We start from the raw sequence: 138,611 nt of genomic DNA on the forward strand, positions 1-138,611 counted from the left end.
ATTCTAGTCCTGGTTTGGCCAGGAAACTCACCGGGTGACTTCGGAGCTCGCTGCCTGGTACTCCACCAAGCCTACCTTGCAGGGTTGTGGGGTGGATGCCTGGCAGTGCTGGGGGATGATCTGAACCTCCGTGTGTTCGTCCTTGCAAGAAAAGGACAGGGTGTGAAAGCTGAAATGAAATTAATATCTGTAGGAAGCCAAGACAGGTGATTTTGGTAATGAGCAGGAGATGCCTCCTGCTAGCACTCTGCTCTTAAAATGTGTAGGAATTACCCCGGCTCGTTGTGGGGGGTGGGGGGCGTCTTTTGGTGCCAGTCCGGGTCCTGGCCTCCATCCAGCCCTTGAGCTCCACTTGGCCCTGGCCTGGTCCCAGCAGGGCGGACCGTGTGCCCCACGAAGGCTTAGCCCAGGGAGGTCTCTTCCCAGCTGGGGACAGCTTTCTTCGAGCTGGCTGGGGGTTCCTGGGAGTTGTCGTCACATGCATCTGCAGGGCACCTGCTCTTGACCCGTTGGATCCCGACTCTCTGCCAGAACCCAACTTCTCAGCAGAGTTGCCCTTCGAAATCAGCCCCAGTGCTCGGGAAAGGACACCCCTTGCTTTCCGCTACCCTCCGTTTTTTTCTTCTCCGGTAGGAAGTCCAAGGGTGCGGACTTGGTCCATGCGTCCTGCGAGCTCTTGGGAATTGTCTGTGGGGAGCACCCAAAGGTGAAGTGATCGCTCTGCCCTGAAGACCCCTGGAGTGTTTGTTCGGGCCCGGAGAGAGACCCCCTCAGCAAAATGAGGCAGGACCACGATAGGCGCCAGCCACAGAAGGCCCACGGACCACGGCTTCAGTCTTTTCCCGGGAAGTAAGTGTCCCTCTCTCCGCTTCGATGTCAACTGGGTTTATTTCTGAGTTTTCTGGACAAAGGTCAGGGCGCATCCCACTGAAATCAACGGGCTTGCGTCGGGGTAGACAAGGGGAAACCAGGCTGCACGCCTCTGTCTGTTTCAGGGGAAGGAAGTCCCATTGGATTCAAGCGGATTTGCTTCTTTGTAAACAAGGGCATCGCTGCCCTGTTGGGGTGTCCAGAACACGCATTGGCAACGTGCCTTGGACAATTACGCTTTCTTCTTCTGTGAAGGGCGAACGGGAAACAGTTTAAAACCCGAGGGGAGGGGTGGAATTTGCCAGGGGGTGTTCCTTTCCTTGAGGGACCCCCCCAGGTTTTGGGGCGGGGGGGGGGGGGGGGAATTTTGCTCTTGGGAACGACTTTTGAACATATTTTGCTTATGAGATACGAGTTGCACGCCGAGGGAGGGAGGGAGGGATGGGAGGAGGCGTTAACTGGCCCCTCGCGTAGCTGATCTCAAGTGCCCCCCATCCGGGCAGAAAAGGGGAGAAGGACGGGCGGGCGATGCGTGGGTTTGAGGCTTTGTGAAGGAGGACCGCTGGCTCGTCCAGGCAAGGATGCGCGTGTGGAGAGGAGGCGGCGGAAAAGCCGCCCTCGAGAAATGGGCGCCCCCTCCCCGTGGGGGGGGAACCTACCTACACTTCTGTCCTCAGGCCTATTTCCCCTGCGTTTGGAAAGAGAAGCGAAGCGGTGGCGACGGCAAATCGCCCCTAGTTCGGACACTGGCCGGGGCTGGCCCCTTCGGGAGGGGCGTGGGAGGCTGCGCGACGCCCCCCCAGCTCCCGGTTCAGGTGCCCAGCTCGGCGCTGAAATCTCTCCGCCCCGAAGAGCAGTCAATGTGGCCCCGATCGCTGGGAAGGGAATTATCCCCCTGCCCGCAGCTCGAGTCGGGCTTGTCCCCCGGGCCACACCCGCGCTGGTCCCCCTTAGGATCGGGCTGCGCGGGGGCGCCTTGCGCGGGACCAAGAGGGGGCAGGGGGTCGCAGTCCCGCCCGCGTGAATGCACGGGTGAATCTTCGAGGTGGACCCGCGTGTTTCCGTCAGCCTCTCGAGAAACCGCGGCACCGTTGTCTCCCTCGTGGATGCTCTTGGATGAAGACTTTTCCAAGGAGCAGAAAAAGGTTACAAAAGGGGGTGGGCGAGGGGGGAGCTCAGAGAAAAAGTCGGCTTGCGGGGAGAGGTCTGAGCAGCCCTTCGCTCGCCCACACCCCGGTTTAAAAGCAACACTAAAAAGGCTGCATCTTGTGTTCTGCAGTATCCTGGGACGTTTCTGGGGGGACAAGTGTCCCCCCATATCCAGGGAAGCCTGCGTAGGGATGCCCCCTGCTGTCTTTGCACCTGCCGGCCAGGTCAAACCACCCACCTGTCCCAGGTGTGAGGATAAAGGAGGGAAACACTTGGCCAGGTCGGGGGGAGCCCATGGGCACAGGGAACTCCCAGGACTACCTGCAGAAGTGTTCGGGTGCGGGGAACATTCGGGCAGGAACCTGGGACGTGGGGAATCGCCCCTGGCAGGAATGTGGGCGCCGCAGGCCGGCCCGTGGCGGCTTCCCAGGCGGTCCCTTCCGAGCTATCCAGATCTTCTGCATTGATCCATGGGGGGTTCTTGTCCCCCCTTCCCCCTCTCCCTCCCGCACCCCGAAAGAGGTTGTTTCAGGGGTTGGACTTGGGGGTCCATTCGTGTCTTTCCCACCTCCTTTTGGGAGAAATACGGCTTTACTCGCGCGCGGACACAGCGGAAGCCTCCATCAGGAAACGGGCAGGGAAAAAGGAGGCGTGGGGGGCACTTGAAGAAGCCCCCCCACATCTCCTTGGGCGGATTCCGATTTGCAACCCCAGAGCTGCTTCGTCCTGGAAGTGGGAACCGAGTTGGGCTTTTTGTTTTTTCTTTGCCCGGTGGGGAGAGAAGACTTACGGGGTGTGTGTGTGTGTGGGGGGGGGGGACACAAGTCACACCACCTCCGTTCAACTTTGCAAAGTTTCTTTTTTTAAGGATCGACACTCTCTTAGGTGCATGATATATATAAGGCAAGAATCCGTTTCCTCCCCAAAATATGGTGCGATATTCTTTAAGCGACGAATTTCAGGGAAGGGGCCCCCCGCCCCTTCGCGATTGGCTCCCAAGCCGGAGTTAAATCTCCCTTCCTTTTGCTCATGAATAAAAAGGAGGTTTTTAAAAACCCCGTTGCGGCGCCCCGCCGAGAGATCCGCGCCCCTCCGCCGAGTCCCACATGCGCGAAAGTTTCACGTTTTGCCCCTCGCAACCTTCGCTGTCCTCGCCGCCATCCAGTAACCCCCCCATTCCCTCCCCCCTAAAAAAAGGAGCAACACACGCACACAAAATAAGAGGAGAAAAGAAAGGGGAGGGAAGGAGGGGGAAGAAACCCCTCCGCGATCGTGCTCCGAAGAAGCCCAACCTCTCGGCTGGCTTTCTTCATTGCGCATTCCTGAAGGACGCGCGCTCGGTTCCAGCTGGTCAATTTCACCCCCGCCTTTGAGGGGGAAAAATTGGTGGTTTTGGGGGAGAGGCTGGGAAGATCGCCTGCCTTTCCCCCTTCTTCTTTGCAGCGGGGGAGGGAGAGAGAGAAGGAGAGAGAGACTTAAGGCGAGGTCTCTCCCCCACCCCCTGCGTGCGCGCGTGTTTTCGCCCTTTTCTGCGAAGCGTCCGGACGTCTCCTTTTCTTTCCGCGTCTGCTCCTCGCAGGCCTCTGTCATCTCCACGCGGCCCTCCCCCGGTCCATCCCAGCAGCCTCGACTGGAGCATGGCTGCGCTCCCTGGGACCGTACCAAGAATGATGCGCCCAGGACCCGGACAGAATTATCCCCGTACCGGATTTCCCTTGGAAGGTAAGCGCTCGCTGCTTCGAGTTTGGAGATTTGTGAAATAAAGACCCCGCACTTTTAGGACTAGCTCCCCCCCCCGCCACCGGCAGTGGGGGCATCGCTTCCAACTTTCGCCTGACCCCCGCCCCTCGCCGGGGGCTTTGTAACGTTCTGTTCTTGGTTCGTTTTCTTTTTTAAAAAACTTTTCGGTCTAAGATGGATTGGGGAGCCCTTTTAACGCCCCCCCCCCCGCAAGAGTATACATCCAGAGCCTTTTGAAATTCCCTGACGGCTGAACGCTTGTCTCGGAGAACGTGCTCGTGAAACCAGACGGGCTTCCTTCTAAGCAAGGAAGCGCCAGCCTCGAAGGCGGGTTTCCTTCGCGCCGGTGGACTCGGTCGGCCGTCGCGCTCCGAGCCAACGCGGCGGGGTCGAGGCTTCCCCGCGCGGAGGACCGAGGCGGGCTGCCTCTCCCTCGGGCCGGGTTGGTCTGCCTTCGCTCCTTTCCTCCCGAGGGCGAAGGCTGCGTCGGGTCCTGCCGGGTTTTTTGTTTGCTTCTGTTGGATTCGGTGGCGGCTTTCACCCCCTTCCAAATGTCTTGTCGCCTCCCAGCCCAGCGGCTCTAACCCAGCCAGGCATTTATCCGTGCCCCTCTCTCCTTAAAAAATAAAATAAAATAAAATAAACAAATTAACTAACTTTAAAAAGAAAACGCAGAGAGAAACCAACCAGATGTGGCCAGGCTGGAAAACCGCCCTGGTCGCCGTTCCAAACTCGGGCCCTTCCCCGGATAATTCCTCCCTTGCACCTTCGCTTTTCTCACCTGCGCTCTTCCCCCCCCCCAGTCTTTTTTTCCTTTTCGAGGGGTAGCAGGTGAGCTCCCGACGCCCCCTCGCCTCCCTCCCCCTCCCCCAAGAAAGCCCGCACGACGCCTCGGACCCGCCGCCCCCTCCCTCGCCACGGAGGCCAAGCCAGAATTAACGCCGGCTCGAGGCCCACTCGGCTGCATTTATTAAAGCAAATCTTCCGCGCGCGAGGCGTGCTCAAGTGGACGGGCTGGGCAGCCGAGCCCGGGGGGGCGAGGGAAGGGACGGGCCCCGCGCAAGGTGGGAAAACACACAGGCACGCCGCGCGGAGGGCGGCCGAGCCCCGCTCCCTGCTGTAGCGAATGAACTTAACGGGGCTGGGAAGGGAGAAGGGATCAAAGGATTACCAAAATATTTGTACAACGTGATCGGGAATAATGACAAGGCAGCACCAGCGGCCGATTCCAGCGCCTCTCCAAGGCACCGTGTCCCACTTGAGCGCTCTCGGCGCCTAATGAGGTGTCTATCCGAGTGACTTCGAATTAGCGGCGCGTGATTCTTGATTAAACCGCGAGGCGAGCGCTGGAATCTACTTTTCTCCTCCGTTCAGCAGGGGAAAGAGAAGCAGGCGGGGAGGGCAGAGAGAAGGGCGCTCTTCCCTCCTCGCCTCCAGGCCCCCTCTTTCTTCTCCCTTCCCGCGGGTCCCCTCCGTGCCAGGAAGCGCCCTTCGCCAGGGCGAATGTGGCCCATCCGCAGCCCATGCGAGGCAGAAAACAGAAAACTCAGACCGCCCCCCCGGGGGAGGGGGGCTTCCTTCCGGATCGCCCGCTTTGCCTGGCAAGACAGGTATTGCTGTCGTTGCCCGCAAAGTCAAGAAATAGCACGCGAGAGTTTCTGTTCAAAAATGCCGCATTAAAACTGTTGCGCGCGCTCCGCCGCGGAGCTTTCAAAGACCATTTTGAAAAGGTCCCGGAGGCCTTGGAGACCCTTCCCGCGTCTGCCCGGGATTCTGCGAGTCTCTCTCTGCTCTGCCGACGCCCGCCCGCCCGGCGTTTCTCCCACCGCGCTTCGCCGGGGGCTCTCCCGCGAGCAAACTCTCCTTTTCCTCACGTGGGAAAGCGGTCGGGCTTGGCAGAGCGGGACCCGCCGAGGGCTGGCGGTTTCTTCGGAGCGGTTGCCGTGCGGAGAACATGTGGGCGCGGGAAGCGGGTGTTCGGTTTTTGTTTGAAGGCCAACAAACCCATCTGCGGACGGGTCGGGACAGCTGCGGAGAAAGCGCCAGCAGATGTAAGAGTCGTCGGCGCAGCTGGAAGGCGCCGAGGGAGAGATTTATAAAAATATATTGTGGGGTTAAAAGGAGGAGGTACCGGGGCGCTGCAGAGGTCGAGGATAAGAAAGCCAGCACGGATCGCTCGCCTTGTAAAACAGTAGATCTGTCCAAGCCGCTCCGGGATGTTCACGAATAACGGCAGAGGCCTCAAAGGGCGCGAGCCAAGCGCCGGACTGCTCGCTTCGTGTCCGAGTCCGCACCCCCGGAGGGCACCTGGCTGCGGAGGGCGCGCGGCTCTCGGCTCCCCTCGGCGGGGCTTGGCTTCCCGACGCGGGGAGCGCGTCCGCGGATCGGGGCGCCCGGCTTGGCGGACCTCCTTCCTCGGGAGGCAGCTCCGCCGAGTCGCGCGCAGCCGCCTCGCCGGCGCGTCCCTGGGACCGCGGAGGCCCTTTGTCCCGGGAGCGGGCAGCCCCGTCCCGCCCGCCGCGCCCAAAGTTTTCGAACTTCGCCGCTTTTCCAAAGAGGGGCGGCGGCGCGCACCCCCACCCCGCGCCGCTCCGCATCGGCTCAGCTCCTGCGCAGCCCGGAACCGACCCCCGAGCAGCCTCGGTGCGGGCCGCGGTCCGAAACCCCGCCAGGACGAGGAGAGCCCCGCTTCCCTCCCCGGCGCCACCCCCCCAAAATAGCCTCGGCTTCGAGGAGGGACCGCGCCGCTCGCGCTCGGGAGAGCGGGCGAGGAAGGCCCTTCCGGAGCTCCGCGGGCGCCGGGGACCTTCCGGGCAGCTCGGCGTTGAAGGCCGCGCCGCGCCTGGCGGCAGCGGCGCACCAGGCGCGGCCCAGCCGGGCCTCCTTTCCCGCTGATGCTGCGGCCAGAGGCAGCGCCCGCGGGGCGGGGGCTCTTTGCCCTCCCGGGGGGCGGATGAGGCCCTCCCGCCCGACAGCCCGGCGACCCCAGAAGGTGCCCCTGGCCTCGCCTCGCTTGCCCGCAGCTCCGTCCGGCGGGAGAGCTCTTGCAGTGCAATCCCGGCAGGTTTACGCGGAGGAAGCTCCGTTGCGAACGAGGCTTGCTCCCGCGTAAGCGGAAAGGGGATCGCAGCGCAAGGGCCAACGCGACGGGGAGCGGGACCCCCACCTTCTTTCGGAGTTCTTTGCCAGCCCTGGCCGGGCAGCCCCCTGGCCCGCAGCCTTTGTTCTCGCCGTGAGCCCCCGAACCGAGCCGAAAGGGGTTCATTCCGCGCCGTGGCACAGGGCTGGCCCAAGCCACGGCTCCTTGGGGCCCTTAGTCCCACGGGGCCGCGCGGAGATGAAGTAGAAGACGAGGCGGGACTGGGGGGGGGGGCATTTTAACACAGCTGCGACCCCCCTCTCCTTCTCCAGAAGGTGGGCCACACAATTCAGCCGATGCTGACGGCCCACGCACTGGGCCAGAGGCATCAGTCCGTACGAACAGAGCTGGTGCCCACGCCCCGTGGGGTGAATTCGCTAGGATGGGCCGCGTTCGCCCCACTCAGCACGCGAGAAGAAGGGCAAGAGCAGGCCCCGGGCCAGCCAAAACCTGCGAGGGATATTTGGGGGGGCGGGTGGGGGGAAAGTGGGGGACAGTGGATTCTGGTTTGCAGGTGAAGGGCTCGTAATAGGCATACCGGGGGCAGAGAAAATTCAGGGGCAACGTACCGTCCGCCGCACTGGGGGGGGGGCACCGTCCCCAGGAGCCCCCTGGCCGGCTCGTCGCGCGTCCGCGCCTCCCGAGGAAGCAGGTGTGGGAGCCGGGGCGCCGCCGGGGAGGACTTGGGGCGAGGGCGCAGCGCGCCCGGGCGGGTGGGTGAAGTTTGCTGCCCGGCGGCGTGGGGGGGGTGCTTCCCAAGAAAACCGCCTCTTCGGAGTTTCCAGCCGCATTTCGCGCTGTTAAACAGAATCATAGAAAAGCCGAGTTGCAGTGTTGTTCCTGCTTTTCAGGGCCCGGGCGGGGGCGGGGGGCGATCTCTGCCTCTCCCCTCAAAATTGCACGAGCGACTGGGAAATAGCAAACCTCCCGGCCTTGTCTTTCCGAGGCCGTCCCCTCCGTCGCCCTAAAACTACTCTTTATTCTCCGAGCCCGCGGGCGCTTTCTGCCCTTCTCCTCACAGCAGCCCCGCGAGGTGGGCTCGGCCAGGAGCGCGCGGCCGGCGCAAGCGGCCCCGTCCCCCTTCCGGGCGCCCCCCACCCCCGGCGGCTCCGGGCCTGGAGCGCCCCGAGGGCGGCCGGGCCGCGCCGCGCCGACTCGGGGCCCGCGCGCACTCGCCGCTCTGCTCTGCTCTGCTCTGCCCGCAGTCTCGACCCCGCTGGGCCAGGGCCGCGTCAACCAGCTCGGAGGCGTCTTCATCAACGGGCGACCCCTCCCCAACCACATCCGCCACAAGATCGTGGAGATGGCCCACCACGGCATCCGGCCCTGCGTCATCTCGCGGCAGCTGCGCGTGTCCCACGGCTGCGTCTCCAAGATCCTCTGCCGCTACCAGGAGACCGGCTCCATCCGCCCCGGAGCCATCGGGGGCAGCAAGCCCAGGGTGAGTGGAAATCCAGAGGCGGGGGCTCTTCTCCGGCCTCCCCCACGTGCCCCGGGAGCCCGCGCGGCCCGGAGCAGCACTGGGCCCGAGGGCGCTTCCCGCTCGTGGGGACGCGCGCTCGGGAACGTCCTGGGCTGGGCTGCTCGGACTGGGTCCGGGGGCGCGGCAGGTGTCTTGGGCCACAGTGTCTAGACGCTTTGACCCTTGGGCCTGCTGGCTGGGGCTGATGGGAGCTGCAGTCTAAGCTGTCCAGCGAGAAGCCGGGTTGGGGGGTCGCAGCCTTCAAGCCCCATGGATTTCAGTGGGTCTCCTCCGAGTCTGAGTTGCGCACTCAACCGCCAGTACAATCCAAGTGGTGTCTACTCTGAAGGCAATCTGGTTGTTGTCAGTGGCACCTACTCCCAGGTAAGTGTGCACAGCCAGTGCAGGGTGCGGTCCAGCACGGAGAACTGGGAGAAGTCAGCCCTGGGCATCAACGTGTGAACCGATCGGGTGCCTGTTACAGCCCCGGGTCGCTTTACTAGCAAGTAAGGGTGGAATCTTGCCGGAAGCTCTGCTCAGGCCCCGTTACTTCCGAGTAAAGGTGTAGGAGTGGCCGCGGCGCTCTCTCTGAATTAGGCTGGATTTTCTTTGCGAGTAAATGCGCACCAGACGGGGCTGGAAGGCTGTCTTTCTCTTCACGCTTTCTCAGAAGTAAGCCCCGTTGAAGCGTTACTTCTGAGTAGACCTGGCCATTTGGAAATGGGCCTTTGGGGGTCGGTTCAAAGGTGCTTCAAACACCTCCTAACTATCTGAATACTTGTCCTCTACAATAATCCCCCCTTTTTTTTAAGAAAGAAAGAAAGACTCGGGGGGGGGGGAGAGGGAGGAAGGAGCCGCTTCCTCGAAAGTAGGCCCCTTCCGAGTTGCTTCCGAGTAAGCAGCGAGGACAGGCGGGGGTCGGCGCTGCCCGGGACGAGCAGGCGCAGCCGCAGGGCCTGATCCTGGGCGCGTCTCCTCGGTCGCAACGCCCCGGGCTGCAGGAAACGGGAGAGGCGCTTGCACGGGATTGTGGCCTCGAGGGGCCACGTGAGCGCGCGGGGCATGCTGGGAGGGCAGGTGAGTCCATCTGGGCGTCTGTGCCCACCTGTTCGCGCTCGCGGGGAGGCGCGGCTTCGCGGGGCTCCTGCGGGCGCGCGCGGCCCGGGAAGGGCGCCCCGGGAAGGGCGACCTCGAATTTAACAGCGGGCTCCTCTGCCCCCCCCCCCCCCCCCCCGCCCCGCGTTGATCACAAAAGCAGGTCGCGACGCCCGACGTGGAGAAGAAGATCGAGGAGTACAAGCGCGAGAACCCGGGCATGTTCAGCTGGGAGATCCGCGACCGGCTGCTGAAAGACGGGCACTGCGACCGCAGCACGGTCCCCTCAGGTGAGAAGGCAGCCGGGCTGGCCGGGGGGGGGCGAGGGGGGGCGAGGGAGGGAGCGGCCGCGGGGGCCCCGGCCCCGGCCCCGCGGCTTCAGGCCGAAATAGGCGCGCCCCGGAATGCCGGGGTGGGGTCGCTGCGCAAGGGGCCTGCAGTCTGGCGGGGGGGGGCACTGTCTTCCCTCTCCCGTAACACGCGGACCGGGGGTCATCCCAGGAAGCGGCCTGGGGAAGAGTCAGGGCCGCCCCACGGAAGTCCCTCTCGGCGCGGCCTGTGGGGGAGCTGTGGAACTCCCTGCCGGGGGAAGGGGGGTGGCTTTCGAAGGGGGTGGGGCAGATTCACGAGGGAGAGTCCAGGGGGCTACCAGCCGTCCTGGCCACGGGCTACTTTCTCTGCCGGGGTGGCCTGCCTGCACACGCCGGCTGCTGAGGGGTTTGGGCAGGGGGAGGTCTTGCCCCCACCCCGCTTGAGGGATCAGGCGGGCAGCCGGTTCGCCACCGCATGGATGGCCCCTGAGCTGTTTTTAGGGTCTTAAAGCCATACCGAGATGCTTCATGCGAAGTGCAGAATCCCCATGAGAGCAGAAAGCTACCAAAAGAGCTCCGTGCGCCCCCCCCCCACGGCATGCCAAGCTCTTTTTTGAGGGGGGATTGAGGGGACATCCACCCAGTCCAGCTAGTCGGTAAGCTGCGTGTGGTGTAGCCCAGCGCCAAGAGAAGTCCTCCCCTGCCTTGTGTGAGACCCGGGCCTGAGGTTGCCGTGTGGCTCCTGGGCGCCGGGTAGTCCCTGGGCCAGGCAGGCAGTTTGGGGGGAACTTTTAACGAAGTTGTTGTTGTTGTTGTTTTGACATTTAGTTGGGATGATATGTGTGCTTTCTTTAAAGGCTGGGTAACCAAGCTGAGCCAGTTACTAGCTGTGCTGCAGAAACCTTTGCCTGCTAGATAGTGGTCTCTCCCTCCCTCCCCCTCTCTCTCTGGGGGGCACCCCCTCCACCTGCACACGCACACACGTCTGTCCTACAGCGTCCTTACTCCGTTGCACCAGGGAAGTCTGAGGCAAGAGTCGGGGTGTCATCCAAACTCCATGTGAGAAGGAAGCAGAGGTTATTAGGGGTTTCCCTTCATGATCTTGATTCGAGTAGACCCTTTGGAGGGATGGGGTGGTGGGATGAAGCCTGCGGGAGAAGCTTCAAAAGTTCCCTTCTTTTGAAAGAAAGACTACAAGTTTGGCCATCCACTTGACTTCAGTCACTTGGATGCAGTCTTGTGAGTTACACAGGGCTCTGCATGGAACTGGTGGGGAGCCCTGTGTAACCTGGAAGTCAGCATTCCTTTATTTGAAAGCACGAATGGGTCCTGAATAAATAAAGCAAGCTCTTTCCTCCTCTTTATTCCTGGTTTTGGGGATCCAGGTGTACACAAGTCTGCACATATGTACCCAGAAGCAAGCCTCATTGATTGCAGTGGGCTCATTCCTAGGGAAATAGGCAGGGGATCGCAGCTCGTCTTGTCTTGGAGAAAGCCGGGAAAGAGAAGCTAAATGGTGCACATTTCCCGTCATCCAGGAATCCATCTGTCTCCAGGGTTCCTTCATATGGCACGGCACACGTTGTGTTGTGTGGTTGTGTGCTTGATGGCCTGCTTTTTAAATGCCACCCGAAGCAGCTCCGATTTATTAAATGGAAAGAGAAGAGTACGACCCGCTTGCAAGCCTCTGGGTGCCTTGCTTCCACACATGCTTTATGGGGGGGGGACTTGGGGGGCCATTCCAATAAACACACCCCGATAAGATGGAGGGCAGGACCCGCAATCGGTTTCTGTGCCTTCAAGAAAGCTGCTTCAGTTGCAGCACGTGGCTGGTTTTGTGTGTCTACCCAGACGGGGGGGGTTGATCTTGCAGGGGGCTGCCCCGGTTTGTACCTGAGCCTCAGGTGCTCCCCAGAGCAGCAGGGATTCTGCCGGATGGCAAGAGATGCTTCCCAAGGAGTAGGAGGGGGCCGGGGGGGTGCCCACCGAGACTGCTAGCCGTGCAGGGTCCAGAAATGGGGAGGAGGGTGGTGGGCCTGGAGGGACCTCCCCCCACAATTATCTCTCCCCATATCCTTTTTCTTTCTTACGAATACAAACTTGCTGTTTTGCCTTGACACGACCACAGACCAGGTGAAATGCCTCCCCTATTTTATTGGCACCCCCCCCCCCAAAAAAAACCCCTTATGCTGCCTACAGGCCTTGTGAACTCCACGTTTCCTTGCAGCACTAACGGGCGTTGATCCTCGGCGTGATCGTGGGGTGGGGAGGGCCCGTCAAAGCGCAGGGGGTGTCCCGTGGGTCACCTCTGCCGCAGCTTAAAACAAAGCCGAGCACACCCCCCGCAGGTGGAAAGCTAGCTTCGCAAGGCCGCGAGGTTTCTTCCTTCTGTGCTGCTTGGCAGCCTGCAGGGAGGCCTCCCTGACGCGCAAGACCAAGGGCCTGCAACCCCCCCCCCGGCCACCCCCCGCCCCGCGCACGCATGCTTGCACCTCCGGGTCTTGACCCGCACGTCCTTTCGACCTGCCAGAACCCCCACGGATTTCTGGCCCGGTGGAATGGCATCAGCCACCTTGCCCGAGGAGGGGATGGCCAGTCTATAGAAAAGCTGTTTAAAAATTAAGCCAGCGTCTTAATACGGGAGCAGAATTCCATGGTTTTTGGATAGATACTGAAAACGTCTCTTTCCAGAAATAATGGCATTGCAGTGCAATGACTTGGCGTTTTCTGGTGGTTCTGAGCACCACAAAGAGACAGGCCTGTGTTTGTGTCCCTGCAAAGAGGCGGTCAGTTTTAGGGTGCGATTTTAGGGTAGTCGCGTTGGGGGGGGGGGCTGTCCATACGCTCAGTGAATCCGCACAAAGTATTTGGATATGTTTCTCAGCAACGTTGCCCAGCCTCGTAACTGATTCCAGATACTTTGGACTAGAACGCTTTGAATCCTCTGTCAGCTGGCCATCTGATCGGACTGATGGGAGTTGTAGTACAACCCATCTGGCAGGCAGGAGGTCGGAGAATGCGAAGGGAGTGTTTCACAGGGCGGTTTTGGAGACCTGTCGGCTCAGCCGTGAACAAACCCCGCTCTGCAATCTGGTGGTTATAATATTGGGCCTGCTCTGCAGGGTGGTTGTGATTTTTCCCATTTCAAGCGCTCCCCGAAACCATCGCTGTAAAAAGCAGGCCCTTCTGCCATGGCCGAGTTAGAGTAATGGGTTTAAATGCACCAGAAGGTCAGAGAGAGAGAGAGAGATTTAAATGCATGTCCTTCTAAAAAGCTACAGGTGGTGTTTTGTTTTGGAAAAGGCATTCCCACGGAGCTCTTTTATGGAAAACCCTTCCCCTTTTGGGGACACAAATCCGTGCCACCTAGACCCCAATGGGAGCTCTTTCTAGCACAGCTCATGCTGAGTTGCACGCGGGTGAAACTGACGGTCGCCTCCCAGGAGATCGAGCGGTGATGCCTTGGAAATATTTCCCGGCCATGCCAAGATGTCTCCCCCTCCCCATTTCTCTGCTCTTTGTCTGCTTGTGTTTGGTCCATTAACGTATTTTCTTCGCGGCGGTGAGCGGGCGCTGCCGGAACTGCAAAACTTTCCCTGGGAACTTTGGAAGGGCGCTGTTCCCCATGGGGCTCGGACCCCCTCCCCGCCTCGCCGTGCCTTGGGCCGGGGCTTGTCCTTTGCCAAGCCTGCCATGTGCTGGTGCCCGGGAGAGTCCCTCTAATTGCTGCGTCCTCCCAGGGGTCCCAAAGGACGCCTGACCCGGATCTAAGGGGAGAAACTGCAACCAAACTTCGGGAACGTTAGACTAATTCTTCTGGCCTAGCTATTTGCTCCCCCCCTCCCCAATTTGCCTGCAAACCAGCTTATATTTCCCTCTTCTGTCTTTAACTGTCCGAGGTTTAGTGAGTTCGATTAGCCGGGTGCTCCGAATCAAGTTCGGGAAGAGAGAGGAAGACGAGGATTGCGAGAAGAAAGAGGAGGACAGCGAGAAGAAAGCCAAGCACAGCATCGACGGCATCTTGGGCGACAAAGGTAGGGAAAAACGGGGGGGGGGCGCTTTTTCTCCGTGTCCTGTGGCTTGTTTGCCCCTGAGAAAATGTTGCTGTGCAGAGAGGCTCTGCCCAGGATGTCAGCCAAGACCTTTTCAGGACCCTCCATTCCTGCCACCCCACAACAGACTCCTGAAGCTGCTCTCACCGGCTTTTCCCCTTCAGGAACTCCCCAAGCTCTTCCTCTCCCTGGTGCCCATCTTTGGCTGAAAGGATTGTCACGCAGAGAAACCCTAGATGTGTCGGACCGCAGCTCCTATCAACTCCAGTGGGGGATGATGGCAGCTGTAGTCTTACCCATCAGAAGGGAGCCAGGCCCCCGGGAGGCTGCAGGTCTTTCGGTATCGTCCCCTGAGCGAGCGGCAACAAGAGTGTTTTGTCCTTTGCTCCTCACGTGGGATGGAGGGTCGTTCGCTCCATCACTTCGAGCCTCCGTGGTGGTGACATTTAGGATCGTGTTTTCAATATTTATGAGTCCTGTTTTCAATCTTATGGGAAGATCCTTCAGAGGCCAGATAGGAAGAAGAAAGGTGGGATACTTTATTTTTTCAAAATAATTTTTTCAAAATCAGACGCGGCCTGTTCCTCAGGGAATTTGGAGGCCCCAGTTCGACTCTGGGAAGGAAGAGGCAGGTGAAGCAAAACCGGAAGAAGATGTGTTTCCTTAGAGGAGGCAGGCTAAGGGGTGGATATGCCAAAAGGCTTCCACAAAGAGAGTTTTGTTTGGCATTCGCTTTCCTTTTTCTTTTAATCCACCAGGACCGTCTGAGATTGGATTTAAACTAGAATGGCTCTCTTTTTAAACTAACCGAAGCACAAACTTCGGCTTGGCCTGCCTTTCCTGGCTTTTAATATATTACAAAATGCATCTTGGATTGTGGTTATGAAATGTGTTTTCCTGCATCTGAAAGCATAAGGTGAGAATCTCAGAGAGAGAGAGAATCTGACCCGTTCTTCAAGAACAATTTTATTATTTTCTGCCACCATTTCTGATCTACTGCCAGGGTTTGCTTTTATTTTCAGCCTTTTAAAACCAAGAAAGGAAAAGCACACCCCTGTGCATAAATTAGCACATTTTCTCATTTTGCATAATTTATTCTAGATTTTGTAGTCATGGGAGGGGCAGGGCCCCTATATTGACTTACGCAACCGCTGCCACTTTCTGTCCCCCTAAGACTTTTGGATGCTAAGATATCCTCAGGCATCGCCTGTACGTGTCCAAGCCCATACAGCCTTAATATCCAGGTTGTCGTGTTTCGAGCAGAATTCATCCACTGGCATATTCTTTCCTGGTTTTGCATGTGTGCGGTGTCCGGTTGACACGTGTCATTTTGTGTGTGTCCCCCCCACCCCGTGTCTTCCCTTTAAAAGCAAGTTTACATAGAGAACACATTGGTCCTTTGTGGGGTTCTTTAGGGGGAGAGTCAGATGTAAAATGTTTGTAGCAAACTTTGGAGTTTTACAAAATTCTGCACTGATATTCCATGCTTCCCTCCTTTGTGTCCGTGCTCTTTTCCTTAATGTGGTCTATCACCTTGGTTTTTTCTTCCGGAAAAATAATCGCATGAATTAAAATAATCAAATGGAAGTTCCTTTTTTGCAAAGCTGGGAACCTTCTGTTAATGTTTCCAACTCTGAAACAAGGTGCTCCTTTTTAGTTTCATTGCAACAGGACAGCATGCTATGTATAATACTTTAAGAAAAGCGTGATGTGGAATATCTGTGCGTTGGAGTATCTGAAACAATAGCCTTGGCTATTTTTAATATCTTGAAAGAAATGTTATTTCAAATATTTTTGGTTTATTTATTTTTTTAAATGACATTCGTTAAGACGGTGGAGGAGAGAGAGATTTGTGAAGGGGCCCACAAATAAATAATAAAATTAGAGGATGTTGAGCCGGGATGCTGCTGGAGAAGGGATGCTTCTGTGGGGCAGAGGACGCAGGGGCTAATTTGCCAGCGCGGGCGCTTCATTTTGTGGGGACAGAATGGAAGCGTTGCCAGAAGGGCAAACCTGGACTGTCTTGGCATGAAAACCGGAGTGACTCCGGATCCCGCTTGAGCCAGGACTCGGGAAGAGGAGGGGGGGAGGAGAGGGGGAGCCGAAAGCTTCGCTCAATGAATTTGTTAAACAGATCAGTTTCTCTTTTCCTGCTGTTCCTTTCTAAACGGTCCCCAGGAACCTCGCTTGACAGTTGGACTGATGGGAGGCATCAAATTCAATTATTCTTTGGGCTTCTGTTTTTTGGGGGGGGGGGCGCGAGGGAGAGAAGAGAGAAACGGGGAAGAGATGCCTCCACTTTTAAAACTCCCTTGCTTTGGAAATAATTGCAAGCTGGGTTTCTCGCGATTGCTTGGCGTTTGGGGGCTGTGGAATGACACGCGCGCAGCGCTCTCGACTGTCTCTTTTCCCCCAGAAAGCGGGGCGGGAAGGGTCTCTCCGGGAGGAATTCGGCCCCCGTTTCTCTCCCGAACGGTCCAAACAAAGGTCATCGCGCGATGACGCTCATTTTCGTACCAGCAGCGCTGTCCGCCCTGCGCCCGGCGCAAGATTAAGAGGCGAGCGCGAGGGCGCGTCTCCTTGCGCGCGCGGCTCCAGGGAGCGAGGATATTTTAGGGGGGCTCAGCCCCGCGCACAAGCAAAGAGTGGGACCCCCAAAGCTGCCGCGGGGGGCTCGTTTTCTGGGTCGACGGTTGGCACCGTGTAGTTGCCGATTTCCACGGCTCGGGAAGAGCGGGGCGCTTTTGTGTGCGCCCGCACGCCGGCCGCCCTCGGTCTGCTCCGCCGGCCCGGGCGGTGGGGGGACCCATTTATTCGGGGGTGTAGAAGGGAGCGGTTGGGTGCCGAGAAGCGCCGAGCGATTCCCGGCAAGTCCCGCGGCTTAAACTTCGCTTCTTGCCCCCAGCAAAGCAAAAATCCCCGAAGTGGCTATCCAGACTGCGGCTGGGAAGCGCCGAGACCCCGCGCCAAGTCTTCTGCGTGTTTACTTGGGAGTAAGCCTCGCTTGCAGTGGGACTTACTCCCGAGGAAACACGGGGAAGCTTACATGGTGCGCGCGCTTGAAAACGGCGGCTTTTCCTTGCGAGTAAGTGGACAGGAAGCAGCCGGTTTGGTTTCGTTTGCTTTAATTTTTCTCGATGGGGATGCTAATTGAAACGGGCAGGCCTTACATGCGAGTAAATAGCCCAGAAGCTGATCCAATTTGGCTGGCTTTTATTTCGGGGGCGGGGGGAGGAGAGAACCGAAACGGGTGAGTTTTACTCGCGAGTAAGCAGACAAAAAAGATTTAATTGAATTGGCTTTGATTTTCGGGACCATGATTTTTCTTTAGGTTTTACTCCTAAGTAAACAAGCGTTTAGTTGGATCTCCTTTAATTGGCGGAGGGGCGGGTATTTGCTTTATTTCCAGGCGTCGTTGTAGCTTTCCTTGCAACATTCTCACCTTCCTAAAATCTCATCGAAATGAGTTTGCGATCAGAAGAGATTCCACACACGTGCGCGCGCACCCCGAAAGAAACCGCTTCTAAAAGAATCCTCCAGCCAGCTTTTTCTTTAAAGTCTTAAATATTTTTTCCTGAATTAATATATTTAAACTCTTTTTAAATGAGCATACCAGAATGGTTTGCTTATATCTGCGAACAATTTAAATATATGTGGGCTTCCAATGTTATCTTGAAAAGTTTGAATGGAGAATCAGCAGGACATGAATTTTCTGTTCTTTTCTTTTCTCTTCTGGCCCTGGGTTTGATCGCCTCCCTTTCGGGGGGGGGGTTGTTTTTTCCCCCTTGTCAACCTTGGCGATGAACTTCAGTTACAAAGACTCTCCAAGTCTATTGAAGCTAAAGAACTCTCTGACCACAAAGGCAAACAGGGAACGTCCCCCCCCCCGGGGTGGGGGTTGGAGACACGACGCTGTGTCCCTTCCCTCGAAACCTGCCCCCTCCTCCCCCAAAAAAAAAACTGCAGGGAAAGGGACTCCACTTATTCTCATTCAAAATTTTGCAAGGGGAACAGAAAAGTTCGAGAACAAAACAAGCGAAAACAAAAACTGGGAGAAGAATAGGAGATAAATTATTCAATACGCCCTGCTGGTAGATAGTTTTGTAACATTATTCACACCTTCTGTTGGCAGTGAAAAGCGGTTGGATGGAGCGACTGCCTCGTTTTGTGCTTTTTCGTATTTCAAATTGCTCTAGATCCATTTGGAAATTAGCCCTTTTGTGCCCAAGCGGCCATCCCGGCTGCCGTTATTAATATTATTAGTATCATTACGAGTTTGTGGTTTGTAGTCTAATATTTTTAAGGGAAGGGTTGATTTAGGGTTACAGACTTGGTCCTTAGGCGGCTAAAATCGCCCCCCCCCCCGCGCCGCCTTTCTCTCCGTCTTTCTCTCCCCGTCCGTCTTTTGTTTCATTTAAGTGTGATTCAGAAAATACTCCTGAGTGAAAGTTTGGTTGTGAAGCGAATTTATTTCTATATACTACTTTTGAATTCAGGTATTTCTCTCTGATCATTTTAAATGGTTGTTTTTTGGTCCTTGTTTTTTTTTTTTTTTTCATTCAAGGCTTGTGTGAAAGAAAGAAGTACCCACATTTACTCTAGAAGATTTGGCTCTTTTAATTTCAAAAATGGAATGCTTGTAGAGGGAAAAAGGAAAGGTGGCTTTATCCAGCTGAGATTATTGTGTCTTAAATTAGACATACCGAAAATGATTGTTTCCAGAAGGGAAGTGAAAGTGAGGGCCAGGAGATGAAAGATTTCTGCAATTTCTAAATTAAAAGGGCTCTCAGTTGAACTGTTGCAATCTTAGATTTGGCTTACCTGAAAGTAGCCACCATTGAACTCAATGGGTCTTACTTCTAGAAAGAGCACTGGAAGGTTGTGCGAACTCACACCCCCTGCTGCAGTTTAAGTGTGTCTTTCCAAGCCCGGGCCTCCTCGCGAGTAAACTCCTCCCTTGGACACTGCGGAAGAGCCTTTCTGCTCTCATGTGCTGGGTGTTTTGGGGGCCAAGAGTCTCTGTCTGTCTCTCTCTCTCTCTCTCTCTCTCTCTCTGATCCCACTTGGGTTTACTTGAGAGTCAGCCCCCTCGTTCCCCAAAACTGCACGCGGTGGGGGGGGGGGCACAGGCCAGGCAAACCCGCCCATTTCGTGGAATTGTGGCTCTAATGCAAGTTTCTCTTTTGGCCCCCCCTTTGGCCTGCCGGCCCTCCCCCCCCCCCCCCCCATGGACAAGTGTCCAGGATTTTCCCGGCTGGTGACAAGAAGGGGCTTCTGCCTCCTTTCGCTGGAGGCTTTTTGTTCAGGGGTTCCAATCCCTGCGGGGGCAGATGCAGCTTCCCCCCACCCGCACCTCGGTTTTTCTTTACACTATATTCTAGACTTTAGGGGGCGGGGGGGGGTAAAAATCCTTCCACTTTTTCCAAGGCTGCCACAGTTTAAATGCCCTAATTAAAGTTCATAATCACTGCGCTTCACTTGTAAAGCGACCTCCAGCCAGCGATCTGTCTCTCTCCAGGAACGCTGCCTTACTCCCGAGGAAGCCGCACTGGATTATGTGGCGCCGGCTTACTCCCGAGGAAGCACGCAAGGGCCAGGCCACCAAAGTCTCCACTTGGCTAGGCTGGCACCGCGTGTTTCCCCAGAAGGAAGCTCGCTGCGGTTTGGCGGCAGTCGCTCCCGGATAAAGATGGCCGGGATGGGCGCGTTCACACGTCCGGCTGCACGTGTCCCCGACGGGATCCGCCGCCCCCTGCAGGGCCGGTGTGGCGACCGTGCGGGAGGAGTGAGCTGCTTTAAGCCGTGCGTCTTATTTTCTGGATGCGGCGCGTATTGCGCCGTCTCGGGCCGGGGCTTCCGGGCCTCCGTGGGGGCGCGGGGCCAAGCAGAACCCGCGCGAAATATTGTCCGCGCGCCCCAGTGATCCGCCAGCAGCATCGTCCCACGCGGATCCCACGCGTGTCTACTCCAGAGCCGCGCCAAGCCCGCCGATGTCAGCGGGGCCACGCAAAGCGGTGCTTGAGTGGGGAGGGTGCAGTCCCTGGCCCCTTTAGCGGGGCGCAGGGTCCCCCGGAGAAGCGATTCTCTTCCGAACCCGGGGCCCGATCCTGCTCCAGGTGCGGTCGGAGGATGCCTGGCGGCCGCGGATCCCAAGCAGGGCCCAGGGCCTCGCCGGACCGGTCCAAGGACCGGTCCTGGCCCGCGCGCCGGCGGGGAGCCGGGCGGCCCAGCTGCGGGAGCGCGCCCGCCCGGGAGAAGCCGTCCGCCGCCCCCCCTCCCTCCGCCGGCTCATCCGCTTGGCACTTAATAACGTTAAGACTTATTAGCGCTGGTAATGGAAGCGGCGGCGCGGCGTAATAGCTCCGAGGCGCGCCGCGAGCGCGCTCATCCACGGTCGGGCCTCGGTCTCGGGGTGCGCGGCGCGGGCGCGGCGTCGGGGGCTTCAAGGCGGATTAAGCGGGGCCTTTCTTTCCCTCGCGCTTTCATCTTTAAACGCTCGCCCCGCTCGCCCCTCGGCGCGCCGGCGGGGGCTCCCGCCGCCCCCGCGCCCCTTCCTCCTGCTCCTCGCACCCCCCCACGCCAAACCTGCCCTGCGCGCGCCCTCAGCCGCCGGTTGAGCGACTCGGGGGGCGAGGCGCAGGGGCGGCGGCGCGGGGGGGGGGCGCGCCGGGCCGGGCCTCCGATCGCTCCGGGGTCGCCGGTGCATCCGCAGCTACGGTGCGGGCCGACGGGGGCCATCGCGCCCCCGGCAAGGATGGCGAGGAGGATGGCGAGGAGGAGGGCGCCCGCCCGCCGGTCCCGCCGCCGTGTGCTGGCCGTCAGACGCTCCGTTGCCCCGTAGTAACCGGGAGCCGCGGCGGCGGGGGGGGGAGGCCGAGAGCCACGCGAAGCGGGGCTAGCCGGGGACCAGCTGCCCCCCCCAGGTGCTCGCCGCCCCGCCTCCCTCACAGGTGGTGGTTGCGAGGGGCAGCTGGGGAGGGGAGCGAGGGGCAGGGCGGCGGGACGGGGCAGCAGGTCGTAACTCTGTGCGGCCCCCACGGGGCAGCAGTGCAGCCGCAACCCCTTGTCCCGCTCTGGCCACCCTAAAGAGATCCCCCCTCGCCTGGACAGTGATGTGGCCGCCGCTGGAGCTGCCCCCACGCGTGGGGATCCCGAAAACCCCGCTGCTGCTTGCTGCGCGGGCACCGGGGCGGGGGGGGAGTCCGGGGCGGCTGGGATGGGCCCACGGCGTGCCTGTGGCGGCGTGGGTCGCCGTGGGCCCCGCGAGGACGAAAGGGCTGCTGCGGACTCCCCGGCGGAGGGCTTCTGCGGGGTGGCTTTGGGTCACCGGCGCTCTTCCCAGCCCACCTTACAGGGGTGTTGCAAGCAGAAAATGGGGGAGGCGGTGTCGGCTTCCGTGCAGGAGAAACGGCGGGGTAGCCGCGGCAGGGCGAGGTAGGGAGGCTTCGCTTCTGGACACCACGCGGCTGGGGGTGTGGGGGGCCCAGGCTCGAGTGGCTCTGTGCTTTCTGTCCTCATGAGTTGTTCCCCTGGTGGCTTTACCCCGGGCTGAAATCCCGCAGAAGCCCTGGGTTGCAGGTCCCGAGGCAGGGGCTGCAGGGGGCACTCCAGATTTTCTGGGGGTTATTTGTGCAGGGGGTAAGTCAGGAGGGGTCCCCGTTTGGAAGCAAAAATGTCAGGGTTCTTTTCTTCTTAACTATATGCCCGTTGAAAGCAAGGGTGGGCGCAAACCCTCGCCCAGTCTTACTGGTTTCTGCATCTTGACCCACTGGCGTGGGGCGCCTGAATCAGGAAGCAAACGCCCCCTTGGCTTCTGCGTGGCGTTTGCTACGTCTTCCTAAGCCCGAAGTGCTTCGAAGCAGAATGAATGCAGCCCCCGACCTTCGATTAAGCACAGGAGCCAGGCCAGTTCAGTGCCTTGTGGCTGTGTAGCCCCCCCCCCCCGGAATTTCCGTGTGGAAATCCAACCACGGTCTGGATCCAACCTCGGACAGTGACAACGCACAGGAGCCGCAAAACTCCGAGGAATATAAATCTCTTATCTAGATTTTGACACTGGAAAATAATGCTGATCGTTCAGCTGGGAAAGGAGCGTTGCGTTGTGTTTAATGGGCAGCACTTCTGCGTTAGAATGACAGGTGAGGAGGAGGAAGGCTTGAAAGAGAGAGAGGGAGGGAGGGAGGGAGGGATGGAGGAGGGGAGATATATAAAGGGGGGCGAGAGGATGGAGCGGGGAGATATTTTGGGTCTCCTCCACAGAAGGATCTTTGCCTGGCCAAGCCATTGGGAGAAAGAGCGCTCCAGCGCTGAACCTGTGCCGCATTCTGTGTGGACATATCTTGTGCACGGACAAAAGTACATACCCATTTTTATTTTGTGTGTGTGTGTGTGTGAGAGAGAGAGAGAGAGAGCGAGCCTTGATCCACTCAGTTCACGAGCAGCAAAAGGTCCCTTTTCTTTCAGCATCTTGGACTCTCTCTGCACCAAGGCCTAGCTCGGTTATCGTTGCAAGACAGCGCGCGGGCGCTCCGTGCTCCCGCACCGCGTACCTCATGCGCAGGGGGCTTGCGTCGCCCCGGAGCCTGTATCCCGGGGCGTCCCTGTTCTGCGGACGATCCCAGATGCTGGCCAGGGCCAGAAAAGCAGCCTTCAAGGCCGCGGGTCGCGTCTCCCTGCCCCGGAGGAAGCCCCACTGCACCCCGAGGGCTTCCTTCCTTCCTTCCGAGCAGGCGTGTCTGGAAGGGCACCGTGGCTGCAGGGATGGTCTTGACCTGCCCGGGTCCAGTCCCGTGGGCGAACGCCCGCCTGGAGTCCCTCGTCCGCTCGGCCAGGGCTAAGCCTCCTTCCTTACTCCTGACACCCTTCCAGGGTGAGTTACCTGTGAGTCACCCGCCCAAGATCCGGGTGAGTGTCCAAAACACCTGCCTGCCTGTCCCATAATAACCCCCGCGCTGCGCCTGTTTTTGCTGCTGGTATCATTGCCGGTGAGTCATAAGCATTTTAACCCGCGGGTTTCGTGCCTGCTTCCCAGGGCTTTGTACGAAGCCACGGAAATCTCTACCCACTTGATCCCCCCCCCCCATAAGAAGGGGCTTTAATAAGTCGGAAGTTGTTTTGTTGCGGGGGGGGGGGACAGGAGCCCGCTCCGTCTCTCTGCCCAACCTGCTTTTCGGCGCACACCTGGGGAGCTTTGTCTTCACAATGCCCAGGTTGCACCTGGCTTCTTTCTTTCTCTCTTTTAATTTCCCTTCGGCCGTGAGGAATGCCACGCTGGAGCGGATTCTTCCAAGCGGGGCTCCGCGCTGTATCCCCCACCCCTTCCTCTCCCCCGTTCCAGCGAGCGAGCGAGCGCGCCCCTTCCTCTGCCACTCCGATGGGCGCTTTCCTTCTGTCAATGTATGTTTAAAAGGAAGGAGGAAGTGACAATACCTCAAATCAGGAGGGATTATCTAAGGGTTAGCAATCTAATCAAACGGCGAGCAGGCAGGGATTTGGCGTTGGTGGGGACGGGGACGGGGACGGGGACGGGGATGGAGAGGCGGCTGATGGGGCGCAGGAGGGTAGGTGGCGGAGGCGGCGCGGAAGCCGGAGCTGCAGGTCGGGCGGGCGCAGGGGGAGAGCCAAACCCGGGGGAGACGGGAAGGTGGGCAGCAGCTGCGGCGGGGCGGAGGCTGGGAAGGGAGAGGGGAAGGCCGTGGTGGGAAGGAGGGGGCGAAATGGGGAAAAGGAAGGCGAGAAGGAAACGAGCGAGAGAGAGAGAGAGAGAGAGAGAGAGAGAGAGAGAGAGAGAGAGAGAGAGAGAGAGGGCAAGTAGCCACCTGGGATGGAAGAGGTCCTGTCTGCGCACACTTGGGAGCTTACACGCCTCGCACACCCAGACACACACGCCCGGCTGAGACAAATGAGGTACAACAATACAGGCTGATAACGGCGACAAAGGCAAACACTGGCTTTTGGGGACGAAGGGAATCCGCACAACCCCGTGTACATAAACAAAGTCTGCGAATGTTTGCAAGATAAAACTCCTTCCCAAATCCACTGTGACGAGGCAAGGCGAGGCGAGCAAGAGGAGCGGGGAAGATAAGGGGCTGCAGGGGGAGAGGAGGGCTGCCGGCTTGCGCGCTCCCTCTCTCTCTCCCTCTCTCTCTTTCTCTCCCTCTCCCTCTTTCCCCTAGGAAAGAAATTAGCTAAGACAAGCAAGGAGGGGGCTTAAATTATGCAAGAAGAAGCTCAAGGGGAGGGAGGAAGGTCGAGCAGAGATGGGGAGGTGGCGGTTTCTTGGGACAGGTGGGGTGCGCAGCTCTGGCAGCAGAAGATGCTTGGCCTTCTTCATTCTCCTGCATCTTTCCAAAGCCTCCTCTGCCTCATTTCCGGGACTCGCTCGCAGCTGCAGCCTGAGGAGCATCCTCTGGCTATGTAGGCCTCTCGCCCTCTGCAGCAGGGCCTGCCTGCCTGCTCCTGGGCGTATTGCTTTCCCTGGTGAGTCCCCGAGGCATTTCCGACAGACGGGGGTCCAGGAAGCAGGAGCATCGGCTTTGCGCAGGGCTGTAACAGCGGGGGGGGGGGGAAGGATGCAGGAGGTCCCCTGAATTGGGCTTACATCCAGACATCTGTGGGCAGGTGTGCTTCCCTCTGTGGAGGCAAACGGGCCCATTTCTGTGACGTGTGGCAAAGAGCACAGAATGCAGGCCAATTTCCAGGCATGTGAGAGAAAGTCACGCTTGCCAGCACAGGCCTGCAAGGTGGGAGTCCCAGGACCTCGGGGAGCCAGGTCTTGCTGGGTCACACCTCCTGAAGTGCCGGAAGCTTCTCTTACTTCCCTGAATGCACGTTTGGCTTTTTGCAGAGAGTGCCAAGAGGAACGGGGTCTTTGCAGCCTATTCAAAGCAGTTCATTTGTTTATATCCGACCGTTTTCACCTTCTTGCAAGGGAATATTTTACGGGGTCCTATTTCTCTTCTCCAACATTATCCTCACCGCGACCCTGTGAAGTAGGCCAGGCAGAGTCGGTGGCTGGCCCAAAATCAGCAGGGCGGTTTGGGCCCCGGAGCCTGCCTCCCCAGAGATTCCCACTCTTGCTGCACCCTGGAATGCTGTCGGGGGGGGGGGAATCGTGGGTCACCTTCTCCCTCAAAGATGGGGGCTTGCTTGGCCTACCTGTAGCAAAATGAGTGGGGATCTTTAGGGTGTCTGTTTGCCTTCTGAAGGAGGAAGCAGCATCCCCAGGGAATGAGACCCTTGGATCCATGCTCAGGAGGGGACAGGCTGCACTTTCCTTGGAATTCTGTGCAAGAGGATGTTTCCTGTCTGGAAGGTCTTTGAGGAAATGTATCTGTTGGAAAGGCAAGGAAGAGATTCTGACAGTTGTTTGTCTAGGTAGTTTTCACAGCTCAGTGCTGGTTCCCCGGCGGTTTGTGTTCCAGGGAGAAGGGCAGGCAGTCCTGAAAGCTGCTTTATCCACAAGCAGCAAGAGGGAAATGCTGGGTTTCTAAAACCCATGGTTGGCCAGCTGCAAAAACTGTATCTATCTACCCACATAAAAATTCAGACCAGCTCTATGTGGACCAGAAGCACAAAACTCGGAGCATTTTTCCTTGGCACTGGGTGGATGTACAGTCCATTCCTCGCACAATTAGGAAATTCTGAGTTGGCTTTCTAGACTTAGAATTTTTCGGAAGTAGAACTGGATGTGGAGCCAAAAGGTCAAGCCAAAAGGGGCTTTTGTGGGGAAGCAAACAGGTTGTGTTAGCTCTGGATTTATGACTGGACCCTTGAGAACCTGCCCAAACTTCACGACTAGAGTTAAGGTCTGGAAGAAACGCTGGTGCGTCGCTAGAAAGCTGGTCTTGCAGAAGGACCAAAATTGCAAAATTTCTAGAAAGCCAAGGGTTCCGCTGCAAACCCCCAGTATTGTGACCTGGACACTTTGACTTTCTTCTCTGCCTCCCACAAAAACCAGCCCCTTGGAGTTTCTCAGAAATGGGAATCGCCCCTCGTGCTGGAGGAGGGGCTTCAGGGCCCAGTTGCAGCCAAACTGGGGGTCCATGCCTTTTTCAGCCTCCTGGGGGGAGGAATCCAGCCAGGCTGGCTTGCACTGGGGGAGCGGTCAATGGGGCGTAGGGAAGGGCTGGGGCACTCTTCCCCCACTTGGCGCTCTGGGGGCGTGCCTGCCACCGCCCGGGATGGTGGCGCTGTCCAGAGCTGCTGGAGCTGACCCCCGACTCTTCTGGAGGCCCCCACATTGGGGAAGGCTGGCCAAGAGTGCCCCAGAAATGATACTGAATAAGCCAGGTGCTGCGCTTTCCCAAACACTTGCGCTGCAAGGGCATTGCGGTTTTCTCCGGAAGCAGGTGCATTTCGTCTCGTGTAGGAGCAGGGGGGGCCTGTCCCTTGAGGTCCCCTTGCAAGAAATCATGAAGAAGAAAAGAGAGGCACGGGGGCTGCGTCTCTGTCCTCGTTCCCCCAGCAGTGCGGTTAAAAGAATTATATTTACCCACTTTTTTGTAATAAGCCTGGCTAAAAAAAGAGCGAGCGAGAGCGAGAGGGGTAGGGAAAGACGAGATGGACAACCACTTCAAACAAATCCATCATCTCTGGAGTTGGTGGAAGGGGGAGAGTTACAGACCGTGTTGCGGGGGGGGGGAGTTATTTAGATATTAAAAACCATATTTTCCTGAGGCGTCCATGAGTTTCCCCCATCCGCACTTTTTTCTCGCAGCTATTTGGCTGGGTGAAATCCTGAAGACCCAAATGTTGAGGAGAGATAACGCTGGAAGCCCTCGCCGTGGTCCTGTTAGCGGCATCACAGCTTTAAACCCGGATTAACCTCCCCTCTCTCTCCCCCCCCCCCATTCTCCTTCAACTATCTTCCCCCCCACCATGCTTTTCCAAAAAAGAAAAAAAAATCCAGCGGAATTTACATGGAAGGATTTTAAAGCATATACAATTCTTAGCCTTTAAGCTTAGAGATACTTAGGCGAGCATGAGGGTAAAGCCAGGCGAAGGGGGAGAGGCAAGAGAAATGCCTTTTGTTTCATAGGAAAACAAATCTTGGGAATGTTACAGCGCCCCTGCTATCCTTGAATATCCATAATCAATATCTCCCCGACTGCTGTCATATTTATAAGTTCCGTGAAGAAATGGCTACTTTTTCTGAGCTACGTTTCTCAGCGTACATCCGTCTTCCTCCTTGCATTGTCTTCTGATTTTTCAGTAAACCCTGCACTGTCCCTTTGAGGTAGGCTCGTATTTTTGTTCCCCTAATTCTGCATAGTTTTGTGGAATTTGTGAGCTTGGTGGTGCGTCCCACCTGTCAGAACAAAGGCGACACACTGCACCTGCTCCCGAAACCCTTCCAGGAAGCCCCTCAGCGGCACTTTATATCCGGTTATTGATGGACACAGTCATTTCTAACCTTAGCAGAGAGAAAGAGGGCTGCCTTGGGTTCCTTAGAAAGGAAAAACTGTGGAATATAAATGGAATGAAAATTAATCCACTTCCCTTTACAATCCACGGTGGACACAGCACTGTCTGAGCTATGCAGTAGGGGGGTATTTCATAAGTCTGATGCATGTGGTCTTGAAATTGTTTACCGCTCTGAGAGCTGCGGCTAATCAAATGGTTTATGAAAGCTTTAAATAAATAAATTTAATAAATTTAATTGGGCCCTGCCTGCAGAGTAGGAGCGTCAGAGAATTGCACCGTGGACTCCTCTGAGTTTGGGTCTCGGAGAATCTGGCCGGCCGATCCTGCAAACGCCGGCCACTTCTCAGCCCGCGAACTGATGCGTCTTGCTTGCTTGCTTGCTTGGACTTTGGGGCGGAGTTGTGCGTGAGGGCCAGTGCGCATTCACAAGCGGCGGCAAAATTCCCGGCCACCCTCGTGGGCCAGCCCGGGTCTTCGGCGCGGCGAGGCCTCTTCTGCCCGCTGCAGGAGCCTTGCTTTGGTGAGTGTTCCCGTGGGGCCGCTCTGAATCGGGGCCAGCAAGTGTGGCGCTTGGCCTGCTTCCGCCCCTTTGGCGGCTCCTGCTGAGTGGCCGAGCCAGTGCCAGGAGCTGTACAGACACATGTGCTGCCTGGTGGGCCATCCTTACTTGGCCAGCGGTTGAGGGACAGAGGGCCGCTGAGGGGGGGGGGGGGGCTGGCCCAGTGGCTACAGCGCATGTCTTGCGTGCAGAAAGTCCTCCGTCTGATTCCCGGCTTCTCTGCACGATGCTGGGAAACTCCTGCTGGAAGCTCCACAGACCGTCTTGACGTAGTGCCGATTCCGATTTCCTGTTTAAAGCCCTTTATGCAGGGCCATGAGGGCTAGAAACTCAAGGAAGGGCTGTTGCGCGGGGTGGTGCACCCGCTTTGCATGTGGAGGGCCACAGGGTAACAGATGGCCCCCTAAAACACTTGGGGAGCTCAGCCCGGCTTGCCCTGGGACCCTGCTTCTATCCAGCCATCCGCACGATTCCCGCCTTTAAATGATTAAGGCAAGGGTGGGCAACCCAGTGTCCTCCAGGTGGTCGGACTGCATCCCCCACCACTCCACTGCATGGGCTGTGGAAGATGGGCACTGTGGAAGATGGGCACAAGCCAATGGCCCATGACCTGAAGCTCCCCAGGTGTGCCAGAGGAGGATTCCCATCATCCCCAACAGGTGGCTGGAGACGCAGGGCACCTCCGGAAGGAGCACCAGGCTTGCAAATTTCGGAGGCATGTGGGAGAGCAGAGTCCACCCAGGGCCAAATGTTGGCCAGGCCACGAAACTTGGCTTTAGCAGGAACTGCCACGTTGACTGTTCAAGCTGCAGGCCCAACATCAAGGGTGGCATGTCTGGGCCCAGGACCGGGCCCCCCGCCCATCAGGGGCCACGGGCAAGAGTCCCCAGCAGCCGCTCCTCTCCCCCCACAACCTGCTCTTTCCCTGCCCCCCCCCCCCGGACCAGCCTGCGGTGGCGGAGAGGAAGAGGAGGAGGGAGAGCAAGTCTGGGGGGCACACGCAGCCGTCGCGAGAAGCGGGGGGGGCCCTGGGGGAGGTTGGCCCGCAGACCCTCCAAACTCTCGCAGTGGCACCGGGGGCAGCCGCTGAGAGCGGCCCTTCCGGCTGGACACGCGGAGCACCCGGGTCGGGGCCCAGCGCCCTGCTCAGCAGAGGGGCCCCCGCTGCGGTCCCCCCTCCAAGAAACCAGCCAGATCACAGCCACTCCGTTGAAGGGGGGACACACACACAGGGCTGTTTCGCAGGGGTGGCGGGGGGAGAGGCCGAGTGGGAGCACGACGGGGAAACCGAGCCGTTCGCAGCACTTTGATCTGTGCTTGCTCTGCCTTATCGGAAACATTTCTGGTGACACTGCAACAAAGGACACTCTGTACGTGACCCGCGGCCTGGCACAGCTTTGCAGGGAGCGGCATCTATTAATTAGCCGGGCTCCGTGTCTCATGGGGCTTCTGGGCGGATTTGCGATGATTTTCTGGGCTGCTGCTTTCGGAGAGCTGCTCCGAGCAAGTGAGCGTCTGTCTGTCTGTCTGTCTGGCTGGCTGGCTGGCTCGGCTCGGCTCGGCTCGGCTCCCTTGCAGAGGAGAAAAGCCACTGCTCGGGGGGCCGGGGGGCCGGGGGGCGGAAGCACTGTCTTCGTCGGAAGGGCAGGAGCCTCTCCAAGCTCCCCATAAATCCCGTTCTGGTTTAGGGGAAGTGCTTTTCAACATTTGATGTCTTTGTTCGCTGCTTGTCCGGCGTGAGCTCCGTTTCCGTATGCCTTTCCAGCGGCGGGACCGTTTTCCTGGCAAAAAGCGCAGGTCGCACCCACAGCAATCGGCAACGCCGCAGAGGGCGGCCGGGCACCTTTCAGAGATGATGGTTGGACTGCACTTCCCATCCTCCCCGGCCGTTTGCCCTGCCGGCTGGGGCTGTCGGCAGCCACAGTCCCAAGCAGGGAGGGGGTGTCCTCCACTCGGGGGCAGTGTGTGCTTCCCTGCGGCTGCGGGGCACCCGGTCCCCTGGCCCCAGAGGCCAGGCAGATGGGAGTGGTAGTCTGGCAACCCCTGGAAGGTCACACCCCTCCACCCAGGTCAAAGCACTGGTTCTGCATGGCTGTATCATTGCCGAGGGGCCCCATCAGCCACGCTTAAACTATCGGGGAGGAAGGAGATGGGGGAAACTCAAGCCCGGTCCCCCCTTTTGTGGCATCCACCCGCTGACAGCGTTCTTCAGAAGCTAGCTGTGGTTGTGATTTGGTTAACACCCATTCCTGCATCCCCCACCCACCATGATCCCTGCTTTGAATTCGTGTTTATTATTAGTTTGGGGTATTTTATCCTTTGAAGGTTCCTGGAGGAGTGGGTTCCATATAAGCCATAAAGATGGCTCCTGCCCTGTAGGCTTGTGATTTAGCAAGACACGACACACAAGGAAAAGGGATGGGGAGGGCAGAGGAAAAATGAAGACAGCTTTCAGCAGGGCGGGCAAAATAGCCCTGCTTAGCACTCTCAGCCCCCTCTCATCTGCTGGAATTGCTTATAGGGCTTATGGGGTGGTCTTCAGCAGGACTCCCAAACTCCAGCAATGCTCTGGGTTGGTTCTGCAAGATCATGTGGAGTTCCTCCGGTACCATGACATAGAAAAGGGCTGGGCTCGAGTTTGGACTGCACCCTGGAAGAATGGAGTACGTCCTAGGCCTTCCCACTGTTACATCGCAGGCTCTGGGAAGCCCCCAGAGAGCGTGTGCTCCTGCACATGTTCAGAAGGCCCTCTCCTCCCCCAGGAGTGGCCTTGGGCAACGGGGGCAGGTGAGCAGAGTGCAGATGGATCCAGGGCCTGCTCCACTGGTCCAGGACTGGTTCTCCAGACATGTGAGGCAGCTGTGCGGGGCACCGAGACGGGTGGGGGTTCTGGGGCACCCCACCAATGCCTGGCCTTCCGCCTCTGCCGGTGTGGAGGACCGGCTGGACCCCCGGACCACCCCTCTAAACCAGCCACTGGGGGGTGCGCAGCAGGCCGTGGGGCCCAGCCGGTCTGTGAGGAAGGCTACCCCACGGCTGCTGTGGGCGTGGAGTCCTCCTGCTCTGCTTTGGTATGTGCCGTGGGGAGAGGCCCAGCCTCGTCGTCCAGCTGAGATGGCAAATTGTCCTGGGCAGGCCTGGATGTTCCCGGGGGCAGCGGGAAGTCGAAGGGGCCGTTCCTCTGATTCTCAGTCCAAATGGCCACCGCTTCATTAGCTTGGGAAAACCTGGGGGGGGGGGAGCCCGTCCCCAGCTCTGCGGAGGAGGCGAATGTGACACGACCCGTTTCCAAAGCAGACTGTGACGAGCTGCAAAACGAATCTCGCTTGGCTTCGGAGCTGCGATGTCACTCAAGGCAGCCGCCCGCCCGCCCCAAGCCCTTCTGCACCGGGGTGACTGGGAGGTTAGGAAACGCACTTTGCACGTGACGTCTTGGCCCCCAAAAGTTCCCATTCGAATTCAGGTTACCAGACCCCCCCCCCCCACCACCACCATCAGCCCTGGCTGGATCCCATGCATCACCAAAGCACTGCAGCCAAAACAAACTTTTGCCAAGTTGCAAACATGGGCCCCAACCACTGGCAGTGCCGGTTAACCATGCCCAGTGCGAAGGGAGCGAAGTGGGGCGAGAGGAGATATTTGGACGTGGGAGTCAAATCTGAAGCTGCATCTTCAGTTTTGCGCTCATCGGCGTCCCCTGATTCATTGTCCTTTGAATTTCAACCTCTTACAAACAGCAGCATCAAATTCTCCAGAATACAATACTAAAATTAAAGATTTTGGAGGGGGGGGGGTCACTCAAAGATTTGCCGAGCATTTGCCGAAATCCTCAAAGATTTGCCGAGCATTAGAATATTCAATGATTGTGTCTGAACATTTTACTCAGCTTCTGGTGGCTTTTTCTAACACGCGCTCTCCTTTTTTTGGAGGGAAGAGCAAAATTCCGGCCAACCAAAATTCCAGCCCTGTAGCTGCAGTCCTCTGGCATCCTTTACTCATGAGTAAAACTCACTCACATTTATTTTAGTTAGGATATTTATTTGCAAAAGCCTCAGGACGGCTTGCGAAGATAAGGGGTGGGGTAGGCCATTGCTGAGACCAACTGCAGTGTTGGGTACTGCGAAGAGGAAGGGGCGAGCAGAAAATTGGAAAGATATCCGAGCAGGGTGGCAGAATGCAGAATACTGCCAGTTTCTCAGCATCTTGTTCCAGAAGGTCGAGGAATGAACAGGGGAGATAAATTTACTGAATACCCAGACTCGATTTGCCATGTTCTGGAGTGGCAGACCACACCTCCCAAGCGAAAACGCTGACATATTTTCGCCAACTTAATTGCAACATGTTCCTTGTGCTTGTGAGAAAGTCATGATGTTAAGTGCGATATATTTGTGAGGAGATCGGTGGAAAGAAGGGAGGCAGGTGAGGAAGAGGAGGCCAAGCCTTGCCCTTGCCTGGCTCGCAAGGGAGGAGGGGGAGGAGGAAGGGGAGGCGAGCCTGGAAAGCGCTTGGCCAAATCTTTCCTAACCTCTCCCAATTAGGTGTCCGGGGAAGGTTAGGGGAGACACAGGTTACCCAGAGGAGAGCGCAAACTCTTTTCAGATGTAGCGCCTTCTTCCTGCTCCTGCTCCTGCCCCAGGCCAGGCAGTCTTCGGCAGAGAGAGCAACGCTTGCTAAAATTGGAAAGCGGCACTCCGCTTGACCCTTCAAATAGGGGACGGGGGACAGGGCTTTTTTCCTGGGCTCTCTTTCTAGGTTTGTCAAGCTTTTTAAGTCCTGACTGCTTCCTTTGTCTGCAGTCCCTAAAGTTCGCAGATCAAAGTGACCTTCTTAGGAGGGGGAAAAAGGGGAGGGGTGGAGGAGGAGACCCCTTCTCCAAGCACAAGTCTTTGATTCTCTTCGGTGTTGTCTTTGAAAGGCATTCCAACCAAGGCTTTTTTTGGGGGGGGGGGGGCAGGGGAAGATTTTATTTTATAGGTTTGATTTTATTTTCTCCAGGTTGGTGTTGGGGAATTTGGGAGAAATAGGAAAAGGTTGCAAATAGGCAGAAATCAGTTTTTTGGCAGGAGGGTGTCTTGGCTAGAGCAGGCTCCGAGGGTTTGCTTCTCAAACTTTTAAGGAAGTTTTGGCTCCCTGGCTTAAGTCTTTCCTGCTGGCAGACTGGTGTCATTGGGTCTCCCGCTCTCCTTTCTGGACATATTTGCGAAGAGGAGAATTTGAGGGTTTTGCCGTGTGTGTGTGTGCGTTAGCATTGGCATGAAAAATGGCTATTTTAAACAAAAATTGTGCGTCCCATTCCATACTGGGTTTTCTATATGTGGAGGAAACGAATCAAAATCCGTTTTAGAGCTCCTGTTCTCGGTTCCTCCAGCCCTTGAAGTAAGGTGGGCTGCAACCCAGGACGGGGACTTTTCGGAGTGGCCCCACGGTTGAAGAGTTCCCTCCCAGAGGAAGAGGGCTGCTGGGCACCCTCAGTGCTGTTTGGTTGAGCTAAAAGTTGCCATGGGGCGGGGGTCTGATCTGGACCCGGCTGAGGGGGCCGGGGTTGCTGAACCCTTCCCGCGCTCGATCCTGAATGGCCCCGTTTTGGAGCCGCCCCTTCAGGGAAATCCCGTCCTTTCCAGGTTGTGTTTGGGGCCTCGGCTTTCTCAGGTGTTCCTTGACTGGGCAGGCCTTGCTCACCTGCTCACCTGATCCCGATGCTTTTCGCTCCATTCCTACAGCTCTGTTTGCTTTATTCCTTGCAGGCCCTTGAGCAGCCAAGAGAGAGACCCTGATCAAAACCCCTTTAAGTCTCACCTCTGCGGCAGAGCTGGGGCGAGGTAGTTGGTGGGACGGGGCAGGGGGGTGTTGAACCTCAGCCCCATCGCCTCCGGACGGCCACGCACCTTTCCCCTTGGCCCAGCCCTTTCCCACCACCACCAATATTTAGCGGGGCTTCCATCCTTTCTGGCCTTTTGCTCCACTCCAAGAGGCCGAAATGCAGCTTAATTCCTGGCAAGGGAGCGTCGCGCTGGAAGAGGCGGGCGTCTGGGGTGCCTGGCCCAGCCGTTCGGCCCTTGGCCTCTCCCCCACCGGAAGGCAGCCGTTCCCCAGGAATGCAGCGCAGCCCTGGCTGGAAAGGGGTGAAGCCCCTCCAGCAGCTGATGCTGGGCCTGGGGAGCCCCTTGCTGGATCGCTGCCCTTTCCCAACCTTCCCCTCCGCTTGGGCCTATCCCTTTTTGCCGTCTCCGGGGCACCCTAGAGGTGATACAGCCTGTTCAGCTTCGTAGCTGTTGAGGTGCAAGGGCTCAAAGGGGGACAAACAAGGTGAAAGCCCAGTGCACACCCACCTGTTCACACCTGAAGGACTGCCCGATCCGACGCCCGTGGAAAGGGGAAGACCCGTGAGGGCACGGCCGTCTGGGGGCCCATAGGGCTGAGGGTCAACCCCCTTCCTCCCCGCCCTGCCAGCTACCTCTTGCCCCTCCCCAGGTAACGTGGCAGGTGCACAGGTCACCTGCTTGCCGTCTTCCACCCACGACGAGGCACCGCATTTCTATTGAAAGAGCAGCAGTTACCCCAAAGGCTGCCTCTCCCAGGATAATCAGCACATGCAACGTTTGCCGAATCGTGCCCGCTTGCATGATTTCATGTTCATTGTGCATTTCCTCCTTGTTGGCAATTGATGCCCGGTCTCTCCGTGAGACGTGGCTTGGCTCCCACCCCGCTAGCAAGCGGTGCATCCCAGGTTCTGCCCCAGAAGGGGGCTTCCTCCTCGCCCAGGGGCCTCTGTGTTTGCCCTCTGGGGTTCTCCGCCTTCCTCCCTTTTCCCCCCTCAGTGACATCTTTAAAACAGCTGTTGAAAACACCCCCTTGGCTTCCCAAAGCCATTTCTCAAGCAAAGCGCAGTTCTGGGCAGGACGAAATGAGCCGCTCGCTCCTTTGGGTCTCCGCCTTCGAGGGCCGGCTCTTGAAGCAAGGTCCAGAAATAGAGGGAGAAACCCTACAGGCAATTATTCCTATCAATTTTGCAGCTCCCTGTGAAACCACGAGGACTCCCTGTAGAAATCTCTCTTGTCCTTGCCGAAATTCATCCAGTCTTTCGACCTCTGTTGGCTGCCAAGCTCCGACATCGGATGTCCTCATTTGTCTGTTGTTGTTGTTTTTTTTTAAGTTGTGGATGTTCGGCACGCTACCTCTCTGCTCTCAGTTTTATTCCCATTTTCCCCCTCTCCCCGAAGGACCCCCGCCCCGTTTAATCTCGTTCCAAGCACCAGCCCCCTCTTTCGCATCCTTTGAATAAAAGCACCACAGGGATACTTCCATTTCTATCTTTCAAACTCTCATCATAGACAGCCAGGAAAAAAAAATTAAAGGAAAGTGCTCCTGTTATTTTGGGGTGCTTGCAAACACTCTCAGCAAAATCTATTTCCGAAGAGAGAATGATGGAAGTATTTGAACGTAATCTTTTCTCTTAAAGAAAAAAAAGCTAGATGAAAGTTCCCCTGCTCAATCAAGGTTTAAGATTCCTCTGGAAATAACCCCTAAATCATGGGCTTTGGAACAAAATAGATTCGTGGTCAAATACTTTAAGAGTCTGTCCTAAACAGAATGCACTTTTCTTAGTAAAACACATGTGGGTTTTTAGAGAGGCACCAAATCTTACACCCTTAAGTTCCTTTGCCTGCATGTCTACTCAGAAGTCAAATCCGTCAAATTCAGTGGGGCATCCCTCCAGGTTAGCTGAGATGAAATTTCACCCGACTGCCAAAGTTTTTACTCCTGGGTAAACAAGTGCCACCCTTGCCAAAAGCCAGCCTAGTCTTGGGAAAGTCAGCTCAACTGGGAGACTGTACATGTGCCCTGGATGGCACCAGAACCACAAAGGAGGGAGGTTAAAATACGAAGAATCGTTTTTTAAGAAATTCAAGATCAGTAGGATAATTTGGACTCCTGTCCCATCGCTCAGACAAAAAAGTCAGGGTGGACTTGCTTGATCCCGAAACACAAAACACTCGCCACTGTTCTCAGACTCGGTGCGTGTGAAGAAAAGACGGCTTGGGCCGGGTTTGGCCTCAAAACCTCCTGCACACACGTTTGCCAAATCTTAGGCTATGTAAGGCAGGGTGGGAAAAACACACGCTCCAGCACAGCTTCCCCCGTGGACGGGGCACTGCTTTCCGTCGCGTCTTCATTTCTGTCCCCCCCCCCCCAAAATTTTTCCCCCCCCCCCCCCCGCCCTCGCCTTCTCGCTGGCTCGCCCTGCGATCATTCTGAACCTTCCCTCCACGCCGCCGCCACATTCTCCGGGCGGCCACAACGGCTCCCCACTTTAGAAATACAAACAACTTTTAAAACTAAAGTAACCACCCCAGGCTGGGACTTTCCATGGTGGAATAGTTTGTCGAACTTTGCCATGGTGTGTTCAGCCGCCGTTGTTTAATCCCCCTTTCATTTTCACCGACAAACGTCCAAACCCTCGGGAGCCCTGATTAACCAACAAAAGGGCGCCATTATCCGCAGAAGCGAGCAGAGGGGGGGTGTCCCTGGGAGGCTCCACTCTCGCGGGCCGAGGGCATCTTTAAACTATTGACTTAGTGGATGAAGTCAAAAGCAAACACGCTGGGATCTGAAGGAGGGGGAGGGGAGGGGAGGGACCGAAGGGGGCCGGGGGGTGACACCCAGCGCAGGAGCCGTGAATCGGAGGGCCGGGCTGCCTCGCATGCGGGCCGCGCGCTCTCCCGCCCTGCCTCCCTCCTGCCTCTCCTCCGAAGGGCTGGAAGGCGGCTGGGTCGGCATTCCTTCGGGGGCCACGCGGCAGAGGGCGCGTCGAAGGGACCGTCCTGCGGCCCCGGGCCCAGCTCCCCAGGCGGCCGGGCGGGTTCTCTTGGCTGGTCCTCTGCTTCTGCAAAGAGCCTCTGCCGCACCGCAGGGCAGAAGCGCCGTCCCGAAATTTGGCTACCGGCAGTGAGAGCTTTCGCTCCCAGAGGCAGAGCTCCTGGGGTTTTTGGCCCTGCCCACCCTGCCGTGTGGCCCCCGGCGGTTCTGCAAAATGAAGTCCAGCCCTCAGGTGGGAAAAGCTGTGGGGCTTCGCCAGACGGCACCCCATCCATCCCTCAGGGCTTCTGTGGCTTTTCTCTCATCCTTCTCGGAACGCGTTTCTGTGCTGCCCCACAGGGGAGGGTCTTTGGGCTGCGGGCAAGGCTTAAACACTTAAGAAAGACATCCTAAATCGTGTGCGTGCGCCCAGGCGATGTTGTGGACCCAGCGTGACCCACACAAAGCTTGAAGGACGGCGGGGATTCCTCCGTGGGGCTGGGCCCGGATGCGGCAGAGGGCCCACGGAGCTCCTGCTGCCCGGACTAAGACCTCCTTGGACCAGGCTGGCCCTGCCGGCTTGTCCCGGCAGGAGAGAAGGCCGTTTGATTTGTGGGAGGGGTCCGGCAAGACCCTCGGCCCGTTTGTTCCACAAACTGCCTGGAAAGGACCTGAATTTCAGCTCTGGCAGCTGGCAGCTTAGGGTGCCCTAAACCAGGGGCACAAATTCCCCAGCTCCCGATTAGAGTCAGCAAGTGCCCCCGGGGTTCCTAGAGGAAGGCTCCCCGCTTCCCAGGTCCCCCCTCCCCAGCCGGTGCCTTCCAGACTCCCGTTCCCACCATCCTTCGCCACGTGTGCTGCGCTTCCGAGGGCGACGGGGTGTGTAGCCAGGCGCATCTGGAAAGGCAGGCGGTGCCCAATCAGGGCTGCGTTTCTCGTCCTTCCTGCTTGTTTTTCTGATCCGTTTGTGACTTTCCTCTTCTGGGTTTAAGGGCCGGGAATTCTTCCCACTTCTCTGCCTTTTACTGATCGCTGTCGAGCCAAAGCTGGCACATGCCTTCTAGCCCTCTGTGCCAGTGCCTTCATTCAAGCCCAATTCGGCGCCCGCACCCCCGAGCCCCTCAAAGCGCTGGGGGGTCACGGCCGGGGGGGCAAGCACAGCGGTGCCCGGGGCTCCCATTAGCACTAGTTAACCCCTGAGAGCCCGGCGCCCCCGCCGAAGAGGTTGGCCAGAGGGGAGCCAGCTCACACGGTTGCAGACCCTGCGCCTTAGCTCCTTTCCCCCCAAAACAAGTGCCCCATTGTTAAACACGCCCGGCCCGGCTGCTAATTTGATCCGGGATTCCTTTCCCGGAGCGAACGAGGCTAAATTGAATTAAGGGATGCTTGGAGAAGGCATGGCGGAGGCGAGGCTTTCTGTCGCCGATCAAAAGGGTCTTTGGGGTGTTTCCACAGAGAAGGTCTCCGAAACCCTCTCGTGCCAGGGCTCTTGCCCCTCTACGTGGGGAGCAGAGGTGTCTGCAGGTACCTGTGCATCCCCAAACATGTTTTCTGGGGACTTGCCAAGGTGACCCGTCTCCCCTGCGTGCACCAGAAGTCCATCTGTTCTTCCTCGCACGTTCCAAGGCGCTGATTCCTGCAGAGAGGGGTGAAGCCCACCTCTGCTCGCCCTCCGTCTGTGGGGCAGCCGACTCGTGCCTCGCCCCAGCTCCCGCCAGCCACTGTGGGGCACAGGAAAGGTTCTCGGAGTGCCAGATATGCACCCGAAAGGTGGGCCTCTTCCTGCTCTAACGAGAAAAACAGCAACCGAACATCAGGGGCGTTAAAGTAAAACGAATCCCAGAAGACAAAAGGGCTTGACAGTTCCCTCCTGGCTTGGGCTTAGGGCCCAGCCACCTGTCTCCGTCGCTGGGCAGCCAAGTGGCTCTGAGGAGGCGTCTAGGCCAGTCATAACTTAGATGAGAATGGCTGAGCCCCAGTCCATTGCACTGGAAGCAGCATGGGGACTCGGCCTCGGTTCAGAATTGCGGGTTTCCATAGCGAATCTCCACCTAATGGGGTGCCGTTAAAATAACAGGATACCTGTTTGATATGTTGGGTGTGTGTGTGTGTGTGTGTGGGTAGGTAGGTGGGTAGGTGGGGGGGGAGACTGGGGAAAGTTAAGAGCAAAGTAGCCATTCTGCAGTTTCCAATTTTTAAAACTGAAATTTGTAAAATTTTGCCAAGACAAAATAAAGCGAGGCAAAGCAAAGCAGGAAAAGGAGGCCTGCATCTCCAGAAACTAGCAAGGACTGAGATCCAAGGAGAAACCTCAGTCGCAATGAATCGGTTACAATGAAAGGCAGCCATTTTGCATAAAACAGAAATGCCCGTCCAGCTTGTTTATTTGTTAAGCTCGCAACCCTGCGCAACTCTGCCTCCGTCCCACCGAATGCCGTAGGATTTACTTCTGAGCAGGGGGTCGCGGTTTGCCCGAAAATGGCTCGCCGGCACACGCTAATTTAGCGTTTTGCATCCCTGCCCCCCCCCCTTTCCTGCCACCATCAATCAGTTTGAAGGTGTGCATTGGGGAGCATTGCTTGATTTCCTCTTGAACAGTGTCTGGAAGGGATCTCTCTCTCCCCCCTTCCTCTCCGAGTTTGTTCCTTCCCTCCACGTCCATTTTCTGGTCCAGCCACCTGGATCGGGCCGCCGCAGCCCCTCCCACCAGTTGCTTTTGGAGCCGCCCCGTCGCTCCGACTCTTCTTCCTGGTTCCCCTGGAAAGCGCTTGGCCAAGGAAGCGGAGCAGGGCGGAAGCGGCGGCTGCAGAGCCACGGTCCCCTGTCCGCTGGGAGCTGGGGAGGGGAGGCCGTTGCGGGAGGCAGCCTTTTCCGGGGCCATAATTAGAAGTAAACAAGAGGCGATGTGGGGACCGCGCGGCCCCAGCACTCGATTGTGCAGGGATTAACTCTTAAATAAACTAATAAAGGGCCCCAGGGTTGCGGGCCAGATACAAAGCCGGCAAGAATATCAAAGGCCGCGGAGGCCCAACCTCGCCTCGCCTCGCCCTGTTCCAAGCCGGGCAGGAGAACGGTGGCGAGGAATTTCTCGCGGGCACGCCGGGCTCTGCTGGAAGCGATTGGACCCGCGGCTGCGGAGGCTTGGCCGGCTTGGGATGCCCAGCCGGGAGGGCGACCGGGCTGAATATGGGCTTTGCGGGTGCTGACATGGGGGTGTTCCTGGCTGGATGAGGTACCCTCCGGGGGCCCCAACCCCTGGCTGGTGGGCCCTCGCCGGGGCCTCACTTTGCCGTCGCTCGATGCTGGCGCTGGGCCTCCAGCAATCCTCAGGCCTCTTCTATGGGGAGCGGTCCTCTCCGGGAAGGGCTCCCAGAGGACTGGCCTCCCCCATCTGAGGCCCAGGTGGAGCTGAAAAGCCACCTGCAGGGCTCTTGGCCCTGACGTCGCCCGCGAACCGGGAGCACGTGGGTAGGAGCTCAAGGAAGGCGCGGGGCCACCTGCTTGCCGTCTTCCTCCAGTGGATTGTGGGGTCCCAGGGGGGACTTTGAGCACCCCCTCCCACCGGCTCAGTGCTAGATGGCATCTCTCCGGGTTTCGGGCAGGAGGGTTTCCGTGCCTGACCCAGAGGGGCTGTGGGTGGAACCTGGAGCCAGCCCAGGGGAGGAAGCTGACCGGGCGAGCCACCTCCCCAGAGAGGCCACTGCGGGCCCCTCCGTGCCCCCTCCTGAGGGGCCCACCCCCTCCTGGGGCCCACCCCCCAGCAGAGGGCTGCCTATGCTCTGCCAGCCTTCCAGGTTGTGGTGCCGGCGGGACCCTCCGTGGTGCCCACGCCAGCTGTCTGTGGAAAGACTCTCTGGCACCTTCCAGGAGCCACTCCCAACCTCGGACTCGATTCGGGGAGCCACGTGCTCCTGCCAGCCTGAGGCCCATTAATCTCTCGAATAACCTCCAAACTTTCCCCTCCAAAAATCCCGGAAGGCACAGAACCATCCAAGACGGCAGCCCCAGAGCCGGAGCGTCGACTGCTTTGTTTTGAAGCCTCTTCCCCTCTTCCCACTCCCCACCCTTTCTAAATTTGTTCTCATTTTCTGCTCAGGTATTGAATTCCACCCCATTCCACATTTCTGTACATTTCCGAATCTCTCCTCCGTTGCCCTCCTCCCTTTTGGCCTCAATCCCAAAAGATCAGAGGGTTTAACCTTTCCGAAAAGAGAGTACCTGTGGACTGGATTTCTGGAAGGTGTCCCCCTCCCACTCAAAAACTGGGGCTGAGCGGGACGTGGCAGCCCGTGGCACGACTGGAATTCACCTGGGGGGCTGCCCTCCATTCCCGCCATGCATGCCCCCGCTGTCGGGTCTTTTTAGGGTGCACCTAGGGTACCGTATATTTCTCTCTCCCCCTTCCGGATTGCAAGAAGCCCGAAGATTACCCCCGCTAAGCCGCTGTTTTGTAGTGGGAACAATGAGGAGACCTCAGGAAGTGAAGCAAGATTGGAAAAGGAGAAATTGCTCGCGCGCCGTCCCGGCCTCCTTCTAATCAACCCAGCTAAAGTTCATAAAGTCAGCCTGCGGGACTTAAAGCGGCCTTGATGTCGCCCCACCAGCTTGCCGGGAGGGGAGCGCTGGGCTTGGGGGGCGCAAAATCCCCCCGCCTCGAGCTCCCTAATGAAATTCTTGTGCACAGGAGGGCAGGTGGGCGTGCTGTGCCGTGCCGTGCCGTGCCGCTCGGCTTGGCCGGCCCTTCCGGAGCCAGGACAGAACCACGGGGCTCGCGGGCGGGTGGGTTGCCACGGGGCAGGCATGGGATCTCTTCGCAGGAGGCAAGCTTGGCAAGGGAGAAGGCTCTCCGGGTTTCTAGACCTCATGGAGGAAGGCAGCCTCCAGGGACAGAAGCACTGTGCCTGAGTGCCCCAGTTGCTGAGGAACATGGGCGGCGGGGCAATCCCACGGGCAGCTGCTTGGCCACGGAGTGACCAGTGGGCTGGGCTGGGTGGAGCTGGGCCCCGGCTGGCGGCCCCCTCCCGGTGTCCTTAGCCCAGCCCGAAGGTCGGCCAAGCGCCTCTCCCGAGTTTTTGGCGCTGCCCTCCAAGGGAGCGCAAGTCGTGCTCACGCCTGGACCGCAGGCCGACTGGGGGTGCTGGCACGGCCTCCTCCTCCGTGGAGAGACGGCGTACGGTTCCGCTGCAATGAGGAAAGCTGGCTCTGTGTTTGCACCTGCCTGTGTGAATGTGTCGATGCAACGGCCGTGCGCTTTTGCGTCCTCTTTGTCCTCTTTGCCGGTGCGCCATCTCCCCTCGTCGGCGCCTTCCGAGCGGCCACACGAGCGGAGGTCAAGCACAATGCATCTTGTCCCAGCAGGGCCTCAGCCGGAGCACTTAGGTCCTGGTCTTGAGCCCTTCTCTCAAGGTTCACAGCTGCACCCGGATGATGCAGTTGGGCCCGGTCTTTGAGCGAGGAGCTGACCCAGGTGGAGACGCACCAAGCTCTCAGGGCCAATTCAGCTGGGCATGCAAGGGCGGGGCTCTGCCGCTGAGCCTACGGCCCTTCCCTAAGCTTCTAGTCCTCAAGATCCAAAGAAAGGGCAGGCTCAGGAAGGCCACTGGATGCTGCCTCCTCTTCAGGCAGGCCTTCAGTCCATCTAGCTCAGCACTGACTGGCTGCAGCGACTCTCCAGGGCTGTGGGGAGATGCTTTCCCAGACCCGCCTGGAGATGAGGCTGAGGTTGCCCAGCGCTGAACCCCGCGGGGCCTTGGTGGTCTCTTGCCCAGCACTAAACAGGGCCTTGTTCGAGGTGGCCCAGGTTAGATCTTTGATTGGACTCCAGAGTCCATCGCTCCAATTTGCTCTAGAAGTCATCGCCACAACGAGGACAAATCAAGTTTAGCCCAAGGACGCAGCACCGCAGGGCTCGTCCGTGGGGTTTCACTAATCTACCATAGGTGTGTCCTCTCCCTTAATCCGATTTTCCCCAATAATTCAAAGCCCAGAATTTTATTTTTATGTAGCTTTTGTGTAGTTAAACAAATGCTTTCATCGTGTTGAGGTTATTTATGTGTCCAGTGCATCAGATGTGGGGTTCATTTAAACCCCAGTGTTTTGAATATGTATCTTTCCTCTCTGTTTATTTTAAGTGGGGCACAACGGACGCCAAATTTAACATATGGTGTACCAGTTAGATCAACGCACTGGGGAGATCTGACCTCTGGTCTCCAGGTGGCTTCATTGGGTCACCCTGGGCACGCTCTCTCCTAAAATGAGAATTTTATTAATTCATTAGTGCTTTTAAAATGCAACAAACTGGGGGAAGCAACTTTTTCTGTATTTCAGAGTAAAACGTGGGCAATGGGAGAGGAAAACCGGAGAAGGAAGTCCAATCTAAAATCCCACGTTTTAGAAAAGAATATTTTCTTTGGGTCTGTTATCACTAAGATAACAGCGTAGGGTTTGCGGGTGGGGAGCTGACTGGGGCAAAATAGGGTTTCGAAGAACTAGTCCCAGTTCGGTTTTGCTCTTCCTCCGGCTCGTTGTGCGTTGTGTAGGTGTAGCCCGAAACTGAGCCGCCGAAACGGAGCAGCGTCTGAGCCACGAGCACCCAATTAAGTCTGTGCTCAGCAAAGCTGTCAGTATATTTTGGATGAGATTGCCCTAATGGATTTGACTCGGAAATCTTGACTGGCTCAGTTTTTTCCTCTTTTAAAACAAACTCATTAAACTTGTCAACACTCATTAGGGCCTGTAGACGCTGAACCAGAGTCGCCAGGGAAATGGCTTGCTCTGGTTTGGGGAGGGGAAAATGCAGCGAAAGGAGGACGGCCGAGCGTTGAAAAAGGATGAGCCAAAATTGAAAGACGTGTGTGGGTCTGGTTGGGCAGCGATTGAAGGGGGACTGTTCTTGGGTTCCCGACTAGCTGGCGGTCCGCAGATTGGGGTGGAAAGGTGGGAAAAGAGGCATCCAGTTGGCCGGGCTCAGTGTGGGTCTCCCCAAAATTTTCTGGCAAAGGGGTGTACCCCCTCCTGCGGCTTCCTGCCCCCCAGTATTAAGCACCAGGGAGAGCCATTTGCAGTGCTGGGTCCCAAAATTGTTTTCAGGTGCCGCCCCAACTTCTGACAATTTGCGGTATTCTGCTGTTTTGTGCGTGGGGGGGGGGGCGTTCAGGCCAAGTGGGGCGGGAATGAAACCGCCGACGTGACCCGCTTGGCTTTTGTCAAGTGATGCCTGGAAATCAGCAGGTGGCACTTGCTAAGGTGGGGAGGGAGGGAAAGGCAGCGCTCACCGGTGTCTGAGCTGGCGTGAAAAGCACGGGAGTTGCGGGCTGCCCTGATGTCTTTTGTGAATACCATCGCCCACCCCCAGAGACAGACTGACTGACTGCCTGACTTGGGAAGCTGCCTTACGCCAAATCAAACCATGTTCCTTTCTTCAGAATCATGAGGACTGGAATCTTACTTTAAATTTAGGGGAAGGAATGTAGCTCAGGGCTAGAGCCCCTGCTTTGCATACAGAAAGCCCTTGGTTCATCCCCTTCAGATGGGGCTAGGAAGGGCCCCTTTCTGCCAGAAGCTGCTGAAGAGTTTGTGTTGACTAGTTTGTGGGAGGGTAGCGGCTGGCTCTTGCCGAATACGGATAATTTATGTTCTGGAAGCAGCATTGAAAGGGTTCTCCACACTGGGCGGTAGTTAGCTTGTAAATGGGGCTGAAAGTCCAGGAACGAAGGTGAGGTTTTGGACTTAAGTGCAGTTAAATCTGTAATTTTGGCTATAAGCCGCTGAAAAGACACTTTGCAATGCTGTTGGAATCAAACAGGTGTTTTCCCCGTCTGCTGTAAGGAGTGGAGCATCTTTTTCCTCCCTGGCCTTCCCCATCACGGCACTCATCCAGCCAGGCGCTGCTGGTGGTGTGCTTGGAGTCCCCTCGGGGCAGAGCCTTCGATGTGTTGGCTCCCACACCACGAAACTCCCCACCAGGGAGACTCTGCCTTTGTTTCGTTTCCGGTGTCAGTGGAAGGGCTTCCTCGATGAAGCAGCCGTGGTTTTATGAGCATGATGTGACACTGAAATTTATTTGCCTGCCTTTATTCAGTGCGTCTTATTGGATGTGCCGGAGCATCCAAACATTGCAAGCACAAACCCTCTTTCTCCTACGCTTTTAAGCGCAACAACACCAAAACGAGCAGGTTGTTTGAAAACAACACGAATTGCGGAGCGCTGAGGCGAGTATTTCTCTGGGCAGGGCTGGTTCCAAAAGTTGGCAGGAATTGTGTCGGAAGAGCGAGCAAAACTTTAAAAACAAAATCCTTTCCCAGCCGCGCCGGGAGCGGATGATCTTGGGCTCTGCTTTGCACAGCAAAATGTTCGTGGCAAGCTAGGAATGGCTTGATGAGCCTTCCTTCCCCCCTTTGTGCGAGGGATCCGCTTTGGGGAGGGCACGGAGGGGTCAGGATTCCACCAAAGAAGTCAACGGCTGGGTTATTTTTAAATGCTTGAATGGATGCGAGGCGTTCGGCTCGTGCAGCTTATGTCGTCGGCTCATGTGGATATTTTGGTTTTAAAAGCAGCGTCTTTCCAGCATCTCCCGTGCTTTTGACGTTGGCCTGTGCCTCCATTTGAGAGGGGGAAAAAATCATTCCTTGGGGCACTTCTGAAAATACCCACAGAGGCACATTGAGATGTTTGCTCCCCCCCCCCCCCCCCCCGAATGTGACATGTGCTAAAAAATAGATTTGGTGAGCCGGGTTTTGTCTGTTCCAAAGTGCTTGTTCAGCTTTCAGAGGAGGGAGCCTGGCTTATCAAAGCCCTCGTGTGTGTGTGTGTGTGTGTGTGTGTGTGTGTGTGTGTGTGTGTGGTAAGTAAAATAGTTTTTGCAAGTAAGGCTACAGAGCATCTTTCAGCAGACTTCAGTTGTAGTGAATTTAGGTGAAATCCATAGAATTTCCTTCTTCTGGGTCACTGTTCCAATCATGAAGGATCCATCAGGAATTTTGCACGTGTGAGTGTGTTAAAATGGACAGATGCCAATGCATGAATAGAGAGATATTTGTTTATCTCTGCAAAAAACATGGCTTGGTTTGCAGATGTGAAAAATGCTTCAAACTATCAAGCATCAGGTATGAGAGCAAAACCGCCAGGGGAAAAGAGAGCCTTAGAATATCCCTATTGATAACCAGTTGCAAGCTGATAGTTTGCTTGAAATATCAAGCAATCGTTTATTTTTATTTTTCTGGAACACGCTCAATTCAAGGAGAAAGGGCTGGGTGGAGAATGAGAACAGGGTGGGGAATTTCTTGTGATATCTATCCCAAATCCCACTCGAGCTATAAAATAATGCAGAAATTGGGGTTTCCCCAGTCACAGAATCTCTAAATGGTTTTTTAAATCTTTCGGAATGCAGTGTGGGAAAAACAGAGTATATTTCATTGCTCTATATTTTGACACGTCTCCGTAAAGAATAGTACTTGTTCGAGGTGAACGTGGGCCTTCTCTCTCTCTCTCTCTCTCTAATAAAAGCAGGTTTCTCTGATGCCTTTCATGACTTCGCTCCTCTCCCTTCGCTCCCCTCCTCCTTTTTATAGATATGTGTGTTAAAAAAAAAGGCCCTTCTGTTCGTCCTCTTTGCAGACAATGGGCGCATCAGCCATTCAGTTGGATTGATTAACTCTCCGAAAAAGTTTATTAAGAGGGCCGAAAACAAAGGCGGCAAAAGGCCGCCTGAATCTGCCCTGTCGGTTTTATAGACTGGGCTCCCATTGTCCGCACGAAAGGGGGCGATGCCTCACTAGCTCTCAATGGGGGTTTCTTTAGAGTGACAAGAGCTTCAGACGACGGAGTGCTCAGAGAGGGCCGTGTCGTTTCGCCTGTCCCCAACCCAGAGGTCCCTTCCTCCCCTCTTCTCCCTGCATTAATGTACATCTGCAGGGAGAGGGGAAGCCGTGTGGGTCCCCCCCCCCCGCACACACGTTCTCGCCGTCCTGCTCAAACCTCAAGGGCAACCGATCCTTTCACCATATGGTCCCCATCAGACCCCCAAACGTTGACCAGGTCCGGCGAAGGGGCTGAATTCCTCCGCCAACTCTCCCCGGAAAAAACCAAGCAGCCACCCCCCCCCCAGCCAAGACGTGGCTGTTTGGGAAGTCAAGAATCCTCTTGCCGGTGTCGCCCAGCTGGCGTTTAATAAAGTTTTGGAATCAAGAGGCGGTTTCTCCGGTGCTGTGAATGCACAGGGCGAAGAGCACGAACGGGAAATCCATCCCCCTCTTCCAAATTTTCTGGGAAAACACCAGGAAATGGACGTCCCATAAATGAGTGTGCATCTGTTCCTCTTCTGGTCTTTTCCACCCTGGGGCTTCGCATTTCTGCTCTGTGCCAACAGGCCTCCAATGCCAGCCCAGGCAGAAGCAAGTCATCTTGATGTTCCGTGAGGTTAATTTCCAAGAGAGCTTCGGCTGTTGGGCAGTGTGGAGATGAGATAAACTGTACGAACGAAGCAGAGCCCCGGGGATTCTTGCTGTGGGTGGACCGTGCCCCTTGGCTGGTGAATGGGGGACGGAAAAAGAGGACACCGGATGTACCGCCTCGTCCCCTCGTGGGGATGTTAGCAGCGGTTCACTCAAGGCTCCGTGGGGCATTTCAGTTGCCTGGATCTGAGCAAAGGCTCCATCTTGCTTGCTGTCGTGGACAGCCGGGTGGGAAACGTGAGACGTTCCAGGCAGAATTGAACTTTCCTGGCAGGTCCGTCCAACCCTCCTGGCTCTCACGGCTGAGCCTAGGAGCCATGGCTGCTGAGACCTGGATTCGGTTCTTGAGATGCAAGATACTAAGCAGTCAATCGAGGAGCGTGTGAGAGAGAGGAATGCGTGAGAATTCTGTTTCTGTTCCGTGCTTCCTTTCCGCCATCATGGCTAAGAGCCACCGATAAACCTCGCTGTCCCCGTGGACTTGGTCTAATCCCCGACGAAGGCATCGAAATTGGCCTTCGTCCTCCCGTTCCCCTGGCAGAGAATCTCCAGTTTAACTCGGTGTTGTGCCAAGTCCTTCTGTTGATCTTCTCCCAGCCCCGCTTGGCTTCATGGAGGAGAAGGTCCTCCGCGGCCTCTGGCCCCATTGGCCTCGCGCGCCCTTGCCGGGGAACATGGCGGGAGAGTCCTGCTCGTGGGCTTTTCATGGGCAGCCGGTTGCTCGCTGTGTGAATGGGCGGCTGCACTGGATGGACGCTGGGTCAGAGTCGATGTCCGAATCAGATCTGTGTGCGAATGTGGCGAGCGGGAGAGCAAAGTGTCTCCTTACCCTTGGAAAGCTTGCGGGGACTTGAGCCGCGGCGCAACGTTGCAGCTGGCCGTGTGAGGTGCTTCGCTCACCTGCCTCTGTCTTTGTTAGAGCAGCCTGTGTTTTCGGGCTCCGCGCGAGGGGCCGGTGCTGCGGTTCCGGATCCCTGCGCTGTGCGGATGGGAACTGGGTACCTTGAGGACGGTCGGCCCCATCCGGAGCCTAACCCTCCTTCACGCTTTTGGCCACTGGCGGGAGATGGCTGCCGACCGAGCCCGGTGTTGAATGTGTGTTGTGATCTGTGGGGTGCCCTTCCAGCTGGCAGCCTCCGTGCCCCAGCGCTGCGAGCTCCTTGCCGGGGACCTGACGGCCTTTGCCAAAGGGGCGATATTTCTGCTTTGTAGCCGACGCCGTCCTTTTCTCTGCCTCTTTGCGCTGGTTGCAAAGGGGCTTTCCAGGCATGCCTTCCAGCATTCTAGAACCTTCCGGGGAGGCCCCCTTGCTTCTCCTTTTAAGTGCTTTACATTGCAAGCTCCCCTGAGCGAGAAGCTCGTGGGGCGCACAGAAACTGCGGGCCTGGGAGCAACTTTCAGATCAATCCAGTGTATAGATAAATTTGCAGGTTCTGAGGAGACGGAAGGCTGGGGCGGGAAATGCATCTGACAAACAGCTTGAGGCCGCTCGGTGGCATTCACCCTCACCTGCGGTCTCCCTGGCTGGGGATGATGGGACTTATAGTCCAGGCTGTGCGGGAGTGTTATGCCAGACTGAAGACTGGAGCAAGCTGGTTCTGCTCCTGCTTTAGCTGAATTGTTCTGGGGCACTTCATATCGCCAGAACCCGGCCTACCCAGCATGGATGCTTAAAAGGAACATGGGGGACCCATCCCAGGCTCCTCGGAGGAGGCGCATGGCTCTCCGAGGAGTCCATGCATGCTCTAGGGAGGTGGAGGCTTTGGGGTCATGGTCGGTCTGTGTCTTCGTGCCCCCGAAGCGAGCTTCTCTCCGGGTTGAGCTTGGGAAGCCAGCTCCCATCCGTAAAAACCCGGAGGAGGCCGGCCGGCCGGCACGCACCCCTCTTCCCCTTCCCGACGGAACAGTAGCCATTTCATGGCTGAATAAGCTGAATGCTCCCCAAGGGAGAGCCGTGACATATGACCCCCGTAACCTGCCCTGAGCACTTCTAAAAGGGACACGCTCCCCCAGAGGGCTGATCTTAGCAAGGTCTAAATTGCTGGGGCCAAGGAAGACCCCCCCCCAAATACATATGTGCTTTAAGGCCGCATTGGAGAGGGTTACGACAGGGAAGGGGAAACAGGCTGAATGTAAAACCAGAAGTGTTCACAGCCAGGGGCAGCAAGTGCTCAAATTAACTCGCCCAGTGGTATCCTGAGAAGCATTTAATGCCTCCCGAGCGCATGGGGGAGGGGTCACGGGGGGCACGGGCTTAGGACGGCGCCAGAATGCCTGACACAACCAATAATCTTGCAGGCAGGGGGGTGCCGCCAGGAAGATAAAAGGGGCAGGTGCCCGGCTGGCATCCTGGGGGCCTCGGCGCTCCCCCCCAGCCCCGGGCTCTCTCCCCGTCCCAGCGGTGTTCAAGGGCAAAGCGCTCTGCGTCCCCTCGCCCGGCCCGGCCCTGGCCAGGAGTCCGCACCCCTTTCGGCCGCCCAGCGATCCTCGGGCAGCTCCCTGGCTTTCTGTGCACGTGTCTCTCCCGTCTCAGAGGCAGAAAAGCGCCACCGGAGCCTTCGCTCCAGATAGCGGGCGTTGAAAGGAGAACCGAGCGCATTCTGGATCCTTGGCATCTCCCGTTTGGCCTGCAGCCTGCCCTGCCACCGAGCTGTGCCCCCGCAGGTTTCTCCGGCCTCCCCGCCTCGGCCCCCGGCCCGGACCTCTCCCAGCCTCTGTCTTGCCCGGCAGCAGCCGGCCGGTCTGGGGAGCAAGATGCTTGGCGCACGTCTGCACGTCCCCTCGAGTTTCCTTCGCTGCCATTCCAGCCCAAGACCCGAGTCAAGGATGCGAATCAGAGCGACAAATAGAAACGACATGGATTCCGAATCGTCTTTTCTTAAGAAATAAAAAATGATACCCTTGGAAGCAGCAGCAGCAGCGAAATGCCAGCGTTGCTTGCAAAAAGCCCGAGGCGATAAGGATACCAACTCCTGCACGCCTGAGGCAGAGAAGTCCCCGCGGCTGCCTGTATTCCTGCCTCAGGACGTGCAGGATTGGGCCCTAAACAGGTGCTGCCAAGCAGCCGATGGACAGGCGGCGAAGGAGGTGCTCAGAGCAGAGTCTCCAGGGCATTTCCTCACGGAGGTCACCCCCCAGCAGGTGTTGCTCTTGCTCTCGCACCTCCATGGAGCCTCCATGTTTCGGGGCAGTCTACCTCTGAGCACGCAGTGTTGAGGACTAGTAACGGCCAAGCTTCATGTGTGAAAGCGGGGATAATCCAAAAATTGGGAATCCAAAACCGTGAAGGATTGTGATGAGGTCGCATGAGCTCCAGATCTGCAGATCTGTTCTCTCTCTTATTTACTTGTGTGTCTGTGTGTTTTAAGATCGCTTCCGTAGGAACGGAGAGAAATTTGTTTGTTTCCCATTTTAAGATGGACTGCCTAGTTTTGCACTTTTGAACCAATATGCACCCCAAAACATTGTTCTCCAGAATTCATACCTCTCCGAATTTTGTGATGAGTTCTGTTCCATGCATATGTGCGAAATAATCTTCCAAAAGGTGCGTGCATTTTACTTTATAAAATGGTGTGCAAAAAGGTGCGTGCTTGTCGCACACAGTTTGTAGGAAAAGTGAGGTTCGGCTCTTCATGCTAGGGTAAAAACACAAAAGCAAACTCTCCATGTTCAAGGCAGACCGAACTTAAAAACCCGAGAAGTCTCATCGCTTGAAACGAATCAAGCTTAAGTTTGGAAAACTTAGAAACGGGGAGACTTCAAAACTGACCCACCCGTCTTCTGCGGCTGCTTTGCAATGAATACCCAGATTGCAGAAAACTTCTGCTCTTTGCTTGTTTTCCCCAAGTTACCCTGCAAAACATGGGAAGCCCTGCAGCAGAGGTGCTCGGGAAGCTGCCGTTTCGCAGAAGGTAGGGGAGGAAGCGTTGCTCCTTTCTGCAAACTCAGAACCTCCCTCAAATCCCTCTTTGTTTTACGCCCTCCCAGAGCGATTCCTGGACTTTTAATGCCGCCGCCTTTGCGCTCCTTTCCGCAGCCGCTTTTCAGCCCCGCAGACAAGAGGCCTTCTGCTCCCAACCGAGTCCTTCAAAGTTTGCAGCGGAGATCAACCTAATATTACCTCAATTAATTAACTCAAAAGACGAAAGCGTTTGAGGTCTCACCTCTGTTTGCAAGGGAGGGGGTCTTTGTGCCATCAACTCAATGAATGGAAGTGGGGGGGAGCACAAGACCTTTGGGGAAAGAGTTAAGTGCTATTTCTGTCACCGTTTCCTGGGGCCATGCTATCTTTGTCTGCCGGGTCCCCCTCTTTTCTTTTTTTAAACTCCTGAAGCATTAAAACGCAGCTGGGGGTGTCATGGCGAGGGGGCCGGCTCTCTCTCCGCATTCGTGGCTGAAATCAAAGCCAGTTCCTATCTCAAGGAGGGGGCGACGCACACTTCACAGCTTTTGGTGTCCCTTTTTGTTGTGAGCTTTGAGCAAAAGTTTTTTTGTGGTTTGCTTTGGAAGCGTTTCTGGTTAAAGACAAACAATCCCCATTTGGATTGGTTTTTTCTCCTCCGCCTCCCTTTAAAGAGTGTGGTGAAGAGCCGCAGGCAGCCTGGGAAGCAAGATGTCTGGGGGAAATCCAGCCCGCAACGGGAGTTGGGGGATGCTGCCCCCGGTGCCCTTCCGATACCGCAGGAGGGTGGCTACGGTGACGGCCACGTTCTCGCCCTCTTGATTTGGGACGCCGTTGTCCTGCGGAGCGGAAAATGGTCAAGGGCTGCCGGTCCAAAACCGACCAGTTGCCTCGCCATCCTCTCTCCGGCCGCGGAGCATTCCTTGCAAAGGGTTCGTGGGGCATCGAGGCAGAAGTGGCCACCGTTCAAAGACCGGGCTTTCGTATGCGGCAGACTCCTGGCATCTCCAGGCGGGATGGGGGAAACTGTGCGAAAGCCTGGAGCCTTGACACTCCTGGGCTGGTTGGACCGAAGCAGCTCGGACTGCCTTGTTCCTGTTCCGTTGCTCTCCCATCGTGTCCTGATCCAGGCTGGCCGTGGCGAAGGGGAAGGGCGTGGTTTCTGGTGACTTAAGACTACAAAGTCCTGGATGCAGTGCGACCGCGAGGAAACATCATGGCCTGCAAAACTTTGAACAGGCTATATATTTTACGTGGCTGCCAGAGCCAGAACGAGCTCAGAAACGAGCTAACACGTAGTGTGTTTGAATTGTTCCAGATAAGTCTGGATTTTCAGCTTGTTCTATCACCGTCCCCAGTAATTAGCATCTTTGAGAGCGTAATATTCTCTTGCAGCCCCATGCTACCTGGAATTTTGTAGTCTCTCTGATCTGCACACCTGTCCAGCACACCTTGAGGGCCCCAGCTCAGGGCAGGCTGGCCTTGGGTCGTTAAATGCGTGGTTGGAGGGACTTTAGCTCAGAATCCGGCTGCCCACTTTGTGTACAGAAGGCCCCGAGTTGGACGCCTGCCATCTCTGGGAAAGGGTCCAGCCTGAAACCGGAGGAAGAGGCAGGGTTGCCAGTTTGTGCTGCTAGGACTGGCTAGTTGTTTTGACTTCCAAGGTCCATTGGCCATCTGTTTGCCTTCTCCAACAGGGCGCCCTCTGGACGTGTTAGGCAGCAATTCCCGTCACGCCCTGCTAGAAACTCTGCTGCTGGTTGGGGGTGCCGTAGCCCAGCAGGTCTGGAGCGAAGCCTGCTCGGGACAAACGGAATCATGGAACAGTCGAGTTGGAAGGGGCTGGAGGGGCATCATGTCCATCCGGGCAGGGCTCCACGTCGCACCAAACAGACCCTTGAGTTTCAGCGGTGAACACGCGGGAGGCAAGAGGTGCAACATGGCAGCTGTGTCTGCCACGCAACTCTTTTCCGGGGAACGTGTGCGCCGAACTCTTTCTGTGGCTCCCCGTGGCGGTCGCGTCCGATCACCGATAGACGCGTGCTGAGCCCTGTTAGCGTGACGTTTGCTGGTTGCTCAGGCAGAGGGTTGCATGGAGAGTTCTCCACTTCTCGGCACCTCCTCCTCTCTCCATCCCAACCGGGGGTGGCGACCTGGAGGTTCCCCCTCACCCAGCCTTGGAGGGTCCGCGATGTGGTGGAAGCACCTCAGAATCCCAAGAGGTGGTTGCAAGCCCAGCAGGCGGGATGGCCCTCCAGTGGCCGCCGACCTCATTGCTTCGCGCGCGGTCCTCTTCTGCTCGGGTCCTTAGTCCTCCTTTCGTTCCCTCTCACAGCCTTTGCAATCTGTGGGGACACTTGCATGTGCCCCAAGGACGGGGACACAGATGTGAATCGGGCAGGATCTGGCCCTTTCCATCCAGATCCTGCCCACCAATCGCTCAAAGAGCTCTGCGAAGACCAAATAACCTAGTCTGGTGAGCAGGGCAGGGAATGAAAGCAGGGGTATGTGTGTGTGTGTGTGTTTAAGCATTTTGGAGAATGTCCCCTTCCTTGGTAAGCCACCTGGCTCCTCTTCCCCCATCAGGGTCCACTTAAGCTGATGTACCTTTAAGTGTATCGTGGGGCCGTGGGAGGGGACGCAATTTAAATGCTTCAGAAATGGAAATGCAGGCCAGTTGTTTATAATTTTCTACCCGGCCAGTAACCTGAACCTGATGGGAGTCAACAGAAGTTCTGAGCCCGGTATATTCCCCCTCTCCAGAAATATTGGAACTTATCCAGAATTCTGGGGAACAAATGATTTCTTCAGATCGGCCAACTGGGGCAGGAAGCAGCTCTCTGGGGTAAATGTGGGGATTCGGTCTGGTTTGGTCTCTTCGTGTGGGCCCCCCCATAGTTTGGAGACGGTGTGTTTATTTGTACACCAATACGGAAAACGTGGCATGTTTTTTGTCTGTGCGCCCATATACATATCCCGTTTATCTCCTGCCATTTTATCTCTTACAAGAAACCCCAGCCGCTTCCATCCTCTTCCTCCTCTTCTCTATTGGATCCCCGGACCCACCCAAATCCTCCAGTGCCCTTCCCAAGGGGGGGCTCAAAAGCACCACACTGGAAGGGCTCCAAATTATGCGTCCAGGTTGCGTGTGCGTCCAGGTCTACGGCCCGGTAGATTTCTGGGATCCTGGCTCGAATTCTGCCCTCTGGCTCAGAGCGGCTGCGAAGGGAAAAGGTGTGCGCAAGAGCAGGCCTGTAGCCAGAATCCGCCCGAGGGACTTGCTGCTTGAGCGAACGGTGCCACCTCCATGTTGACGCCCCAAAATTTGGGACGGAGCCCCAAGCCAAGGCCAGCCGTGGCCCTGCTTCTCCCTTCCAGAAGCCAAGAAGCGGAAGCGGAAGAGGCTATGATACAAGAATAACAAACGATTCACGGATATTTCCTGATTCTGAAAACTGCTCCCTTTTCCTGCTGCCAAACAGGACGGGCAGGAAGGGTGGGCCAGGTGCCGCTACCTGTCCAAAGTTTGGAAGAAGATGCTCGGCTTTGCACGGATTTCCTGAGCCCCTGGTCCCGGCGTGTCTCCCTCGCCTCCCTCGCGGCCCCCCATCCGCCCTCCACGGCCCGCGAGGCCCGAGCTCCCGGCGCACAGCGCACGGCTCCGCGCTTCTGCCCAGTGTTGCGGAGCCGCTTCTGCGCCGCCTGGTTTCTGAGATTTATGGGCCAGCCTGCGCTTTGCCCGGAGCGGCATGGAGGCGAGCCGGGGGGCACCCACACTGCGCCCCATGGCGAGGAGCCTATAAATCTAGTGGTAAATGGAGCGGCCCCCGAGCGGCTGCAGCCGGCAAGCCGATATCCGGTCCGGAAAGGAGGCGGTCGCCGGCTGTGTGAGTGCCGCCAGGTTACCCTGGGGGGACAAATGTCGTGGGCAAGGTTCCCGAGAGGGACCTTTGCTGTGCCCTAGAACAGTTGCCGCTTTCCCCAGAGGAAGGCGTTGGAAAGGCAGTGCGGCCTAGTGGTTAAGAGACCACGCTTTGGACCGGGATGTCACTTGGATCTTGCTATTACCTCACCAGGTTGCCTGTCTCTGAATCCTATGGGATTGTCACTGTTGGCCGACCTCGCAAGGTTGTTGTAAAGGGAGGACTGCGTTCTAGTGGTCCGTGGCGCGGAAGGCAAAGGGGGCGCCCCACACCAAGAAGTACCCCAACTTTAGCCAGAGGTTTTACCTGCCAAGCCTCTCAGCCTTCGGAGCATGGAGGCCTCTTCTAGAGTGGAAGGAAATGCACGGAAGCCCTTTCCCAGGGCAGGACTGCAACACTCCTGGGGTGCCTCTACCATCCTGACAGAATGCACAGTTTTGGGGTGATCGATCCGAAAGTCGGACTGTTCGGGAAACACTGGTGTGCAGTGATTTCGGGGCACAGGGTTCCCGGAACCTGCATTAGTTGGCTACGTTGCAGGGCTTGGATGCTTGTCTAGCTGCTACAACCTTCAAAGGTGGGGTGTCCATTTCTGTGTGAGAGAACTGCTCTGTCGAATGCAGTTTTGCGTGCTGGAAAGGAAAGGAGTGGAAAGGGCCCCAGGACTTTTATCCCCAAAATAGGTTCAGCACCATGGATAGTGTCTGCAAAGCTCAGAACAAAAGCTGGCAAGGAAAAGGAGCCTCACTGAGCCCCAGCCAGGCAAAACCCACACCAAGGGGCGCCCCCGCCGGACTGTCTGTGCTCGGGGCGTGCAGGCAGCCGGGGAGGCCGCAGACAGCGGAGCGATGCAGAAGACAGCAGGAGCCCCCACGCAGCCCCCGCGGCTGCCTGGCCCTCCGCCAGCCCCTCTGCCTGGGAGGTTCCTGCCTGTTGCGGATTTCCTGAAGCCTGAAATGGCTCCGGCAGCAGAGTCAGAATTATGAGCTGCAATACGGAGCACAGGTTGTGCTTCTGGCTGCCCCTTCGGCCCCGTCCCTGCCATAGAGTGCGGCCCCCGAGAACTTCTCTGGCCCTGCCTCCCCACGCCTGGTATAGGGAAGACCGCCTGGGCAGCCCACCCACTCGCTCCCTGCCCACAGCGCTGGGATCCTGCGTCCTGTGCTGCCTCCAGCCTCCTCTGCAGCCCCGGGAAGCCCCCTCCATGCAGAGGATCCCGGGGCAGGCGGATCCGCAGCGGCAGGATCCAGCCCCATCCGCAGGGCCACCCGGGCGGTCTCGCCTGCTCCGGCCAAGCGCCCCCATCCTGCACCCCCAGCCCCTCGCCCGCTCGCTCTCTCGCTCGCTCGCACGCGCGCGCTCCACCCCCTTCCGTTTGGCAAACTCGTGACGCGGCGCGTTCGCTTGCTGCGAAGTGTCAGCGTGACTTATGTGTACCACTAATTAAGAAATAAGTCGCTTGGCCGGTTCCACGGCAATCGTTTAGCCGAGTTTACTAACCACGGTCGGCTGCCTCAAAAATTGTCATTAGCCCATGGTACTTACGGGCATAAAATTTCTCGTTTTCTGCCTTTCATCGGCCTCACCCTGGAATCTTGGTTTTGCTTTATTTATAAATTTGCACTCAAACAATGGCCATAAACCCATTCCCAGAGTGTTGCAAATCAGAAATTTGTCGACGTGGCTTCCCCACCCGCCACCGTCCAGGGGCTAAGTTCCCTCTTTGCTTGGGAACAACGCTGGCCATCGCCAACTGGGGAAAAGGGGTGGGGGTCCGCGGCGGAGATTGATTGGGGCAGAGCGGGGAGGCGGAAGGCACTGCGGGCATGAAAAGGCCGGCCGCGGCTCGAGGGGTCCCTTTTGTGCAGAGAGACTCAATCAGAGCTCGGGAAGCGGCAGCGGCAGGAAAGGCGCTCGGAGCTCGTCTCTGCGGCCCGGCGCAGGGCAGGCCAGGGCACGGATCCGTTCCGCGGGCTGCCCTTTCCAGCCCCTCCTCGCCATCTCGCCGCTGGCGTTCATCTGCAGCCCAGGCAGGCGTCTGTAGGGCTGTGTGAGAACGCTGGTTTTGTTCACTGAACGTGTGTGCACGCACGCTCCCTTCGGAGCCCCGGATGCATGCGTGTGCCTGCCGGAGATTTTCGCAGTTTTCGTCTCGTTTCCGGGCTGGCTGGGGCCAGTGGCCTCTCTGGACCGTCTTGGCTCCTCTTGTGGTGCGGAGGAAAGTTGCGTAAAGCGGGAAACCCACACACGTGGAGAAATGGACCCAAATCTCCCACTGGATCATTCCTCAATTCGTAGGGACCAAGCCGTAATCACGGGTGCGAGCAGGCGCCAGGAACAAGCAAGCACGAGAGCAACGTCTGAAGAAGGCTGCCGCTCTCGAGGGCCTCTTGTGTTCCCACCCCAAACCCTGGTGTGTCAGCCGGGAGGAAGCCCAACTCCCAGCATTCCCGATTCAGCACAGAGAATGCTGGGGGTTGTAGGCCTTTCGGTCTGACTCCACGTATGTGTGAGCCAGCCCCTCCAGAGGCCAGGGATAAGCAGCACACTTTGCCTATGCTCTGGGGACACGGGATTCCCTCTCTTCTGTTCGGAGCGCCTCTTCCTTGGCCCTGGTGATAGAACTGATGCCTGGGCCCGCACCGAGAAGACCCCTTGCCTGTGCCCGCGTGGCAAATACTGCTTCGGAGAAGCTTTTTGGCTCTTGCTCATGTCTAGCAGCTTCACTTTCATTTAAGTACTCGCCGTCCTTTTGCAAAATTATATTAGGAGAGTGTGGCCACCCCCAAATTTGACTCAGATCACGACTTAGCACTGCAGAAAACTTGCCAAGTTTCAGAAGGATAAGTGCAGGAACGAGGGAATTGGGATCAAGGAACGTCAATGTGTATTTATTCACTCACAGCCACCCTGCATCGCAGCCCGTCCTACCAGGTCCTTGAACGGTGGCAAGTAAACAAGGAATAAAGTGGACGGTTGATGAAACTGGGGGATCGAGGGGGACGGGCGGGGTGAGCACCTGCAGCTCAGGGTGGCGCCCCACAGATTTCTCTGTGCTGGAAATTGCTGGAAACGTCGCGTTCGGTTCAGTTTGCCCAGCATACGATGTGCCAAGTTGTGGATATGGGAGGACAGACGGACGGACAGACGGAAGGACGGACAGATGGAAGGGAGGGAGGAAGGAAGGAAGGAAGGACGGATGGATGGAAGGACAGACAGAAGGACAGATGGACGAAAGGACAGACGGAAGGAAGGATGGACGGACGGAAGGACAGACAGAAGGAGGTGAGATTGGAAAGGTTCAAGTGTGGGAGAAAGCTAGACTTCAAGACCCGCCAACGAAACAGCGAAAGCGACTGCAGCGGGAGGTTTTCGCAACAGCCGGGAGCAGCCAGTGCGGCAACGGAAAGGGTTGCAGTTCCGTTTCGAAATCCTGGGAAGGATCCTTTCCTCTCTGGGCTGTGCAAGCCTCCCCCAGAAAGCTGGGGCTGGTTCTGGCCGCCACGCTCCAAGAAGGATGCGGCTCAGTCGGAGCAAGTTCGGACAGATGGACGAAAGGACAGACGGAAGGAAGGATGGACGGACGGAAGGACAGACAGAAGGAGGTGAGATTGGAAAGGTTCAAGTGTGGGAGAAAGCTAGACTTCAAGACCCGCCAACGAAACAGCGAAAGCGACTGCAGCGGGAGGTTTTCGCAACAGCCGGGAGCAGCCAGTGCGGCAACGGAAAGGGTTGCAGTTCCGTTTCGAAATCCTGGGAAGGATCCTTTCCTCTCTGGGCTGTGCAAGCCTCCCCCAGAAAGCTGGGGCTGGTTCTGGCCGCCACGCTCCAAGAAGGATGCGGCTCAGTCGGAGCAAGTTCAGGGGAGGACGGCGAGGAGGGTCCAGGGAATGGAAAGGAAGCCCCGCAAGGGGAGCTAGGCGGAGCTGGGCGGGCTGGTCTTGGGAAGAGCGCGGATGCTGTGACGGCCCGTTTCTAGCACGCGTCGGGCAGCGATGGGAGGCAGGCCCCGTCTCCCAAGGCCGTGGGGCACAAAATCGCCCACTTCAGCTACGAGAGGCCGAGTTCGGGCGAATATCAGCAGGAGGTCTGTTTGCCAGGCTCGGGAACCAGCGACCGAGCACCAGAGCCGGTGGGGCCCCTGTCCCTGGCGGCCTTCCAGCAGAACCTGGAGAAACATCCGTCGGGGCTGCTTCCAGCTGGAGTTTTGGGCCAAGCGGGGGTCGGACTTGTGGGCCCCGTGGCCCTCCCAGAGCTGGCCTGCCGCGACCTGGGGAGCAGCACCGTTCCGTGCCCGGCCCGGCCCGGCCCGCGAGTCCTTGGATGGCCTTCCCTCCCCTGGGAGAATCCCGCCCTCCCGCGTCCTTGGGCATCTGCGCCACGGCCCCGCTCCGCCCTCATTTCGATCCCCATCGCCCCTGCCGCCCCCCCTCCCCACCACTCCCACCCGGAGCGCGTTTTCCAGGCTGCCGGAGGGGGAGGTTTTAATATGCAAGCCGCACCTTCTCCGAGAGCCTGCACCAAGGAGCCGGCACTGCCAGGTTTTATTGATCTCGCGCAGGCCTGTCAGCCGCACATTCAGCTGCGCTCGGCCCCCTAAGGTGCCTGTCCGGGCAGTTGTAAAGAGACCCCCACCAAAAAAAAAAAAATGCGGCTTCCCCCCCCTTTTTTGTCCAAGGTGAGACAATGCGGACGAGGGTTCTCGGCCGCGACAGATGACAGGGCTGATAAAGAGCCCAGCGGTGCAGGAATATCTTTCTTTTCACTCCTTCCCCCAATTCTTCTTTTTGTCACATCCATTCTCTCCTCTCTCTCTCTCTCTCTCTCTCTCTCTCTCTCTCTCTCTCTCCTTGGCTTTCTCCGCTGGGAAGGGACGACTGGCCGAGGCGCTCAATCGCAGGCGTCCCTCCGCAACTTTGATGCTCGCTCTTTCTCAGGCAGCCGGACTGGCTTCTCAAGCTGTTTCCAGTGCTTGCCGTGGGCCGATGTGCCTGCCTCGGCCTGGGGGGCACCTCTCTGCGAGGGTCCCTTCCCTTCCCTGCCCGCCGCCAATTTTTTGGTGGTTCTTCCTGGCCACGGGCTTCGGAAAGGCGAGCAAATGAACTCTCCGGCCAGGAGGGTGGGAAGTGGGAGCCCACGCCGCCAAGCCGAGGGAGGCGAGCCTTCGCAGCCCCGAGCAGCTCCCCTTTGACGAAAGGTTGTGACATCGGTGGCTCTTAGCTGAGCGGGAAGGCGAGGAAGGGGCGGCGTGACCTACATGCAGAAAACGCAGCCCCGTGCAGAGAAAGGGGCGAGGCAGGCAATCCCCACCCCCCGCAAACGAGGACCCCATGGGGACATCCCATGAAATTAACTGGTGGGAGACAGACCTGAGAACTGGGGGTGGGGGGACCTCTTTGCACAAGGCGTTCATGCAGGGGGCTTCACAGGACGGGCGGAGGGAGGGCTGCCGATCTGGAAGGCCTTAAGCGGGGACCGGGAGGGGAAAATGCCGGGGAGAGACACTTGGTGGCTACTGGTGCTGCCGGTGGGCTTCTCGGTGGGGCGACAGATTGCCCACGGTGCCAAAAGCACCTGGGCCTGATCCGGCAGGGTTCTCCTGATGTTCTTCTGGTGTTACCAACTGGAGAGAGCTGCCGGCCAAGGAGGGCGGTCAGATGCTCCTCTCAGAGAACCCCTGAGTTGGGAAAGGACCGCCAGAAGCAGCAAGGGGGTCTTTTCCAGGGAGGTGCGTTTGAGGCATGGGGGGGATGCTCTGGGCTGGAGCTGCCTTCAGCCCCCACCGTTGCTCGGTGGGACGGGGCTGGTGGAGCGGCTGGCCAGGCACCCGAAGGTGGACCTCGCTGGGCCGGGGTTTTCAGGGCGACGAGCAGCTTCTTCGCCCTGCCCCGGGGGGGCAGCCAGACCGACAGAGCTCCGCTTCCTACGGAGGATCGCACCTCCGGGGGGCCAGCCCCGCAGTGGGCGAGCTCTCTCTGGGCAGCTCTGCTCCTGCCGACCGGCTCGCCGCCCGAGCGAGGGAGGAGACGGTTCTGCCCGGCAAAGTCCCACAAGCTAATGCTGTTGCTGAGCACGCCAGTCCCCAGCTGAGCTTCAAATGACTTCTTTTTTCCATTTTGCCAGGCCAGCCACCTGCCCTGCTTGGTATTCGCAGACCACCCCTCCGCTGCTCGCGTGCTCGCTCTCCCATTCTGCCGGGGCCGAATTACTAGATTAAAACGCATATCAGTGCCGACGCGTTTGGCTCTTCTGCTTACGCCTTCACGCCGCAGAACCTTAAAGTATGTTAAACTGTAATCAAGGCAGGAGTGGGGAGGCGGAGCGGCCGGTGGAAAGGGGGCCGCTGAAATGAATCGCAGATCTGAGTGATTGGGTTTTGTTGGCTTGATTTGCGGTGGAATCGCATACCTGCTCCTGAAATATTTGTCCGCCTTGCATGTGAGTTTTGGAAGAGAGACTTCTATTCTGCAGAAATGTTATTCCACCCCAATCAGTTTCCTCTTTCTGATGGAGGGTTCCACATTCCATAAGGCGGTCCTGGAGGAAAATGGGGAAATTAAATTTGGGGAAGTTAGAGAAATTGGCAATGGGCTCCGATTAGTTTACGCACCTACAGCGCCAGCACACACGGTTCCGCAGCAGGCGAGCGCCTCCTGAATCGCGAAACTGCGAGCGCATTTTCTGCCGTATTAGGCAAATTTGGTCATAGAAAAAATACAACGTATTTAGCAAGCACAGACCCTGAATATGTTTGTCTCCCACAAGCTAAGGTAGGCATCCTGGATGGATCTGCACGTTTGTGGAGTGCGGATTTGCACGGGTGCGAATTTGCACAAACGAATATGAACAACTCTGCAGAATCCGGTTCTGTCAACAAACAGAGAGCAAAGCGAAGGCCTCTGACCACACCTTCGTGGACATCAAAAGGACAATGCCCTGTCTATGCAGCCCCAGCAGGGATGGAGACGCGTCCCGCTTCAAAAGCGCCCTCTCTTGTGCTTATATCGCTGCATTTACATTTTTCCCTTGTTTAGCAATGTCCCGATGGATTTGGATGGTCTTAGCCGCTTTCCTCTCCAAACCGCAAATGCCAGGCAGAGGGCGTCCAATTGATTGTTGTGCAACATAACAAGAAGGTTGGAGGAACCGCCAGGGACACGGGGTAAAAATAATAGCAACAAATGGCCTTTTCAACTTTTGGAGTGGGGGGGAAGGGTCTCTTCTGAGTCATCTGGTAAGCAGAAGAGGAAAGGAGCTGGCCAGAACCTGGTTCTCCCGCGTCCCAATCCAGGAATTATCACGTCACGCAGACTCTGGCAGATACCTTCACCGTAGGACCTTCGGAAGAGCTTAGAAGACCAGTTCAGGCGGTGGGTGAGAAACGGAGCTGCAGACACACAGCTTTTGGCTAAATCTCTTATGCCAGTGCCCCATGGGGGACAGACCTCTTTCCACGTCCACTCCCTGATGGAATCGGATATTTCTTTTTTCTTCTTCAGGGAAGTAAGGAATTCCTTTCCACTCGCACGAGTGTGCTTTAGTGCAAATGCATATTAAAACAAGTGAATCTCTGCACCGATTCTCATTAGTGTTAAAGTGAGGGCATGTCATACTTGCAGATTCGCATGACACCCCCCCCCAAAAATTACAACTTTTAAAACCAGTCCACGGGTCTGTGGAATTTTCAGTGGTCAGAAAAAGCTGGTCGTCTGAGAAATCTGCAGGTTAGATTCATAGAAATCTGAACTTCTTTGCATCCGGCGCGAATTCCTCTGGCACTCCGGGTGCTGCTAGACTTCAACAAACCAGAGAGATAATTTGTTGGAAATGAACAAAGGAAACGAAGGAGAAATAAGAGAGCAGAAAACAACAGTGCATTTTTGCAGGCTGGGAGCAGCCATAGATGTAGAACGTTTTGGAAGCGACACATTGCGGAAAGCTTCTAAAATCTCACAGCAGGAGGTGCAGGTGAAGTTGAGTGAATGAAGCAGAGAAGGGTCATGAGCCAGGAAAAGAGCGTCTCCCTGTTCCAAGCATTGCGGTCTCAACTTGCGAGGGGCAAGCGACGGTGGCCGCTCGCCCACAAATGGCAACAGAATCTGGTCTTGTTTGGTTGGGCAGGTGTGCAGGACATCAGATGCCTGCTTGAAACTCTCGTCTGCTCAGGCGATAGGGTCAGAATGCAAAGAATTCTGCTCTGCTCCGCAGCAATCGCTTATTTCCAGCCCGCCAGAGCCCAAGGGCCACGGAGACCAGCGGTTCCAACATCCGTGGGGGCTGTGTATCCACACTGGGTTTCAGTCTGAACTTTGAAGGAGCTATCTGTGGTGCGTAACCACCCCATTTAGCTTCAGCACTCTTTAAACGTTGCAGCCAAGGCGAACTCACGAGCAGACCGAAGGCCCCTTCCTGCCTGGTCCCAGTTTCTGGTGTGCCAGAACACCCCGCCTCAAGGCGTGCTTTTAGCAAGGCGAGGCTGTTGGGAGAGGGAACCTGCTCTGAGAATCTGGCTCTGATCCCTTCTTGAGGTCTGTGGCCACTCCAGCTTGGGCTTGGCCGCACTCAGTCCAAGGGGTCCTTCGGGAACCTGGCAGGCTGGCTTAGAAAGGTTTCCTCCCTAGCCCCACCTGCAGAGTCCAGGAGCCGCAGCAAGGCTCTCCCTGCCCCAGAACCATGGTCCTTCCCGTTAAACTAAGGTGCGGTTCCAGTCCTCAGGAATAAGCCGATTTAAATAAGAAGAGCCTCTTGCTGGGCATGAACCTGGCTCCGTCCAGCCGGCCTTTGGCCGCTGTTGTCCTCCAGGCTGCAGGGAGGGTCTTTCCAACCCTACCTGGGGTTGAACCCGGGCCCGTCCTGCATGCCGAGCGGGGGCTCCTGCTGGCGGAGAAGAGCCAGGCAGGCGTGAGGCGGAGCTGGACGCCGGGCCCGGCTCTCCAGGGCTGGCGCGCATCTCTGCCCGGCCGCCCGTGCCAGCGGCGAAGCTGCTTCGGCGGAGCAGAGAGCTGTCAAGCAGACCCTTTGGAGAGAGGGATTAGAGGAGTCCAGATGGGGCCGCGTGAGAGAGGGAGAGCAGGGACGGCGGTGCCGGGGAGAGCGGCGCGCCCCAGCCGGAGAGGCGTCCGTCCCGCTGCTTTGAATGCGCAGGCAGTCGGGGCGCCCGCTTAATGAATGCGTCCCCACGCCTGGGCTGGGCGGCGAATCCTGCTAAGGCTGGGCTGAGGTGCTCGAGCTGTAGACAGGCAGGTCCTTGGAGTGCCTCAAGGGTTTGAGCCGCGCCTGGAGGGTTTGGCCGTGGCCAATTCCTGCCTAATCCTGTTGATTAATTTAACTTTAAGGCCTCGAGAGTCTCCCTGAAGTGAGGGGGGCGGGGGGGATCTCTGCACGGTGCTGCTGGAAGAGCAGGGAGAGGAGGGGATGGAGAGGCCGGGCCGGGCGTGTGCCACGGGGCCTGCTCCGGCGGAGAAAGCGGGGGCCCCAGGACGGTTGGTGTGGGCTCTGAGCTTGGGCGGAGGCTGCCGGACAGGGTCCCGCCTCGCCCCGCAAGGTCCGTGGAAATCCTGGCTGGAAGGGAGAAGGGGGCAGTCAGTGGAAGGGGAAGGAGGGATCGGTCTGGTCTGGTCTGGGTGGGACGATTGTGCGCTGGCCAAGAGGCCACCCCCTGCGAGGCCTTGCTTGTCGTCTCCTCTTCCCCATGGCAACCTGCTTCGTGGCCTGCCTCTTGCTCTGGCCCAGACGGGTGCGAGGAGGAAGAGGAGGCCCCCCCAGCCCCCGGTGCCCGGGATGCCCCTGTGAGAACCCCCCCAGTAACGGTGCCCACGTGTGAGCTGTGAGGAGTGCTGGTGGAGGGCTGCGGAGAAGGCCATCTTGGCACCCACGTCTCCCATCAGCCACTGCGCCGACAGTCCCAGTGGGACGCTGTTCCGTCTCGACGCGTCCTCCGCCGTCTCCCGCCAGCCCTGTGCGGGCCACGGACATGGTGGTTTGGGGCAGCGGATGCCGCCATGAAGGGCCGATCCGCACAATGGAAATGACCTGGTCCTTCCAGGCACAATTCCCGGATTCCTCTCTGGTCCATTTTAGAACAATGGGCACGAAAAGCAATGCGGATAAATTATTGCTGTTAGTTGCAGTATGTTTTTCATCTCTATACCACCCCATAGTCAAAGTACCCTGGGCAGCTTATCGCCATTCCTGAAACAGGTGCGGTACAATAAGATGCCTTCGCAGTTTCCCAAATACTTAAGACTGAGACTGAAGGAACTGCTAAAGCAACGATTGATTCAGAAACCCCATTAAACCCTTGATGTGGTATAGGCAGGAAGCCATTCAATGTCCTTAGAAGCCCTCAAGTGCCTCCAGAAAGCGGGTTGTCCTCACCTGGCTTTGGAAGGACGACAAGGTAGGCCAGCCAGGAGAACTTTCCACAGCCGGAAAGGCCGAGGCAGAGCAGAGCTGCGCCCTCGTTCCCCTTCTCCAGGCCTCTCGCGCATGGCCTCTCCAGCTTGCAGCTGGGAGAGTGCCGTTCGGGTTTTGGTCCCCGGCAGTGGCTGGAAAATTACTCGCAAAACGCGCACCTCTCTTAGCAAAACTTTGCACACTCCAAAGGGAAGGCTGGGAAAGCGAGAAGCGGAGCAGCGGCGAAATGGACGGATCTGCTTGTCCCCAAAAGAGGCTCGGATGTGCCCAAACGGCGTGCGAGGAGAGCCAAGTGCCAGGGGTGCCGAAAGGGCACTTGGCCGCCCGGGGGGGCGGGGGGGAAGGTGCTCTGAGGCTGCAGCCAGGCAAGCGCAGGCACATTCATTGTGGACGGCGAAGCCGGCTGGCCGCATTCTGGAGCGAAGATGGATGGCGCCGCGGACGCCAAGCTGGGACAGGGAAGGGGCAGCCGAGGGATTTGGGACGGGGGGAAAGGTTAGTGATGCCACCGAATCGCGTAATTAGTTGGATCGCTAGTCGATACAGATGCACAGACTTTGTTTAATCCATTCCATCTGTGTTTCCCAGATTGTCAGACGTCATCTGTGCCACTCGTTAATGGAATCAGATTTCCACTCCTCGTTTGGAAAACTCTGTTTAAAAAAAAAGAAAGTCCTTTGCCATTTCCATGAGTTTCACCAGCGCGTTAACATTTTGTGCATTTTTTTTTTTTAGTTCAGTGGCTCATCGGCAATCAGTGAGCAGAATTCCCAAAAAGAAATAAGCAAGTTAGCAGAGCCTGCGGAGAGAACAGAGACGTATAGAATGTGGGCCTTTAATGGCATATATATTAGCATGTTTTCAAGTAGCTTTCCTCTGGCGAAATTTGCATACACTGCTCCAAGTCTGTGGAACAGTGGACAAAGCGGTTCACCGTCTTCTGAGGGATCCATGAGGTGAATCCTTCCAACTGCAAGCCATTTAAATTTGCGTTGGACTTCACCAGTCGGAATTCACCTATTCGTAACGCTCGCCTTTGTAGCCAGCCTTCACTGATGCTCTGCTTCCCTTGGAACGGACCGTGCGCTTCAGAGCTCGGCACCGTCGAGCGTTGCACAAATATTCCCCACCCCAAATTTGTGGCCGACGTTCCACCTGCGTGCAGAAGCGCTGACTCCGAGGAAGCGAGCGCCGCGCCCTGCCGCCCCTGCGATCGGCAGCGATCGAATGACCTCGCGGGGAGCCGTCGGGCAGGCGGGGCTTGTGGAAAAAGCGAAAGGGCCTGGCGCCGTGTTTCCGTGCGCGAGTCCGCACGGCCGGCTCCTGAGACGGGTCACGGAGCTGCCTGTGTGCAGGCAAAGGGGGCAGGTGTAGGGCAAGGTTTGGGCCTCTGGGCCACTGCCCGAGCGTCATCTCAGGAAGCGAAGGCACCACGGCAAGATACGCAGAGCCACGCTCGCAAAGTGGGTTGTGAGCGGGCTCGTTTTGTGACGCCCGTGCACCGCAACCGTCTGCGGCTTTCCCCTCCTCCCACCGTCCCGCACGGCCTCCCCGTGGGCCACCAGGCCATGTGCTCCGGGTCGGGTTATGGCGCTCCGTTCTGTGCACTCCGCGTCTGCTCCCTGCAGCGTGAGCTAAAAGCGGGGGGGGGGGGGGGGCGCCACACGCCCCGCCATTTCTGACCGGGGTGGCGAGCGGCGTTTCCCCTGAATGGATCCCAGTGAGCGCCCTGGCCATCGCCCAGTGGCAGAGGCGGAGGACGGTCGTCTTGCCTGGGAACGGCGCAGCGCCTGGGTCCCCCGGGGGAGGTGGGCCACATCCACGCCAGCACCACCCTGCGCCTTTCCTCCCCTCTCCCGTGGCCCCTTTCAGGCCGTCTGGCGAAACTGGAGGGAGATCAGGAGGGAAAGTAAGCAGGGCTTGGGATGGCTTCCTGTCCGGCCTGCTAGGGCAAGAGGAGGATGGTGTCTCAGCGGGGAGCTAACGCCACCCGAAGCCCGACGGGGGGCCAGGCCTGTCCTGCAGCAAGCGCCACCCCTCCTGGGTGCTCTGGGGAGCCTTGTCTGAGTGTTGGGACTCCACGGAGTTGGGGAGCTGAGCGGCCTGCGAGAAAGGCACGGAGGCCGGGGTGCCGAGGGTGGCCGCACTGCCCCATCTCACCCCCTCTCTTTCCTGTTCCCCTGCCCAGGCAACAGGCTGGACGAGGGATCCGACGTGGAGTCCGAGCCGGATCTCCCGCTCAAGCGCAAGCAGCGCCGCAGCCGGACGACCTTCACGGCGGAGCAGCTTGAGGAGCTGGAGAAGGCCTTCGAGCGGACCCACTATCCCGACATCTACACCCGCGAGGAGCTCGCGCAGAGGACCAAGCTCACTGAGGCGAGAGTCCAGGTGAGGAAGGGGCTCCCCGAGGGGGTTGCGACGTGGCCGCCAAGCCCTGCGTCCTCCCAGAAGCACACGCCTGGGCCGTCCGTTAGGGCTTCCTCCAGCTCTCCGACCTTCGACTTTCCCCGCTTCACTCTCTTTCCCCTTGAGTCTTGCTTTCTTGCGAGATGTCCAAAAACAACCCCGGTTTCATCATTTCTGCTCCCAGGGGAGGTTCTGGCTGCATTTGCCCAGGACCTGCCTGTTGGTCTTTCCGTCCGTCCAGGAGATGCATAGGGGTCCCGCTTCCATCTCCTTTTGGGGGAGACCTCCACAATGTTCCCTTGCCCAGAGCCGCCCCCGTTGTGCGTTGCGCTCCTTAAGGCAACACACCACACCCTCTTTTCCCGTTGAATCGCCACACCACAGACCCAAATCCAAACAATGGCATTTTCTCTACCCCACTGTGTCAGTGCCAGGGGAGGGGAACGCGCCACACCTGTTGAACTCCGGGGCTGGGCGGGCTGCTCACCGCATACCCTTCGGGGGTGTTCTCTCTCACTCCCTCTTTGCCAATCTGTAGAGAAATTAAAGATGGCGAGTTCTGAAGTGCCAAGAATGTGTGTCCGGGGCAGGGGGGCGCTGGACTCAGCACTGTTATGATCCCGGTGCAACTGAATAGCCCCGCTGGGACTCCGGGAACGCAGCCCTTGTATCTCGCCAATAAATCTTGCTCCTCGTTGTTTGCAAAAACACAAGAGGAGGGGGTAAGGGGTGTGAACAGATCACTGGGTATAATAGAGTCTCCGGGGAGAGTCCTGGGAAGAGAGGAATGGAGACCCCGGCAGGGGAGACTGTTCTGTGCTCTCCCCTCCCTGGGGAGGGCTCCGTGAAGCCACGGTTAAAATTCCCAGGGATTGCAGGGGCCAGGAAGCAGCAGGAAGAGCGGGTCCCCGGCTGCCCTGGCCCATGCAAACCAGCCGGGTCGAGGGTTGCACGAAAAACTCGTTTCAGTTCGGTTTTACCGCGTTTTAGCCAGTTCTTACCTTCTGGACCCGATGCAACCTGCAGCCGAAGCTCGGCCGCTCCTGAGCCTGCAGTGCGATTTGCGAGCAAAGCAACCCGCATTTGGCAACACGGACCCGTCTGAGAACCGTGCGTGGGGAATCGCTCATGTCTCTACCGCTCGAATTAACGGGGGCAAAATTGGCCTTGGTGCCCCCTGGGGAAGGGGCTTGGGTGTGGGATTCGCAGCTCTGTCAGCACAGACTGGAGCACTTTGTTTTGGTTTGGGTTTTGGCCTTCCGGTGGCCAACAGGAACTCAAGCAGAGGGACCATTCTCTGCATCTACCAAATTGCACCCCACGCAAGGACGTGGAAGATTTTTCTCCTGCTCGCCACACAGTGGCTGCAATCGGGAGGGGAGCCTAGAACGGAAGCTCATGCAGAGAAGCAGTGGGCAGCCTCCTTGGAGAATCTTCCCACCACATCCCTGCATTGCTAGGAGCCAATTGCATCCCTTGGTGCAGTGATGGAGCCGCTTTTAGTCTGAGAGGCAGAACTCCAGTCTGAAGACTCCAAGGTATGCACTCGGGCGAAGAGCACCAGAGGCGGATTCGGATCAATGGGTCTGAGATCCCAAAGTTATCCAGCCGTGGAGGTTGAGGGAAGGAAGGCAACCTGGCACGGACTCATTCAGGGAGGCGACAGGCGAGTTCCCTCCCAGGTGGGTGTGTCTCCCATGCCTTGGGGACGATCAGAACAGCCAGTCCAATCCGCTGAAGAGAGACAGCAGGTTACTGGCCTCCGGTGGAGCTGGACTGGGCAAAGGCCACGGCCGGGCAAGGAATCCCACAGAGACACTCCAGGCAGACTCCTCTGCCTGTGGAGGCTTCCTGTCCAGATAAATGCAGCTGTGGAGGCGGCATGAATGAGCGAATTTACATGTCCTCGCAGCACTCGCTGGCCAGCAGCCCGGCCAACGGCACCTGATTCGACACAAGCGCGCTGTTCCGACAGCAGCGGATTCCTTCCATCTGAAGCCCCTTGGCTGCCATGCTGGGGCGAGGAAGGGGGAGGCCTTCCACCCCCCGCCTTTTTGTCAAGCTGTAATTTGTGCCCCCCTCCTGCCCCCGCCGCCACCCACCATCCAAGCCACTCCTGGAAGGCTCTTTGCCCAAGCCCCTGTGCTGGATTTCTGCAAACAGCTGGCCCTTCGGCCCGCATTCCTGACGGATTTCTCATCCCGGGAACCTGGCACATTCGGTTTCTTCCCACCACTTTTAAGCCTCGCCGCCCCCTTGTAAAATTTTCTGGGTATCAGAGCGGATCTTTTTACTGGCTCTTGGGATGGCCTGTTGAGTTCTTGACGAAAGCGGGAAGGTGGCGTGGGGGTGGGAGACAAGATTCCCTGGAAGGCGCTGCTTTTTTTTAATGGCCGCTCCGCCAGCAGAATCCGTGCCCTGCTGGGGAACCTCTGGTAGCCTTGCAGGTGGACCGCCTGAGCGCGTCTTGGAAACTTTGAAGACATGTAAAAAAAGAAGGGGGGGGGTTTCAAAAGGGAATATATTCCGGGGCAGAAGGACGAGGGGCTGTTGGACCATCACTGTCTGTAGGATGAGATCCAGCCGGCCTAATCTCTCAGCGCCCCTTTTCCCGTAGCTTCAAGCAACATTGCCATGTTTGGGTTTCGTTGGTAGGAGAGAGAAAGACCCTTTGAAACTGGCCCCGGAATCGGTGGACGGGCAAAGGGCCCCCCATGTACAGAGTCACGGCAGCGTGCGGACTGAGACCCGGACCCCCCCGTTCCCCTGTCCGGCGCCCCAGACATGCCGAATCCCTGCGCATGCAGCCCGCTTCCTGCTCTCCGTAGCACCGAGTCAAGAGCCGCCCCTGCAGATCTCCAAATCCATCCGCAGGGGCAAGGCGCTCTTACCAGGAGGGGTGGACCTGATGGCCTTCGTGGCCCCTTCCAACGCGACTCTTCTATGCTTCTCTGCTCCTTAGCGCATTGGCTGAAAGCAAGGAGTGGGGCTGGCCTTAACCAGGAGGTCCCAGGGGAGTGGACGTGCTTGCGGATTTGGGAGAGGGGAAGGTGAGGAGACCCATCGGAGGGCAGCTGGTCTGAGATGGTTTCCCCAGGGAAAAGAGCTTTCGGGGGGGGGGGGGATTCAGAGGGCGGCGAAGAAGCCGGAAGAGGCTCGGCTCCACACCAAGTGGCACGGCCTCTGGGGCCACCCAGGAGGGCCACCCAGTCCGTAAGGGGGGTGGGCACGGCAGCTGGGTGAGTGCCAGTCTCGCCGGCCCTGCTGGGACCTGGGCGGCTTCCTCCGTCCGGGCCCGGTGCGTATTAACGTGGGTCATGGGAAGCTGCGTCGCGTCGAATGCGATTCGTGCGGCCCCGTGGGGTGGCCGCAAGTGTCTTGGCCCTGTGTGCGAGGGGGCCGTGTCCTTTCCCAGCACATGCTCCTCAGCCCTCGTGCTCCGTGGGGCTGGGTGGCACAAGGGCTGGGTGCACAGCTGCCCGGAGGCGCCGTGGGGAGCTGGCCAGAGGGCCCGCAGCTCCTATGCGAATGTGTGGGGCAGCTTTCTGCCGCCCTCCAGCTGTGCTCGGGGCACAAGATGGACTGGACGTGGGGGCTTTGCAGTCCAAGCGTAGCCCAAGAGGGGCAGTTTCGGGAAGACGGGTGCAGAACCCGAAGCGGCCGGTCCCTTGTGGAGGTGGATCCTCTTTCTGCCTCCACTTAACCAGCTTCTCCCCTTTCCCTCTGCCCCCCACCAACACCCAAGCCCTGGCGCAGGAGGGGCCAGTCCCCGGGGGCTAGCTTTGGTGGCAAGCTGCTCTTTCCGTGGTCTCCCCCTCTTCCCTTGTCCGGCAAACTGTGGGAGACGACCCCAGCACCCGTCCGAGGGGATGCCTCTCCGGCCCATCGACGGCTCGGCCGGGCACTGTTTTCGTAAGAGCGTTGTGTCACTTGATGATTTACGTGCAGTCGGTGGAGGACTTTCCCATCTGTTCCCTCACTGGCAGATGGCAGAAACAGACCTCAATTGAGCAGCCGGGGCGTGGGGGCCGTGCAGAGAGAGACCTCTGGGTTGGAGGACCTGAGGGGATTGTGTGAATCAGCAGAAGCCAGGCTTAGCCTGAAGGAGAGGCCTTCCAGGAGGAACCGGGCAGCCACCTGAGCGGGGCGGTGCCGCTCGGCCTCCTGCAGGTGCAGGGGTGGACCTGATGGCCTTCAGGGCCCCTTCCGACTCGGCTCTTCTATGAGCCGGGTCCTCTGTGTCCCACCTCAAAGCTCCGCAGGACTCCCATTACAGCAGGAGAAATGCCTCGGGGACCAGCTCCCCGCACAGCCGGCGAGCTTGCTAGCCCCCTCCGTCCTGGCCCACACTACCCCCAGGGGGTGCTTGTGAGGACGTTGTGGTTAAGAGCACAGGACTGGGGCTCAGATGATCTGGGTTCGAGTCCCCGCTCAGCCATGGAGCCCACTGGGTGACTTTGGGCCACTCACAGACACTCAGCCCAGCCTACCTCACAGGGTGGTTGTTGTGGGGATAAGATGGAGGAGGAGATGTAAGTTGCCTTGAGCCCTTGTAGGAAAAAGGCAGGCTAGAAATTGAAAAATAAAATAAAAATAAAAAAGCCACCTCAGGAGAGGGTGGGAGCCGTGGAAGATGGCTATCGGTACTCCTAGGAAGAGCCGCGGGGCCACGAAACCAACGAGCTAAACGGTGCGGTTGCAACGGAAGCAGTCGCTGGGCAGCCAAGGAGCGACTTTCAGCTCACAGGATCTCTGTGACTATTATTAAAACAGAATTAGCTGAGAAATGAATGGAGCAGCAGAGCAGAATGATTGCCCCGGAGGCCGTCGTTGGCCCGGGGATGCCGGGAACGGCCGGCTGTTCTCTGCCCAAACATCTCCAAGATGGTGGGCATCCAGCGTGGGAGCGCCGTGGCCGTCCGTGCGCAGCAGCAGGGCCCGTGGGCGCCCCGACCTCGAACGGGGAGCGCTTCTCCGTCGGGGGGGGACGAGGCATCTTCAGGCTGCCCCCTCGCTTCTCGGCCCCCGCCCCCGTTGCCTCTGTGCCGCGGGTTCGGCATCTGAAGCAATTGGCCGTCACTCTGGGATTAACATTTTTATTTTTATTTTTTTCGTAACCGGATCCCCCTGGCAGGAGAATCTTTTAGTGGCTGATAAAACCTTAACTGTGGTAGAGGGAAAACAGGTTCCCTTTGATGTGGGGCTTGTATTACCCTCTTGACGCTCAATCCTGTATATTTTAACCGCCAATAAAATGATTTATAAGCATAAAAAGGGAAAAAGGGTCTTCAGCCACATTTCAAAGAATAGGCGAGAGGGAAGTGTTGCCAGCATGAATTCCTGGGATGTATTTTGGAATCATCTTTGGGGGGGGGGGGGTTTCTCGACTCGGAGAGAGAGAGAGAAAGAGAGAGGGAGACGCACAACGCCGGAGCTGTAAATAAGAAAGCAAACCCATCTGCCTATCTTCGAAAAGGCCCATTTTTGTGGGAGAGCAAAGCAACCTTTCGGGGCGTCCTGGGCACGCGACATAGAAGAATTCCAGCAGGGAAGGGAGGTTTTTGGGGCAAGGAGGTCGCTTCACTGGAGGAAGCGCGCCTCTCGTGCCATGGCAAGCCGAAGGGAAGCCCCGGGGCTGGAGGCAGCGGAAATGTGCTCCGCACCCCGTTTAGCCCCGTGGGGTTCGTGTCAGCCCACGGCACCAAACCTTTCTCGGTGGCCGGTCACGTAAGCGGCTGATATTGTAGGAAGCGGAAGAGACTTCGGCTGCATTAGCGTGAAAGTCCACTGAGGCCAGATTGGTTCAGGAAGCCCGAAAGGGAGGCAAGATGGCAGCCGTTGCCCTGTCCTCACTCTCTGGCGGTAGACTGCGCTGGGACAAGGAGGTTTTGCTGTGTTCTGCTGGCCATTCCAAGACCCATCGCTAGCTCTGAACTGGTTTTTGGGGCCAGACAGCCATCGGGGCCTCCAGCAGGGGCAAGTCCATACCCTGGTAACCCATGCTGGGGGGCGGGGTGTCCTCTTTTTTACCTCTGCTGGACCGCTTCATTCAGAGAGGCTCCATGCAGCTAAGTAAATTTTTCCTTAGGGCATCTTTCTCCAACCTGATGTTCCCTCGGCTACATCACACTGCAATTCCCAGCAGCCCTGCAAAGATGGGAGTTGCAATCAGCACATCTGGAGCACAATCAGTCTGGAGAAAGATAGGTTCAGGGGCCCATGCGCATCCTTCAGTCCCTAATGCTCTTTGGGGAAGTGGGTCCTGCTAAGCTGCATACGACGTCGGTGCCCTTCAGCGCTTTGCGGTGTGAATTTCACTGTCAACTACGGAGATGCCGACTTTGTTAAATCCACTCCTCTGTTTTGTAGCTCTTTTGTTCTGTTTCCAGCTCAGGTGAAAACCAAACCAGGTTTTTTGTTTTGAGCAGAATTTAAAGCCGCTTGGGCTAATGCACAAACTGGCATTGCCGAAGGTGTGTTAGTGCCCGGGAGCAGGAATTCATGTGGACTAGTGCATCTGTGTCCTGGTAATCTACTCCCAAGGTGGAAAATTAGTCCACAAAATCTGTATGACTTGGGAAAGGAGTCAGAACTCACCTGAGTCCATTGCCGATTTCTCCGGCGTTCTGACATCTCGCAAAATCATCCATGTATGAGTTCTGTCCCACGGGGACAGAATGCAATATAGCGGATTCAGAATCTAAATTAATGTTGCTACCTGTCCACCCAACAGTCAAAGTAACTGCAAAGATGATGGTATTCATAGTTCAAGGCAGGGATGGATGAATCAGCCAATGCCTGATCCCTGTCAGCGTCTCGCGTATTCGGGAATGCGTTTGCTCTGCCGAACGGCTGCAAATTAAATATATTACGGCCAGCCTTTGCACGTGCTTTGGGCTGCCCCTTTTTCTAGCCTGTGCCTTTGGTTTGCCTTGTCCCAGGATGTATCTGTTTTTGTACACAGCTTTTCCCAACGTACTCAGGTTTAGAAGGTCGGAGACTCCAGAACTTAATTGGTTGAGGAACTGAGTTTGGGCAGCTCAAATGAAGGCCGAGCAAGATTTTTCCCGGTGCCAAGACGGGATCTTCTGGAGCCTGGGTGCAAATCCAGGAGAGTCACTTGTTGAGTTTGGACTACTGGTATTTCTGGTCAGGTCAACTCCACGGAGTGCCTGATTCTGGCTTAATAGTTGTTGGAGTGGGTCACCAGTGGGATGCAAACCTACCTCGAGGGTAGGACTACAAGTCCCATGTGCTGCAGCCGATGGTGAGGGATTAGGCCAGCCCAACAGGACCCAACGACCCGATGGTCCCCCAACGGACGATACAAACCGACCTGAGCTGTTTCTTATTTCCGGGGAAAGCCATGAGTTCGTCCACGTCACCTCGGATGAGGGTTCTCCTTGTATTCAACGCCTGGTCCTGGGTGCCTGGGGGGGGGGGCGGCGGTTGCACACGTGCCGTTTCCAGGTGCATCATGGGAGTTGTGGTTTGGGATCGTGGAGCGCCACATGTGGGGACGTGGGCCCTAGCGTTGCGTCTCCGTTCTGATGGGCCCTTTCCAGGAAGGTAAAGTGAGCCCCATTTCAAAGGGAACCTGTTTTGCTCCACCACAATTATGGCTTTGAAAGATCCTCCTGCCGGGGGAATCCAGGTACGGAAAAATCAACACGTCAGTCGTGGAGGGAGGGCCGTCTGCTTCGGACACCGAACCCACGGCGGGAGGCCAAGGGAGCAGATGGTGCTGAAAAGCGAGCGGGGAGCCCAAAGACCCCCACATGACAGCAATTCCCACTCTGGGTCAGTGCTGCCCCACCTAACAAGCGGCTTCTGCAGCCGGCGAAGAAACTCTCTCTCCACACCTGCCTCGAGCAGGCGTGTTTCTTAGCTCCCGTTTCTCCCAGTGTCCGAACATGGCTGGATCCTCGTGGTCTTTCCACCCCCATCTGCCTCCCCGGCACAACGGGAGTTTCCGCCTCCGGGCATGGCTTTTCTGGCTGCTTTCGCCCTGCACCGTCGCCGGGAGAGTGCATCGTGCTCTGTGGCCCTTTAGGGCCCGCCACCGCGGGTCAGCCCCGTCCAGAGCCAGGAGTCCTCCCGCCGCCCCGGCCCCGTCTCCAGCCATCCTCTCCCAGCTCCCGAGAGTCCGGGGATCCCAGTGGGAACGCGCAACGCGGGAGCAGGTGCCGCATGCAGCTCGGCAGGTGCAGATCAAGGCGTGCCGAGATGCGCAGGGAGGAGAGGCGGCACCATGGGGTGCCGGCTCAGCTCTTGGGACGCTCTGGGGAGCCACAGCCGGCTGCCCCTGCCCCCGTGGCCTTAAGCTCTGCCCATGCTTGGAAAGGGACCCCGAAAGGGACCCCGCGAACGGCCAGCCTTGGGCCCGGGGACCGTTGACGTTCCGAGGTGCTCCTGCTTTGCCAGCGTCGCCCAGCGAGCCCCGGCGGCACCGGCGGTGGGACGGTCCAGGCAGTGGCGCCCGCTCTCGTGCCCCATTCGCCTTTTCCTTCTCTGCCGGTGCCACCTGGTGGTCGCTCTTGCTTCCGGCTGCGGCAGCCCAGCCTTCCCTGGATGAGTTGCTCCGTGACTGACGGAGCTAAGAACAGCAGTGTAACGGAGGCAGACTGTCGCTCCGCTGGAGGGTATTGTAGTCCCATGGGGAACCCAAGTGGGGGCGGCTGCTCGGAAAGATGCCCGGGCAGGGGCTCTGTGGCTCGATTCAGCTCCTCTGCTGAAAAAGCTCCCTGTACAGCTTGCAGGCTGCTGGGCAGGCCTTGCCCACAGGCTGAGGGCTGCAGAGGGAGCATCATGCAAGGAAAGGCGGTGGGGAGGGGAGAGGAAAGCAAACTGCAGGAGTCTTTCAGCCAGGGTGCCGGAATGGCTGGCACTGGAGACCCTTGAGGGAAGGGGAAGACGGCCGTCGCTTGTACCGGGCAAGCCCCACGACCTGCACAGAGACCACCTGCCTCCCATTCCGGAGGGCTAAGCTTGGTCCCCAGCATTTCCCACAAAACGAACTCGAGGCGTGGGGTCGGCTCAAGAGCTCAAGAAGGACGGCTGCTTCTCTGAAGCCAAAAAAATGCTGCTGGGCAGAGGAGCCAGCACTGGGCCGGATGAGTGCCACAGCACACCCCCCGGCCCATGCTCCCCAGCATCGGGTACATGCAGGCATTCTCTCCCTGACCCCGGAGGTGGCACACAGCCATGAGGTCTAGTGGCCGTGGCGAGCCCCCTCTGCCGCACTTTCTCCAGGCCAAGCTGCGGGCTGTCCCGATATCTCGGGATGTGGCTGCCGTCCTTTGACCGCGCGCTGTGCGGCGCCCTGGCTCCGTCTCCCAGGCTGCGGTGCGTGCGAGAGGGCGAAACGCGCCTCCCGTGCCGCCCGGGCGCTGCTCTAACCCGCCGTACCGCTGCCTTCCTCCTCCCAGGTCTGGTTCAGCAACCGCCGGGCCCGATGGCGCAAGCAGGCCGGAGCCAACCAGCTGGCCGCCTTCAACCACCTGCTGCCGGGGGGCTTCCCGCCCACGGGGATGCCGGCCCTGCCCCCCTACCAGCTGCCGGACTCGACTTACCCGACCACCACCCTCTCCCAAGGTGAGTGCTCCGGGCTGGAATCGCGGGGCGGGAGAGGCTGTCGCCGGCTTCACGGCCCCCCACCTTCCGGCTATGCCTTGCGGGATGCTGGGGGTCTCTGGGAGCAGGGGATGCTGGGGGTGCCCGAGTGGTGACAACGAGGATGAAATCAATTCATTATTAAAATGCCGGGAAAGTCAAAAGGCCCTTCTGACGCACTATGTTTCTAAGTTTCCGCAGTCGGGGAGCCACCACCCAACAGGCCCTTCTCTGAGTAGCCGCCTCCTGGTTTCCTTCCAAGGGAGGGGGCTCCCGGAGAAGGGCCTCTGCCCGCCATCTCGGAGCACGGCGGTGCCTCTGACACAAGGGGCTGCGTGCGTTCAGTTCCTTCTCCCACGTGAAGTGGGGCTCCAGAGGCGGGCGAGGCGGCCCCCTTTGCCATCCCCGGGAGGATAGGACCGTGCCCGCGATGACCCTCCCGCTTCTCTTCCCACAGATGGGGGCAACACCGTCCACAGGCCGCAGCCTCTCCCGCCGTCCACCATGCACCAGGGCGGGCTGGCGGCGGCAGCGGCGGATTCCAGCTCTGCCTACGGGGCCCGGCACAGCTTTTCCAGCTACTCGGACAGTTTCATGAACCCGGCGGCTCCGGCTAATCACATGAACCCCGTCAGCAACGGGCTCTCCCCGCAGGTAGGTTGAGCGCCGCAATCGCCCGTCTCCTCTGATGTGGCCATGCCCCCAAGGAACGTGGGAGGGCCGTGGCCCGTTTCGCAGTGGAACAACGTTCCCGGGATCCTTGGCCGGTCACCAGGGTCCGGACGGAACTGGCTGAACCCTCCAAAATTCAGCTTGTCAAAGGATTGGAGCGCCAAGCTAAAAATCCCAGAGAAATTTGCCTTCCCGAACACAGGAACTTCCCTCACTTTCACCGAGTCCCCCAATGTACGCCGCACTCCGCATAACCCATCCGAAACCAGCAGGGCTTTCTCGGTGGTGGCCCCGTCGCATCCGGCACCGTCGCCATTTCATCCCCCCGAAGCCTTTGGTTAGGCGCCTGAAGATGCCGTTTTGCTTGTCCGTGTCGTCGTCTTTCGGGTTTGTCACCGATCTCTGAACGTAACGATCGGGCCTCTTCCGGCATCACTGCCACGTTGTCCCCCCCTTTTTGGGAAGACCGAAAAGAACGATTCTGGGGGTGGGTTGGAGGGCGCCTGCCGGCACACCGCTCGTTCCGTCCCTCTTGCGCTTCCCAGGCGGAATGAACTGCGGCTGCGTGTGATGCCAGGGTGCCTCTCTCTCTGCCCTCATTCCTGGGTTGCAGGCGATGACGGGACAGGCCTGTGGAGAGAAGGGCCAAGGCTGAAACATGGCAAGGTGGGGCTTCCGTCCTCGGCCGGGCGGTTGATTGCCGATCGAGAAATAAACCCGCGACACCCGCGTCCTTCTGGTGCCGTGGGGCTTTTTGCCCCGGGGGGCACCTTTCCCGTGCGTTGCCGATGGGCAATCCACGTGGATCAGAGGCCGTGTTGGTTGGCGAAGGCCGTTGGCTGAGTTAAGGTGTCCTTCTGCTCATTCAGCTTCTTTGATCCGTTTTCTGGAGTTTGTGCAGGTGCATTTAAACCAAATTTTATGTTTGGGTGTATCTTGGCCGTCGGAAGCGCAGGCAAAGGATGGCCAGGAGCGCCTAATCGAGCTTTGAAGGAAGAGGTCAGGAATGTCCAGATGGGGTGACATCCCCGTCGGTTGCTGAAGCACCAGGTTGGCCGGGTGTCCTATGTGGGGAAGGGCTGTCCTCTGCTCTGGAAAGCTGGTGGAAGATGGTCCTCCATTTCATGTTTGCTTGTTTGGTCCCGGCCCAGTTTGGAGATGAGGAAAGCTCGGAAGGCCGAGGCCTTGGAGTTGGGCACCCCGGAAAGCAGCCTGAGCCGGGCACCAGCTGGCCCAGTCCCAGGGCTTCAGAAGCTGCCTTGTGCCAAGTCTGAAGCCCAGGCTTGCCAGCACGAACGGGCAGCAGCCGCTCTCCCGGTGTGTGGGGAGGGCTTTCCCAGCGCTGAGATGAACCGGAGACCTCCTGCATGCAGCCCTGGAGACAACCCAAGGTTCTAGACCTCATGGTTCTGAACAGAGGAGGAACGTGGCCCGTCTTGCCCAGTGCGGTTGGCACTGGCTGGCAGCAACCCTTTGGTCGAGTCTGTCCCACCATGTTTTGCAGACCGGTTCCTCTGCCATCTCTGCCATCACCTCATTGACCAGATCATCTTTAATCGGAGTTCTCAACCTAAAGTAGGATGAATTCGTGAGCCGAGATGTTGTCCTGCTTGCACAGACATTCACTGTGCAACACACGCACATCGGCCGATGCAGGTTGGCACCGGAGGCAAAAGCGGTTTGCGAATGTGGATCGGTGCGCATCTCCCCCACCCCACCCCCCGTAAAAGTGATCCACAAGCTTGCAAAACGGGCATGTTCCGGACAAGGCCGGATCGCTGCAGAATCCCCGGGTGAGAGAAAATGAGCTCTGAAAATCCCTGCCTGGCCCCTTGGAGAGCTTCTCCTGCAGGCCGTGTGAGCCGGATGGACCAAGGTGGCCTTCCCCAGGGTAAGACGTGCTCTGCCGCATACAGAAATCTGCAGGTCCAATCGTGGCATCTCCTAGGAAGAACTCCTGCCTGGGCGCCCTGGACAAGCTGGACCAGGGGTCTGACTCCATCAAAGGCCTTTTCCTGTGTTCCTTTTTAGATTAGCCCTTTCTTCAAAACCATGAGGACTAGAAACTTAGCCAGGGGCTGCAACTCACTGGTAGGCAGAAGCTCCCAGGGTCAGTCCCCAGCGTCTCCAGGTAGAGCTGGGGGGGAATCCAGACCGGAAACCTGGCGAACCGTGGCTGCCAGCCCGTCTCAGCAGCACAGAGAGAGGCCACAGGTCTGCCTTGGCATGCTGCCGTGCCGGAAGTCTCGCCGTTCCCCTCTGCAGCGAGGGAACGGAGGCACGGCAGGCTGGCTGGCTGGCTGGCCAGGCTGCGCTTGCAGAGGTCGGGCGATGCTTGAAAAGGACTTGTTCCTACACGGCGATAAGCCGAAGCAATGAATTCTGATCCTTGCCAGCCCGGCCCCTGCAAATTTGTGCGCGGGCAGAGTCTCTCTTTCAGGGGGGAAAAAGGGAACGTGGTAATACTTCTCCCTGTGCAACCGTAATGCCAGGCCGTTCCCAATCTGCTTTGAGGGATGGAAAGATTAAGAATAATAAAAAAAATTGCAATAAAATATGTGTGAACGCGGGGGTAATTGTGGACAAATGCGGCATTCAAATTCATTTTTCCAGCTCTTTTACACACCATTTCAATCTTATTTTCTGCTTATTAATGAGCTCTTGTTGGCTAGGGTGGGCAGAGCTGCCCAGTTTTTCTTGAGTAATTGCACATAATTTCCTTTCCACTAGTGATTTGCATCTGATCGGGTTTTTTTTTTCTAATTCTTTGCTATTTAACCACCCCCTCCTCCTCCTCTCCCGCCTCCCCAAATCTCTCCCCTTCCCTCCCACTCCCCTGGTCTGGCAAGACTTCATTTTAAATGCTTATTATGCACACGGACAAAAGGCAGAGAAAGAGGCACAGACCGTCCGTGCCGGGAGGCGAGCGGCCGCGGGTGCTCCCGACGCGAGTGCCACGCACGGGGCGAAGGGACACACGGGCGACCCCGGCGGGAAGCGCGGCCGGCGAGGGCAGAGGAGCCGGCCCGCGCCTGCCGACCAGGGTGGGGGCAATTCCGGCCCCCGGGGCTGCCTCCCCCCGGTCCGCCCTTCTGCACAGATGCGCGCCTCCTAGATTGCCAGATAGGATAAAACCCCTCACGCTATCCTTTCCTCCTGTCCTTCCTGGCCTGGCACAGAATCCTCCCCATCCGCCTCGGTGTTCCAAAAATATGGAAGAGCCACTCGGGAGCGTCTGTTTTGGGGCCCCACCCCCTCGGCCCCCCGCCCTGCCCTGCCCACCACCGGCCCGCGGCCTGCGAGCGCATCTCTGAACGGGGTGAGTCGCCCTGAAGCTGCTTCAGCATCCCTGTCTCGGGGGCCCCCTCGCCTACCTGGCACTGCCCGCGAGCCCCCGGGAGCAGGCCTTCCCGTACCTGCCGTGGCTTCACACCTGTTCGCCCCCAATTCTCAGCAATATCGGGGCGATGGGGGGCCGGACGCGGCTCTGCAGGCAGCTGAAGAAGAAGCACCTTTGCACTCCAAAACCCATCAGCCTTGGCGCTGCCTTCGCATGCATGTTTATGGCTCAGAGTGATTTTGGAGAGGCAAAGCCTGCCCCCTCCCCATCCTGCTCTTTTTCACGAAACACAAATTCACAGGTAATTCTGTGTAAAAGAAGAAAAGGACTCCATTTCCCATTTCCACAAGGCAGAGCGAAAGCTTCACCCCCCCACACACCCCACCCCCTGCCAAAAGCTTTGCTTCGATCCCCCTGGCGTGGCCCAGCAGCTCGGTATCACGTATAGCTCTCACTCTGTAAACTTTTAACCTACACAATCCCACAAAGCTGGTATTTCTTTCCCGTAAACTTCCCCCCTTTTTCCCAGTTCTTTGCACCACGTTTGCTCCTGCCCCATCTGCTCCTGTCAGTTAGGGGGACGCGCTGCCGGCAGTGGGAAAAAGGGAAGAGCAAACACCGCCCTCCTTTTTTTTCTTGTGTGAAACGAGAAAGATGTTTATTCTGCTAGGTCAGCTTCCAGAGTTCAGCAAAGAGGGATGGAGAACAGGGTTTTGCAGGGGTCTCTAGCTGGTACCCCCCCCCAAATCTGCCCATTCTCCATTAAAACCACACATGTGGGTCGGGGGGCCCTGCTTTGGACCAGTTTGGACCCTGGGCTGGAGGGCTGCAGCCCAGGGTTCTCCACGCTGCGGAGTGGGGCCCGGGACTTTGACCCGGAGGCTGACCCGAGGGCAACACCGCTCCCGCTGCGGAGCCTGATCCCCCCCTGCAGGGAGTGCGCTTTGTCTTGCGGACCCCTTCTAGTGGCACATCTCCCCCTCCTCCCCACCCCCCTCTTGGCTGCCCATGGAGACGGGGCACCGAGCTCAGAGAACTGCGCTTTCAGTGTGGACTGGGCCACAGGGATGTGGCGAGGAAGACGAAGGGGGGCGAGCGCTGCTCAGGGCCATGGTGGGGGGAAGATCAGCGTCACCCGAGGGCCCGGGGCCATGGAGGGCTCTCCCCAAACACAGCCCCCCTTTGCAACGCTCCCTGGCCGACTCCCGTCTCCGAGCCGCACGGCAGTGAGTTCTGTCGGTTAATTCTGAAGGCCGCTTTGCAGAGCCTGGAGCCATCCGTCCTCTCACTGGATGATCCCAAATTCTGGTTCGGGGAGAGAGACTCCCTCCCTCCCTCTCTCCCCCCTCCCCTTCCCTTCCCTGCACAACGTCCAGGGCTAACCTTGTCAGGCAGGGGGGAGAGGCAGATGTGGGGAGACACCTGCAGAACGCACGGCCCACCTGCTCTCCCTCACCCACAGGTGCGGCCCTCCCGGGGCTGCTGCCAGAGGAGGCGCCAGCTACCTGCCGCCGAGCCTTCGCACCTGGGGCTGGAGGCCCACAGGAGCCACGTGCCTCGTGTCCGGCCTGCCTGCATCCCCCCAGCACTGGCCTCGCTCCTGCTGCCCCTTTCCCCCTTTCCGAGGAGGCCCTGACAGCATCCTTGCTCGATCTGTGCCACGCGGAGCCTTGCGTTTCTGAAATGAGAGCAACGTGGGCCGGGGCAGCCCCGGCGAAAATGTGCCCGTCTGTCGCCGCAGACAGTGAGCGGCCAGACGTGCGAGGGGCTCCGGTTCGGAAGAGGCGCAGAGCCCCTTCCCGGCGGGCGCTCTGCCCTCCTCTTGCCGCTGCAGAGCGGTGGCGAGAGGAGGAGAGCTCCCCGGCCGGCCGAGGGACCGGGCTGTGGATAATCGCGGTGCAAAATGTTTGTCGTCCTCGATGTGATTAATAAGGGAGCCCGAGAGGCGGTCCGGGCAGGCCAGAGAGAGGCAGAGAAAATGGGAGATCGGCAATGAATGCCGGAGCGGCGAGGACCACGGCGGGGGGCGCCGGGCGGCCTCTGGAATTCCGAGGCGGCAGCTGGGGGGCTGCGGCGGCGGCGGGGAAGGACGGGCGGACGGAAGCGCGGGGCCCTACGGCGGGGGGGGGGCGGGGAAGGGGGGGGGGGGGGGCAAGCTGCCCGGGGGGGGGGGGGCAGTCTCTCGCACAGGCCCGGGCACCGCTGCGTCCACGGGGACACCTCTCTTGCCCCCGTGCAGCGTGTGCTCAGCCCTGGGGGAGTGGGGGGCTTCCTGGGCCACTCCTGGGTCTCTCTCGGGGTGCCGGCCGGTCTTCAAGGGGGCGGGGAGCCAAGTGTCCCCCCAACCCTCACCCCTGCAAGGCACCCACGGGTGGAAGGGCTCCCCGTGGTCCCCGTGGGAGGGTTGGGCTGAGCTCGGCAGGGACGGAGGGGGTTTCTAGGGGAATTAAGGTTTGGGAGGGAAGAATTAACCCTCGCTTCCTGGACGCTGCCGCACATAGCACTGACGCGTATTTATTTATTCATCTTATTAATTATATTTTGATCCCACCTTTTCTTCTGCAAGGTACCTTGCATTACCCTGCTCTCCTCCTCCAGCCTCACAACAACCCTGTGAGGTAGGGCAGCCACCAAGTCACCCAAGGGTCTTCATGGTTAGGTGGGGTCAGGTCCAGATCTTCCAAGTCCCAGTCCAAAAGTTTAGTTAGTTTGTCATATGGGTATTATGGATGTTTAAAAAAATTAATGCCCATGGAAACATTGGGCTGCACATCTTTTAAATGCCTAGCCACACCTGGGATTCCCGTGAGGCTTTGCAGCTGAGGCATCCGGCCAAGGAAGGGGCTTGGTGGGAACCGCTTTGACGGATCGACGGAAGGGCTTCTTCAGGGAGAGCACAGTGAAACTGCAAGATGGCCACCAGCTTGGAAGGCCTTCAAAGGGGACTCCAGCAAACACTCCAGGCTACTAGTCCTCATTGTTCCATGCTCCCTGGAGATGTCTGATCGTTTTGTTTTTGCTTGCCAATGCGAAAAGGGCAAGAGAGACAATAGTGAGGCAATATTTGGAGATGCCGAACTTCGCTCGTTCGCCCATCCCAGCAGCTCCCTGGGGTCAGAGACCGTGTGCCGGCCGTGGGCTTCCCCGGGACACCCGGTTGGCCAGGGAGGGCTAGCCGGACCCTCAGCCGGATCCAGCTGGTCTGCATGGCTTCCAGTCGGGTGTTTTGAGCGAGAGCTCAACCTTCCTGCATGTCGGCCCAGCTGGCTGGGCCTGATGGGAACTGAATTCCCCTCACCTCTGGGCTTCCCAGGGAGAAGATTAAGTCAACTGTGAAGGCCAGCTTGTGCTTCGGAACTGTTGTGAGCTGCTGTTGGGTGTGATAATAACCGCAACCACGACCACACCGAGAACCACATCTCGGCCCCACGAATTGCCTGGAGACGGCGATCACCAGCGAGCCCTGCCAAAGCCGCCCCCCAAGGGCGCCGGAGCGGAGAATCGGAGCCCCGTTTAGCTCCCCGGCCTTCTCTTCCTCCGCTCCCAGTCCCTTTTCCTCTCGTGCCACGTCTTTCAGACGAGAGGCCTGCGGGCCGGGTCCGTCTCGTCGCTCGCCTGGGAGGGGTAAAACTGCCAGAAACAATTCGCTTTTAAAGAGAGGGCCGCCTCTGCAGCCCAGCCAGAGGAGGATCAAGCCCGAGCTTGCGGAGCGGAGGGGAAGGAGAGGGGCTGGGAAGGGGCGCTGCGAGCCGCCCGTGTGAAGGGATGCTCCGGCGCAGGCAGGGAGATCACCCTCCCGGCGGGGTCCCTGGTCGGCCAATGAGTAAAGTGATCAAAGGTGCGGACAGCCGGAGGTGAGCCGATAAGCCCCGGTCTTTAAGCTTATCGGGCTCGGAGATGAGGCAGATCTTATGGCAGGCGATACGGGCCTGGAAAGGGATCACAAACCACACGGGGGAGCCAAGAGGGGGAGCAGCGGGGGGCAGGCGAGAAGAGGAGGGGGCGCACGATCTAATCTTGGGTAAGCAGCAAAGGGGGGGGGGGACGGCCCTCTCCTGGGAGTTGGACAAAGGGAAATAAACAGGGATTTCTGCCTGGCCCTCTCCGATTTCAAGGGGACTGCTTCTGGCGTGCGTTAGCCCTAGACCGATTAGCGGCTGGGGGAGCCCGAGGGGTCCGGCCTGCGGGGACAAAGAGGCAGCCGCTCGGCCCAGAACGGTGCAGGTCTGGGTTCCCGGGCGAGGCGTGTCCTGCCACTGCTTCACCCCCCCCCCTTTAAATTCTGTGGCTCGGCGAGGTGTGCAAGGGATTGCAGGGGGCTAAATTCTTCGAAATTAGCTTCGATTTCTTAAACACCTTTCTTCAGACACACACGGGGGGCGGGAGGTGGCATCTTGCTATAGAATTAAAGCACTGGCCCCAAACAGATGAAACAGGAGGATGAGAATACAAGAGGGCTACCAAAATTCAGGCCCAAGCTCCGTCCAGGGCATTTTGAGCACAAACAGAAATGTTTTTTCCAAATGCAAGCTTTCCCTCCGTTGACCAAAGCATGAAAACATGGACTTTTTTTTTTAATGGGCAGCTTTAAAGACGTGCATTTAAAAAGACTGCACATGTTACAGGCTGGCATCTTAAAATGTGCATTTTTGGGAAATGCGCTTGGTTCACTTTTTGACTGCGAATGCGAGTCTGGGAGCCGGCAGACTTCCTGGAGAAAATGGTCTCCTTGAGGGTAGGAAATGGGCCGTCTGTGGGTGATGGCAGAAGGAAAGACCGTTCCCACCGACGCTTAATGACGGCCCTAAACAGTTCGCATGAAGGCGCCCAGTGCACGCTGCCAGGGGCCCGGGAGCAGAGGAGACCCTGACCGTGCCACTAAGAGCGACGGCGTGGCTGCCGCGGAGTCTTGCCCACAGTTTTCCGAGGGCGCTTTGCTTCGCTTCGCTTTGCTTTGCTGCCGTCCCCGCAACCTGCTTGCCAGGGCGCCCGGAAGGGACAAAACCCGGCCCCGGTTCATGTGACGGCGGAGCGCCGGTTTTGCGCCGTTCGGCTGCCGCTTCCCGCACCCCGGCCTGAGAACGGGGCTTCGTGCGAACTCCTGCCTTGTGGGACAGCCCCCGGCACAAGCTTTGGCCCATGAACAGTGTGTGGTGTCGTGGTTAGAGCCCAGGGTGGGGAGTCCCTGCTTCAGGTTCCCTCCCAGCCGTGAAGCCCGCTGGAGGATGCTGGCGGCAGCCGACCTGGCAGGGCTGTTGTGAGGATAACCCCACAACCTTGAGCCCCTGACCAGATGCGGGGGAAGGCCGAAGACAAGGAGCTGCGTCGTCAGAGGCCGTGCCGCTCCCTCCCCTGGCGGGACGGTCCCGAAGGGCCGTGCTCTGATCCCCCGGCCTGCCGCGGCCTCGCTTCGGAGAGCCGCCCGTTGGCCACTCGGGCGAGCAGGCCGCTAGCCCAGGCGGCCCCTTTGCGGCCGGCGGAGCCTGCGGACGAGGCCGGCCCGCTCGCTGGGCGCTTTTTGGGGCGCCAGGCTGCGATGCGGCGCCGAGCGGCCCCGTCTCATCCTCTCCCGCCCCCCCCCCCCCCCCCCCCCCCCCCCGCTCGCTCTCTGCCTGCCTCGGCTCTGCATTTGATGTGGGGAGCCGCCTGCCACTCGGTGTGTTCTGCACCGAGAAGGGATCAGAAGTTTCCGCGCGCGCTCGGCGCCTCTCCTTTGATCCGTGTCCTGAGGCCGGCTTGACGGCGGGAAAGGGGGGGGAAACCACGGAGACAAAACGAGTCAGTCAAGTGATTCCTGACAACTGTCGCCTTGCGATAAGGAGGCACTGCAAGTCCCGGGCTTCCCCCACCCCCCAGCCCCCCCCCCTCTTTTTAATACCTCTCCTCCATCTTCATAAGAAGCAGCGCTGCGCTAAACCGAGAAGAGCCACCGAGTCCCTTTTTGTCTCCCGTTTCCCTCTCTTTGGCGCGCGTGCCGCAAGTATCTGCTCTCACCTGCCTGGCGCTTCTCCTTTGCTCTCCTTTTTCCGAAATCTCCCCTGCCGCCCCCTCCGCCGCATTCCTCCCCTCCCGCTAATGCGCTGTGGCGGAGCCTGCTATTTAACTCAGTGCCGCTTTAATTATGTTCAGGGGGAGAAAGGAAGAGTCTTGCTGAATGCGCAGGTGGCCCGGATGGTCGTGCGGTTATCGGCTCGTGCCTCTATCCGCAGGAAAACTCCTCCACTCAGAGGCAGGGTTCGTGGAGAGGAGGAGAAGAAAGGGGAAGCAGTCCCTGGTTATTATCTCGCAGTGACCAGTCCTGCTGCAGCCCACTTGGGGGGTCCCTCATTATTGTTAAACTGCCGTAATTTGGACGGGGAATGAGCCTGGCCATTGTAGCAAGCCCCAGGTTCTCGGTACACACCTTTCTCCAAGCGCGGATTGAGAGCCGCCGGACCCGTCTCTCTCCCCTTTGGGGTGCAGAATCCTCCCATGCCATCTCGGAATTGTGCCGCATCGTTCAGTTTTGAAAAAGATCTGAGGATGGGCTTTTTTTGAAAATTATAGTCTTCATCCACTTTTGCATTAGCAACAGTTCAGTGGCGGAGAGGCGTAAAAAGCCCTCGCTCTGAACTGTCTGCCCTCGCTCTGAACTGTCTTTGTGGGATAAATGCGGGTGGGTTTTGCTGGGCTGGCAGTTTTCAGTAAGACAAACTTCCCAGTCTAACAGGTAGACGGAAGCACAGCTTTTCTCTGGACCGTGTGCTTCTTGGAATTGTGCGATGCGGGTGAAAGTTTTCCTGGTGCTTTGACCCGCCGCCGTTTCCCTGGGTTGGGCAGCCGCTGTAATTTCCCCAAGGGCCCTGGATGCCAAGGACATCCTGGGACTTCAAAAGGAGAGCAGACACTCTTCACAGCCCTGTGTTCTGCTGCCGGGCAAGACCGCCAGGGTCCGTCCAGGAAGTGTGAAGGGGCATTTTCCAGAGGGCATTTTTCTTGTCCTGGTGGTGGAAGGTTGCAAGGACGAGGCCCCCTTCTGAACAGCTCCTCCTCTCTTCCTCATGGAGATCTGGTGAGCAAGGAGGCCGCTGCATCGCCCACTCCTTTCCGCCATCCCATTTTTGGCACAGTGGGGGAAGCAGGTGAACAAGCAAGGGGGAAGAGGGAGAGCCACCCTTGGGCTCTCTGGAGGTGCCCAATCATGCCAACCCTCGGCGCCAGCCCTGATACAACCCTGGGCCTGACGTGGTGTGAGCCACTTTCCTTGTTTCATGAGGACTAGCGTCTTGCTTCGTGTTCAGGGAAAGCACTGCGGCACAGTAGCAGAGCCCTGCTTTGCAATACCGAACCCCAGTGCAATTCCAGGATTTCAGGGAATTCTGGGAAAGTTCCAGCCGGAGACCCAGGCGTGCTGTTGCGGTCAAAACTACCGGGCAGGCTGTGGGCAGGGTCCTTGGATCATCCGCTGAGGCTCTTCTGCACATGCCCCGGCAACCTCTTCCTGCCCCTGCCTGGGAGGGGGTGGCCCTTTGGAGGCCCCCGCCAGGAGCTGAGATGCTCCCCCCGAGCGGCTCACTGGCCCCATGACAAGAGCCGCCTCTTCTCGGGCACTTCGGCAATCTCCCCCATTTTTCAGACGATCCCTCCACCTCCGGAGCCTCCAGGATGGCTATTATTGTGTCAGTGGGACCAGTGAATGGGACAGGAGTCCCCGTGAAAATGGGCCGGGGGGGTGAATGGGACCGGAGTCCGCCAGCCCCACGCAGCCCACTCGTCCTCCCGGGCGTGGGGCTCTCCGCCTCCGCTTCGCTGCCCCAGCGGCCCCGGCTCCGTGGGGAGAGATGGGCCGAAGGCCACCCCGCGCTGGGCAGGGACGGCCAGAGGCATTGTTGTCCTGCAACGGGAGAGGTGAGGCCTGCGCTGTGGGGGGGTGCGCGGGGGGCTGCGGGAGGGGGTGCAAGCGCCTCGCCACCCCTCCCCTTCTGCAACCGCACTGCACTTCGCTGATAAACAGGAAATATCGGGGAACGGGATTTCCGCATTATCTAAGCACGGCAGAAAATCAAAATTTCAGTCTAAATCCAAAGAGACGAGTCTCTAAGCTTCTCCCGCCCGATGCGGCTGGCCCCAGCCAGGAGACGGCTCAGGAGGACAAATAGCATTTCCGCATCTCGGAGAGGGAAGAGGAGACCGACGTGATATAATGCAGCAAGGGGGGGGCCGGTTTGGGGGGGGGGGGGGGGGGGGGAGAAAAATCCATTTCTTCTCGCACAGGGCAAGTGGGGAGGGACGGGGTGCCGCGCCGACGTCATTTTCTTTGGGGGGACATCCAGCCCTTTGGTTTGGGGAACTGCATGGTGGGGGGGGGGTGAAGTGGGAGGTGGAAGGCGCCCCGTTTGGCGGGAACTTTTTCCAGGGGCTTTGCAGGGAGGGGGCTTTGGCGCATGGGAGTCGCGGCCGCCGCTTGGGAAAAGCCAGAAACCTTTGGCGGCTGATTTCAAGGCACAGCCGAGCACGATAACGTAGGTGGTGCTCAGGAGCCCCGGGGAGGCCGACACACCCCAAAGCGCAAAGACCCGTAGTATTTATTTGATGCGCACCCTCCCTTTTGGCCCCAAATGTGACTTGAGCAGACAACCAATTAAACTAGATTAAAATGAGGCAGCTATGAAGGTGCAAACAGACACACCCAACATTGGAAATGTGGGTTTCTCTTTGGCTTCATACCCCGGGCCTGGAGGTCTTCCTGGCCATTTTGTCTCGTAACTTCGCTGTTTCTTACGGACAGGCAGCTGCGTGGGGCTCGGCATTTGCCAGAATGAGGGGAGAGCGGGGATGAGCAGGGTCTTCCCGGGGGTGGCCCCGTTTTGTGACCATTGGCACCAAGGGATGCGATGAATGCCAGCGCACAGGCAGCTTCAGGCAAGGTGGTGGTGGTTGTCGTTGTGGCGTGCACACCAAAGGCACCTTAGCAGTTCTTTTGGTCTAGAAGTGTATTAATTAATGTTAATTGGATGCGGCTGCCCCGGCCAGCTCATGGCTTTGCGGTGCATCTCGCTGGAAGTCGGGAGAGGGGGCTGGGCCAAGGGGCAGGGGGAGTTCTCTCCCCACGCTCCTCCATGGACCAGACCCCTTGAAGAACGGAGCAGCAGGACCCCTCCTCCAGGAGGCTGCAGGGTGCCCCGTGGCGGGACCAGCAGGTGTGTCTCTGCCCAGGTGCGGCAGCTGCGAGCTGAGCCACCTTGACGGCGGCATAAGCTTGCTTGAAGGTTCAAGCGGGGCCGCAGCAGCTCAGACCCTCAAGCCCAGTTTCCTGTCCACAGGACCCCACAAGTACCGTAAGAGTGCCCCAGCAGCAGGCTTCCCCAGGCAGGCTGCCCCGACCCAGGAGCTAGCGTGTGACCATGAGGACTAGTGGCCGCTGCTCTCCTCCTCCATAGATTCATTCCACCCCTCTCCGAAGCCCTCCAAATGCGGGGCCATCGCTTCCTCTTGTGAAGCTGAATTTCTCGGCCTCACGGTGCCCCGTGCAAAGAGGGGCTTCCCTTGACCTGCCCTGGACCTTAAATTCGGGGTGCATCCAGCTCTCGCGGGCCCGGCTCCTGTTGCCTGTCCTTCCAAGTTCCTCCTCGCGTCTTCTGGGACAAAGAACCCGCGGACGGCCGGCTGCCCCGCTGGCCGGCCTTTGGAGACCCTCCAGAGCCGTGTCGCCTCCCCACCCCATCCTCCCACCGGCCTTTCCCCTCCTCGCCCGTGCGCTCACCTTTCCCCCGCCCGTTGGCCTTTGCCACGTATTTCCCCCAGCACCACCAGGCCCGGCCGCCCGAGACCCTCCGCCAAAGGGCGTCGGAGAGGCAGCCTGGCCGAGGAGCCGGTGCCGGGGGCGAGGGGTGGAAGGTCCTCACGCTGAGCAAGTGTTTCCGTTTAGTTCCAGATGCCGGCCTGACAGGTGTGTGCCCCTTGATTAATTCCCAGTGCCCCGTGATGCTCCTCCCAGTGCCGCCCGGGCTGAGCCGCAGGAAGACGTAGCGTGTGCCCCTTCGGCGTGGGGCTCGGTACGCGGCCTCGGCCGGCTGTGGGGCTCTCGAGGTGGCCGGGCGAGCCGTTTCCCCTGGACCTGCCTCTGTGTCCCCCGGGAGGCCTCCTGCTTTCGTCCCTCCAGAGCTGAGCCATATTTAGTCTTCACGGGTGCTTTCTGATACCGTCGGTCTCAGTCACAGGGGTTCCCTTGCTTGTGTGATGCACCGCCTTTCCGGGTGCCTGTGTTGTTCTTGTCGCCCCCTTGTGTGGCCTGGACTTTCACACACGGTGGAGTTTTGTGCCGCTGGCTCCACTCCCGGTTCTGAACCTTCGTCGGGGCAGCTCTCCCTGGAAGACACGACTCCATAATGTTCCTTAAAGTTTCTTTAGGAAAATTTCTGAAAGCAGGGCAAATTCCTTCACACCACCGCTGCAACCTGCCGCAAGGTGCCTGCGTGGGAGGGGAAGACCGCTTCGGATAGGCGGCCGACCTCTGTCAGTTCGAGGGACAAATCAAATTTCAATCAAAGCTCTGAGGGGCCCGTCTGAGTTGGAGGGGGTTGAATGCCGGCGTGTTCATCTGTTCTTGTTCTTGTCGTGGCTCCGTCCCACCTTCTTCCTGCCAGAAAGCCACCATGGCTTGCATAACCCCCTTGCTCATCCTTGTATTCTCACAACAACCCTGTGAGGTAGGATAGGCTGTGAGTCAGGTACTTGCCCCAAGCCACCCAGTGCGAGTTTCATGGCAGAGTGGGGACCCCGGCCCGGATCCCCCGAGAGCTGGTCCCTCATGCCGGCTGCTGCACCACGCCGGGAACGAGCCCAGGGGGCTGCCGGTGATGCCAAGGGGACGCTTCTGGCCTCAGGGGCTCCTGGCCGCAAGCCCCCCCCCCCCCGCCATCCTGTGCATGCCGGAGGCCGGTCCACCCAGCGGTCGTGGGGGCCAGGCCGCCCCACCATTCAGCCTGAACTGTTGGGGCGCTGTCCGTGGTGCTGAAGTCTGGCGCTCAGTTGGTCCAGCAACTGCCCCTTGGGCAAGCGGCTGTAGCCCGACTGGCTGCGCCCCCCCCTCCCCAGTGGCCCAGGGCCCGGGTGCCGGCGTGACACTGCCCACGCCATCGGACGCCGCCCCTGGAAGCAGAAATGGCTGCAGACTGCCCCGTGGCTTGGCCCCTGGGCGACCCCCCAGGCCCCTTTACGAGCATCTTCCGGGGACCAAGTCTGGGTCAGCTCATAGTTGGGCTGCTGGAAACTGGTGAGGATGGAATGGAGCGCCCTGAAAATGGGCACAGCAGACGGGCTGGCTGAAGGCCCAAGCAGGAGCTGTTCACGCTGCAACAGTCTTGCGGCCCTTAACACGTTTCCTTTTCACTGTTTCATTTCTTCCTCCTGGCTGATTTTTAGGGTTAACCCCTGAACCCAAAACCCCAGATCTCCCATGCCCCAGCCCAGTATTCTCACCCATATGCCCCACTAGCTCAGCAGTTGTTAATTCTGATGCGTGGGCACGGTCCCCATAGCAACCCGCACCAAAAAAAAGTCCAAAAATTCAGGTAGTTGTGCTGATCTGGTCCACAAACCACTCGAAACGGATCTTAACTGCCCTCTCGGACTGATACACACCAAATAGTTTGCATCGTGCAGTTGCTGGAAAATTAATTTCCCCCAGCTTTTGCAAGGATTGCAGCTAAGGAGCAGGGAAGACTGGGGGGGGGGGCGGGGGGGCTGATAGGAGTGTCCTGCAGCTCCATCCCCAGGAGTCCAGCAACCTCTACACCGCCGCTTTTCAGCCTTTCTGCAGCTTTTCGGCAGGCAGAATCAGACCCTGTTGTGGGTGAGAGAAGCCACTTCTAGTCTGCTTGGCAACAGAACTCTCTGCGTCTCTCTTTCGGGGAGGGGGGATATAAACACCACTCTCGCTGCATTGGAAATTCAAATATTGCCAGTTCTCCTGATAGAATCTTCCGTCGCTTTGCGGCTTCAGCAGTTGAGTTAGCTGAGAAAGACGAATCTGCACACACAAAATGAGCACCCATCCTTATCTGTCAAAATCTCTCCCGAGGAAACGGAGTTTGTTAGGTTTAAAAAGGGGGGGCTTGTTTGTGTATTTCTTTCTCTCTCCCCTCCCCACACTCTCCACACATTTTCTATCTCTCTTTCTTTCCCCTAAGTGCCTGTTCTAAATGTAAGGCAGCCATGGGCAAATTTTTGCTAATTTTTTTGTACGTGTATGCTTTTTATCATCCCGGTGATGTGCCGCCAGCATTATCCACCGATAAGTGGATTAGTTCTTGAGCTAAACAAAAAAGGTGTTTGACAACTAAGAAGCTCCAAAGAACATATTTTTGTTTTCTGAAGAATGGAGCTGATGTTTTGCGTGTGTATCCCCCCCCTCCTTCCTTCTTCTCCGGCGTGTCACAGAGAGAAACCATTTGTTTGCTAACACCAGAAGCCAAAAGAGAGAATCTAGCAGCTTTTCTGCACTTTCTGGGCAGCCTCTGGGTAGTTTTTTTAAAAATGAAGCTGCTGTGGTTTTGGCAGTTCGTTATAATGTTCGCTACAGTATAGACGCGTTTGCAAGGTTCGGCTCTTCTCCGGTTCTTGTTTTCCTGGTCTTCGGTTCGGCCCTTTTCTGGCACGTGCTTGCAAATTTGGCCCCAAAATGCCCGCAAGAAAATTTCCGCTGTGTCTGTCTGCCAGCATGGACTTTTCCGTGCTCACCGTCCCTTGCGCAAGCAACGCTGCCCAAAAGGAAAGAGGTCTTGTGTACGGTGGTACCAGAGGCATTTGTGCTCGTGCGCTTCCTTGGCGTGTGCCATTTGGCATGGCTTCTTGGGGGAGGCCTGACGCCTCTCCTCGTTCGGAAAGTCCACCTGCCGGGGAACACACGTGGACCTTTCCGAACGAGGAGCTCGCCTCTCCATCCACGGGGAAATGCATAGCAGACCCAACGACTCACCCAAGACTGAACTGCCAGAGTGCAAGCGAGAAAGGATCTTGCCCAGACACCCGAGAGCCGTTTGCAGGGTGCTCTGTGCTGAAGGTGTGCAGTCACAACGCCGGCTTTAAAGGCTGTGCTTTGCAGACGACGCACAATCGCTTCCCGCCGGAGAGCCGCATTCCAAAGCTCTCCTGGGGCCACTTTCCAAGAGTGGGTGGGACAAGCAGCCAGCAGAAAGCGGCCCGCAGGCAAAGAGTCTGGCATTTTGCACCTGAAGCCCTCAATTCCCGTCTTTCAGCTTCCATTCCCCCGTGGTTGTGTCCAAATGCATCGGTTTTCTCATTGCTTTAATCTGGTTTTATTTACACTTGTAAGCCACTTTGAGCACCATTTTTCTTGGCCCAAAAGCGGGGTACAAGTATCTTATAATTAGTTAAAAACTTGGGCCTTGCGGCAATCAGTTCCTTCCTTTAGAAAGGGTGTGAGGGAGCAGTGCAAAAGGCAGGAAAGCACAGGAGGGAGGGACGGGGGGGGGAGCAGGGGGCTGAGGTGCAGGGCTTTGGCTATCGTTGGAGCCCCAGGGGGCCGCCCCGGAGTTTCATGAGGCCTTTAAAGCAAGAATCGCTCCCTCCTCCTCCTCCTCCAGCCAGGAGGAGGAGCAGAAATTGCAGGCTGGGGAGCTGGGGCGGGGGGGGGGGGGGGGGGGCCCCCGGTGGCCCTTTCCGGCTTCTCAGACTCCAGCTGAGAGCTATTTCACTGTTTATCTACATGTAATTATTTCTATGAGGTGCAAACATTAACACTGTCAAGAGCAATTTACCCTGACATTTTTCACTTGTTCTATGGCCCAATACGTCCCCTGCCCCCTCCTTCCATTCCCTCCCTGTGTCTTTCTCTCTCTCTCCCCCCCCCCATTCGCACACGCACACACGGCGCAACATTCCCGGGAAGGCCCGGGAACCCTCCTCCTCCTCCTCCTCCTAAACCGGGGCCCCTTCGCAACTCATTAAACTTTGAAATCTAATTCTGTCTCCGAGGGAGCGAGGGCCTGGGAGAACTTTCGGCCTCGCCGTGCTGCTCGAAACTCTCCTCCTCGCCTGCCTCCCACCACCACGACACCACTGAAGTATTTCCACTTGACACGGACTGAATTTGCCGGTCGCCGCTTTTTCAATTGGAATGCAATCTTCGGCATTAACCTTTGCTTGCAGGCTGCCTTTAAAAACCTGGCCGGCCGTTCACACCACACGGCTGAATGCGCCCTCCCGGACGGGGCTGGCCGGTGGCGAGCAGCCCCTCCGAGCCGCACGGTTGCGCTTGGAGGACCGGCTCGCCTCCTCTCGTGCTCCCAGCCCGGTGCCGTGGCTCGTCCGAGCGGTGACACTTCAAATTAAGGCTCGCAGCCCAACCTTGCCTCTTGATTTAACGAGACACTTATTGTATGTTCGCTAATAAATATCAATTGCCTGTTCAGGGCACATTTGCGGCAATGCGACGGCGAAACCAGCCGTGACGGGGCCCTCCGTCCGTCGCCAATATGTTGCGTGTAATCCGTGGTTATTTTGGCAATAACTCTGCGGCAGGCAGCATCCCCGCGAACGCAGCGGCTTGCGGGGAAAGCCGGGAGGAAGCTGGGCGACGGAGGCGCTCAGGACAATACGCTGGAGCGACTGGCGCTCCTGCAGGGCCATGGAATTGAATGGGGCCCATTCGTGCCAGGCGGCTGGCTCCAGGTGGGGGGGACCGTTGGCTCCCCGGACTGTTGATCCAACATGGGGGATCCCACTGGGCCATGCGTGAGATTTCTAGGAGGGGGCCATCCCCCCCACCCCGCCAGGGTGCTGCCACTTCTCCGTTTAGAGCATGCCTGGGCACCCCAGTGTCTGGGTTCGGCACCTTTCGTGGCTCCACATCCTAGCAGGGGCATACAGGCCCACATCTTCCCCCTGTGGCTCCCTGCTTCTTCACCTCTCTCTTCCCCTGTGACTGGCAGGTGCGATGTCAGAGGAAACGGAACGAGGAGGGCAGAGGAAAGCTAGCGCTGGAGCGGCAGCACCTCCCCCGGATGGGTTGGACCAGAAGCAGCCTTCCTTAGAGCAGGCCCCGTAAAAGGACGGGTAGCCAGTCACAGCAAACTGAAGTCCCGCTGATTTCAAGGGCCGCGTTCTGGCCTGGCATACGCACCTCTCTTTTCCTGCAGGCGTGTCCTCAGCACCCGAGGCACTCTTCGTGCGCAACGGTGCGCTGCACACCCTGCCGATCGCCCTGCAGCGGCTGAGCCCAGTGGCGATTCCCACCTCGCAGGGCTAGCGAGGGAGCTTGTGGCAGGGCACGATCTGGACGGGGGACCTCGTAGGCACCTCGAGTTGGAGGGGAGCTGGCCACACAAAGCTGCATGCAAGAAATCCAGGCCAAGCCTTTACCCCTTAAAGAATTCTTCTTTTCTTGAACTGGAGAGTCATTTACATTTCCAAATGCACGCATCTTCTCGCAGTGTTTTTTTCCTGGGCCTCTTTCCACACAGAATAAGTGTCTCTAGGCATCTTTTGGGGTGTACAAGTAGTTCCCCTAGTGTAAACCTTTTTCAAAAAGTTGGAGTCCTGCCCTGCAAACTCTGGAGGCATGCAAATACGGAAAGGGAGTGGAAGTTGCTGCTGTCCCGCTCACAAATTAGCTCGCAAGTTTGTTTATTTAAAACTTTTGCAAGCGTCCTATCCATAAAAGTCTCAGGAAGGTCTAAGAAGAAAGGCACAGCAGAATAGCTGTGATAAAAGCCCGACTAAAATTAAAAATTAACCCTTCAAATAATGGGAACATTAAAAGGTTTTGCTCTGGTGCCGAAAAGAATAAAGTGTTGCCGCCGGGCACACCTCTCTGGGAAGCGTATCCCGGAGTTGGGGCGCCACCACAGAGAAGGCCCTTCTCTGGGTCGCCACTCTCCAATCTCTTTCAAAGAGGGCTCCCGAAGAGGGACCTCCGGCCCAGATCTTAAGGGGCGGGCAGGCACCTCGGGAAGGAAGTCAAGCACGTTGGCATTAAAAGTACCACTCCAACACCTCTCTCCCCACCCCTGCCCAGTCCCAGATGGCTGGCGCTTACTGCAACCACTAGGCAGCACCACCTTGGGAGGGGCTTGGGCTGCGGCACGCCAGCTCTGCCACGGAGGAGCAGCTGCTCCCCTCGTGGACCCCGGCAGCAGATCTGGCAGGCCTGTATATGGGATGTTAATCAGCCTGTTCTGTCCGCGTCTTGTCACTGGGCCAGTGGCTGCCACAGCCGATCTGTATCCTAATCTCCATCAATTAACGAGGGACACTTTATCCCCTCTGCCCGCCCCGCCCCGCCAAGCCCGCCCCCACCCCGGAGTTATCAAGAAGGAACAAACCACCCACCGCCGGCCCCTTTTCACTTTCTGCTAACCTGGTGCACCCAATTAGACATGTCACCCCGAACCTGCTGATAAATTGTTCTTGTCATCTGCTTTCTGTCTTTCATTAAATAGAAAGACGGAGGACGGGAGGGGACGGGAGGGGAGGGGAGGGGAGCCGAGCGAGAGGGGAGGAAGATGTGATCTCTCATGCTTAGCAGAGCCAGATACATTAATTACAAAACGGCCATTTGCGGCATGAAAAAGCATTAATTAAATTTATGCAATCATTATCTTTAAATAGTCCTATCTTTGGGAGGATCAGCCTTTCCTCGTTTTCCTTCTCCTCTGCTAAGTACTTCTAATCCCCCCCTTCCAAGACTTATCTCGGGATCAGCAAGGCCCCATGTGACTGCCAACTTGAGGGGCAGAAGGAGTTGGGGACTCTGGGACTTGGGGGGCTGCCCCCCAGCCAGCCCCCTGACCACTACGGGGCCGAAGGGTTGATGGGCCGGTGACGAGAGTGGCCCCCCAAATTTGGCCATCTCCAAAGCGGGGCGGAGGGGAAGGAAGCTCTCCAGCCACAGCGGAAATGCCTTCCTTCAAATCGCTTTGGTGCTCAGCACCACCCCTGGCCTGCCTTCCCAGGAATTGTCCCATCAGCCACCTGCACGGCTGCTCCTTGCAGAATCGGTGCGCCCAGACCCCTCCGGATGGGGAGGGGGCTCGGCTGGGCAGTTGCCAATGCCCCGCAAGGCCAACGGACTCGAAGCTGCTCTCTCACCGTCCCCGGCGAGCTCCCCTCCTTCTCCACGGCCCCCTCTGGGCCACTCACTCCTGGCCAGGCAGCAACTGCAGCAAAGCGCCTGTTTCTCCCGCGTTGGAGCCTTTAAACCCTCCAGATCTTTCTCCCCAAATGCAGAGCTGATAAAATGAGGGGCTTGCTAGGGGGAAGTAAACCAGGGTCAACACTGGTTGGATAGGATGGAGAATTTTCCGGGTGAAGCAGCGGCAGCTGGTCGGTCCAATGCCAGCGGGGTGCTTAATCCACTCCAGGCTGCAGCCTGAACTCGGACGGAGCAACCCATGGAGCCAAATCCCAGCCCCAGACTGGGCTCAGCCCCTGGAGAGCTCCTGGAAAGTTCCCACTGAACCCCATGTTGGCAAGAGCGCTGCGAAGGTCGGGTGGACGCGGCGATGTGAACAACTTGCGCGCCACGGTGCAGCCCTGTGCTCTTGCGACGTGTCCAGCGTCCCGAATTTTGCACAGGAATTCTCCGCTTTAAAAACCAAACCAAACAAAAGCATAAAATAATAAGCAAACAGTGTTAAAATGATGATGATAATAGGGAACAAACTGGTTCTAGGAGGAAGGGTAAAGAATGTGAAGAAAGAAAGTTGGAGGGTTTGTTGAGGAAAAACTGGATTTAGGGTGATAGAAGGGTTAAGCACGCACAGGGAGGACGAGAGGAGATGCAGCATCCGGCCAGCCTGGCCGAGTTGTGTGTGGCAGGAGCTGTCCAGGGTGCTGAGCGTTGTCCTTGCCGGATCGGCCCTGGAGGTCCTTCCCGGGGCCCCTGGACGTGTTTGGGGCAAAAGGCGCACCCGCTGCCAAGGTCCGCCATGGCCTGGGCTCCTTAGCCATGGCGGCTTTGCCTCTGAGCCTGTGAGAGCCGAAATCCATCCCAGGCCACAAGACACGGCGCCCAGAAAGCTGCAAAAGAAAAGCCCCTCAGACTTCAGGGCCACCAGACTCCCCTGCGAATACCTGGGATTTATTTGGGAACGTGGCCCCGTTGAAATGCTCCCAGCGCTTGGCAAGGGCATTTTGAGCTGGGCCCACACTGCACCCCGTCGAATTTGACGTCTCTGGTGCGAGTGGCTGGCAGAGAGCCGGCAAGCACATGGTCCCACAGCTCCTAGCCTGCTGCTACGTCCATCATCCCTTTGGCTATGAGGGATGATGGGCATTGCACTCCAGCAAGAGCTGCTGGGGGGCCATGTGTCCCTCTGCACATGAAGCAGCTCCAGATACAGGAGGGCTGTAGTCATGGGTGCTCCAGCATCATGGGCGGTGCAGCCTCTCTGGGTCTCGGTCAGAGTGTTTAAGCCTCCACACCACGAACAGTGACTTTAGGGCTCAGGCTGAAATCCGGAGTGGATACACTGCCCCGCTGGCACAGGACTCGCCAGCCACGGCTCCCGACTACTTCGCCACACCGGCCTCTGGCCTCCGAGCAGCCGTGACAGTCACTGGGAGACTGGACCAGTCTCTGACTCACAGCCTGGCCCACTCCGCAGGGTCGTTGTGAGGAGAAAAGGAGAGGAGGGGACCATGTAAGAGGCCTGGGGTTCCCAGCACGGTCCCTCCCCACCAGTCTCGCTGCTGGGCGTGAATGAAGCCACTCCTTGGAGAGCCCAGATCATCCCTGATGCATGCACCCAGGGAAGCGGGGGGTCCTTCGTAAGGCAGCCTGTGATGGCACCCCACAACCACCGAGCTCGCCCCCACAAGCCCGCCACCGTGGGAGCGCTGGCTGAGCGGCGGCACTGCCTCTTCCTCCCGACGCACCGAATGCGCCAGCCCAGGCGGGGAGGCGGCCAGGGGCCCACAGCCGCGGGCAAATGGCCCTTTCCTTTCATTGGCTTGCCAAGCGGAGTTATTATGAAATGTTTGATTTGGAATCTCGCTGGCTGGCACCGCATTTGTTGAACTTTATCGGGGCTATTTCATCTCCCCGAGACCTCTCTCTTTCGATTTTTCCTCCCCTCGTGGAAGGCCCCGGAGGCACCGGATTGACTTAACGGGTGTATCTTACATTCGAGTTAAGCTGGACTTTAACTGATTGTAGTGTCTGCTTGATGGGGCGAGGAGGAGGGGGCGGCGAGCGCCAGTCCAGCAGCGGAGCCCTATCAGCGAGCCAGGCAGCCTCGCCGCGGGCTGGGATATGCGCTTGGCAGGGTCTTTGTAGAACAGGCCTCTGTTGCATCTGGAGATACCTCTCCCCGCCGTCCCGGGAAACTGGGAAGAAAGGCGCAGAGAGGGAGCCGGGGAGAGGCTCAAAGGAGCCCTCGGAAGCCTCCTTTGGAAGCGATGCGCGGCCACCCTGGGCCATTACTGGCGTCCGTGGGGGGCTCCGGGGGGGGGGGGCTCGGCTTAGCCGGGAAAGAGGGAGGGTTGGGGGTGCGGAAGAGAGCCGGGTGCGTTTCAGACCGGCTTTGTCCGTCTGTGCCGGGATGGAGCTGGGTTTCGACAACGTTGGCTACTGGCCCCACGCTCAGGCTGCAAAGGGGGTCCTTTTCGTCCTCAGTTCTGGGGCAGGGCCCCCAATCCCTTGGGGCTCAGCTCCCAGCGTTCCCCACCGGCCTCCACCCCACCAGGGACTTCTGGGAATCAAAGCCCCAAACATCCGGAGTCTACCTTCTGCCTCACCCCGATTTCTAGTCTTTCCCAACGGTTGCCTGCAGATCTGTCGTCCACACGCCGCATCATCTGCCTTCCAAAGATGCTCGAGTGGGGCATGAATATTGTGGCATCTCCTCTGAAGGTTTCCCATGGAGATTGGCGTTCAGGGATAGACAGAGGCTGTCCATGGAGGTTCTATTGATCAAAGACAGCTCCTCCTCCATGAAGTTGTCAAATCTTTGTGTGTGCGTGTCCATCAGTATCTTGTGACAGTGAGTTCCACATGCTGGCTTGCTTTTGTCAAGTCCACGCACACCAAAGACCATAACAAGAGTGTTGGATTGCCTCAGATCAAGGGGTGGCCAAGTCAAAAAATCACAGGAAGGCGCCTCATCCCAAGTCGGACCATGAAATGCCTCCAAAGATGCCCACACGTTTGTCCAAAGAGAGAAAGGAGAATGCCTACACTCTAATCCAGACAAAATTCGGAGCGAGCTTAGAAGTGGAATTCGGGAAACCCCACTGAATTTGTGTTTTGCTGTTTGCACATTCCAAAGTACAACTCCGATCAGCCAGTGTGGCCAATGGGGGCGATTATGGGATTTCCTGGCCCGTATGTTCCGGGGAGCCAAACGTTCTCCGCCACATCTCAGTGCAGCCGCCACTCCGCTCCTAAGCTCGCCAGCACGATTAGAATAAAGCCGTCGCGTTTCTGCTTGTGCCCATTTCCCAATCATTACTTGGAGAGCGAAAAAAAGATCTCTCTCTAATGTGCATTTAAAATAGCCGCTGTTACCAGCCGCCATTGTCGGGGAAAAGCGCTCTATGATTATGCAGAGGGTATTAGCAGGAAGGGACGGGGAAGAAACCAGTTTACTTTGTCCCTGGGAAAGGGATAGAAGGAGGTTTAAGGATCTCAGAGGAGAGCTTGGAAATATTAAGTGAGGCATGGGGGAAGCGTTGCTTGAATACTCTCTGGGGATTAAGGGAATGTAGGAGCGGGCGAGGGGAAAGAATCCTCTTTAATGACGGCGAGATCCGTTCCTCATCGGGGGATTCCGACGAGAGGGAAACGCGGCCTCCAGCGAACCCTCGGAATGGAAATGGCCCGGCACAGGGACTCTTCCTTCCACCCAAATGCCTCCATCTTCAGTCTAATTCCGGCCTCGTTTGCAATGCGGAGCTCGGGGCGGCGGGAGGGTGGCGGGGCAGGAGCGTCGCCTGGCCGAGCCGAGGAGCACCGCCACCCTTCCGGAAGGCCTTTGTCCCGGGAGAGCAGAGGTGGAGCGGCTGGCAGCTGCCTTGTCCGTGGCACCGCTGCAGCCCTCCTGGGCCCTGAGAGGGCCCTGCCCGTTCCTGGGCCAGCCCCCTTCCCACGGTGGTTTGGTGGATTCCCGGCTTTAAACAGTCCGTTCCAAGGGGCCAAAACGCCTTTCCGTAAGTCTTGGTAGGAGCTCGGAACTGAGGTAGGTTGATCCTTCAAAGCAGTGCAAGATGCTAGTCCTCTTGGCTCTGAAAGAAGGGCTGATTTACGTAAGTGCCGTTTGACCCGGTTTGGCCCTTTGGAGATGGGACACAAATCGGAGCTGCCACCTGCATCACAGCCGGCGCTTCTCCGGAGCTTGCAAAGGCAGCGTCTCTCCAGAAAGTCCTTCCTCCCTCAGCAGAAAGTGCATATGGCTGTGCTATTTAATTTGGATTTAAGGGCCGGGGTGGCATAGTGGTGAAGAGCGTGGGACTGGGGCTCAGGCGATCCGGGTTCGAGTCCCCGCTCGGCCGTGGTGCCAAGTGGGGGACTCTGGGCCAGTCAGACTCTCAGCCTGGCCTGCCTCGCAGGGTTGTTGTTGCGGTGAGGATAAGATTGAGAACAGAAGCAGGAGAATGAGGTTAGCTTCCTGGAGTTCCCGGGAAGAAAAAAATGCACAATATAAATATAATTAATCAATAAAATGCACACTTTGACCACGGCCACATGGGAACGCACTTGCCCCCCAAATGGGTAAGCGACTGTGAGGATTCCCTTTTCTTAGGCAAGTTTTGTCGTAAGCTTCAAAAATGGAGGCAACATTAAAAAACAGGAAAGGGGATTCAAGCTGAAGGATGCGTTTCAGGCTTTGTACATGAAGTGCGAGTGACCCCGTGCACCCTATCTGGGGAGGTGTGAAATTTTCGTGGAAACTTAAGCGCGCCAAAGTTGCACTGTTCAAACACAGATTAGGAAAATGAGAAATAGGACAAAATTGGCGTATTTGGAAGTTTCAGCTTTAGTGAAGCCCCAGACTAGGGCGCCCTGAATGCATCTCATGGCCAGCTTCGGAGAAGAAGCGGGGCAGGGTTGCCAGACAGAAGAGTTCCTAAATTTAGATATTCCTGGCAGCTCCGTCGCCTCCCGTCCCTCCGATATCCCCATGCAACCTCCCCTCCGTGCAGAATTGATGGCTCTTTATTGTCCTCCTCTCTCTTTCCACCGCCCCCCATGCCCCCGAGACTCGGTGGCCTTTCCTGCCCAATAAGCCCCCCTCCAAACCTAAAATAAAGCTATCGATGGCCGAGATGGGTTTGCCTAATTGTGCTTCGCGTTCCAAAGCTGCCTGCGTTTATCGTAAAGGGCGCACATTTCCCAGCTTCTGCGTGCGCAGCCAGAGGCCCGGAGGCCCCAGCTCAGAAATGGAGAGAATTAATTACTTTTTTTGAGGGGGGACGAGAGAAAGAGGAGAGCTCCTCTCCTTCTCGAGGAGGGGGAGAGGGCGATGAAGTCCCAGAGGGCGGAACGCGGTGGCACGGGGTGGGGGGCCGCGGAGACGCTGGCGCACGGGAGGAGCTGGCCGCTCCGGAAGGAAGTGAGGAGCCGGTCGGCACACTCATTTTCAGGTGCGCCCGCTCAGTCCTGTGGGAGGAAGCCTGCCCGTTCCGTCTTCCCCTCGGCGGCTACCGAGAGGGTACCGGAGGGATGTGGCCCTGCAGGAACACTGGGGAGGGGGCAGGCCCTCTGGGCTGGCGAAACCCCCCGGCGATGGCGTCAGAAGTCTCTTCTTGCAGGCATCGGTCAAAGAGCCGCAGGCGGCCTGCGTGAGAGTCCTCCACGCTGGACCAGGGAAGCGGGGCCTCTCCTCCGGAGCTGTGGCTCTCCCCCTACAGTCGAGCTAAGCCACCAGTCCTCTTGGTGCTGAGGGGTGGGCTGAGTTGGATGGGAGCCCCAGAGGCTGCCTGGGGCCGAACCCCAGGGCCGTCAGGCTGGAGGGCAGCTGCCCCACTCCAGGGGCTCTGGAGGAATCTCGCCAAGCCCTCCCCGGATCAAACCTTGTGCGTGTCACGCCAAGGAAAGCGGGCAGCCCTCTGGGGAGCCCTGGAGGGCCAGGCCTGTGCTCGAAGCAGGCCAGATTGGGTCTGGGGTCTCTGATTGTGCCCCCGCACGGGAGAAGACCCTTGGAGTCCCCCAAGACTCTGGCTCAGCTGGGCTCTTCCCACACCCTCGAATGGGTGGGCGTCCAAGGTGCAACAGCGGATGCACCTCCACACTCAGGGGAGGACTGTACCAGTGCTGGCGCACTCGGGAAGGCCTTCTGCCTCCCTGCTGGCCCATCCGTTCCCCAGAAGGAGCATGCGCCTCCGGAGCCTCTCGCTGCGCCAGGCGAGGCCTCTCAGAGCCCGAAGGGGAACTGGAAGGGAGCGATTGATAAGCGGGGAGGGGGAAGGGGGCTGCCAATCGCCATGATTGACGGGATGCCAGATTTCCTTCCCGATAACACCCCTGTCGGATGCCGAGAGCCCATTGATTTTCTGTTAGCCATGGTAATGCTCCGAGAAGTGATGCATTATCCAAAAGCAAGGTCAAGTGGGGGGAGCCGCAGCCCCCACGTCGGGAGCTCAGGTCCTCGGCCCCGTTTCAGACAGAGCTTGCGGGGTACTCAGGATGTTGGGATTAAGCGGGTGCCCAACCCGGCCAGCCGGAGGGTCCCTTCGCGGTGGCTTGCCTGCACAGGGTGGGCCACAGAAGCATCCAGCAAGCCCCCAGCCCCTCAGAGGAAGAGAAGGTGCTGGGGGGGGGGGTCTCCAGCATTGTTCCCAGGAGGCCAGAATTGCAGAGGCATCCAGGCTGCCCCACCCCCCGGAATCCAGGCTGAAGCCCCCAGGGTCCCCGACCAAGGCCTGGAATGGCTCCACGGGGCCCCTGTGGGGAGCAGGAGCTGCCCCGTCCCCTGGGCAGCGCTTCCGTGCAGGGAGGGGGGACGGAATCGGGCGCAGTCGCGATGCAGGACCCCCACCTCTCGCTCGCGGGGCCCAGTCCTCTCCCCCCGCTCTCCCGGGGCCTTCAGCAAGGGCCCTTCCGGAGCTCTTCCAGGCTGCCGTGTGCGCAGAGGCAGGCGGTCGGCCGGTGGGGAGGGGGCCCTGGGCTTGGCGAAGGGGCCGCGTCCTGAGTGCCGCCTGAGGCATAGTCCACCCCACGGGAGGTCAGTGGGCGGCAAGAGCTCCCGTCCGCCGCGCGCCGGACTCGCAGCATTGCAGGCTGGCGCGCTGACGGAGCCGATGTGGCCACGCTCCCGCCTCGTAACTTCATCCCGGCCGCCCCCCGCAGCCCCACCTGCTGCGCCACGTGCCCCCGGGGCCGCCTGACCCGCCCTCCCTCGCCCCCGCAGGTGATGAGCATTCTGAGCAACCCGAGCGGGGTCCCCCCGCAGCCCCAGGCCGACTTCTCCATCTCGCCGCTGCACGGCGGCCTGGACGCCGCCAACTCCATCTCGGCCAGCTGCAGCCAGCGGAGCGACTCCATCAAGTCCGTGGACAGCCTGCCCACCTCGCAGTCCTACTGCCCCCCCACCTACACCACCACCGGCTACAGCGTGGACCCCGTGGCCAGCTACCAGTACGGCCAGTACGGCCAAAGTAAGTCTTGCGCTTTTCGCCTGGGGGGGGGGGCACTGCTTCGGGTACACCTGGGAGGGGCAGGAACTCACTCAGAGAGGCAGCGGGCACCCTCCTCCAGGCTCTGGCTGGACCGTGGGAGGGGATGCGCCCCCCCCCCCCCACTCTGCACTGGGCAGGCCTGGCCTTGCGCTCTGTCCAATGATCACACCTCCCTCCGAGAGGGATTAGGACAAGGTCAGAGAAGGGTAGCGAAGGGGACTAGAAACTTGAGCTCCTGGAGGAAAGATGGAAAGAGCTGGCAAGTGGAGCTTTAAGAAAAGAAGCCTGGGAGGTTAGGAGAAGTTTTGCAGTGGGTGTCTCAATGTTTTTCTAATTCAGCTCAGCCCGGACTTGGAGGATTCTTGGTTCTCAGGGAAATTCTCCTGGAAATTCGCCCAGGGTGGTTGTGTGCTGTTTTCCTAACACAGGAATGGCCATTCCCCAGTTTGCGTGTGATTTTATTGTATTATTATTCATTTAAAGTTGTTTATATGCCGTCGGATACTAAAAGTCTCTGGATGGCTTGTAAAAATCGAGCCGCTGCCCCAGCGTCGCGGCGTGGAAGGCCCTGAAAGCCTGGGAGGATGGGGCTGCCTTAACCTGAGGCCGAAAAGCAGGCAGTCTCATTGCTAGGCGGGCCTCGGTGGGGAGGCTGCTCCATGCCTGGGAGCCACCACCGGCAAGTCCCTGCCCTTGTGGCTACTGAGCCGGATGACAGGAAAGCGGGAGACGGCGATTATCCCGTCTGGATAAACGGAGCTGAGGAGGCAATGCCTTCGGGATGACGATGACGACGAATAGTCATCACTTTAGTCCTAAGTCAACAAGCATCTTCAACTTGACTCGAAATTTCCCAGGAAGTGGGAAGCCACGGGGGCAACCAAGCCGGAGCCCAAGTCGCCTGCGGCAAGAGGCCGGCTCCTTCGGCAGCCCCCACGCATTTCCCGGGCCCCCAGACCCGGGCAAGTCTCGCCCCGATGCCTCACCTGCCGCCATCGCCAGCAGCACCCCCTCCGTGTGCGACCGGCGAGGCTCGAGTGCCCCCCCTCGGCCACTGCCCCCGCCAGGCTGAGCTCCCCTCCCGGGGGCCGCGGCACCTTGTCCGGCTGCTCCGTCGCCCCTTCCTCTCGCAGCGCAATGGGAAACAGCTGCGGGGCAGGAACCTGCCCGGCCGCCTTCTCCCCCCTCAGCGCTTGGCTGCTCCCGTTTTAAGCCTTTCGCCTCCTGCTGGGGGGAAAAGTCCGGACCTTGATCTGTGACCCCCCGACCTTCCTCTCGCTTCTGGAGGCGAGGCCTGGTCACACGTGCTCTTGATCAAAATCTTAAACAAATTCCGATGCCATGGACGTCCAGTAAAGATGCCCCGGGGCGAGGTGTTAGTCACACCGTGTGTGTGTGTGTGTGTCGGGAGGAATGCGAAAGGAGGCAACGCAAGGGCGCTGGACAGCCCCTGTCCCGCCTCGCCGTCACCTCTCCAAAATGTCTGCCCATCCCCAGAATCCACTTCTGGAGGGGAAGCGTTTGGGGAGCGAGAGCTGCCGGAGGTCAAGGTCATCTCAGTCGGGGGGGGGTCCCCGGAAGGGGCCGTGCCCGGTGCCCCCCAAAGCCCACGGCCGGCAAAGCTTAATTCAGTCCTTTGCCCGGGCGAAGGGGCCCAGCGACCTCCTCACTAAGATTCGGGGTCCCCGATGAGCTTTCCACTTTTCTTCCCACAGGCGCTGGCAGAATCCTCTCCCAAAAAGCAAGGCGGGGGGGGGGGCTGGGGGTCTCAGAGGAGCTAGGCGGTGGCGGGAGGGGGAGCTCTCCCGGCTGCCTGGAAGAGGAAAGCCGCCGCTGCTCCAAAAGCTAAGCGGCGCCTAGAGCAGGTTGCACACCTCTCCGGCCACACTCCCAAATCTCCAGTTCCCACGGAGAATTCGTTCCCCCGCCGGTCCTGCTCGGCCTCAGGCTTTGTGCTCCCCAGTCTGTGCTCGGTGGGGAAGGGCCCTCCGATTGCGTGGGCCGAAGGGCAGCTCCCGGGGGGCCCCAGCCACAGCCCGGGACCCGTGGCCGAGCCTCAAAGCAAGCCCCGATCCCTGCTGGCCTGTGTCTTCCACCCCCGACCCACGGCGGCTGATAATTATTATTATTATTATTATTATTATTATTATTATTATTAGAACATTTCTATGCCACCCCTTGCCGAAGCCTCGGGGCGGCTTACAACACAATAAAATACAATAAAATACAAAAATAACAATATAAAATTAAAATTAATATTATAAAATAAATAAGAAATATAAACGATATAAAGTTAGAAAAGAAAAGAAAGGAAAAGAAGTCGCCCTGGCCAGATAAATAAGTAAATATTGTTAACAATTAAAATGACCTTTAAATAAAAAGGTCTTCACCTGGCGCCGAGAAACAAACGATGACGGTGCCAGGCGGACCTCTCTGGGGAGCGCATTCCATAGATTGGGTGCCACCGCAGAGAAAGCCCTCCTCCGAGTACCCACCCTCCTAATTTCCTTCACGGAGGGTTCCCGGAGAAGGGCCTCTCCCACAGATCTCAAGGGCGGGTAGGCGTATATGGACGTAAGTGCTCCTTCAGGTAACCAGGACCCAAGCCGTTTAGGGCTTTATAGAGCTGGGGGGCCTCTGTCCCAACAGTGGCAAGGGGGAAACAACGCCACCGCCAACCCGGGAGGGAGGGGCTTCCCAACCCAGGGCCTCGCCGCGCCCCAGCTCACTTAATGTCCGGCAGGCGGGGGCAAGCGACTCGGCCTCCCCCCCACCAACCGAGAGAGCAGGATCGCCGCTTTCCGAGGCCCAGGGATGCCGCGGCGGCATCAGCCAGGACAGCCCTCCTGCCAGGAGGTGGGCTCCGCTCGGGGAAAGTCCTTCCGCCCAGTTGGGGGGCTCCCCCCCCCCCGTGACTCTCAGAGGGGCCTTTCGGGCTCCTGGGGGAGCTTCTGTGGAACGGAGGAGCCCTGTCCGCCAGCATTCCCGGCCGGCCGGCCAGCCCAGTTTGAGCTGGCAACCTATTCTCTCCCCTCTGCGCTGGAAACGCTCGCCTTCTCCCCCAGTGCTGGGGGGATCGGGTTGCCAGCCAGAGTCCCAGGCTGCCGTTGGCGTCTCTCTGAACCTCGTGGGGTGGCGGGAGGTGGGGGGGACCCAGCCGCCTGCTGGGGCCAAGCAGAGGAGCACAGACCGGGTCTGGAGAAGGGGGGTGCTGGGGGGGGTATGAGATTGGAGCCGGCCTGGCCGTTCCCAGAGGCTGAGGCCGTGCTAATGATGGCGATGGCGGAACGCAGAAGCGTGAAAGGATTCCTAATGGATGTGACAAGTCTAATAAGAATTTTTGCCTGGAAGGGACCCCCCTTTGGGGCAAGCTTCTGACAAGATGCTGATGGCTGGAATTTGTTTACTCCTTGGCACTGATGCCGCCTTTCCTGCCAGATTCTTATTAATCTAATTTGAGACGTTAGAGTTCGGAGATTGGGGTGTTGGGGGGGGGGAGAATTTGACGGAAGCTCAACTAATAAAGCGTGTCACCATCCGGCTACTGGATGACGGGGCAAAACGAAAATTCAAAAAAATGGCAATTTGCTGGCCAACGTGGGGAGATAAGGCTTCTCCGGGCTACCCAAAAGTCACCTGTGTAAGCCGGGATGCTGGACTCCATGGACTTGGGTCTGATCCTGCAGGGATCTTCTATTTTTAAAGCCCCCCTCAGGGAGGGGCTCCTTGGATCCCTGGAACACCCATCCAGGAAGTAATTCCCGTGCTTCTGACACGCGGTCTCCATAGGGCGAGAAAGGCCGGGCTGGAGCGTGGCTCTTGCAGTGCCGGAATCAGGAGATCTGGCTGTCCGGTGGGCCTCCGCCAAACTGCCCAAAACCATCCTGCCTTTCGGGCCATTCACACGTTCTCTGTGTCGGTGTTCTCTCTCCTTCCCTTGGTGTCTCCAGCTGCTGTTGACTATTTGACCAAGAACGTGAGTCTCTCCACACAGCGCAGAATGAAGCTTGGGGAGCACTCGGCAGTCCTGGGCCTCCTGCCCGTGGAAACGGGCCAGGCGTACTGACGGGCCACCTGGATGCCTCCTTCCACCACAAGAGTCTGCCACCAGTGGGACCAAACGAAAGGACGGACGGAAGGAGGGAGGGAGGGCGCCCCACGACGACCACCGTTTCCCCAAGACCCCCTTCGATCCCGCCGCCTCCTCGAACTCAGACCAACAGACCTTCCCAGCCCTGCCTCCACTTGACCGACGGAATCGGAGAACTGCCCGCGTGTCCCAAGGCTCCGTGTGTGTGGCCGCTGGGAGGCCGGGCCGGGCCAGGCGGCGCTGGCGGACTCCCGGATGCCGAGAGACCCGCTGGGTCCGCCGAGCCCTTGGCCAGCCCGCCGAGCCATCTCCACACACGACCGCCGCGAACGGACCTTCCGCCCTTGGCGCCCCGGCGGTTTGTCTCTGTGGAGCCTCGTCTTCTGCGTAATTATGTACATATATACATATACTCCTTTTGTCTACCCCCGCCCTCCCACCCCCCCCCCAGCCCCGTTTCGTTCTTTCTGCCTGTGAAAGGGGAATTCCACCGATCGATTGAGTGCTGGTCTGGGGACCAAAGGTGAGAGGTTTGGACCAAAAATGGAGGCGTGCTGCAAGCGAACGTCCGATCCACCCAGAACCAGGGACCAGTTTGACCGAGCTGAGGGGGGAGGGAGCAGACGCTGGCGGCAAATTTCCCCCCACGCACATGTAGGGACCACTGTAAATGCAGGCGTGGGGGACGGATTTTGGGAAAGGTGGGGGCTAGGCAGGAAACGGTGAGGAAGGGTCTGCCAAGAGCTCCCACGGCCCGCATGCGGGTTTCCCAGGGGCTGCGTTTGTGCCGGAGCAGGGAAACACGGGCAGATCTGCCCGGGATGTTCTTATGTAGTGGAACTGGGGCTCGCCGGGACGAAGCCCCTGGACCTCTTCATTACCAGAACACGGGGTTCTTCTGCCCCCGTTCTCAGATTTCCCAATTCCTTCTGTGTTAGCCGCAGCCCTCGCAATTGCTGAGCAAAGTGGATTTTCCACACGGACAAGGTATTATTCCTTGCTCAAAGCAACGTGCTCCAAGTGGCTTCCCTGCTGAACGGCCCACTAAGAGCTGGACGTTTTTCAAAATACCTGCTCATGGTGTGGCTGCAAACCACCAGGACTGGCTGGTCGCTCCAGATCAAAGCAGCAGTTCTGGATTCTCCTTGGACCATGAATTTTATGAGTGGAGACGCTTGAAAATTTTCCCTAACACCAGTGCTTGTGTTCTTGCGAGGTTCGCTCAGACAGAATAAGCTCCACACCGAGGGGCACAAAAATTTTTAACAGAGGAGGGCTGGGCACCCAGCAGGGCGTCTTGTCGTGGACTGGCAAACTGCCTCCGTCTCCCCCTGCGAGGGACTTCATAGCTGCTCCTTGTTGGCCGAGCCGTCCCAGAACCCCCATGCTCTGGATCCTGCGGCCCGGGAGGGATCGGTTCCCTTGGAAGAGCACAGGCCCCCGGAAGAGCAGCCGGCCCGGGAGGGTCAGCCCAAGCTTGGCCCACGGGACGGTGCAGACTCTCCTTCCGGGGAGGACGGTCCGGGGTGCTGGAGAGGCAGTGGAACTGGCTCCCGGAGAAAAGGCAGTCCGGACGGAGCCGGGGGAAGCTTAGCGAGCGAGCGGCGAGGGGAATCTCTGGAGGGGCTCGGGCAGGGGGCTCCCACAGCGCCCCTTGGGCGAGGCCCTCTCGGGGGGGCCCTCAGGGTGCCCACAGGGAAAAGAACACCAAGCTGTGCTTACACATGGTGCCTCGGCCCCCCCACAAAACCCTCCCCCTTGGCAAGGGCCCCCAGCGTCCTGCCCCGGTGCCCCAGTTCGGACAACAGGAGCCGGCACAGACGGGGCGGCAGCTGCCCTCTGGCTCGGAGAACCCAGGTTCAACGGCGCGGCTCCGCCGAAGGCCCCGCCTGATGTTCAAAATAACCAAATTGCACGACGCGCCACGCCCTCTTCACCTGCCCCACAGGGCAGTCCCCAAACACTGCGGCTTCTGCCCCATGGGTGGCGGTGTCCCTGCGTTTTCCCTTTTCTTAGCCGTAACTGTCGATCAGGGCAACGTTTTGTCAGAAGTGGGGGAAACACGAGACAAAGTGGGTGGGGGGGGGGGAGAGAACCTGGGAAGGAAGGAAAGCCTATCCCCCCACCAAGGCCCCCTTGAGAGGTTTTGCTTCTCCGATTCCCTGCAGCTGTTCGGACCGCCTTCCCCCAAGTTCAGAGCCCCTGCGCGGTGAGAAAGGACCGATTCCGGGCAGTCCCGAGATGCCAAAAGACGGGGCTGACCCTGGCCCCCTCAGGCAAGCTGCCCCCCAGCTAAGAGGACCCCTTGCCATCGGGTGGGGGGGGCCACAGCACTGCTCTTCCTCTTTTGCCCCCCCCCCAGCCCCCTTTTGTGTATGCTTGCTGTGAGGCATCCCTGCACCATTTCCCTCCGAATCACAAAGATTTTAGGGTCCCCTGGAAATAGAGGCATATCACTCAAGGCCCCAAGATGGTGTCTCAGGCAGAACCAGGGCATTCTAGGTGAGGGGCAGGAAGCATCAGGCCTTGGGGAGGGGGAATCCAGTCCTGCTGCCTCCACCCCCCCCCCTCCATCCCTGGGTCTTCTCCCAGCTCGTCCCGCTTCCCCCATCCCAGAATGCCTCTTCCGGAGGCTCAGTGGCCATCGGGAAAGTTCTCAGCGGAAAGGCTGCGTTACTTTGCGTACGCTGGCCATGGGACCGTGACCCCCCGCACTCCCCCGAAATGGGATCCAGCCCGCAGGCAGGCAGAGGGGGGAGACCCGATCCCCAGTCCCCGGTGCCCTCGCCGCTCACCGAGTTCTTGGGAAGGGAATGACCGCGGGGACATGTCCCCGGAAGTCTTCCTCCACCCCGGAAGGAGGCACTGTACCCCCATCCTCGCCCCGAAAAGCCAAGCCTCGGACCTGCAAATCCGAAGGACAGAGAAGGGGAAGACGGGACCCCCGGGGGCTGGCCTGGGCTGGGCGGCCGAGTCTTCGTTCCGCGGTCTTTGCAGGTGGCACTTCTGGAAACGAGTCGGGGTCTCGGTCCCACAGCGCAGGCATGAAGGCACATAAGGCCGGCATTTTCTCTAGCGTTCCTTTCCTTGAGCAGCTTAAACAGAGTGTGCACACACAAAAATAGATATCACACTCATGTGTAGGCTTAGACTTCAGCAGCGGCTTGAGAGGCGGAGAAATCCTTGGGATGCGCGTTCAGAGAGGCTTCTGCCGGCCGAGCACCAGGTGCCTGCTGTGGTTCAAGGAAAATGCAATGCTAAGCTCTCCAGATCGGGGTCACTGCAGGTTTGGGGTGGCCCCAGGGCCAGTCTCCTTGCTCACAGCTGCTGCTTTTGGGCAGTCTTCGAGCTCCGCCTCGCTGAAAGCACAGCGATCCAGCACTTAGAGCTTTAGCCAGGAGCAGGCTGGCATTCTGGCTCCACCCACTTTGGCCCTGGCCCCGCCTACTCCAAGACCCCTCCCCCCCATGGGGCCACCCCCAAGGTGGGGAAGGTCCAGCACTCCTGGCTGGAAGAACCGAACGGCGGGGAAGGTCTGGGGGAGTCATTTCCCCCCCTTCCCAAAAGAACGGGGTGGGGGGCTCTTCTGGAGAGGCCCCCCCAACTCTAGATCGCCCCAGTGAAGAAGCGCTAGATGCTCACGTCGCCTCACCCAATGGGGGGGGTGCCCTCCATGCGCAGGGGGTCTCCCACGCCCTCCGCGGCCCCCGCCATCTAATGGGCAGGCTGGAAAGGGTCCTGGAGCTCCCAGCATGCCCCAGTTGGCTCTGGCTGGGGCATGCTGGGAGTTGTAGGACCTGAGGACGCTTCTGCAGGACTTCACCCCCACTCAGAAATGTCTCTTAGAAAGACTATGTGGCAGGGAACGGCAAGAGCGTCTCCTAACAGACAGTTCAGCGCACGAGGCAACGGCTCGCTTAAATATACCGAATTTCTAGGGAGGAGAAATGCGCAGAATCCGGCAGGAGAAGCACGGTCTCCCTTCTTTGACATGCATCATTCCCACCCCACGTGTGTGTGTGTCTCTTTTCCCTCCCCCTCTCCCCCCAAAGGTCCTGCACCCACCCCAAACAAGCCCCCTCTGCTCAGAGATTTTGTGTATGTTTCTAACTTGTCACCCCTTAACAACTCCATATACCCACACCTGGAGAAATATTATCTGTAGAACATATCTTTATTCCTAGTAATTGCAAATATGTTGCTTCTGTGTTCGCGTCATAGCTAATTTTTGCCCCCATATGTACATGTGAGTGTATGCGTCTTGTGTACATGGCAGAGGATGTGAGGGAGAGAGAGCGTTCGTGTGTGTGTATAAATATATAAATATAAAGCACCCCCTAATTTATTCAGCTATATGGAGTCGTAGATTAGAGGAACAAAACTGGTATTTGCTTTAATTACAGCCCTGCCCGTAGATTGTCTCTCGCTGTAACTCAGGCGTAACCGTTATACATTAAAAAAGAAAAAAGCTTTTGCTGGTGTCATTTTTCATACTTTCTCCCCCCACCCCAGTTTGGTGCCCCGGGGTAAGTCTGTGCAGAATGGGGTCGCGCCCACCTGGCCCCAGGAAAAACCATGTCCGGTGGCAGGAAAGGGGTTAAATTTGTTATTTGCCTCCCGGAGCATCCAGGTTGGCAAAATGCCCCCAGCAGCCCCTTCTGCATGAACACGCAACTCAAAGTGCGCTTACCTGAGCCTTTTGAACTTGCTGGTGTTTTTGGGGCCCAGTCCTTGGCCCAAACTCCAACCCGGCCTCCTTCCAAAATGTGCCCGCTGAACGATCCCATGCATGTCTTCATACCAGGAGGGGAGCGTTGGGAATGTGCATTTGGGATGCCCCAGAAACAGAGCGAGTCAGAAGGGGCCTCCTGGGCCGCCTAGTCTGACCCCCGGCACCAGCCAGCTCTGCTCACGACATGCCCACCATGTGGACATCCAGCCTATCCTTGAACACCCACACCGATGGGGCCTCAGCCACCGCCCGGGGAAGCCCATTCCACACCCTCGGGGTCCTGACTGTCAGGAAGTGCTTCCTGACATCCGAATTGCACCTTGGTTCCCTGAGCTTGGCTCCGTTGGAACGCCTCCTGCCTTCCTCTGCAGGGGAGAACAGGTCTCTGCCCACCTCCTCTGACACCCCCTCACATACCTATGTGAAACTAAGGCATCCGCAGAGCGACACACACAAGACGAGACAGTGCAAAGGTCAGGACCTGAAAACCAGGGGGCTGAACTTTAAGTCCGAGGGCCCCCATCTGGACCCTACGGGGTCTCGCAGACTGTCCACTTTCCCTGGAAGAGTCGGGGGGTCCTTTCTCTTGCGCAGCCCTTCCCCATCCTAAAAGTTAACTTACCTGCAACAGGTGCTCAAAGCTAAAATAGGAGGGGGAGTGTTTGGCTCCTCCCCGTTTCCTCTGTCTCCACCCGCCCCGGAGCACAGACCCTGCGAGATGCTCGGAGAGGGACCCCAGTCCTCAGGATGAAAGAGGGCGAATGCCAGGAGATGCATTTCTGTCCCTGTCACCGTGCAGCCTCTTGACCTACCTTTCCTGCCAAGAAGAAAACTATGTCACCTCTTCTTGGCGGAATATGAGAGATTTCGCTCTCCCTTGTGCCCCAAAGCCCCCCATTACCAGCATGGGCACCCACAAACTTTTCTGCCTCCAGCTGCATCCCTGTGTGAGCTCGGTTGAAGGTCTTCCTTTCACAGAAGATCGCAGCCTTGTTTCTGTCCATGGGAAACAACACTTTTCCACAGTACACACATGCTTCACAGAAGCAAACTTCTTCTCCGCAAGTCTCCTGCAGTAGTCCAGAAGTACGTGAGGTATTAAACCTCAGCTGCCAGCCCCTGAGACGTTTTGCTGCACGGATCCTGCACCCGGAGTCCCTGGGACTTTGCTTCACACTTTCAGGAGCCGCCTCCACCTCTCTTGAGGGGTAAAAACTTAAGCATTTTTTTGAACGGAGAACCTTTGACGTATCCACAGTGACGAGGGGGGATTTACACCAGGTTACAATGAACAACAAGAACAGTGGTAGACACAAGAGGACTAGGAACATGAATGTTGAGGACAATTGGAGTAAATAGAATCTGGAGCAGAAATGATCACTCTAAGAGAGACTAGAATCTCTGAGTGATTTGAGCACAGCACAGGCCATGAAAATAGCCCAAAAAGAAAGCTAGAAACCCACCCGGTCCTCACACCCGCCCCTGGCGAGGATGCTCAGGCTGGGCGACGTCTCGGCATGTCTGATCCACTTCCGGATGCGCTCGAAAGACTGCGGGAGGCCAGAGGGGCGGCTGAGAGCCAGGTCCACCGGGCCCGGCCCTCACAAGGTTGCTCTAAGTGAAGCGCCCGGAAGAACACGCTTGGCCCAAGCGCATCGACTTAGAAACACAGAACCAGAGCGAGTCAGAAGGGGGCTCCCGGGCCATCTAGTCTGACACCCCCCGGCTCCAGCCGGCTCCGCTCACGACATGCCCGCCATGTGCACGTCAAGGTTGCCAAATGCTGCCTAATTCACTCTGTTGGCAGGGATGGCCCCCCGATACCAGCGCTGCGTCCGCACTTCTGCCGGACCCCTGGAAGGGGTGTCTGGGGAAGGACAGAAGACCCAGTCCCAAAATCGGCCCAGAATCAGCCTGCGACATGCCCCGAAAGTGTCCAAAATGGGCAGCTTGGTAGAATACTTCCTAATTCAGTGTCGGCTCGGACGGGGCCTCCGATACCCGTCCTCTGTCCGCACTTCTGCCAGACCCCTGGAAGGGGCGTCTGGGCAAGGCACCCAAAATCAGGCCACGATGCCCCCCCCCCCCCCGGTCCCATGCCTGGTGCCTGACTCCGGAGGCTGCCTTGAGGTGGGGATTCTTCTGCACAGCTCACCTTCTGCTGAATTTCCCCTCCTGCGGGCGCTTCTGATCCCCTTTCCTCCAGGGGTGCAGCTTCTTCTGATCTTTGATCTGAGCCGGGTGCAGTGCAAACACACTTCTGTCCCTATTTTAATTTTTTACTTATTTAAATTCTTTTACGCTGCCCTTGCAATGCGTCAGGGCGGTGAGAACCTAAACGGCAGAATAGGACTCTGCTTTTATTCTCCAACGCTTATCCTCCCGCACAAAGGCAACCTGGCATTCTAGCCTTTCACACACATCCCCCAAGCAGTGAAAAACTGGCCCACGAGTCTGTGGGAATCCCATTCCTAGGACCCCAACCTCTTTGGATTCACTGCGGATTTCTCCAGCTGCCTGAGACGAAATGCGCTGCGGCCCGGGAGCCAAATCCAATTTCTCGGAGGCTGCATTCCAGCAGCGGGCCGGGCCGAAAAACCAAGGCGGCATGGCCGAAATCGCGATGCGCAGCAGCCCCGCTGAGCGGCCCGCTTCCCACCGGGAGCTTCACGGGGCATTTCAGACTTTGGAGGGAGGAAAACACACACAAGAGCCAGGCAAGCCCCATGCGACCAGAGGCTGGACCCAAAGGCGTGCTGGGGAAATTCAAACGATTGGCAGAAAAAATACGCCCGCAGGAGCCTCTGTGTTACAAACATACCTGCACCCCTTTCTCGGAAAGCATCCAATTTCCACGCCAGGCGACTGGACTGAGAAGCTGCTGGAGGCTGGAGGCCCGTGAGGAAATCCCCGGTTTTTTTCTGCAGTTTTTCACCTGCAGAAAAACGGAAGCAATGGTGTCCTTTTGTTTCTGAATGGACCCACTTCAGCATCTAGCCGCTCACAGCTGCCAAACCAGATTTCCTGAAGGGTCCCTCCATCGGACCCGTCGGCAGGCTTAAGCAGGATCCGAACTGCAAAGAGGCCACTCAACGGACAGGTCAATAAAGCCACCAGGAATGCTTTCCTACCATTTTTCTTAGTAATTCTGATTGATTCAGCGCCCTGTATGTCATGCCTAAAGACGGCAAGATGCTGATGGGCGAGCATGAACTGGCCACTTCACACCGTGTTGCCGTACGGGACCAGCAGGTTGTGAAAGTGTGTGCGTGTGGGCTGTGATTTGGCAGTTGTGGTGAGAGCGTGCTGGCGGGGGTCACTGCGAGCGTCCGACAAGAGGGCTGAGGGTCATGGGGCAGGGGTCTCTCCTGGCCGGACCCGATTATCCTGCCTGGCGGCTGCCATCGAGACTTCCCGACAGGGGGAGGCAAGCAAAGGGGGAGGCCACCCCCACCAGGACCCCCCCCATCGGCGGGACCCTGGGACCACACCCCCACCTGCCCCGTCTTACAGGTGGGGAGGGCAGGTGGGCCACGCAAGCCTCCCTCTGACCACCCGGCCTCGGTGTTTCTAGGAAGCCGCCAAAGGGAAGCAGCAAAGACTTTAGCGCCCAAGCGCTCGCGGATCAATTTTCTGTCCCTGTCGGCACACGGGAGTCGATCGCTGCAGGCTGTGGGCCTGCATAAAATAAGAGCCCCCCCCCCAACAGGTAATTCAGGGAATACAAGACCAGGTGTCTCGGGGAGGGAGAAAAAGCTAGAGGATGACGACACAGGCACACACACGCAGACACAATATCCTTCCTCTGGGTGCAGAAGGTGAGCCAGCGGTGGGGGGGGGGCAGGGGGGGCCGTTCCTGAGCCGGAAGAGGCTGCCTCTGAGGACAAGCGGCATGTCCGCCCTCAACGCCGGATTCCGGAAGAAAGGCTCTCCTGCAAATCCCCGTCGGGACCGCGGTTCCTCTGCACGCTGCCGTGTCGGGGAGAGGGCAGGTGGGTGCGGGGAAGGGGAGTCCCACTGCCTGCCCCTTCCGAGGGCTCACCTGGCAGGTGAGGGGAAGCAGGGCGGCGCTGAGGTGGGGCCCAGCCGGCCTGCGGCTCCCTCCCCCCGTGGCCACGCATCCCTGGGCTCCCGCCTCTCACCTGCCGGCTGACCTGCCGCCTCTGGCGGTGGAGCAGCCCCTGGCGCGGCGAGAAGGCAGGGCAGGTGCCGGGCTCCTTGTCCGGGGCTGGCGCTTGGAGCCCGGGAGCACCCCCCTCACGCCTGGGCCACAGCGAGGGGCGGCGAAGGCCAGGGTCTCCTGCCCTGGGCAGGCCCCAGCCACAAAGCTGGCCACCCGGGGACACCCGTCCCACGGGCTCCGATCCCCGCACAAGGCTGCCGGAGCAGCCGGGGAGAGCGCTCTGCAGGCCCATCCCCTGGCGGAGGATGCAACGGTCGGCAGAAAACATCCCCGCTAATTACTTGTATTAGCAGATATGAGTTTGTCTCAGGCAGGAAATAGCAGGCGGGGGGAGTGAGGGGAGAGCGGCAGAAAGGGGGGAAGGAGGAGAAATCGGGGGGATGCCAACAAAAGCTGGGAGAAAACCCTTCACATTTCCCCAAGACGCCCACAAAGCTTTTATGAATATAACTGGATTTGCAACAAGCCCAATCCAGCATCATAGAAGGAACTCAGACAAGGAGACAATTTTACTAGATAATAGACTATCACGCAGGATACAATTTAAATTAAAAAATGCAATTTTCACCTTGAAATGAACAAATGATTACAATTTCTATACAAATTAAGGCCTTCACTCTTTCTTTCAGTAGTGCCATCAGCCCATGAAATATGACATAATTGCCATGAAATACATTTTCAAATATTTTGGGGTTTTGTGTGTATGTGTGCGTGTGTGAGCGTGCGCCCAAGCGTCTGCCACATTACCAAAACACACACTCACACACACACAAAGAACGGAGTGGGGATAAAAACAGAGACCCAGCTTGGAAAGCGCTTGCATGCGTCTCCTGCATTATCTCACCTTCTGGGGAGGGAAAGAAACCACATTAAAAAGAAAAGAAAACTACCCAAAGATTAAGCTTTTTCTCTCCCTCTCTCTCTCTCTTTCTTGTTTGCTCGTCTTCCCTCCTGCCACCTCTCCACTTGCAAGATAAAATTGAAAAAAAATGGATCAGACCGATAGAAAGAGGAGTTACAAACAGCTCCGTAATGCCTCCAGATTTATCTAATCTAAATTACTACGCTTATCTGCAAAAATCACATCTGTTGGTTATCTACTAGCCTCGCAGATCTGCCTCTTTATTCCACCCCCCTCCCTTGCCTTCAAATGATTTTTTATTCTCACTCTTTTATTTTTAATTATTTTTCCATTATGTCCTCCTTTTTCATATAAAGCTGGACTTACAAGGCTAATCAGGGAGATTTATTGTACAAGAATCGGGAAGGCGAAGAAACTTTTCTGCAAAAAAAAGAAAAACGCATTCTCCGTGCGGGAAAGAGAAGGGGGGGGCAGATGGACGGACGGACGGACAGAGCACGGCTGGGCAGCCATCTTGAATGGCCACGTTTGTGGCACCAAAGGCGGCGCAGTGATTCGGGGGCGGGAAACGAAGACCCTGCCTCGGATCCTGGAAAAGTGCCTGCCAAACGGAGGAGGAACGATTGGCAGGTGACGGTGGCCAACTTCTCGGGATCCCGCTCCTATGCCTTGCCAGGTCCGCGGACGTGTCCTTTGGATCCTCTTGTGCCAGGCTCCAGGGGCTACGGCCGACCGGCAGCTCTTTCGCCTAGGGGCGATGCAAAGCCCTGCGGCCCACCCGGGAGGGACCTCTGCCCCCCACTTCGGGGACGGGGCACAGTCTCAAAACATACCTCAAACTCGCCCCACACTTCAGGCAAGACGAGCGCACGGAAGCCTCGTCCGCAGGAGGCCGGCTTGCCCCATGTCGTTCCGACATGCAGGCTACAAGAGCCGGTGCTTTGGCAACTGAGACGCTGGCGTCCGTGCGCAAGCGAACCTCGTGGGTTGCAGAAAGGGCTAAAAAGAGCTCGCAGCAGGAAAACAGGGTTTCTTAAAGACAGTGGAAGAAGGAAAGGGGTTCGTGGACGGGGCCTCACTCAGGGTCCTAACTGGGAGGCGAAAAGGCTCGGGTTGCATTAACAGTGTGAGCTTCCCGATTCTCCCACTATCAAGGTGGGAACGCTACTCCAGGTAGAATCACACCCCGACCTGCGTGACGGGGCTCTCCAAAGCATCGCTGCCCACACCGAGACTTCGTGGAGGAAGCACACCCACAAAACCGGTGCAAATTCACACACACAGACTCAGGGGCTGATTCGATGAGGAAAGGGGTGTGGAAAGGCCAAAACTCAGGAGTGACGCGTGGGAAGGGATTCGGGCAAGCCCAACTTGAAAAGGTTCTGCGTGTTCACATCCCTTCACGTTGAGGACGGGACAGAGAGTTTGCGGGAGGACTTGGTCTATCTGGAGAGGCGGGGGGATAACAGACCCAGCGGGCTCTTGCGGGGCTGGGGACGTTGGGTCGACGCTCAGGCGCGCAACTCGGAGACTGTGGGGCTTTCTGTGTGGCACGTGGGTCGCGGGGAGCGGGCCAAGCCCCCCTCGCGCTGGTGGAGGGAGGGAAGGAAGGCCCCCAGGCCCCTGCCTCCGGCCCGCATCGTGAGCCGGCCGCAGCCTGAACCCCTTGCGCCGACTCCGCTCGGCGGCCATAACTAATCAAATTGGGGTGAGCGGAGAGAGGCAAAGCGGGTTGCCGAGGTTGTGCGCCCCTGAAAGGGCAGCGCGGCACATGGAATGAGTTACCGGCGCGAACCTGCGGCCGTCCCTGCCTTCGGCTGGCTCCTCTCCCCTGGACTGGGAGGGGGCATGGAAGGGGCCCTGCAGGGGAGGGCGCAAGCATGCCGGAATTTAGGATTAAGATCAGCCGGCCGGGCCCTTCCTGCTCTTATCGGCGAGCGGAGGATTACGCCATTCCTTCAAGGGCGGGAGCCCAGTGCGCACGGGCGGCGGAAAGCCCCCTCGGAGCACCGGCCTAGTTGTGGCAGGCGGGGGGCGGGGGTCCCGCCCTGTGCACCCCCACGGTTTGGCTGCAAGCAAGCCTTGGGCAGCGCTCCTGTGGGGGGGGGGGGTGGCTCCCATGCCCGGGAAGCAAAGGAGCACTCTGGGGTCACAGAACGGGGCCCGGCTCCCGCTGTGGAAGGGGATGATAGGGCTTGCAGTCCAACAGCATCTGGGGGACCCCATGCTGCCTGTCCTTTGCCCACGCAGTGGCTCATGGGTGGTGTATAAAGAGGGAGGGGGGCGGCGCGTTGACTCTGACCCCCAACCACATTGTTGGGAGAAGAGAACCCAGGCTAGACACCCTCCAGGCGTATCCTGTTGTGTGAACGCAGGCAGGGTCAAGGTTTCATTCCCAACACTTCAGTCAGGACAAACAATGCTCGGGAGAAACAGAACTATTTTCTGTTTGACCTCCTGGCAAGGAAGCCCACAGCTGGCCTGTCAGAGGGGCCCCCTATCCGCTCCAGTTTTTACCCTGGGCTTCCCCAGGCTGCCTCTGGAGTCCAGCACCTCAGACTCAGAATGAAAGCAGCCACGGACCGGGAGACCCACTGAAATGGGAGTCCGGGGCTTCCCTGGGTGCGGGCGAAGCGGCAAGCAGCCCCCGCTCGGCACGGGCCGGGAAGCCCTGCGTGTGGGGCAGCCGCCCCCAAGCACCCGTGGGCAGCCATCCGAGGCATCCCCGGCTGCGGCTCAGAGGGGGCCCCAGCCACCAGGCCCTGCAGCAGGGGAAGGGTCCAGCCAGGGGCGCAGGGCCGGTGGCTGTGTGGGGAGCCCGTTCCCTGGGGCCGAGGGCCGAGCCCAAGCGCATCCGCCCTGCAGATCGCCGACTGGGCCACAACCGGGGAGGGCAGGTTTCTAGTCCCTCACGCTTCCCAGAAGCCCATGGGGTGACTCGAGGCCGGCCGCGGCTCCTCAGCCTGGCCTACCTTACAGGGCTGTTGTCAGGATCAAAGGGAAGAGGAGACCGTGCGCGCTGCCCGGGCCTCTTCAGAAGAAACGGCGGAGAAGGTGCCCGCAAGCAAACAGACAAACGAACGAACAAGCCGGCCGGCCAAGCACCACGCGCAGCCGAGGCGGCCAAGGGACGTGACGGCAGCAGCCCAGGGCCGGCGACAGGGAGCCAGGCGGAGGACGCCCCCGTTCCAGCGGCTTCCCTCCGGGCTGACCCCAGCTGGGGCTGGCCGAGGGGGCTCGCCGCGGAGATGCAAAATTAAGCTCCTGCAGCCGAGCCAGATGCAAACCAGGCGGCCTGCTTTATGTATTCATGAGTTGCTCGGAAGAGAAATAAGAGCATTCATTACCACGCAAAACTGTTACTAATGACATCTACCTGGCGCCCAGCACCTCTGGAAATCTAATGCGACACACTCGGGGAGAAAATGCCTCCACTTACTCGGGGGCCCCGGCTGTGAATGGAAAATTTCCCGTCCTTGGCCCAGGCTCATTCTGCATTCACTAAAAGCAACATTTACAATTCTTCTGCCATTATGTCCTACCAGGGCCTCTGCACCCGCCGTCACGACCTTGATATTAGCTGAAAATTGGAAATTCGATGGCGTGGCGGAGGGAGGGGCAAGCCAGGCCGGCGCTTCTCTCGCTCTCTCTCTCCTTCCCAGTTGGCACTGCTGAAGAAAGAAAGAAAGAAAGAAAGAGAGAGAGAGAGAGAGAGAGAGAGAGAGAGAGAGAGGGAGGGAGGGAGGGAGGGAGGGAGGGAGGGAGGGAGGGAGGGAGGGAGGAAGGAAGGAAGGAAGGAAGGAAGGAAGGAAGGAAGGAAGGAAGGAAGGAAGGAAGGAAAAAAGGGAGGGAGGGAGGAAAGAAAGAAAGAAAAAAGGGAGGAAGGAAGGAAATTTCTGTTCCTTCCCTAACTCAGAGTAGACCCACCAAGCTTCTGCAGGGTGGAAGAGCACATGACTAGGTGACATCCCACTGAGCTCAGTGGGCCTACTCTAAGTAGGGCTAAGGGCCGATTCAACTAGGAACACGCAAATTAGCGAAATTCACGCTGGCCGAAATTCGCCCAATTCCGTCCCAAAGCTCATTCCGTTCAGGGCGGCCCCTGAATGCAAACTTCACGGCGCTTCTCGTTCTGCAAACAAATCTGTGCGCGCTTCCCTGCGTGCTTGCTCCAAATATATACATCCGGGTGCACACGTCTTGCACATGTCTTTCCTGGCCAGCGAGAGCGCGAAGACGAGCAGTGGGCAGTTGGCCCCGCCCCTTCCGCCTCTGGACCCGCCCACCACTGGGACACGGCCCTCAGGGGCCGCCCCAAAAGGGAATGTGGCCCCCGGACCGAAAGCGGTTCCGCACCCACTAAATCAGGCCTGGAAGAATCCTCAGGAATCCCTAACTGGGGACGCAGGTGGGCACGCTTTTCCGCAAGGGCAGCGTCCAGCCTTCCAGCAAGTGCACTTGTAAACATAAAATTAAGTTGCTAGTCCTCAAGACGGTGTCAGGAAAAGTGGGAAGCCCTGGACTGTGCTTGTGGGGTGCTCAGGGGCAGCTGCTGGGAGCCTCTCCCCTGTCGTGTTCCCCCCCCCCCCCAGCACAGGCGGGCAAACGCTCCGCACACGGCCAAGAGTCCGTAGGCGTGCTGTGCCACTGAGGCCATGAAGCTCCCTGGCTGGCTCTTGGCCTAGCCAGCTCTCAGGGTTGTGAGGATGAGAAGAGGGGAGGGGGCATAGGGGCCCCCCACCCCGGGCTCCTCGCCAGAGCAAAGCAGGCTACTGCTGTGACACCAGGACTCCCTCGGCTGCCTGCATCCAACCCAGCTGTCCCCACGAAGCCCCCTGACACCTCCCGGGGCAAACAGGAAGGAAGCATTTCATTACCCCCCCCCCCCCGCGAGGTGCCCATGCCAAGGGCCCCCCGACTCCGGCCTCGTCCAAGGCCTTGGGACCAGCTGGAGATGCCTGGAGGGCACCCAACCCGGCCCTGCTCTCACCACGGACAGATGGGGCCATTCCCAGAAGAGGGTTAGATCAGAGCGGCGCTGCTTGCCAAGAATCCAGAGTGGGGGGGGGCGGGAGGGGGGCGGCACCTCGGGCCGAGGGTGGCTTTGCAAGGGGCGCTGGGCAAATATCAGACCCCCCCCACCCCACCCCGTCATGCTGCGGTCCGAGGCGATTCTAGATGAAAGGGGAGGAGAGGGTGGGCAGGCGGATCAAAGCGGGGCAGAGGCCAGGCAGCCGCGGTGCCTCTGCCAGCTGACCTTCTGCCCCCCTTCCTCCCCAGCTGCTCTCGCCTGTCCTCCTCTTCCTCAGGGTGGCTGCGCTCGCTCGCTGGGCGGGCGGCGACCTCGGAGCCGGAAGGTCGGGCCGCTTTTGCTCCTCCGGCTCGGTGCCAGCTTTGCTCGGACCGGACCGGCGGCAGGAGAAGCCACCCTCGCAACAAGGACGAGCGGGACCACGGCTGGGGGATCATGCCCGGCAGCCTTGAAAGACGCCCGGGGACGCCAGCACGGAGCAGGGCCTTCCTCTCTTCCGCCGCCCTCCCGGGCACGGGAGCCCTTCGCGTTGACGAGCGAGGCCTCTTTCGGTTTGCACCGCTGCGATTCTGCAGGTGCAAGCAGGTTGCCCTTACCCCGGAGCCCTGCGGGGCGAGAGGGGCGCAGCCCCGGGAAGCCGCAGCCGCGAAGTAGGAATTCCTGAGGCCCGGAGTCCGCGCCAGCCGGGGAGCCTGCCGCCCTTCCCGACGGGAGGGAAAGCGCCCGGGCGCAGGGCAGAACCGGCGGGCCGGGCATCGTTCCGCCAGGAAAAGCGGGACACGTCCGCGCCTGCTCTCGGGACTAGCGTGCCCGTCCCCAAATCCCCACGCTCAGGCTCCTCCATGCTGGCCTTTCGCTGTGCCGACCGGGGCACATGGGAGTTGGGATCCACACACATCCGGAGGGCCATCCTCATCCCTGACAGGCAGCGTTGGCCTGCGGGCCTGTGCTGACTCTGGCCCCGGGGTCAAGGACGTGCACTGCCCTCTGGGAACATTCCTCCCCGGGTGCAGGGAGGGGCCGCCCCTCGGATCCGTGCCTCGGAACGGGGGGGCATTCCTTGGTGACCCTGCACGGAAAGCCCATCCCCAGCTGAGTGGGGGGAGCCCCACGCCCCCTCCCCGGCCCTCCCCCACGTCCGCCACTTCGGCCGCAGCTGCACGGTGAGGGGGCGGGGGGCAGCCTCGCGCTCCCCTCCGGGCCCGCCCAGCCCGTGGCGAGCCCCCCGACCTGCCTCGTGTTTGCGGCTTGGCAAGACGACAGGCTTCGGCCCGTTCCCGGTGGGACAGCAGCCAGCTGCAAGGCGCTCGCCAGCCTGGGAAAATACTTCGCTGGGACGTGGATCGTTCCCGGAGAGCGCGAAACCTGAGCGGCCCCTCTGGCGTGCCCCCCGCCCCACCGCCCCGGCCCGCCTCCCTTCGCCCAGCAGCGGGACCTGCGATGCCCCCTGCCCACGAAGCGACCGGAAGCCCCCCTTTCCGTCGCACGTGGGAACACCCCGACGGGACGGGACGGCCGCGGAGAACGCCCTGCGAGCCGGCTGGCCGGGCGAGGTGGGCTGGAGCCGAGCGGCCAGCGCTGGGCCCGATGGCGATAAATCAGCCGAGGGGCCAGTGGGAACTCATGCGAGGAAGAGGAGGAGGAGATTCTAACAACAAATTCAATATACAAATCGCAAGCTCACCCAAGGAAGAGGAGCTGGAAATAAGGAGGACGCCATCCCAAATACGGATGGCGACCGCATGTCCCGAGGAAGGGAGCTGGACCCTAAACACTCTGTGCCCATAGGCAGCAAGCCCTTCTCTGGGCAGGCCGAGCAGCAGGGCCACGGACTGCAGAGAAGTGGCAGGAATGCTTGGCGGCCCCCCACTCGCGTGGCCGGAGTGAGGCGCCCCATGGCTCCCCGTGCCGGTCCCTGCGCTCGGGTAGCCAATACAGTGCCCCCCACACGAGCATGGGGTGCCACGAAGACGAGCGAGGCACCCCGTCCTCCGGCCCCGTCTGGCCGGCCCCACTCTGAGGGCGAAGGGGGCAAGGACACCGGCCGCCCCGACACCCAGATGATCCCTCCCGGGGCTCTGGAGTGGCTCGGAGACATAGGCTGCAAGGGTGGGAAGCCGCCAGGGGGCGGTGCTCTGGGGAGAGGTGGGGCCAACCGGGGAGGGGCGTGGCTGTCCGGGGAAGCGCCCCCCCAGGTGGCCCGTCTTCCCAGGCCGGGCGCCCCTCGCTGCATCCCACACAACCCTGCCCAGGTGCCCCCGGCCCCTCGCTCCGGGACAATCCGGGCAGGAAACCCCCCAGCCCAACTTTCTGCTGCCCGCGACCTCGGCGTGCCCGGAGGGGGAGCGGAAGCGCTTCCAGAGGACGGCCGAGTCCGCGCCTTCCAGGGGGAGACGGACGGTGCCGATTTCATCTTCCGATGGCGCGGCGACGGTGCCAACTCATTTCCGTGGTGCGCGCTCAATTTATTCCTCCGACAGACCTTATCATTCAGCCCTAATCCAGCGTTTGCTGGCAGATGCAGATGGCGAGCGAGCGAGCGAGCGAAGGGACGGGGTGGGCCTCTGCAAAGGCGATTTTCCCTTCTTTTTAAGGGAGCAGAAGGCACTTCGGGAGCGCGGACTCAGACTGTGGAACAGGCGCCCCCCAGCTCAGCTCAGCCCCTCCTGCGGCCGCGGGACAGCCGAGGGCGGCCCAAGCGCCCCGCCGGATTCACCGAGCCCAGGTCCCACGGAGAGGCTCACAGGCAAGGCAAGGATGCAAGGCATCTCCTGCCCATGCTCCCCAGCAAGTGGCCATGGGTAGCCTCCTCGCCACGAATACGCTTCCTCCCTTTCAGAGCCTTCCAGATCTCTGCACTTTTTCTAGCTCTACAATACAATTTGCCAGCAAATTTTCCCCTGACGCCCGTCTATCGACTTCGTTTCCGCTCTATACAAATGCTCAGCTTCTGTGAGCAAAACACAACAGTTCATTAAAAAGCCAAGCCATGCATTCATGAGAAGCGGTGGAAGAGTCCGACGCAGGAAATTTAAAACGGATATTTTTTAAAGAACATCAAGCCTCAGAAATTATTTCTGTGCCACTAACACAACTTCCGTGCGCATTTCAGTAAGGAATGTGGTTTGGGTGCGTAATGCAGGCTCCACTGAAAGCTGAGCTGCAAAATGCCACAAGCTGCCACGTCTGCAACTTCCAGTTGGGCCAGGAGCAAATTGGGGGAATTTGCATGCATCCAGAGGCCCCCGGGGCCTGCAGACCGTGCGCCTCGGCCCCAGAGCTCCCAGCCTGACTTCGAGCCACTCACTGACTTTCAGGTCGCTGTGAGGACACAGGCGAAGGGAGAACTGCGGGTTCCTTACAAAAGTGGGCAAAGCAGGGTATAAATCTAATAATGAATGCATTTTAAGATCCAGACAATGCATCTCTGCTCCAGCGCTGCCTTCAGGAGGCAGGAGACTCTGCTGCGCGGCAGAGCAGTTTCCCTGGATCTAGCGAGCCGTTCGGTTGACCTGGCCTCCCCCCTTCGCCAAGGGGCCGCACAAGACCAAAGGTGCGTTCCCAGACTTCTAGTCACCAGAACCGGCCGCAAATGGAATGTGAACATTCAGTCCATGCTTGAGCTCAGCTCTGGGGGCAAAGACCGCAGGGGGGTAAGAAGGGACCCCCATCTCCTGCCCTGCTGCCACGACGGGGCGGTTGCCCAGCTCCTGAGCTGCAGAAGGCTGGGCACACCACCAGAGACCGGGCCGGATATGCCGCCGAACCCAGAGACGCCCTGATCCCGCGCCAGGCCGCTGGGATGCGAGCGGAGGAGGTGGGCGGAAGCGGCATCTCCCTCCGCTCGGGCCACACAGCTGCCTCCCCGCGCGGGGCCAAGTGCTCCGTCTGAAGTGGGCGCCCACCACATGCCCACGAGATTTGTTCTGCCCGGCCCGGCACGTCTCAGCTAGGAGGCATGCGGAGGGCCGGAGGGTGGGAACGGCGGGAGGCGGGCGACCCGGGGTCCAACTGCGGCAAGGAGGGGGAGCGCCTGGCTTGGAGGGGGCTCCCAGCGGAAGAGCTCTCGACGCCCCCCCCCCCCGTTCGGTTGCGTGCGCTCTTTATCTATTTCTTTACACCCCAGCCTTTCCTCCTTGCGGAAACCGAGGGGGCTTCCGACAGCGCCCAGCTGGCCTCCCCTCCAAGCCCAGGCCGGCTCGGCTTCGACGGCCCCTGTGCCTGCAGGCCAGAGTGGCAGGAGGGGGCTGCGCCCGGCCCCGCGTGAAACTCTCTGGAGGGGGCGCAGCCAAGCCCCTTCTCTCTTCCGGAGCACCCCCACTTTGCAGACCCGTCCAGCCAGTCCGGAGGTCTTCCTCCCCGCATTTGCGCCAGATCTGCGCCAGCCCCCCCGCCCTCCAGTCCGGCTCCTCTCTCCAGCCTTGTTCCCCCCCAACCCCGGAGGGCCCCGGGGGGGGAGCAGGCATGGCTTTTCGCATTGCCCCCCCCCGGCATCGCCCCCCCGCAATGCGCGCCCCAATTAAGGGCTTTTTCACGCTTTGCCACAACGCCTTCCCGGACTTCGGGGCTGGGTTGTGCAGCCGGGGGGGGGGGGGGCCGCAGGCAAACAGCTGTCCCCAGGCCTTCCACCGCTGCCATGGGATCACAGGCAGAAAGGCGGGGGGGGCACGGGGGCATTCTTTGGCAAAGTACGTCAGCTTGGCACCAGCCCCTCCTGCAGCAGGATCCGCTGCAACCCGCTCCAGGGGGAGAGCTCCCGGGCGGGAAAGCTCCAGCCCCGCGTCGAGGGTGGAATTCGGGGAGGGCGGGGTGCAACTCGACCCTTCGGAGGGGAGAGCACCATTGCGGCCTTCTTGCAAAAGCGTGCCGCCAGGACGGACCAGTGAGCCGCCGGAGAAAATGCGTTGCGTTTTCTGGCTTGCCACCCGCGAGCGAGGAGCTTGTGGACTAGCAGCTTGGGTCGGCCACGCACTTGCATCAGCACCGCAGACGCAAGCGGGAGGGCTTAGATACGCCTCCCGATCAGTCGGGAGACTGGGCCAGTTCGCCATCCGGCAAGAGCCAATGGCCAGGCAAACTGGCGACACGGTGGCCACAGCGCCACCTACTGGCCCACGCCTGCCACCGGAACGGAGTGTCCGTAAACCCATCGCAGTCCTGGTGACACGCACCTGAGCATGTACAGAGTTCCCATGGTGCTCTTGTACAGCATATCCATTGGCATGGGGGGGGGGAAGGGAAGGGGTGGTTGTTGTTGTTTTGTTTTTTTAAGCCTATTTAATATCTCAGTAACATTCAACCCACGTCACCCGGGAGGCTTTTTCTGAGCTCAGGGGATGCAGTCGGGAGAGGGGGAAAGGAGACAATTAAACAGGTCCACTTCAACCACGATAAAATCTTAATTGGTTTTGTTCCTTCATTATTGTCCATTAAAGGAGTCTGTGTAAACCCAAACGGAAAAGCGATAAACATGCCGATGTGAGGTTTTTGCAAAGCGTGAACGATCCCGGCACAGAATGCGAAGCACCACCGGGATTACAGCGAACACGAGGCGGGAGGCGGGAGGCGGTCGGGGGCCGGAAGCCGCCTCGGAGGCTCTGCCGCGAGCACCATTCCCACCGTGCGCCCGCTGTCACGGCGGGGCCGGCGGGGCCAAGCGACGGGCGCTCCCCCCACACGGCAGCGTCCAACCGACACGCCGGCCCCGGTGCGAGGCGGCCGGATCCGTGTCGGCTCGGATGCGGACGCGCCGGTTCTCCTTCGGAAAGGGGCGAGAGCAAAATCCGAGCCGCCTTGGGCCCGGACACGGCACATGGCGATAAAGCGAGCTCTTGGGCGCAAGGGCCGGGGTCATTTTTACTTATTTATTTTTATGTATTTATTTTTCGATTTATAGCCTGCCTTTTTCCTACCAAGGGCTCAAGGCACCTGACCTCCTCCTCCTCCTCCATCTTATCCCCACAACAACCCTGTGAGGCAGGCTGGGCTGAGAGCCTTTGCCTGGCCCAAAGCCCCCCAGTGGGCTCCATGGCTGAGCGGGGACTCGAACCCGGATCGTCCGAGTCCCAGTCCCACGCTCTTCACCACCACGCCACCCTGGCTCTCGTTTGGAGTTCTGGGGCACTGCCTTCCACCATATCGAGCCGGAGGCGAAAACGGAGCAAAAAGACGGGCCCCACGCAGCCGCTGACACAGAAATCCCTGGAAGGGCCGGAGAGGAGCTGTGGGTGTGCACGCACCTCGCACTCTTTTAAAGCACTTGAGTGCACGTTTGCAAATATATGTATTTTTAAGGCAAACTCCCACCGTTATGCAGAATCCTGGGCTTCTTTTTCAAACCTACACACTTACATATTTAGGCGCGTGCCTTTTAAATGAAGACGTTTTGCCAGCAGCCCGAATTCCAGTTCAGACTTAATGAACGAGGGAGAGAGCGAAGGATGAAGTGTGGAATTTGCTTCCGTGCAGGGAAGCCGCCGCCATCCGCCATCCGTTTGGAAGGCTTCAAATTGGAAGAGAAGGCGATCAAAGGCTGTTAGTCCTCATGACTCTACGTCACCTAGAAGGTCAGTTGCTGGGGAAGGTGGGCAGAGCAGGTCAAGTCCTGCGTTTGCGTTTCCCCTGGAGGCACCTTGTTGGCCACGGCGTGGGCAGAATGCTGGATAAGAAGGCCTGGATCCGATCCCACCCTGCTCCTCCGAAGGGCTCCATTTGAGCCACCTTCCTCCCCTGGGGGGGGGCATTTGCCCCCAGGCTACCCCAACAAAGAAACCTTTGCCAGAGGTCAAGGGCTGTTTTTCCAACTTCTCTATATTCTGGGCTTAGCCAACTGTTAGAATGGTGCCTTTTCCTGACCACAGGATGTGCAGACACACACACACACACACACACACACACACACACACAGGGCCTGCGCATCTAGATCCCCACTGACCGTGCAAACCCATTTTAACGCAACAAGCAGAGCAGCCCAGCACGCAGCTGGTGTGTCCAAAGCATCAGCAGCGTCCCCGGGGGAACCGGGCGCCTCGGCCAACGTGAAGTTTTCCCTTCCGTCGCCGCAGCCCTTGGGCCCGCTTCCCTGCCGACGGCGCTGCTGTGAAACCCGCTTTTGCTCCCCCCGTGGCTCCCCCTCCGCCCGCCCGCTTCAAACAACTCTGCCATGTGAACCAAGTCCGAGGACTTGAGACAATCGCAGATAATTTATCTCTGGGGCGGTTTCCCCCGGAGAGCTGTAAGGGGAGAAAATTCGGAGATGATATCCAGTGGCACACCTGTTCCCCTTCTTCACATTTTCCTGGCTCCAAATCATGCCCGAGACAAGCTGTCCCTGGAGTACCCTGAGAAATGTGGGGGTCGGAAGGCTCCCCCTCCCCACATCTCCACTGCCAGCCAGGAAAGCCCCACCTCCGGGCTCGTTGGCCCGGGCCGCACCAAGAAAATGCCGCTCGCTCTCCTGCCCGGTGGGGCCGGAGCAGCCCAAGAAGACCCTTTCTCTTCTCCCCAAACCTTTCCAGGGCTTCGGACCCCACAAATTCACCCCCTCCATCCCAGAGCCAAACCAAGGATCTCCCAGGGCATTCTTGCTCCTGTTTTAGCATCATTCACTGCTTTGCTTTAATGGTCTCCTTTTCTCGTGCCTCGTTCTCACTTGAACGGGTGTCTTAGAAATCTTGGTGGAAAGGCAAGATACCTTTCCAATACCATCGAAATGACTGATATACAAACAGAAATGATATTTTTTTCTGAGGAGCATTTCTAAGATGTTGTTACACACACGCCAGCAGAAAAAGAAGGCCTTTTCGCAGAATGTTATCCAAGGATTCTCCACCTCCCATATTTATTTGGCAAGCGAGCGTGGGGCATTTTGGAGGAGGCAAGATGGCGGCCGACCCAGGGGCAGCTCCTGGCCCCCCACTGCGAGAGACCACCCCACTCCCCAGCCCCGTTGCTTGGTGCACGGTGTCTCCCCATGGAGCAGGCCAGCCCGATTTTGACATCCCAAAAGAGGAGGAAATCCACCATCAAAATGAGAGGAGTCCTCATCTGGCCAAATCGAAACGAAGGCAGGGTTAAGAGGAGGCCCGCTAAGCCCGGAACCCCAAACTCTGGGCAGCCTCTGCCCCACGGAAGTAGGCGTCCAAAGGCCCGAACATCTCCGTCACATCCGATCTGCCAGGATCACCCGGTTTATGGACCACACGTGCGTCATCTGCCACCGAATCCCGCCCCCCCACCACCCCGAGGTTTGCCTCTGAAATCCCAAGCCGCCCTTTCCCCTGTCCATCCCTCCCTCGTTACAGGCGGGGTGTCCGTTTGAGAAAGGACCCTTTGAAGGGCGCACGGATCGCCCCATGCGCGTTTGGTTTTCGCCATTATCTCGCTTTTTGAGCCTGGCATTTTTTCGTGGGAAGCAAGCTGGCTGCGGAAAGCCACCGCCTGTCGTCCTCCTCCCCCAGGATGAGGGGAAGGGCAACCAGGCGCTCGGGGGTCCGAGAGAACCGCCGCCTCCAGGACCACTGGAAGCACAAAACCGGCCACACTCCGAGTGACACGCTGCCCTCTCCTGGCGGATTGCAGAGTTTTTTGCATCCCATGAACCGGGAACCGCTTCTTCCGCAAGAGAGGAGAGGAGAGGAAAGCGCAGCAGACAAACCCGGATCGGCCTAGTTGGGTAGCAGGGCTGCTGCCCTTCCAGAGATTAAAAAGCCTTGTGAGGGCAGTAACAGAAAACACAACCGGCCAGTTCCACTCGGCCCAAGAAAAAGATCCAGGGAGCTATTTGCTATTAACTGATAAAGGTGTTGCTTCCAAGGATGGGGGATACGACCCGGAACGATTAGATGCCCTCCCATCTTGGTGCACCTTCTAACTGCAAACGGATGAAGCAACCGAGAAAGGGGGGCAGAAGTCCCCCATCCTCAAAGTTTGCAAAAATTCTTCCCATGGAAAAAGAAATGGGAGAGACGCTTGGTGGGGAAACCAAAACGAGCCCAGTGAGGACTCTGGTGTGCACAGGACAGGGGGTGCCTGTTGAAGGCAGGCTGGGACGGGGCGTTTCAGGAGGAGGTGCTTAACCAAGCGCTTTCCACACCGGGACGGCCTGCAACTTGGCCAGCACCCGAAATCAGTCTTCCCCTTTGCCCCTCTTACCTCTTGCTCAGCTCCTGAGAGGCCCTTGGACGGCCATGAGGACTAGAAGCAGCAGAACCACCACGCTTTGGTTCGCCTTCCGATCTCTCTTCAAGCGGCAGTCCGCCTCTCCTCCTTCCTAGCGCTGTGGGGAGCTGCGAGTCCACATCTCTCAAGACCCGCGTGGCCTCGTCTGACCCGCAGCACCCCAGCCCTTCTCCTCCCCTGGGGTCCCCCCCAGATCCCTGTGGCACAGTTTTCATCGAGTTTCCATTTACATTTTAGCATTATGCGTTTCGATGCATGACGGTGTCCTTCGCCGCTTTTAGTGTTTCTTGGACACGGGGCAATCGTGCACAAACCCGTTAAATAAATAAAGGGACCAGCCCCCCGCCCCCTCCTGGGATGCCCCGGAACCTCTTCTCCAAGGCTGACTTTCAGCCTCGGAGAAGGCTCTGGCGTGGGCCTTTTGCCACGGTTGCGAGCAGGGCGGAGCCAAACTGGCCCCACATCCCCGATCCGAGGTCCGGGTCCTTTTCCAGCCTCCGAATTGGGGATCCGAACACCCATCAGGGCTGCCCGTGCATCTGCCGCACCTGAGATCTCAAGGGCTCACCCACGCTCAGGCCACCTGTGAACACCCACAGGTGTGAAACGAGTTTTACAGCCACGCCGCCCGGGCACTCGGAGGAGTTCAAAGCAACGCCTGACACTTGTTCTCGTCTCGCACATCTCCCCCCGCTGTTCCCACCTCCCCGGACCAAGCGATCGTTCCATGTGGTTTGGGTTACCACCTTGTGCAACGCAGACAGCAGAGCAAGACCCAGGAGGGGGGGGCAACGTGCGGACAGAAGAGAAACCCCCAACTTTGGGTCTGATCCAAGAAGTGCCGCGCACCATCCTCGGGCTTGCCATAACAACCACTTATCTAACAAGGGGGCGTCAGACGGCTTGAATTGCCAATTAGCCTCACACCAAGCTGCTAACCAAAAGCAGATGGGCCGCTATGTTATCGCAGTGTCTGCCGAGAGAAACCAGCGCCTTTTCCGGATTAAAAAGTAGCCGCGTTCGGCCCGCTCTCAAGCCAAGAGTCTGCTTTCGGCAACGTGGAGACGAGCATGTTGGAAGAGTCCCAAGACACAAGTGCCCGGCCTACCAGCCCGAGCAGACAGCATCATAACCGGAAAAAGAACTCTGCAGGTCCGGGTTGCAAATCTCAGAACTGGGGGCTAAATCTGACTCTTGGGGTTCTCCGGGTACCCACACACCTTCCCAGCTGTCTTCCCATTCTTAAAACCTGAAATGGCGGGTTTGTCAGGGCACAGTCATGGCTAATGCATGTTTCGCACTCGAGACAGGCCTGGGACGCCCAGGATCGCAGGGCGCCAGGCTCGGGCAATGTTCTTCTCCGGGCCAAAGGGGGGGAGGGATTGGCAAATTTTCTACACACTCTTGCAAGAAAAGCTGAGCGTGTCTCCCACGGAAGTGCCTGGACACCCGGGGTTTTCTCGGCCCAAAAGCTAAGTTGCTCCTGGGATAACTGGAACAAAGCAGAAGACGATGAAGAGATGTGATTGCAATCAGCGGAAGACGGGGCAGACGTCCGCTGTTTTCAAAAAATTCATAAAAATGGCAAGGAAGTGAATTTGGGCTCACCATTCGGAGACATTTCCTGCTGCTGGAAATGGAGGCTCTTGCAGGCAAAATATTCTGCACGGGAGCCGGCAGGCGCTGCTTTGGTGGAGATCCTGAAAGGGGTCGGATGCTGACTTGCCGGGGAGCTGCTGTGGGATTCTGACCTTGAGGCAGGTCTCGGTGGCCGCCAAAGACCCTTCTGCCTCTCCAAGGAGCTACCAGAGAGACGTCAACACGCCGGCGAGCACTCTCGCCAAGCGCCAATAAACCGAGAATGGCACTCCACCTCCGACGGCCGTCGGGTGCCTGCCAGATGCTTGCCTGGGCCCCCATCCCCTGCAGCCACCCAGAAGTCGCTGCAATAGGGATGCTGAAGGAACCTACAAGAGAACCCAACAAGTTTGGATTCCAATCGATCCAGGGCAGGGAATCCCACAGCAGAAGGGCCCGTTCCGCACTGCAGATTCCGAAGGACTTACAGCCTTCTCAAAAACTTTCCAGAACAAATTCAGCCATACAGAAACACAGAAAATAGAGAAGGAAAAAAGGGGCGGGGGGGAAGACACGTCCCACCCTGCCACAAGCTAAAGTTTGAAAACGCGTATTTCAGCAGGATTTGCACATTTTTCATAAATACGTACCTTCCTGTGTTGCATTCTCTCTCTCGACATCCCCTATGTGTATAAGATCTATTTCCTCCCGAGACGTCCCCCAGTTTGGGACATGTTAGGGGCCTCCCTGGAAAGGGCTCCAGCCAGGATGGCCAAGTCCCCAGACTATTTTCCAGGGCTTCAGAGCTCTTCCCAGCCATCCTGGAGCCTCGACTGGGACCAAGCTGCTGGCCCCTCCTGAGCAGCGGCCTTCCTCTGAAAAGATGCAAGGCTCCAGTCCTCATGGTCCTGAAGGAAGGGCTGTCTCAGCAGGGACATAGAAGGATCCCTGGGAGCAAGTCCAACCACCGCAGTTCGGTAGTGCCCGTCTCCACTAGGGGTGCCCAACTCGCGGGCCGCACACGGGGCCCCGGGCTCCTTCGCGCCCTGCACCGCTGCTGAATGAGGCCCGGTGGGTTTTGCAAGGGGCAAGCTCAGCCTTCCCTCACGATTTCTACGCTGGTTTTTACACTTCCCTGGTGCTCAGGGGGGAGCAAAGAGTCAATAAACACTGCGACCCCCGTGCCCCGATTGCGGGCTTTCCACGGGCTGTCCACTCTCGGAAACAGGCTGCTGGGAGCCAGGAACTCCTCTGGCCCTCCGGTTCTTAAACTTGTGTGGTGAAACAGGCAGAATCTTCCGGGCCAGATGGATAAAAGTTCAATCCTCACAGCAAACGGACCGGGTTTGCATGGAACCGTTTGCCTTCCATCGGATCAATCACGGATCTACTTCCCTGTGGAAAGCAAGCATCTGGAGAGCTGGGCAAAGTTCGGGATGGCCTGCAGCCCATTTCCATCAAAGCCCCAGAGACTTCAGAAGCATGCTCCTAATTTTCCTCTAGATTTGCCTCAACGCAACTCAGTGCTCAGGAATGGCGGGTCCCCCCATCCTGTCCCACACGCCACCCCCCAGCCTGTCCCACGAAGCTGCAAACTCTCCGAGGGAAACGCACACGGCAGGCCATCCTTTCTTTCCTTCCCAGAAGCCTTTAATTGCGGAAATTAACGATCAAGCGCAAGGAGCAACTCGTCCGGCGGGGCACAAAATCGTCACCACCCATCCAACTCGGGCTGGGCTGCAAACCCAGATAACTCACACGTCTCCGTTCCACATGCAAGCAAGACTTTCGAGTTCATCGTCCAGAATTCAATCCATCCCATCTCTGATGCAGCCACTGCCAGTTCAGGAGCCCAAAAGCTCCAGGAGCGAATTACTGAGCCAGTGTCGCTGCTCTGTGCAGGCCTTGTTTTTCGGAGCATATCCAGTGTTGAGAATTCAGAAGCATATAATTCTGTTATAAAAATATGTACAGAGATCTTTCACATAAAACACGGGCATAGCAGCATTCGGACCGAGAGAGGAACCCTAGACCATATATTATTATTTCAAATTGCTTCTTCCAATCCTCCGCGAACCAAACTTTGCTCAGCCGCCCCGGCTGGGAAAATGTTCCGCCGACGTCTGGCTGTGTGCGTATGTGCGTTTACATGCAGGGGCGGCAACATTTAGGATGGAAAAGAGAGAATGCAATAGAATTTTAGGAACTTGGGGTCACATCGTTGGACGTTCACACACTCTTCTTGGACGGCAGAAGATAATATTCAAATTTGGGGGTCCTTCTCAGGCTCCGTTTCACTCCGAGAGCTTCATTTCCAAAGGCACAAGGTGAGATTTGACCGACCGACGGCCTCCAACAAGCAACGCGGCAGGAAGGGGTACCGGGAAGTGCATCGCGAGAGATTTCCGCAGCAGATCTGCAACTCCGTGCGTCAGTAATCCGACTGCGGTGGAAGGCGCTGCTGGAGGCTCGTCACTGCATGTAGGGATACCTCCAGTCCCCCAGGGGAGCGTGGGTTTCTTTGATGGCCTGAGGAGACGTCCATCGCAGGACATAGTGGGGGCTCCCCGGCTTATCGTTCGTTCCTGTTTCGAAAGGGAGGCAGGCGGGGTTCAGAGAAGGGCAAACGTTTTCTTGAAACGAACAAATCCAAGTCGCTAGACCTCATGGTCACAAGGGAGAGTTTGGAAAGCCGGCTTTGCACAGTCCGCCCGGTCGGTGTGGAACCCGCAGGGTGGCCCTGAGGGATGGCAGGACCGGGACTCGGAGGGATGCGACCACAACACGCTTTCGTTCGTGGGACGCTGACGCCTCCTGCATCGGATGCCCCTGCGCTCTGTGTTCACCTGCAACCCCCACGTGAGCAGGAGAGCCAGGGGTCTTCCCAGCCAGCTGTCTAGTGCTTGAAACGCAGTGAGTCTGGGGTCTCCGGGGGGCAGTTCAAACCCACCCGGCTGCTCTCGGCAGATGCAGGCAGCTGGAGCTGGTGCGTGGACCCAAGTCAGCATGGGCAGCTA

General features: G+C 58.5%; 2 protein-coding genes across 3 annotated transcripts in view; one reads left to right on the plus strand and one right to left on the minus strand.

Moving 5' to 3' along the window:
- The first annotated feature begins 3,656 nt into the window (after positions 1 to 3,656).
- Positions 3,657 to 110,003, plus strand: PAX7 (paired box 7). Of its 2 annotated transcripts, none has more exons than XM_044445411.1 (9): positions 3,657 to 3,741; positions 8,104 to 8,339; positions 9,616 to 9,745; positions 13,666 to 13,800; positions 67,478 to 67,677; positions 77,124 to 77,289; positions 77,765 to 77,961; positions 105,670 to 105,916; positions 109,888 to 110,003. In XM_044445411.1, exons 1-9 carry the CDS (start codon positions 3,657 to 3,659, stop codon positions 110,001 to 110,003), a joined length of 1,512 nt encoding a protein of 503 aa, XP_044301346.1. The 2 variants fall into 2 exon arrangements, with proteins under 2 accessions (XP_044301346.1, XP_044301347.1); XM_044445412.1 differs by having other exon boundaries at positions 13,672 to 13,800.
- Positions 110,004 to 137,222: 27,219 nt separating this feature from the next.
- Positions 137,223 to 138,611, minus strand: part of ALDH4A1 (aldehyde dehydrogenase 4 family member A1) — a 17,061-nt gene continuing 15,672 nt past the window's right edge. Inside the window, exon 15 of the mRNA XM_044445406.1 lies at positions 137,223 to 138,179. Within this exon, the coding sequence (XP_044301341.1) occupies positions 138,067 to 138,179 (113 nt within the window). The 3' untranslated portion in view covers positions 137,223 to 138,066. The remainder of the gene's footprint in view (positions 138,180 to 138,611) is intronic.

The sequence above is a fragment of the Varanus komodoensis genome, unplaced genomic scaffold (genome assembly GCF_004798865.1).
Source record: "Varanus komodoensis strain SLA01 unplaced genomic scaffold, ASM479886v1 scaffold48, whole genome shotgun sequence".
Lineage (NCBI taxonomy): Eukaryota > Metazoa > Chordata > Lepidosauria > Squamata > Varanidae > Varanus > Varanus komodoensis.

Bases quoted from the DNA above. Each gene is read 5' to 3' on its own strand.
- PAX7 (XM_044445411.1), top strand. From the start codon at position 3,657: ATGGCTGCGCTCCCTGGGACCGTACCAAGAATGATGCGCCCAGGACCC. The intron at 9,746-13,665 runs GTGAGAAGGCAG...TAACTGTCCGAG, and splicing joins CCGCAGCACGGTCCCCTCAG to GTTTAGTGAGTTCGATTAGC. The intron at 105,917-109,887 runs GTAAGTCTTGCG...TGGTGTCTCCAG, and splicing joins GTACGGCCAGTACGGCCAAA to CTGCTGTTGACTATTTGACC.